This window comes from Ambystoma mexicanum, chromosome 9 (genome assembly GCF_040938575.1).
Source record: "Ambystoma mexicanum isolate Mex_15411 chromosome 9, UKY_AmexF1_1, whole genome shotgun sequence".
Taxonomy (NCBI): domain Eukaryota; kingdom Metazoa; phylum Chordata; class Amphibia; order Caudata; family Ambystomatidae; genus Ambystoma; species Ambystoma mexicanum.
In genome coordinates this window covers 1378512510-1378656688 of record NC_090931.1, presented here as the reverse complement: position 1 = coordinate 1378656688, position 144179 = coordinate 1378512510, and positions in this window count along the sequence as shown.

The window sequence follows — 144179 nt, the reverse complement described above, 5'->3', positions numbered from 1 at the left end:
GAAATTGTGGCCTAGTGGTAATGCGATGGTGGATTGTTGTTGCAGCAGTGTTTGGTGTCTTATAGTAGAGGTTGGGAAATAGGAGTACGTTATATGTAAGGTAATGTGTTGTATATAGATACCTTGGCAGTATACTCATATGTGTGAGCGGATGGAAAAAGGTGGCAGTATAAGGTATCTAATGAGTAAGCTTGGAAAGTGTGACATGTATATGGAATGAAAAATTGAAAATGCTGTGCGTTTAAAGACATTTCTTTTTAGGACTATTTTCATGGAAGAGGAGCACTGTGTGTAACTTTTTTGTAAAATAAATGAAAAGCAGATAGAAAAGATTTGTAGAACATGTTTAAGTTGCACTTGGTGTGTGGGAGTTTAATATGTTGATAGTAGATGCATACTTGCCAACATGATCCATTCCAATATGTTGGTGCTTATCAAGTCTTGGTATTTTTTCTTTGTATTCTGGGAGTTGTAGTTGCACCTTTTCCATTGGAAAAGTTAGACAAGTCCCAGAATGCAGAGAAAAATCTGGGACTGCATAAGCACCTATAGAACTATGGAACTGTTTCCACATTTTTAAGTTTTTCTCTGTCCGCTCATTCAAATTTATTTAGTCCACACATTGGGACAGCAAGGCACAATGTGAACAAAGTTGTATGTCCTTTTTTTGAGTGATGTTGGCATGACATCTTTTCATAATGAAAATATTGCATTTGATATTTTCAATATTTTTCTTGAAAACATTCAAAATGAATTGAAGCAGTTTCTGTGAACACATACAATATTTATTCAAGTATTCTTTAGTAGTTGAAGTAAACAAAAAGGAAAAACAGAAAAAAATATAAGCACTTTTTGTGAAAGTTAGAAAAAATAATTAAGTTCTGTAGAATATTTGTTAGTTCAGTACATAAAACCAAATAATCAAACAAATATATAAAAGCCAAAAAGAGAAGAAAAAGTTATTTTTAGATCCACAATGTATTAAACTGCTAGCAAAGTTCCCTGGGTAATAATTTGAAGATCTTGCTCCATAGTCTATAAAGGACTAAGTGTACTCGTTCATTTTCGGCATCTAGACAATATGTCCAAAAAGAGTTTTTCTTTATAAATGCATTACAATGTACAAAACAGCCAAGCAAACCTATAATAACATGTCCTAACCCCAAACACTCGGTAAACAGGTGCTTGGCGGTCTCCAACCGCCACTTACTCTTACATAAACAACATGTTCGTTCATAACGTGGAACATCATTTTTTGCCCCATTTTTAATTAATAATGGTAATTGATTGGTCCTAAACTTCAATAAAGCCATTCTCGGAGCAGGACTAGGGCAATAAACAATATACCTTTGTGCCTTCAAGTAAGTATGTGTAACATTACCCACTTCAATGTGGGATCTAAGGCTGTGTAAATTTTTGTAGTTCTCCATCCAAGCCCATAGCCATACTTTCTTTTTAAATATCAAATTCAAGATATCAAAACTAGTATCTTGTCTAAAGTCAGGCTTGCAATTAACATTCTCAAAACATTTTACCATACATTTATCAAAATCTCTACTTTTAGATTTAAACATGGGGGCCTTAGGTAAAGCCAGTGGTGAAAGTAATTCACATTGAGGATTAGTATTCTTTTTCAGGTAAAGTCCAGGCTCATAATTACCCGCCCTTTTAATGAGGTCAGGCCAAGCTCAAACCTGATGTAGTCAAGAGGCATAGAACGTAACACGCCTAGGATCCTTTTCAGAAATATCCTTCGATTCTATATAGTCAATGCAGGTCGTCCATGGCCAAACCATCAAGGCCATAGAGCACCATCAGGCTAAGGCATTGTTTATATAATGTTACTATTCCTTCTAGGTTGAACCCTGCTGTCTGTGTCGCAAATTTTCTATTTAAATGTGTGAGCTGTATTGCCTTAAGCCTTTTGGTTTCCTTTATGTGGCAATATACTCTGGAAGAACTCATCTCCAAGCCCAAATATCGGTATTTAACAACCCTCTCTAAAACACCACAGCTGGTTACTCGTACCGGGCATTTGATATATTTTGCTCCAACCACCATGACCTTAGTTTTATCCCTGTTTATAATCAGGTCATTCACTAATGTGTACTTAACCAGTTTCTCAAACATGGCTTTTATTCCACCAAAGGTAAAATTAAAAAGGACAAGGTTGTCTGCATACAACATGCATGGTACAGGGCAGTCCCCCACTTTGGTACAGCAACCAATGTCTGGTTGAAAATTAGTGGCAGGTCCTCTGTAGAAATACTGTAAAGCAGGGGTGCCAGAGTGCATCCCTGCTTTACTCCCACACACGTGAATACAGAAGACGTAAGTCCCCCCAAAATCTCCCCCAATGATCCAATCTAACTTGTACCGATGTTTCAAAATGGAGTCCTTTCAAAATACTTAGCAACCTTCCTGGGCATCCCCAGAGCTCCATCTTTGCCCAGAGCTTCTTTTGGCAAACTCCATCAAAGGCAGCTCTGAAGGCCGTGGCCTCCCTATATAATGTGTCCTTCATCCTGATGTTATTTGAGGTGCCATATCCTGGCCTAAACCCAGTTTGGGTGAAGCTCAAGATATTAGCTTCATCTACCTAGTTTTATAGCGCATCCAAAAAAATGATGAAAAGATTTTTCCCGTATAATCTAGAAGTGTAAGAAGCCTATAGTTTGCCGGCAAGCAATGATCGCCCTTATTATATACTGGCACCAGTAGCGCCTGTTGCCATGACTTTGCTATACTCTGCGTAGTGCACACCTTATCGTAGAGAATCTTCAATACTTTTGCCCATTTTCTGGGGTTGAATTTAGGAACAGCATTAGCGAGGCCATTCGGGCCAAGCTCCTTGGAGTTATTCAACTTAAGAATTGTCCTCTCTATTTCGGCCTCGTTAATGTTCAAATGCCAAACCTTTAGCCAAAATACTGGGGGCAGAGGATTATCCCTTTACCCATTAATCTTTGTTTTGTACTGTAACCATTCAGATGCCTGTATAGGATTAAGAGTCTTCTCCTTGTTAACAACGCTAGTTTTATTACTATGTCTCCACATTTCTCTTATTCAAAACACCATTTATCTCTTGCCATTGCCTATTTTTTATACAGAATTTCCAGCATTTTTGCCATCCTCTATATGCACTCTTAATACATTTTATAATTTATTTCTTGCTTTCGTTAGAATTGGTCGAACTACTCACCCTTCTGATTTCCCTACGCATGACGCGCTTTGCATCCCTAATAATTTGGTAATATTTGTTAATTGGTTTAGCACTTACCACAGAGTACCTATTATAACATTTACCAGTCACTGTGGCTAAATTCTTAAACCAATCTTCTATATCATTATCGCTCTGAGTCCTATTGTATTCTATCTCATCAAGGTCGAGGGAGTCAATTATTCAATCAATTTTGCCCAGGTTCCGACTAGTCCAGCATATGGAATTTCCAGCATTATAATCCAGTATGCCTTAACACCCCGGCTGGTCTTCCCGTACCTGTTGGGAGTCCCATAATCCAAGTGATAGGACCATTGATCTGTGATCACTGTAACCCATATCATTAATTCTAAACTCTCAGGTTGCCATCAAACAAACGTTGTTACCGAATATATAGTCTGATGGTCTAGGAGCTCTGCACGGTTAACATTCCACTTGAAACACACAGATTTGCCGAAAATGCGGTTTCAAAATGTCTATGGTGATGGTGATTTTTTGCGGACGCACCATCAGTCTGCCAGGGTGCCATCACATGAGGACATCCCTGGATGACAACGGAGGGGCCGGCTGTCCACAGACTCCATTGGGAGGGAGACAGTCGGGCACGTGCGCATTGATGTCCGCAAACAAGCATGCTGTCCGCGGACCTATTAAAAGTGCACCATGTCACACCGGACATGTCCGGACACGACACGATGTCCGATGACACCCTATTTCATTAAAGTACACTCCGAACAGTTGTATAGTCCATAGATTATAAATCTGCGTTTTTAAGGGAAAAACTAATGATGTAGGAACAATATACGAGATATTTAGAGCATAACAAATAAATGTATTTATGAAAGGGGGGGTTATAAGAATGGGAAACACAAATGGGAGAATTTGGAATTTCTATACAGGGGAGTGAGGGAGAGAGGTTTCATCAAAGCGTATTTCATTTATATTTGGGGAATTTGATGGGGATGATTGCTGGGGGCACAGGGGCAATTTCAGAATCAAACTCATTTGTTTTACAGATGTGTCCCTCTATATAAATATAGGAAGTGTATGTCTGTAGACACGTGTTTCGGTTGTAGTTTAGCCAACCTTCCTCAGGACGGAGGACAACTGACAAATTTGCGTTGCCTCTATCGTGGATCGGGTGAGCCCTGTGATCTTCGCTAGTATTTCAGATTGTGATGCCATTATAGTGGAATCCATCCCCATACAGGTTCTGTCTCGTAGAAGTGGTACACTGTACCCTATCTAATTCAAGGCTCACGGTGTATCTAGCCTTTAATGTGATGATTAATAAAGATCCCAATTAGGTATTGCCAGAATCTCTTCTCATTAGGACTCTAGAATGGTGTGAACCATTCCATACAGTAATTGTTCCCGTCGTGTTGAATTCTTGTTCTTCTACTGTCTGGTATCGTTTGTACTCACAGTTAAGACTTCCTGCTACGCACCACCAAGTGAAAATGTTGATTCCCGATTTGGACTTTTTGAATTTTTGTATGTACTACTCTGTTGTTTTTGCTGTTTTGTTTCACAGATTAACTGTTTTAGTGGATATGTGCTGTCTTTTTTGGATCCATATGTTGCTGATTACTGATAACTTGTATAAACTGCCTGTTATAGATTCTGAAAATGTTTACATATTTGATCTGTTTTAATATGTGCTTTGCATTGTAGGAAATTAGATTTTTGTGATGTTTTATGGATGCAAATTATCCCAAATAAACTTGTTGATGAGGAAGTTATATTTTTAGCTTCTGTGATTCAGGTGGACATTTTAAGATGATGAATGATTGAATTCTGAAATTTATGACAATTTTACCAGTTTTCCTGTAATTTGAAACATGATGACCCCAATGATTATGATATACTCTGGTAGATATTCCTTTTAACTACACCATAGTCAAAGTACAGATCAATCAGACCTTTCATTGTGATGTACCACTTAATTGTTCTCTTCATTGTAAATTAATTGCCTAACTATTCCCTTTCAATGTTAACACTATTCAAAGTAAATTCTCTTGGAGTTCATATTCTTCAATACCTTTCTCTTTAACAAATTGAAGACAGATGTCTGGTCACAGTATATCTGGATATCATTCACCTTGTCTGTTGACCTCTCACAGCTAATGGATTTTACAAGTCTCTGACTATATACTTGATCAAATATGTTACAGATGATGATGATGTGAGTTACTTCCATGGCGTGAACCAGAAGAATTCAAGTTAGCAATGTGACAAATAACACTAATGATTTTAGGACATTACTTGGTCCTACTTCAGGACTGTCTTTGACAAACTTTGAGAATATATTACATCCACCAGTTATGCATGAAAATGTTTATTTTCTTAAAATAGAAATTTCAGCATGGTAGAGTTGAATTTGTGGAGCATAGAATTAACTGAATTGTTTTTCACTGAACACGTGTATGTGTGCCCCTGGCTTTTGATGTTATGGTCCTTTAGATAGGCCACCCTGACCCTGCACTCAATTCATGATATTACTTCAACTACTGAAGTTGTGACTGAAAATGCTCTCTGTTTTTGCATTTAGTGTGTACTGTCCTATGTCTTTTTTTCACTTATTTCACTCCCGACCATCCGAGGAAGAGGTTTATGGATCTTTGAAAGCTTTTGCATTGTTCCACTGCATTATATTTCCAGTTAGTCCAATAAATGGTATCAAAACGTGCATGTTGTGGGAATACAGAAAAAGGTGTTTACGCTGTTGGCTTATTTACAGGTTTAGCATGTACATTGTGCAGAGGTAAGTGGCCATGATATCATCTTGATCTAGTAGGGTGATTTGTTCCTCTGCAAAAATCAAATAGGAATTAATGGATGTCTACACGAACCTTTTCCAAGATGATAACAAAGGATGTGACGTAGATATTAATACATTTATCTGAAATACTTTGTTTCTGACTATAAAACATAAGGAGGCAACAGCATTTTGCTGTCCTATGGAAAGTAATGTTATCAAGACTGCAATTAAGAGTATGACATCTGAGAAGGCAACTAGTATATCATCTTGCAAAATGTGTTCCACAAGTACATAGACAAAAAGACACTTTGTGCCAAGAATTTTAACAGTAGTCCATAAAGAAGTAAGGTTATTAGACAGCTGTGGCAGCTGCAGACCAATCACCTGTATTATCATGGATGGACAGCTATGCAGCTATGTAGGCAAGTATTAGTAAACAGCATAATTGTGGTGATGCCCAAAATCATACACAAGTACAAAACAGCGTTCATAGCTGTCAGAGAGGGCTTACATAAATCTAGACACCTGTTGGATAGTCAAAGAGTAGCAAAAACATATGAAGTGGGAAAAGGCACAAGGAAAGTAAGCCCCATATCCCAGCTTTTATTTGCCCTATCACTGTAAATACAGGCTGAGACTATTCACAAATCAGAGAACATAAAAGGGCTTTGGGCCAATGGACGTCAATCTGAACTATTTATTTATACAGATTTCACTTTGGGGCTATGGCCTGATGTAGAAAGTACTAGCATTGCACTACTAGAGAAACTGGATATGCATGGCTACTTGTCAGGGTACAAAGTGAATTCACCCAAGCCAGACATGCCTTCTCTATCTCCACCCTCTTTCAGGCCCACGTGGTGAAGTTTAGGATGACATTGTTAGCAGAGGATTTAATATGGCTGGGTTATGGGAGACACCGCCACAGGAGCTCATAGAAGGAATAGGAAATCACCCACTGTTCTCTCTACTAAGGATGTGTTGCCTGACATAAGAGGGAGAATTGTATATATCAAAATTAATATTATACCAATGTTCTAGTATCCTCACACAGGCAGGGCACTTAGAAAGATGTGATAGTAAAGTACCAGACTGGACAATCCTGAAAAGAGAGAGCATAAAGGATGTGGACAAAAGAGGCAACATGTACTCAAAGCAGACTTTTAATAAGAGACCATTGCTAGAAGCAATTTGCTGTAAGGAATGGCTTACCCGGAACATGACAATGGCTTTTGAGATATTTACAGAAAATAACATTGCTGATATTTGGAAATCCTTGTAGAAAGATTTTGAGGAAAGCCAGGAAATGGCTTGTCCTTGCTCATGAGCTGCAAACTATTGGCAACCAACTATTGCACAGCAAGCATGATGGCGATCGATATAACCTCGTTAGCAAGTCCTGCCTCAGCAACGAGGCTGCAAGTAACATGTGCAAAGTATGAAAAGTATAAGTGGGGACCTTCAGAAATGTGGTTGCATGTACAATATGCTCTATGTAATGCAGGCAGCACCACTGGAAACAATGAAGACAAATCCGAAAAGATATCTAACAAAAGAGCTGCCAGATTGTGAAAAGGGACATGTTTTAGGGACTATAAGGAAATGATCCTGGGACCTGAGGATTTTCTGGATCCAAGAGATGCACTAACTGTTTTAGACACCGTCAAACATGCTGAAATGGGTCTCTGTGATTCTACCATGCTCTGGATATGTGACAGGAGTCCCAAAGACCCTGTGTATGTTCTGGTCATGACATACATCTCATAATTCCTGAGATAAAGTGGGGGGGCGCGTTCCTGTGGAAAGTCATAGAGTTCATAAGCATGATTGCCCTGTTGGGAACCGCATTTGGACATATTCATCTTAAATATGGTTTAAAGATGGGGTCATTAGAGGGGTCACATAGCATACATATTAATATCATTTGGCTATTCACCCAAATATCTAAAACAATATTCCTCTTGCTGGAAAGTGCCTTGTACTCACTAAGGATCGAGATAAAGCTGAAGGAGTCTATTTCATGACAATGAAAAGCTACTACTACTGACCCGGTACAGCTGTGTATCTGCATTTGGCATGCAACAACATAGAAAGCAATAGAGCACCATGCATGTCATTGAGCGTAACAGATAAGGTGTGGGAAAATTAAAGAGACGAGGCGACTGACTCTGTTTAAAGTAAACGTGCACCTGAATAATGCATTGCTACATTGATGATATGTGTTTTTCACCAGCTACCATAACAATAGTGCACCTCTGGCATGCAGATAGTTTCCTGATACACTGAGAGACAGCAGCCAACAAATGTCAAAAATATTACAGAATTGTAACAAAATGCAGTGACGCCCAGTGTGTCACAAATGTTACAGCATAAACAGCATTTGAGTCCTTGGCTTAATATTTTAGGAATACATGAATAGTCTTGAAATAATAAATCAAAACTTCAATTGCTGTTGAAAGCCAGAATCCAATCCAATATAGCCATGTCCTCAGGGCTGATTTATTTGAATGGTACTCTTCTTCATGGATTTACTTTCTTTGTACTGCCTGATACATGATATTTAACAATAGAAAAACAATATAAAAGCAATTTGCAAAATGGAAATGTAGATTTTTGGACATCAGAAAATCCATTACATGATGCATTAGAACAATTATACGTAACCACCACAACTAGCGGGAAGACACACATGATTTTGAATCTTTCAACATATCCCTTCTTCCACCGTAAGCTGTTAGAGGGTTTATTTGCTGTGAATGTACAACATTCCAATTGACAGAAAATGCTCACAAGACTTCACCAGAATGAACACTCATGCAACAATCTAGTGATTGCTTGAGGAAGAAATTAAACAGTTAAATGAGTCTCTGGGTGACAAGCAACAGTTACTACAGAAACAAAGCAGCTTAAAAGTCACAAAATGAGAACAACTGAAAGGGCTCAGAGAAGCCAAACCATGTCCAAAAGAGAACTTTTAAACACTGATCACATTCATAGCCAATGCCTATAGACACATGACAAACTAACGGCCAACATAACTGATCAATACATTTATAACAAAAGCTTAATAGATGACTTTGTGTATATAAATATACAATTGAAAGAGTAAAGAGGCAGCCTGTTGTGAAGGATAAAGATTCTCTGGAGGAATTTGATCAGCTATACAATGTTATGTTAACCGAATTTGTAAAGCGCCTGTTCTCCCGAAGGCATCTTGGCGCTAGGAAGCACACAAAAAGGAAAATCAGTATGCATACCTAGAAGAGCAGCATCTTAAGTAGTCTGAATTCCAGATTATTTTGAGTATGTCTTAGGGCGAAGGGTAGGGCATTCCACAACTTGCCATCAGCAATCGAGAATGCTTGGCTCCACCTTAGAAAGACGGAACCTAGGAACCTGGACAAAGCAAGCACTGCCAGAATTGAGAGTTCGACCAGGCAGGTAGGGAACATACTTATCACGGATATAGTCTGTCCCCTGGTGATAATAAGACCAGCCGACTAGGCAGAGAGCTTTGAACTTGACTCGTGCAGTCACTGGAAGCCAGTGGAGGAAGCGTAGAACAGTGTAATATGGGCGCCATATGGTGTAATGATAGCCACTCGGCTACCAGATTTTGCAACACCTGCAGTCGATGGATGGGACCCACAGGTTGAGCCAGGAACAGAACATTACAGTAGTCTATTTGCCTTATGTCTAGTGAAACCATTACCAGAGGTTGCAGGTGGCTAGGCAAGAATGGCAGAACCTTGCAGAGTATCCTGAGGTGAGAGCGACCAGCCTTACAAACTGCACCAATCTGAGAGGCCATCGAAAGAGTTGAGGACATGACAACTCGAAAGTTCTCAACCGTGGTCACTGGGATAGGAAAGTCGCAAAGTGCAGAAGGCTGGAAAGACGGGATCCAAAGTGTAGGATTAGGAGGAGAACCCACCACCAAGACCTCTGTCTTGTCCCCATTCAGCTTCAGTCAATTGCTGTTCATCCACACCCACATTGTATTCAGGAACTGATACAGGCATGATGACACTGCCACATGGTTAAGATCCAAATGTACTAGGATTTGGGTGTCATTGAATAGCATCCGCGGCTGAAGGAGCATACAAGACAGACAACAGGCTCAATGTAGATGTTAAAAAGCATAGGGGACAGGGCAGAGCCCTGTGAACCCCCACAAGACAAAGAGTGAGAGGGAGAAGAGAAATGAGGAAGAGAGAGTGATTGGTCCCTGTCTACCAAGAAGGACATAAATCATGACAGGACAGGCCCAGAGAGACCACCAGGGTCAGGCGGGACAGCAAAATAGAGTGCTAAACAGTGTTGAAAGCCGTGGAAAGACGATATCAGGGCACCTAATCCCCAACCGTCCACCATCCTGGCCATGTCATTGACAACAGATACTGAAAAACTCTCTGTGCCACATCCCAAATGGAAACCTGACTAAAGGTAGTCAAAGAACCTAGATGATTCCATAAAGGAGGAAAGAAGAGGATGATGATCTGACCAGACCACCAGCTCCACAGGAAGAACATTGATTCTAGACTCTAAGGAAACAAACAGATCAAGAGTATTGCCTAACTCATGTGTAGGCCTAGAACAGATACAGCCTCACATTTTGAGTCAGAATAGGGGTGCGAGGAAGATTAAACGTAATGTTAAAATCGCCCAGAAAAACCAGATGTGAATACTTCACTTGAAATTCTGCCACCAAATCTAAAAAAATGATTTCATAATCTGTACGAGGGTGAGGCAGCCGGTAGCAGGATGTGTGACAATTGAAATCTGGATTTGTAAACAATGGCAACACCTCCTCCTGGATAGGATGACATCTGGCCAAGGTGGATTATTTTATAATCCCCTGAAAGCACCTGTACCAACACAGGCACAGACCCCTCCATAAGCCATGAATCGGTTAGGCACATGAAATCAGGGGACTGGTAGCATAAAACATAATGGACAAATGCTGTAAGGATGGAGCATTGGTTAAAAAAAAAGAAAAACACAGGACAAGTGGCCACCAAAGGTTTGTTTCCAATTATTAGGAAGTACTGTATCAGGGAGAGCCAGGTCCAATATTACTTTCTGAGTGAGCCTTACGACAGTAGCCACATCAAGTCTGTCCATGACCTGATGGGCCCATACCGGCTTAACTTTGGCACACATTTGTCACTGACATGACAGCTACACTTTCTACGCAATGCGTCAATATGGAGACACATGGTGTTACCGTAGCCAATTCATTCACGGTAGCAATGGACAACAAGGACAGACTGCTGTCAGTCTGTGAATGCGTGTTGAAAAGAAAACAATACACAGCAGTGAGTGAGCCAAGCCTCGGTTTGCCAAGAGGCCAGGCACCCTCAGCCAGAGGAAGCTGGCAGTACAAGGAAATTAAAAGAGTAAAGAGCTAAACAATGATGTAACAATCATTAAGAAGCAAGGGAATCAGTTACCACAGAAAAAAGACACTCCAGTTTGGGAAATACATCAGCTCATCTTACAATTGACACACGCAGAACAAGCACAAAGTGATCAGAATAAGGTGACTGCACAAGAGATAATGCACAGAATAGAAGAAAAGGTGACATTGAGCGAGGAGTCTGCAACATGAATGATTACACACGGTCAGAGATTGAGCACCTGAAGAAAGAGTAGATAGCTGGCAATCCATAAACTCATAATGTCAGCAGAAATAAAAACATATTTTTAAGAAAGAAACATATTCCTCACATAAGTAGATACAACACACACAATCACAATTATCTGTCAACGCTAGAGCATTTAACAGCAGACAGGGAAATCTGAATTAATGTAAGGACGAATTAGTACAGAGAAAACAGCATTGAAATGGACCCTAATGCTAGATTAATATTCACTTGTGTTCATACTCACAAACAAACACTCATAGACAGAAAGTTTTCATGGAAGAAAACAGATCATACGCAATTCCTGAAACTACCTCTCCACTGACCAGACCTTTCCAGAGTCATAACGGTGCATTTAGCCTAGGCACACCTAGCCATAGTCAGGACACAGGGGGCGAAAGGCACACAATTTTGTCACCTGACATACATCATTTCTCCTAACATGATATAATATGGCAGCTGGAGAAGTATGTTATTTTTTTTTTTTTTTTTACTTTCTTATAGCCATAAACAAATAATTGTGACCAAATTCAATGTTCTCAAAGGGAAAAATCTTCTCCATAGTTACTGAGTGGTTTGTTCAGCAAGACATGCTAACAATCAAAACCTCAAAATCATACTGCACCCCACCCTAACAGACAACCTATCTTGTTGCACAACTCCAGCACAGAAACCACACACCTTAAGCAATGGAACATACATCACCTTAAGACACGCTCCTACCCTAATCTTCACTATACAACACACTAACTACAAATACACCAACACATCCCTCGCAGCACCCCTTAAACACCGCTAGGAGAGACACTACAGTGTATATTAACAACGCTCCCGACAACACACAAAGTTTCTGAAACTTACACTCCACTTACACTCCACATAAAGCCCTTTCCATTCAGATCTGCAGATATACACATTGCAACAACGAAGCTTTTCTCTGCTCCTTCTGTCTCTACGTTATTCTCCAAACCACCTCTTGCAGATACCAAAGATCCTATGCTGTGAAAACAGCAGCAGTGCAGAGAACGAAAAAATATTTCCCTCGGGCATATCTAAGAGTTTCTGTTGTTCGCCCCTTGTGACTATATCCTGGATGGTCCAAGCAACCTATTTGCAGCAACAGGCGGGGACATTAATGTTGGTTCTGCTGCAGTTAATCCACTATACTGGAATTTCTGGTGGACTGACTGGCTATGACTGTCACATCAAGTTGTATAAGACGGAGGGGGAGCCAGTACAGCAATAACTCAATTCTGGGTGGCCGTCCCAGGGGCCACTATCGAAGGTGCAAAAGGGACACCATTTTGGCCCCAAAATCATCAAATCCGCCTCATTGTAAGGAGTTCTTTTACAAGTAGTGTGAACTTAGTCACAGCTGAGGACTGCACTTTTTGCAGTTATCTTTGGGTAAGCAGTAAAGCCAGGATTTTAACCCACTCTGCAATTTTGGAGCTTGGCCACATACTTTCCAAGTTTTACTTAGTACACATATTTGTGTTTGCCATTCAATGCCAACAAGAATACTGTCTTATAGTGATTATTTGCCAAATACAAAAATCATATAATAAAGCAACCTGGAACTATGCAAGCCCTCATAGAAACATGTTAGGCCAAAATAATACAATTCTGGCTTTCTTTTGCAAACACTGAATGGAAAACAGCAATGCCCAGAAAGCAAAGCAATACAATTCTAAAAATGTCCTGTTTTAGAAAACTGCATCTTTCACACTTCAAGACACACACTAAAGGAAATAGTGTAGTATGGTCACATGGGTATAGAGATTGTTTGTCACAAAGGTCCAGATTGCTCTTATGCATGTTGTTTAGAACAGCGGACTATACAAACATCTTTTTTCCTGTCAAGCTGTCATGGATGTTGTTAATCTTTAAAGGAGTTTTATTTTATTATTCACTTTAATTATCTTGGTAGTAGACACAGATCTAGTAACCGACCGGAGTGGAGAGTGGTCTGTGTCATTTGGAAATGTCTCCTTTGTGTGCCAGTTGACTGAACACTCATTCCTAATTAAGGCCTTGCTAACATAATACACGTTTTATATCAGAAATCGAGTAGCCAATGTTCAGGTGTCTTTTGTCATATGCATTGTGTCCTGCTCAAAATGGGTTGGGGTGGCTGGAGCCATTAGGTTAAACTGTTGTCCATTAGAGGGAACTGGAAGAAACAAAGAAGCCTGACAACTATGCAGCCCAGGTTGGCAGATAATGCATAGCCGGGACACTTGCTCCCAGCTGCAATGCCCTTCAGACAGGGCAGCATCTGGGGAAAAACTCCCAAACTGCCGTTAGAAATCCCAGCCTCTACTCTACGGAGCCCTGCTGGACCCTCCCCAAACCACGTCCAAGCTTTTGATGCACTACTGGTCACACGACCATGGAGAAAGAACGTAAAATGCAAAAGACCATCCACGCCCTTTATATGGCAACAATAGCCCCTGTTAACATTTCTCCCCAAAAAATAAGCCTCTAGTATCCAACATTAAGAGGAGTGGAGCAGGGAGGACTCCTGCTTCAAAGCTTGTCTTGCAGTATGTACATCACATGCCAAGCTGAGCAGCCAAAACTCTGAAGGCTGTTAATAAAATGGAGGGGCTGGAGGTTCTGCTTCGCCATTTTAAATGTACGACAGCACGTGCCTTAGAAGTATTATTTCATGCACTAGAAAGCTACTCTAAAACAAACGACCTGAAAATAAACAAAACCAAGTCAAACATATCGGTATTTGGGAACAGAAAGAACAGGAATGGCTTCCAAATGAGCCCCAAAGGAAATGGACAGGTGAAGAGTTGTGACTATATTGGCATTACACTTCCTGACCTGGAAATGCAATATGGCGAAAAGTAAAAGAAAAGCAGTGGCCTCCAAAGGCATTAAGAGAATTATGTGAATCTATGGAGACTGAATTTTCATTGACATGTAGCAGCATTATTAAATAAGGCACTGAAGTGTGGGGAGCCTGCCAAAGCATGCATTAATTTACCATGCTAGAAACATGTTTTTGAATGCCCTCTCTGAAGCTTCGATGAGTTTCCTGCAGAAGCCCTTAAACTCGATCTGATCATTGGCCTGTTCTCGGAAATGAAGTCATGTGAAGTACCCAAGCAAATTGCTGTAATGATCCAACCACCAAAGGTGAAAGTGCCTTAAGAATGGGTACCACTATCAAAAGGGGGTAAAAGCAGGCATACAGTGAAGGGTGGTGAGAGTCACTGCGACTTTAATGCACATCAGAGATGCTGAGCCACCCGTCAGGCACCCCAGAACACGGAAAAAGGGCACTGAATACCTTAACTACTGTCACTGGATCCTGTTGCCAATGCATCAGCAGCGGACCCATTCATGGCCCTAGCCATCGCCCTCACAAGCAACAACAAGTGGACGGACCACAGCCGCACCATCAAGAGTCACCCAGGGGTGAGCAAAGATGAGCTAGAGAGACTCGCAAAGGTACATAACGAACTAGCAGTCAAGGATCACTCACTACTGTTGAGAGGGTGGACGTTAGTCATCCCCCCTACCCTCAGAACGAGGTCACCAAGACAGCACACAAGGGACATTGAGGGGCTGATAACACAAAGAAACAACAGGACTCCATTCATGAACTCACTGGTGGACAGCTGGATGAAGAGCTGTTTGCCATGCCAGTGCAAAGCAAGAGCAGAATCCACCACGCCACTACAGACAACTCACATACCAGATCGACTATGGGACTGAGTGTCTGTTGATTTGTACAGGCTAATGGAGTCAGGAGAATATCTGCTTGTATTTGTCGACGAATACTCACGATTCTCCATTGTGAAGAAACTGGCGACAACAGCATATCGACAAGCAGCGGCCATCTTCGATGAGGTACTCAGTGAGTGGGGCATAACCTAATTGATCAAGTCAGATAATGGAACCCCATTTAATGGGCATGACTTCTCAGCATTCGCAAAGCACATGGGTTCTGTAACGCTCACCTGATTCCCACGGAGGCGCGGGTCTCGGCAGGAAGCTGTCTGTGACTCGAAAAGTGATGTGCAGGACTCGCTTGGCTTCTGGGGTCGAACCTCTTCTCACTGTGTGTCGGACTCGAAGAGTGAGGTTTCTGCAGGTGAAAGAATATGGGGGTTAATGGTCTGGGTTATTGAATGTCCCTCTCTCTCTCTCTCTCTCTTTCCAGCTTTTTCGTAGAGCCCCCAGGTCAACGTGCTCACCTTATATAGGTGAATGCTGGGCTCTCCATCTGCGTCTGGTGCAGGGTGCCGTTGCCAGTTCCTTCACTGGTGAAACATAGGCCTCTTGACTTCAGAGGAAGGTTCCCGTCGTTATCTGCACGAGCGGTGAGTTTCTGGACACCTTTTGTCTTTATAGTCCTTAAATGCGTGGCACGTTACTATTGAAGACTCTGTATAATGCTTTTCCCTTATGTATTGCAGGGTTCTTGAGATGGAAGATGAAGGGAAGCGCCTGGAAGTTTGTAAGTATGGCAAGCGCTCTAACTGTCTCTTTCCTTGCAGCTTAGTTCGAGTAAAAGAGACGCCGGAATGTTCGTAGGTGTTTTATAGCTACGAGCGTGATGGACGTAAGTAAATACCTGCTTAATGTCTTTTCTTTTGTTTTGCAGATGTTGGTTTGCAGCGCCGGAGTCCGCGGAATGGCAGTAAGTTCTTAATGATTCTTTGTCTTCACAGGCGACGATGCGGAACGAAGAAATCCGGAATTCACAGCGTGCCGGTAAGTATGGCAATGCTTTTGTCTCTGCAGGTGAAGATGCGGCGTGAAGAAACGGCCGCAGCCGATGGATCAGGTCAGTAAGCACCGCGTGTAAAGTTCACCTTGCTAACCTGTTGTTTCTGTTCTTTGCAGGTGCTGAAGTTGTCTGGATACAGAAATGATAAGTAGGATTCTTGCAGGTTCAGGATCAGAAGAAGAAAGGCCGGAGCAGACTCGGTGAGCGTTCTGCTGCAGATGCAGAATAACGCGAAGCACGCTTCATCCATCGGGTGTGGTTTAAATAGCCTTGGAGTGATGAGGCGTCTTCTTCCACGGCCCCGCCTAGGTAAGAAAAGAGTTCCAGTTTCCAGAAGAGTTCCAGTGCTGTACCCAGGGAGTGGAGCTGCCCCACCCAGGTAAGAAAGTAGTTCCTGTTCCCAGATGGCTTCTAAGTGGCTGGTAAGTAAGCAGCATGGTCTGCTGCAGGTAAGTCCACCCAAGCATCTTCACACTTATTATGAGCACGGCGCTTCCAGTGCCGGGACCAATGGTTTTGATGAGCCTGGTGCCACCGGCGCCAGGACAAGGTCCAAAAGGTCCCAGTGGGGACCGGCTGGTGCCTAGGGTTAGGGTTAGGGGCCTGCTTCCAAGGACGTTGGGCTGGTCCTGGCTCCTTGGAAGCAGTGATCATGACAGTACCCCCCCTCAAGGCCCCTCCTAAGCGTGTCTTCTCCGGGGATTTTGGCTTGTCGGGGTGATTCTGATGGAATTTCTTGACCAGACGAGGTGCGTGGACATATTCTGAAGGTTCCCAAGACCTTTCCTGGGGGCCGTAACCTTTCCAGTCAACCAGATAATACAACTTAGATTTGGAGATTTTGGAGTCTAGGATGTTCTTTACTTCGAATTCAAGTTCTCCATCTACTAAAACCGGTTCTGGGAGTTCAGTCAATCGGGTTTCTGGTTGTACGGGTTTTAATAAGGAGACATGGAATACTGGGTGTATTTTCATATGCGTAGGTAATTCCAATTTGACAGCCACCGGATTAATTATGGCAGATATGCGATAGGGTCCAAGGTATCTCGGGATGAAGGTGCGAGGTCCCTTTAGAGGCAGGTGCTTAGTGGATAGCCAGACCTGATCTCCTACAGCATAGTGAGGAGCCTCTTTACGGTGTCGATCTGCTCCTCTTTTGAATTGAGCTTTAGCTCTTTGCAGATGGGCAGAGGCTTCCTTAAAAGCACGGGTGATCTCCGAGTGCAAGTGATCCACAGCAGGTGCTTCGAATTCTTGGGGAGGATCCAGGTTAGAGGTTCTAGGATGGTGTCCGTATAATAGGAAGAAGGGAGTCTTCCCTGTCCCAGAATGAATCGAATTATTGTAAGCGTATTCAGCGATCCAAAGAATATCCTTCCAGGGGTTTTCAGTTTGTTGGAGCATGCAACGTAGATATTGCTCTAGAGTTTGATTTGTCCTCTCGGTTTGTCCATCAGTTTGGGGATGGTGGCTCGTTGAAAGTCTTACATCAATTTGGGCTAGAAGACAGCAGGTGCGCCAGAAGTGAGAGATGAATTGACTTCCCCTATCGGAGACTAAAACTGAGGGAAAACCGTGTAGCCGAACGATGTTTTCTAAGAATTCTCGGGCCAATACTGAGGCTGATGGTAGACCCTTCAGGGGAATGAAGTGAGCCATCTTGGAGAATAGATCCACGACTACTAAAATGGTAGTATACCCCGAGCATGGAGGTAAGTCCGTGATGAAATCCATGGACAGGGTATGCCATGGACAGGGAGGGATGTCTAGTGGCTGTAATAGGCCGGCTGGTTTCTCCTTCTGACTTTTATTCTGGGCACACACACCGCAGGAGATTACAAAGTCTCTAACATCTTTTTTCCATGACGGCCACCAGAAATGTCTTTTAATCTTTTCCATGGTTTTGGTAATGCCAGGGTGACCCTCCATTAGAGAGTCGTGGTAACAGGAGATTACTTGTTTTTGTATTTTCTCACAGGGTAAATGCAGTCGTCCTCGGAAATATGGTAGGTCTTGCTCCACAGAGAATTCTTTCCCTTTTAATTGCCAATCTTGCAAATCGCCTGGATTTAGGAGTGATTTAACCATGGTCTTGATGTCTTCAAAAGATTGAGTGCTGACCAAACCCAAAATTCTTTGTTCTGGGATTATGGGAATTGGTTCTGGATTGATCAAATGTTCATCTACTCCCATCCAGGAAAGGGCATCAGCTTTTCCGTTCTTACTGCCTGGTCGATAAGTAATTATAAAGTCGAATTCTGCTAGAAACAGAGCCCAGCGAAGCTGTCTGGAGGACTGAGCTTTGGCTGTCTTTAGATATTGTAAATTGCGGTGATCAGTCATTACGGTGACTGTGTGTCTTGCTCCTAGAAGATAATGCCGCCAGGCTTTAAAGGCCGATCTGATAGCCAAAAGTTCCTTGTCTGTAATTGAATAGTTGAGCTCGGGAGGCGAGAACTTGCGGGACCAAAAGGCAACAGTATGTATTTGGTGTGTGACCGGATCTCTTTGCGATAAAACTGCCCCCATAGCAAGACTAGAAGCATCCGTTTCCACGATGTAGGGGAGTTCTGGGCGAGGATGTTTTAAAACAGGTGCAGAAATGAATTTAGCTTTTAAGTCCTGAAATGCTTGTTCTGCTTCAGAAGACCACTCAAAACGTTTGTTCTTTTTCAACAGGGCGGTGATGGGCTGGACTATCCGAGAAAGTTCAGGAATGAATCTGCGGTAAAAGTTAGCGAAACCTAAAATGCTCTGAACTCCTTTTACAGAGGTTGGTGATGGCCACTTGATGATTGCATCAACTTTCTTTGAATCCATGTGGACTCCGTTAGGTGACAATATGAATCCCAGGAACTCGACTTCCGTTACATTGAAAACGCATTTCTCAAGCTTAGCGAAAAGATTATGTTGACGCAATCTCTTGAGAACCTTTTTAACGTGTCTCCGATGTTCCTCTTCAGATGATGAATAAACGAGGATGTCATCAATGTAGACAACAACACACACGTCTATGAGTTCTCTAAGGACATCGTTCATAAAATATTGGAAGGCAGCAGGAGCATTGCACAGTCCAAAGGGCATCACTTGATATTCAAATAGCCCGTACTTGGTACGGAAGGCCGTTTTCCATTCATCGCCCTCTTTTATCCGTACCAAGTGGTAGGCTCCTCTGAGATCCAGCTTGGTGTATATACATGCGTCTTTGACTTGGTCCAGGAGTTCAGGGATCAAAGGTAACGGGTATCTGTTTTTAACGGTGATCTGATTCAGGGCGCGGTAATCTATGCAAGTCCTAAGGTCTCCTTCCTTTTTCGGAACGAAGAACAAAGCCGATGAAGCTGGAGATTTTGAAGGACGGATAAACCCGTTAGCTAGGTACTGGTCCAGGTATTGTCTGAGATGAAGATTATCTGGTTCGGTGAGGGCATAAATCCTGCTGCAAGGAGGAGTTGTTCCAGGTATCAGATCTATTTGACAGTCGTAGGACCTATGAGGAGGCAGGGTGTTAGCTTGATCCTTCCGGAAGACGTCTTGGAATTCCTGGTATTCGGGAGGTAATTTGGGAACTTCTTCAGAAGAGATTGCCGCCAGTGAAACATCAGGCCGAGAATAACAAGTGGTAAAACACTCTGGAAACGGAACCGTTTTTGCTCATCAATCGATCTGAGGATTGTGCTTCTCTAACCAAGGGATTCCCAGAATGATCTGGAACTGAGGGGCCTTGATTACATCGAACACGATTTTCTCCCGGTGTCCATATTGACTCACTAACGTCACTTCTTGGGTGGCATGCGTTACTGGTCCGGAGGCTATCTCCGTGCCATCCACAGTAGTGATGACGTATTTTACTGCCTTAGAGACAAGGGGTAGATTCATCCTTGATACCATTTCACGGTCCACATAGTTACCGATTGCTCCGCTGTCAATGTAAGCTTCAATTGCATGCAAACGATCCGGACGTTCAGGACTAATGAGGACCATGGGTATCACGAAATGCGAGGTCACGGGACTGATCTTAACGCTCGGCAAGAGGACCTCTACTCTTGTCGGGCGAGGTCGTTTCCCTGCTCAGAATTTGTAGTACAGGTATCCGCGGCTCCTACAGCCTTCTTAGCTGGCTTCACTGGACAGTCCCGAAGAAAGTGTCCTGTTTCCTCAATAGAGGCATAATTGCAGCTGTCTTCTTCTTTCTCGCTCTTTCTGGGTTAAAGGTCCTTTCATGCTCCCTATTTGCATGGGTTCCACAGTGTCAGCTCCCTTATTTGAGGTCTGTGGTTTGGAAAACACTCGGGTATCAAATCTAGAACGATCTGCCTTCCTGTTCTGCAGTCTATGGTCCAATTGGACAACTAAGTCAATATAGTCAGAACATTCTTGTGGAGGATTCACAACTTGCACTAGCACATCCTTGAGCTCTCCACGCAGGCCTCTGTAGAAAAGCGTTATTCTCTTGTCCTCGGGCCATTGTGTTTCCACTATGAGTCTATTGAAGGAGGCTATATAAGTCAAGAGGTCTTGATTGCCCTGTCGTAATGAAAGAAGTTCATTGTCCAAGGCCTGCCCTTGTGCATGTCTAGCGAACAGTTTCTCCATGCTGGATTGAAAGGCCTGAAAATCATGTAAAACCGGATCATCCTGGGTGACTAAAGGGATCGACCAATCTGCGGCGCTGCCACTGAGATAAGAAAGTACAAAAGCCACCTTGGTCTGGTCTGTTGGGAATGATGCTGGCCGACATAAGAAGTGTAGGCCGCACTGGTTGATGAACACTGCGAATTTCTTTGGATCACCAGAAAAACGTTCGGGCGGAGCCAAGGGCACATTACTGGGTAGATTGATTTGCACTGGATTTGAGGATGCTGAGGGATAACTTCCTCCTGGAGCGGGCAAAGGTGTCTGTCCTGCCTGCGCTTGTAGCAATTGCCTAGCAAGGTCCTCTGTGCGCTCCTTGGAAATTATCAGTTCCCTTCTTAGAGAGTTTGTTTCCTGACAAGCTGCATGTACTTCTGCTCTTAATTCCCCGAGCAACTGGGCTAGTTGATCAGTGTCTGAGGTTTCCATTGCGCCTGGGTAGGAGTTTTGTGGTGGGCTTCGCGTTCTGTAACGCTCACCTGATTCCCACGGAGGCGCGGGTCTTGGCAGGAAGCTGTCTGTGACTCGAAAAGTAATGTGCAGGACTCTCTTGACTTCTGGGGTCGAACCTCTTCTCACTGTGTGTCGGACTCGAAGAGTGAGGTTTCTGCAGGTGAAAGAATATGGGGGTTAATGGTCTGGGTTATTGAATGTCCCTCTCTCTCTCTCTCTCTCTTTCCAGCTTTTTCGTAGAGCCCCCAGGTCAACGTGCTCACCTTATATAGGTGAATGCTGGGCTCTCCATCTGCGTCTGGTGCAGGGTGCCGTTGCCAGTTCCTTCACTGGTGAAACATAGGCCTCTTGACTTCAGAGGAAGGTTCCCGTCGTTATCTGCACGAGCGGTGAGTTTCTGGACACCTTTTGTCTTTATAGTCCTTAAATGCGTGGCACGTTACTATTGAAGACTCTGTATAATGCTTTTCCCTTATGTATTGCAGGGTTCTTGAGATGGAAGATGAAGGGAAGCGCCTGGAAGTTTGTAAGTATGGCAAGCGCTCTAACTGTCTCTTTCCTTGCAGCTTAGTTCGAGTAAAAGAGACGCCGGAATGTTCGCAGGCGTTTTATAGCTACGAGCGTGATGAACGTAAGTAAATACCTGCTTAATGTCTTTTCTTTTGTTTTGCAGATGTTGGTTTGTAGCGCCGGAGTCCGCAGAATGCCAGTAAGTTCTTAATGATTATTTGTCTTCACAGGCGACGATGCGGAACGAAGAAATCCAGAATTCACAGCGTGCCGGTAAGTATGGCAATGCTTTTGTCTCTGCAGGTGAAGATGCAGCGTGAAGAAATGGCTGCAGCCGATGGATCAGGTCAGTAAGCACCGCGTGTAAAGTTCGCCTTGCTAACCTGTTGTTTCTGTTCTTTGCAGGTGCTGAAGTTGTCTGGATACAGAAATGATAAGTAGGATTCTTGCAGGTTCAGGATCAGAAGAAGAAAGGCCGGAGCAGACTCAGTGAGCGTTCTGCTGCAGATGCAGAATAACGCGAAGCACGCTTCATCCATCGGGTGTGGTTTAAATAGCCTTGGAGTGATGAGGCATCTTCTTCCACCGCCCCGCCTAGGTAAGAAAAGAGTTCCAGTTTCCAGAAGAGTTCCAGTGCTGTATCCAGGGAGTGGATCTGCCCCACCCAGGTAAGAAAGTAGTTCCTGTTCCCAGATGGCTTCTAAGTGGCTGGTAAGTAAGCAGAATGGTCTGCTGCAGGTAAGTCCACCCAAGCATCTTCACACTTATTATGAGCCGGCACTTCCAGTGCCGGGACCAATGGTTTTGATGAGCCTGGTGCCACCGGAGCCAGGACAAGGTCCAAAAGGTCCCAGTGGGGACCGGCTGGTGCCTAGGGTTAGGGTTAGGGGCCTGCTTCCAAGGACGTTGGGCTGGTCCTGGCTCCTTGGAAGCAGTGATCATGACAGGTTTCACCCATCAAAAAATCATGCCTAGATGGCCCCAAGCCAACAGGATGGCAGAGCGGTTCATGTCATTGATCAAGAAAACCATACAAAGTTCATACATTGAAGACACAAACCCATACCAGGTCTTGTGCAGGATGCCCAGCGACTATCAACCCCCCCCCCCCGTGAAGCCAGCAACAAGCCGCCCACAGAAATGATGATGCACTGCAAAGTTCACAGCGGGCGTGTTAGAAACACAGACGATCAAGAGTGTTGACGATAAAGTCATACTGACACCTTTATCAAAGCAGGGACCAAGCACTACACAGACATCAAATGGAGAGCAGAGTCCAAAGAGTTCCTGGTAGGGGACGAAGTTCTTGTGAGACAGACGATCAACAGAAACACAAACATACTCAAGGTGCTCGCAAGCCCATTAAGTGTAACCCCACTAAAAGGGTCCATGATAACGGCACAAACTGCAACCGAGGAGATAACAAGAAACAGCTCACAGTTCAAGCACCTCATCAAAAGGGTAGATTCTGAAACACCCTCAATGGTACGTGAGCCAAAAATGAAGGAACCCCATGATAATTTGTGGACGCCCCAAATGGCAGTGGGAAAAGCACCCACCGGAACTACCCAGCGATCCCTGAGATGCAGGCATGGCTGAGACCTGGACTCACCCGCAACGAGCCATGCGAAGGGCAATGCTCCTAGTCGAAGAATGCTAGAGACTACCTCAGAACATTTGTCAGGGGGGGGGGGGGGATGTTGAGAGTCACTGCACCTTTAAGGCACAGCAGAAATGCTGAGTGGGAAGCGGGAGGACTGGCAGGAAGGGGAAGAGCGAGGGGACGTAACAGCACTTCCTTTTGTATTGTGCAAGGTGACAGAGGCAATAATGTGAAGGTCCCTCCCGAGCTGGTGTTGCGTCCTTCTTGTGATAAATGCTAACAAAGGGCTCAAGAAAAGGATACAAGGATTGAGTCTGAGGAAAATCCAAGCAAGACAACAGAGTGCAACACAGGTTTGAATCCCGATCCCACTCTTAGAAACCACTCGCTTGTGTAGTTTAGCACAGGCAGAGGTTGTCAGAATCCACAGCACTCACTCGTTGATTTTGACTTGTTCTCAAGAAAGGAGGCTCTTCGTACTGTTTAGTTTTCTGTGGATAATGCTGGAGGGTGCGGGCACCAAGACAAGAGTGCTCCCACCGTGTGCACATGTCATAATAACCACACAGAGTAATTGGTGTGCTTTGTTTTTCTCTGCCTGCAGTTCAGAGACATTAGAAGAATCTGTCTATTGCAGATACAAACAGCAGAAGGCGTTCCCAATGTAAGCACTGTTATCGATCCCACTCTGTTGCACAGTGCGGCGTTGGCGCAGACCTGCGGCACAGGCTGACAGTAGAACTCTCACAACATGAAACTCCCACATACATTCCTTCCTGAGCCCTATCGTCTTGAAGCCCGAAGGCTGCTTCCCAGCTGGCTTAGAGTTCTTTGCTGAAGCCAGTGCTAAATAAACGGAAAGGTGCAGCAATCTCCTTCATTTGTTGAAATGTTAAAGACTTAAAAGCTGTTTTGTCACTTGGGTCATCTCTTCGGCCACATTAAAAATGAAAGAGAAAAAAAACTGTCTTGCCGTGCAATCGAGACATTTGCTCTAATGTGTGTCCTGTGCACAGTTTCTAGGTACTAAACCATCTGGAGATCCTTAACTCCATTATCCCAGTTTTCTGTTTGTAGTGACTCGCTCAGAGAGAGGCGATAACCCTCCTTCAAACACTGTACACGACATCTCACACTTTCTTAATTCCTGTGTGCAATACGCTAGTGCTTCCTGGAAGATCATGTGTACAGTACAACGTTCTCCCCCTAACCTTGCTCAAATTGATTTTTGGCCTTTTAAAGCTTTGCACTTCATGTTTAGCGTGTGCTACAGCATTGTGTCAGGAGGTGCACAGGGCAACCTAGGTAGATTTGGGGGATGTTCTTCTGATATAATGGGAAGGCAAGTTCATGCAGCAGGAGGGTAAAAAAGAAGGAGACAACGACAAGGTAAATAAGAACAACAGAACAGGATACAAAGGCAGACTGTGATGTTGAATAAGAAACAATGGGAGCCATGTACTGGACAAACAATGAGAAATCCCACCAGGGATGTACACAAGTAGGACTTGAAACTACTCACAGAATTAAGGGACTCTCAATGCCTCTGTGTATATTACTCTTACAGACACCACACAAAGAAAGCCCATGGAAGGGGAAACTAAGAATGGCTTCTATGTCTGGACTCTAGAGGCACACTCAAGGAGTTTACTTCCCCTATTAATTGCGGCATACCTCAGGGCTCTTGCGTGTCACCTACACTTTACAACATCTTTACGAAACCACTCTTTGATGTGCTTGATTATCTGGGTGTCTCTTACACCAACTATGCGGACGACACCCAGATACTCATTCCCATCTCAGGTGATTATCTAGCTGACACCAAGGCCCTCCAAGCTTGGATGGCCCAGCACCAGTTATGTCTAAACAACGATAAGACGGAGCTCCTTATCTTGGGTACCTCACAACGCCTGAGCAAACTTGAGCCATCTTATCAGTCATTCACCATAGACGGCAATACCATACGAGTCTCGAAAGACACCAAAACTTTAGGTTTCTACCTGGACTCCACCCTATCCTTAGCTAGACAAACAAACGCAGTCAGGTCTGCCTCCGCCTACACGTGCAAACTCATCTCAGCGTGCAGACCGTTTCTCACCACCCCTAACAGTGTCACACTAGCCAGAACACTTATCATGGCAACAATTGATTACTGCAGTGCTCTTTACTTAGGCACCAGCCAAGAGAACCTGTCCAAACTCCAAGCTACCCAGAATAATGCTATTCGAGCGGCCTTGAACATACCTCGCAACCACCACATCTCAGAAGCCAGAACCAGCCTAAAGTGGTTACCTGTGAAGCAAAGAATCTCTCTAAAAACTCTTGCCCTCATGCACAAATGCCTAGCCAACAAGGCCCCGAACTATCTCTGCAGTCGGCTATCGCGCCTCTCTACTGCCCGACCACTAAGAACTGCTCAGACTCACTGCCTAACGATCCCTAGGTTTAAGCTTCAAAAAGCGGGAGGTACCAGCTTCCCTGTCCTAGCCTCTAAACTATGGAACACCCTCCCTGCTACTATCAGAGCCGAAGACTCTTTCAACACCTTCAAGACTAAAACCAAATCTTGGCTCTCTGACCAGCAATAAGAAATGTTCGACTTCTCTGTCCTACTTACTCTGGTCCGTTTCCCCTGACACCATTTCCGTCCCGCTACCTCTGTTAACTATATCAATTCACCCTAGGATATAGCCTCTTTTAATCCTAGTTGCACCGTAACCTATGTAATATATGTAATTAGTAAGATTGTTATTATGCTGATACTGTTTTAAATTTTGTAATGTAATCTCTTGCCTGTATGTTTTCTTGCAACTCTGTACAAATTGCGCCCCGATGCCTCCAGGCCTGATGGTTAGCGCGTTATAAATAAACAAATACAAATACTTTCACAAATCAAGGCTGTGTGGGTCCAGCCGGGACCTACAGTGGATGCACTCTGTGCGAACAGAATGTTTCATGAAAAACACTGTAGACTACAGGTATGACAAGATAAAGTAAAGGGCAGAGATTGCCTCCTAAGTATACGGGCCAATCTCAGTACCATGGAATACAAAGAGGCACAGGTGCAGACTCCATAAAACCCCAGACACTCAGAGTTCTAAAAGGGAAATGCACATTCAGCACAGGAAAGCAGAAACTAAGAATTCAGAACAATGTAGAAACTGAACCAAGATAAATGAGGCATGGAACTGGTACAAGGTAACTGAGGCAAGCAAAGTGAGACATGGAATGGTAACAAAGACAAGGTACTGGTTCAAAGACAAACTGTGCAAGGCAAGACTGTAGAACACAGGACCAGAACCAAGGGAAAAGGTACAAAGAGAAGCAAACAAAACAGAGCATGACTAAGCATGGTAAATCTTGAGACTAAACAGACCTGAAAGAGCAAGAGGAGGCAGAGCAGGACCACAGCACAATAACCAGGAGATGGGAGCAGCAGCAGGGAATCTACTAAAAAGAAGGGGTAAAGTGCTGCAGGGACACAGTACAAAGGGAAGACAAAACACGGTGGCAGATGGTCTAGGACTGAGCCTGCAAGGCATAGCTGTAGGAATTGTTGAAAGGCAGCAAAAGTGCCACATTGGTTGCAAAAGTGATTCCACATTGTTGCAGCTGCATATGATTCCGAATTCAATGCACAGAGAGCTTTAGATTGAGGCAGCATATAAGCAGTGCAGGCAGGGAGAAAAGCATGTGTGGAGACAGTGATTGGATGCACACACGCAGTCACAGATGTGGTTGAAGTAAATCCCTGGCATGGATTCTGGAGGGGATATGGTGTTGATAACTCCAGATTTTCTATAAAAACAAATGCAAAGTAATTGCTGTGGAACGTTAAGTGTTGCAGTACATTGACATGTGTCTGTCTATTTCCAGTCACATTGTGAATGCAACTCTGAGCCAAAAAGGGTTGGATTGGGCTGTCTGTTTTTCCAGATAAATTGTATGTGCATTAAGGGAATAGTTGACTGTGTTTTGCATAATAGAAATCTTTGCAAGATTATTAAATAGTGATGCAGGGTGTTCCTGGGTGATGGTATAAAATAACCCATGGGTCAGCTTACAGCACCACCTAGAGGCAGAGCTGTGGCACATTGTCACACCTGGTGATGCCATGTACTACTCAACTGTACCCATAATTGTCTCTGTTGAATACACTCTAAGCATTGTCTAATTGTCAAACTGTTGTTTGTGGACGCCCGTTCCGATATTGTTAAATTACACCCTTTCTCTGATTTGGTGAATGCTTAGTTTTATTTATTTATGTATTTATTAATATACGCATAGCCGTCTTGGCTTTGTATATACAACACACAGAATGAAACATAATTTACAACCACAAAAAACAACAAATGTATCACTTGTATTAAAAGTTCACCGTTAAAATCACGATACATATATTACCTTTAAAATATCCCTAGGGATAATTTCACACACAATTTCATTCCATTTCCAATCAAATCTAACCATATGAAATATACAATTTAAATAATTTCCTTCAGGAAACATTTGCCACAAAACTTCCCTATTCGTACAGTCCATTGCGTTGTTATAGAATTTAAAATATTGGGACCTTAGCCGTTACAAGCTCTCACACTGGACCATGATGTGTTCTACAGACTCTATTTCATTGTTTCCACATAGACTACATAGGTGGTTTGCTCTAATAATTCCAATGTGCACCTTTAGGGGGTAATTCATAGAATTCAGCGCACAAGTGGTGCACGCGGCTGGAGCACAGTGTGCGTGTGTGGCAGTCTGCACCAGCCGTGTGCGCCAAAACCCATTTCAGCGCACAGCATATTTATGGATTTCAACATCCATAACCAGCCGTGGCGCTTAGCGTCGCTGCACCACTAAGCGCCAGTTACGCCCCCAACCCCGCCCCATGCGCCATGACAAGTGCCCAAATCCAGTACATGGTGCAAAGGCCAGTGGACCAGCATACAGCCCCCTAACCACGAAAACTCGTGTTAAACTTCCGCGCACACCGCAGAATACACGTACAACTCCCGCGGCAGCGAAAACGCATGTAAAACTCCCCGCGCACTCCTCTGAATACACGTACCCCGCTCGCGCCAGGTAAATAGTAGAGAAAAAGCACCCCCTCTGTGGCGTGGGCTTCCTGTGGGGCATGCCCAGGGTGGATGGGGTCCCTGAGTGTATTTTGGGGGTGCGCGGGATGTTTTACACGCAATAGGCATTGGCAGAGCGGGGTATGTGTATTCTGGGGGTGCGCAGGGACGTTTTACACATGTTAGGCCTTGTGCGAACGGGGTACGTGTATTTCGCGGGTGCCCGGGACATTTTACATGCGATAGGCCTTGTGCGAGTGGGGTATGTGTATTTCGGGGGTGCGCAGGATGTTTTACATGCGATAGGCTTTGGCCGAGCTGGGTACGTGTATTCCGGGGGTGCGCAGGGAGTTTAACACGTGATAGGCCTTGGCCGAGTGGGGTACGTGTATTCTGGGGGTGCCCTGGACATTTTACATGCGATAGGCCTTGTGCGAGCGGGGTACCTGTATTTCGGGGGTGCGAGGGACGTTTTACACATGATAGGCCTTGGCCGAGTGGGGTACATGTATTGTGAGGGGTGCGCGGGGAGATTTACATGTGTTTTTGCTGCCGCGGGAGGGGTATGTGTATTTCGGGGGTGTGCGGGACATTTTACACCCGATAGGCCTTGTGCGAGCGGGGTACGTGTATTTCGGGGGTGCGCAGGATGTTTTACATGCGATAGGCCTTGTGCGAGCGGGGTACGTGTATTTTGAGGGGTGCGCAGGGAGTTTTACACGCAATTTTGCTGGGTGAGTGGGGTACGTGTATTTCTGGAGTGCACAGGATGTTTTTCACGCGATAGGCCTTGTGCGAGTGGGGTACGTGTATTTCGAGAATGCGCAGGATGTTTTACACACGATAGGCCTTGTGCGTGTGGGGTATGTGTATTCTGAGGGGTGTGCGGGGAGTTCCACACGTGATTTTGCTGGGTGAGTGGGGTACGTGTATTTTGGGAGTGCATGGGATGTTTTTCACGCGATAGGCCTTGTGCGAGTGGGGTACGTGTATTTCGGGGGTGCGCAGGACGTTTTACATGCTATAGGCCTTGGCCAAGCGGGGTACATGTATTCTGAGGGGTGTGCACGGAGTTCCACACACGATTTTGCTGGGCGAGCGGGGTACAGGTATTCCTGGGGTGCCCCAACGCAAATTGGCAGTGTGTGTCCTCCCAGGTGTGCCAGGCAGCACACAACACAGGGGACTACCCTGCACCCCTGGCCATACCCCGCAGGCAGCCCATCCACCCTGGCCATGCCCCCCAGCCAGCCCACATGTCACCATGCAAAAGTGAGCACCGACACATGTCACCCTGCACCCCCACCCACCCAGCAGTGGCAGGCACCTGCCAGCAGGCCACGACTCATGTCCCTGCACCCCCACCCACCCAGCAGTGACAGGCACCGGCCAGCAGGCCCCAACTCCTGTCCGTGCACCCCCACCCAACCTCCCAGCAGTGACAGGCACCTGCCAGCAGGCCCCGACTCATGTCCCTGCACCCCCACCCACCCAGCCACCCAGCAGTGACAGGCACCTGCCAGCAGACCCCAACTCATGTTCCTGCACCCCACCACCCAGCAGTGACAGGCACCTGCCAGCACGCCCCGACTCATGCCCTGCACCCCCACCCACCCACCCAGCAGTGGCAGGCACCTGCCAGCAGGCCTCGACTCATGTCCCTGCACCCCCACCCACCCAGCAGTGGCAGGCACCTGCCAGCAGGCCCTGACTCATGTCCCTGCACCCCACACCATCCCAGCAGTGACAGGCACCTGCCAGCAGGCCCCAACTCATGTCCCCCCACCCACTCACCCACCCAGCAGTGACAGGCACCTGCCAGCGTGCCCTGACTCATGTCCCCCACAACACGTCATCACGATCCACAATCATGGGTCTTATGGCCACCCAAATCACACCCCACACAACCCCAGCCCAAACACACAACCAAGTATTACATCCACCCCACATTGAAATCCCCATCACATTATACATCCCAAATGGCAAGTATGCACATCAACACATTTCCGTCACACAATGGGTGCATGTGATTGAGAAAACACACATCGTGACATGCATGAAACCAAGGAGAGAATACCACACATTGAAGTATGAAATAAACATGTATTAAACACAAAAGCAAGGGAATGAAATGAAACACACAATAATGGAAATAATTAATAAAAAGCTGCATGTCCAAAAAATAAAATAAAAATGTGTGAAAGCAGAATCCAAATCAATCCAAAGGCACATGGGTCCAAAGTGTCTCTCCGTCAAAACAAATCCAAAGTAAAAAAATAAGACAAAACCATTGATCCATGAAGAAAAAAAAAGAAGTGAAATCCAGAGTTGAACCATATACAAAGTACAAATCCAGGGTCCATAAACCCAACCATTGAAAGGAAATCTACAAAAAATCCTACCTAATGAACAACTATATACAAAAAGGTGGGGCATTGTCCAAGCGCCCCAAAAGAAATAAAAACAGAAAGGAAACCTAACACTAATTTACTATATACACTGATGGCGGGCAAGTCCTACGGCTCAATCTGTGATGCCCAGGGCCAGGGCATCATCGAACTCCATGCCGATGTCCCGGAGGCTGCCTCTCCCCTGGCCCTGAGGTCTCGCAGGGATGCAGTCATGGCCTGTTCCAACTCCCTGCGAGTTGCCTCCAGGCACACAGCCCGCCTCAACGCCCTGCGCATGGAGAACTCCCCCTGACCATAGTGAGCCATGCCTCTTCTGCCCGCTGCCACTCTGCATCTATCTGCTGGCAAAACCGCTGCCACACAGAAGACACTCCCATTCCAGGGTCCTCCTGCACTCCGGCCGATGCCTGCCCCTCTGATGGTGATGGCCCCGAGCCATTACCTCTCCCACCTTGAGCCTGCTGCTGCTGTCCATGTGCCCTGCCCGATGATGCCGGCACATCCTCCATCTGCTGGTCTCCAGTTGGTGGGGTGTCTACCCCTGCTGGAGCTCCGACTCCTGACTGTGGCAGGGATTTTATCTCCACCAAGCTGGCTGCGTTGGTTGGGCCAGGTCCACAGGGGGCCCTGGTGGAATCTGGGCCGGAAGACGGCAGGGAGAACAACTGGCGCATAGTCTCCACAGAGGATGAGAGGGCCGCCAGAGTGCTCGACACATGTAGGAACCCTCCGACCAGGGCCCCTCCTAACTGTGCCACGTTGCCACGTAGCTCTTCGCGATGGCGTGTGTGGTCCCCCAGGAAGCACACATGTCATCACAAATGTCATGCGTGCGCAACGTGACACCAATCGTCTCCTGGGTCTCCTCGTCCGTAGGTAGTGGAGTGCCAGATGACGTGGGCCTCCCACCTATCTGTGGACGGGCCAGGGACGGGGCATCCCTGCTGGGGCATGGTGGTGCAGTCACAGGGTAAGGGACATGCACAGGCCCCTCCGTGGCGACCTGTGCTGCCTCCTGCCCCTGGACTGCACCACTTGCACCAGTGGTACCACCCCCACCAGGCCCCATGTGTGGCTCAGTAGCGGCCTCCTCCTCCTCTGTGTAGACCACCAACCTGGATGTCTCCACACCGTCTTCCGCCATCGCAAGCCCCTGTGGGGGCTCACCCGGCCCTTCCGCTGCAGCCGTAGTGGCAGACGCGGTACCAGTCCCCTCGCTCCCGGATGATGGTAATTCCTGGAAGGGTGGCTGGGCCTTGCGTCACCGGCCGGTGGAGGCATCCCTGCCACTTTGCTCCACAGCGCTGTCTCCGCCCTCTTCTTCACTCGACGCTGTGTAGAGGGAGACATCGAAGACAAGCATCAGGGTACTGTACAATAGTCACTGGACAGGAAGCACATGAGTGGCAATGTCAAACATCACTTGCCATGTGCCTGGGCCATCACATCGACGGGGGCATGTAGTCGTGCAGCCACGGGCGGTGCCAACCCAATGAGGACGGCCGGTCCTTGGGTCCCGCAGGTGTCAAGCCCAGCAACGCGGTGGCCGTCCTCCACCGAGGTATACTGAGTGGGAGCAAGACATGACTGCCAATTCAGAACGGCAGGGGGCAGCACTTGATAACATTGCTGTCAGCATGGAACGTGTGGCCCAATCCGTGCTCCCCCCTGCTAGACAGGTGCTTCTCCAGCAGCAGGTGGCACAGCCATGGCCCGCTCGCTCAGGCTGGGCATGCCGGCCTCAGTCAGGGCATGACAGGCTGAAATGGTGTCTTTGCGTCAAGCAATTGCTGCTCACGCAGAGGTACAAATGGAGGCCATGGAGGTTGACTATGCTTCCCTCAGATCCACTCTGGGTGTGCTCATGATGACCCAGAGGGAGCGGGCAGAGGAGAGGTTTGCCCAGCTTGAGCATACCATCTCGGCTGAGCTACGTGCTTGCCGGGAGGTGCATCAGTTGTCCAGCCAGGCCTTGCAGGAAGAACTCCATGTTACACGTGTTACCTTGCAAGAGATACCACGCGTATCATGGGAGGTTCTGCATGCAGACCTATGTGTCATTGCCACACAGAACCAGGCTCACCCATCCGGCAGACTTGCTGCCGACGAGGGGCAAGCTGTGGCTAAGCGTGGTCAGGCTCCTGTGCCACGTCCTCCTTTTCAGGATGAGCCAGACTCGGACAACGAGATACAGGTTGGGCTGTGCAGGCGTTGAGACCATGGAGGTTTTTTTTTTTTGTCTCAACATCATCGCATGTGGGTGTTGAGGTGCACCCTTTACAACCCTCCCCGGGTGCCTCCCCCTGGGTCGTAGGTGGCCATTTTTGATTTTTGATTTTAGTTTAGTTAGTTAATATTGACTATTTGAAAGTTATTTTAATTAGGTTATGTAGGCTGTTCATTGTTAGTTTAATTAGTTAATATAGTTTGATATTGTTTGTCTATTGTGCATTTATGTGACGGTGTGGTGCTTTGTGGCTTTTGAAAGCAGCCAATGTCTGTTCCAGCTGGGCCCTTCAAGCTTGTCTCGTGTACGTGTTTGCAGCTTGGGGTCCTGACTCACATAGGCCACTCCTGCTTCCCTTATCCATGGGCTTGCAAGGATGGTTTGGTGTAACAAACATTTACACAAGGGCTTTGGACTTTCATCATAACTGTGGCCTGTCTGCTGCTGTACTACTTGTGATAACACCCCTAGTGGGGATTTGTAGCGTTTTATCCACCCCATGTCTGTAATCAGTTTGGGTGAGTACGTGATTGACGTCTCCATTAATGGATGTGGATTGTGTTGTATGTTATTTTCTTGCCTGTATATATGCTTGATGCCCTTCATGCATAGACAGTAGCCTGCACCCTTGGCCTGTCAAAGTCACACTGATGGTGGGAGGAGTTTGGATGTAGGTCTGTAACCTGGCCCAGTGACAACCAGCATGAAAACACACACACAGGGTACTTTCAAGCCTTATTAATATCGTTTATGCCTTTTCTGCAGGAAAATGAGCCTCCACACTACCTTTGCCAGCAGACACAGGGACGAGTAATCCTGATGACTGGCCACGTTCGGTGGTGCAGACGTGTGCATGTGTGTGCAAGCAGAAGCACAGGGCTTGTGCTCAGACGTCCGACAGAAGCAGACGTGTTTCCAGGAGCTCCAGGCAAAGTGAGCACCACAAGGGCCCACAACGCAGCCAACCTTCCACCAGGCCACTTGCACATGCATGCTAAATAGCACCAGTGCTGGATAGCTTTGCCAGGCATTGTTGGAGATGCGCACAGTACAGCTGACATGCGTTGAGGGCCAAATGCCGAGTGGCTTTACAAGTTGTCAGGGGCACACACAGGGGCCATTGAACATATCCTTGAGTACCCCCTGCTCCAGTGAAGCAGAGTTATTAGGGCAGTAGCGTTCCTAGCCAGAAACTGATACAGCGCACAGGGACACCCAGCGAGGCACAGACTCGAGTGCAGTGCATATCATTTGCATGTGCAAATTGCCACGTGCACTACCTATTGAAATTTGCAGCTGCCAGAACACAACTTGTATTGAAGTTGCACCTCACTATACGTGTCTAGCAGTTCACCCAGGGACCATTGTATCATGTGTGATTCTTGGCGCATTGGTCTTCCATTTCCCGCGTGCCCACATGTGCCTGCCTTACTGCATTGACAGTGTATGAACCATCAGGGGGCCAAGCTAACGTATGGGTACAAAGCAGCAGAAAGGAGTGTTTGTTTGTGGAGAAGTCACTTACTTTGGGGCATGGATGGTGTTGTGTGTGTGTGTGTTGTAAACACACATTCAGATTAGTAACTCATGCTCTCTTTGCAGCATTGAACTTCTCCTGTTGCCGAACCTGAGAGTGTGCAAGCAGGAGGCCAGCACTCACCCAAGAGATAAGTCTCTCTTTGGCTTGCATTTGACTCATTTGGTACAATGTGCATGATGAACATGTTTTCTGAAATTGAGCATGTGTTCTTGTTTATAGTTGTATTTTGCCTACTTTCCCTTGCAAAACAACCTCCCCTCTCCTGCCCCTCTTTCCGGTTATCCTGAATACCAATGCCTGTCCAAACAACAGATCCCTGACCCTCCTTCCCCGCTGGGGTCTCAGAGGCCTGTGTAAGTTTGACCTTGCAGGCACCCAGACCACAGAGGGGGTGGTTGGTTTGTGCCACTCCTGCGCCTGGACACCGGAGCTGTGACACTACCCCGTAAATGGAACCCATCCTTTTGGACCATTGTTCAACTGTGCTACCTTGGTTTTTCTATCATTGTGCTTGTACATGTGCTTTGACATTTCCTGCTACTTCAAGTCATCTACTGGAGACTCTGCCAGGGTTTTTTGGTGCCTACAGGCTTTTTCCCTGGTTTGGGGGCTTGGCTCCTTGGAGTTCTCTGCGATTTGGTATTTTTACCATTCAAGGTGGCCTCTGAGGGGGCTGGACCCTATTTACATGCAAGTTGGAACATGGAGACCAAGGGGTAGGGTGATCCTGTAGCCAGGTAGACTTGAAGGAAGAAGGCTACATACTCCAGACACAGTAGTTCAGAAGGTCACAGTGATGTGTAAATGAGGGAGGGCCTTTTGTTGTTGGACAGTTGGCTTGGGCTACATTTTTTTGGGCACTCTGACATTGCAATTGTGGGGTAATATGTACATGATGTGTTCTGCTGGTCAATGCCTGTTCCTGTGTTGTCTTTACTTTTCAGGTGTCAGGGGATTGGTGTGGTTTGACATGCTGGGGTGTACACATGGGCAATGTTCACAAGTGATGTGTACAGGACACTGAGGGTCACTTGATTTCACATGCATGTATTGAGTGCATGTCCCTACTGACACACACAGTTGCACAATGATCCACCACACGTACAACCACCCTTCCATGGCCACAGGTGCACACAGATTGCCTTCTCGGGCCCGCTGTGTCCCTGCAGCGCATGATGTATTCCCATTTGGGTATCATGTGCCATTTGGTTATTTATTTGATTTGTCCTTTTCATGTGATGCTCAAGGTGTATCTGCAACACAATGGCGGCTCACTGTGCTGTGTGCTGAGCAGTTTGTTGCAGGAGAAACATACAGCACACAGGTTTGGGAGTAGGGTTTTTGCCATGCCCAATGTGCTATGACTGTTGGAAAGCATTTGTGTCTGACTTTGTATGTGTGGGAGGTTGTTGGTCAGTCATTTCATCTGATTCCATGTCAGGCATCATTGTCTCGGGCCAGTTTTCATTTATGACATGTCATTTCATATCTTATTGGTCATGTTTTGGGCTTTTGCTATTGCATGCCATGTCATGGTGTGGCGGGGGGGGGGTTCCTTTGGATCACACATGATTGGTTATATTTAAGTAGCTAGGGGTAGCACACAATGTGGCACTTCCATGGCAACATTCTCAGGGTGGTAAGGTTGTGATAGTTGACTGTCTCATTGTCATCATCGATTGTCACCTGGTATGTGCCAGGCCTGTGTGCACTCCGCAGGGGTGGGAGTTTAGGTGAAAAATGCGGCCGCAATCTGAGTCCGGGCTACCTCGCCACGTGCCCTTTCCTCTCCCATGGGCAGCGCCTGTGGATGGGGATGTGGGGGCACCACCATGTCCACCAGTACATCCTGCCGTGTTGCATCATTGTGCAGGACACATGCTACCACAATGATCCTGCACACTACTGGGGGTGCATGTAGTAGCTGGCCGCCAGAGCGGTCAAGGGAGCGGAAGCGTGACTTTAGCATGTGTGTGCACTCCACTATGCCCCTGGTTGCAATACGGGCAGCATTGTATCTTACCTGGGGTGGTGTGGTGGTGTTCCGGATTGGCATCATCATGTGATTGCTCAGAGGGTAGGCACTATCCCCTGGGGAGTTGATAATGGTTGTGATTATTGGGGTTTGTGTATTTGTCTGTGTGTGACATACTTGCATATGCATAGGCATTTGTACTCACCTAAGAGCCATGTGTCGCCATGCTGCCCAGCTTCCAGGGCCCGGCTCAGGGCAGACATTCTGTATTTGAAACTGTCATGGGTAGAGCCAGGGTAGTTTGCATAGACAGAGGTGATGATTCCCTTTGCATCGCATACAACCTGCACGTTGATGGAATGCCAGTGCTTGTGGTTTCGATAGATGTGCTCAGTGGCCCAAGGTGGACGTAGGGCCACATGGGTGCAATCTATGGCACCGAGCACTTTGGGGAAGTGTGCCACCATGTAAAAGTCCTGGACCACGGCCTGCCTTTCTGCAGGTGTACGGGGCATGTATATGTGCCTGCGGACTGAGGGGCGCGCAGTGATGATTGCCAACACCTGGTGTAGGCTGTGTGACTGCATGGCCTGTGAGACCCCCCCACACTATGGCAGTTGTCCGCTGAAATGACCCAGTGGCCAAAAAATGCAGGACATTGAGCATCTTCTCCAAGGGGCTCAACGCTTGGGAGCACAGGGTGGGGGATGTAAGGTCATCTTCCCACTCCCTGACCAGTTCTAGGATGATACGGGGTGGAAACCTATACCTGCCATAGACCTGTTCGTCAGGCATCCCAAAAAGGCTAGTCCGGGGAAAAAAATGCGGGCCCTGGCTATTCTCCTCCTTCTGCGGTGTCCCACGATCAGTGCTGCGACAAATGGGGCAATTTGTAATTTGCGCGCACTTTTATACTGTGCGCAGGGATATTTTCGCCTGCCTTCGTGTGGCGGACGTGTTGATGCCTGTGCGCGTCTTTTAGCATGCAGGGGTTTCCCGTATTCGATTCCATAAATTTGTGTTGTTCGCGTGCGTGTGGGTGTTCCGTGTATTTCCCTGCAGTACTTCCCCAGTTATGCCTTCTTTTTACCGCGTTGTTCCCCATTCCGCGTGTTACACCCTGTGTCCCGCCCCCTTTTTGGTGTGTGCGGGATGTTGCAATGACATGTGTGCCCGTGTGCGCCATGCACGGGTTTGGCGCACATCCCGAGGGAAAAACAGGCAGGGACTTCCATGAATCGCACCTGTGCGCGTGCGCCTGTTTTTTCATGCTTGCGCCAGCTTGCGGCAAGATTTTCGGCGCACATTTGTTCCATGAATCGGCCCCTTAGTCCCTAGCGCTTGACTTGCAATTAATTTTAAATTTAACAATAGATATTGCCATATCACACAACTGTTTGGGTAGGCCAAAATATATTTTGGTACATGTATCTGTGTCATTCAACGATTAATGTATTGTTCACTCTTACTTATTATTGCCAGTTGTACTTGATCTGTTTCTAGACTAAGGTCAATCATTTTACATTTGAGCCAACGTTTGCATGCCCTCAACTATGTACCGTTGGTTCTTCTTACAGCTTCATAATCTTACCCAGAGCACCTATATCTGTAGGGCGATTTAGACTAATAAATACCTCTGCATAGTTGACCACAATGGTCTATTAATCTTTTATACCATAGTACAACTTTGCATACAAATTCAACCCATATGCCTTTAAATTCGAACTCTAATATTATGTATTCTATTGATAGCATTTTTGGCATTGGGAAGAGACGGCAGATCATTTTAGATTCAAATGTGGACAATTCCAGTTTAAAATGGTGTCCCCATATTTCCACGCCATAGTGTGATCCTGGAAATGCATTGGAGGGACAGGGACTCCTTGTCCTGTCGTCCTTTTATCATGTGTGTTCTGTGTTATTCTCTGCACAGGAGTCTATGTGGGACTCCTGGCAGTCTGGCTCTTCCTCTTTTTGGTTTGGTGAACAGACCCTTGGGATACCCTTATGGCACCCATGGGTAGGGGTACAACCCTGTACCCCTAGTGTCTGTTTTTCGGCACCTGTGTGAGGCCCACAGAGAAGGGTATGGGCTGGTGACAGCTCCATGTTGAATTTGACACATGCTCTGAGTATCCTCCATTTTGGGATACCCAGGCCCTGCTATTGGAATCAGTTGATTCCTGATAGGAGACAACATGGCCCCTGTGGCCTCTTGCTTTCTATTGCATGTTAACTTGTTTTCCCAAAGTCCCGGGTAGCCCTGACTCTGTCCCTTCCCCTAACTGGCTTTTGGGTGGAAGTTCCATATATGGTATTGAGGGGAAGTCCAGGCCAGACCATTCTGGAGCCTTCCCAGTGACTGTATGTTGTGGGTACACCCTTGGTGTGGGACCTGGGTGAATGGAGTGTGTGACCAATATGCACTTCATGTTATGAGTGTCTGGTTTCTGGTATGTAACACAATGAATGAGACAGTCCTGCCCGAAACTGGTATGAATGCAGTGTGAAGTGCTGATGGCTGGCTACTTGTCCCAATACACACTGCTTGTTGTGAGTGTTTGGAGGGAAGTGAATGGCATCAATACACTGTGAGCCTGATTGGCTGCCTGCCTGCATGAATGCCCTTCTGAAAGATTGGTTGCCTGAGTGTGACCCAGCACAGTGAATGCGAGACCAAACAGTATATCTGGGGACCTCTCACTGATGAAAATCGTTCAGAAGCTGAAGTTGGAGCCGGAAGTAGAGGTAAATTGCTGTTTCCCATCAACGCAATCTGAAAGCTGCTGTGCCTCAAGAAACAGATCCAAGAAAGGACCTGGCTAGGAGACCTCTTCCCGAGCTACGAGGGATCATCGTGCACCAGCTAACCTTCATGGAAGCGCCCTGGAAGTCAGCCTTCGAAAGACTGTTGACTGGAGACTGGGACCGCCGAGGAATCTGAAGAGAAGTGCCCCGGACATCCGTCCACTGTCGTCAACCAGGGTTCGGAGGTTCGCCATAACTGCTGGAGGCCTGTCAAAGCCGCATTGCCCAGAAGTGGGGACAGCTTGACGCTGTGCTGCCGACAACCGGAGCCGCAATGCTCCATTGCCTAAGAACACTTTGAATCAAGGACTCCCTTGCTCATCACCATTGACCACTTTGTCCAGCCGGATGAAAGTCAAGGTCACGGACAAACTAAAGAAAATCGGCTGGTGAATCTTCGGGTGGTGGTGAATCCGCCACCCGAAGACCTCAGAGACATCAAGAAAAGCTCTGAAAGCCAGCTGTGGTCACATCCTGTTCGGCAACGGCAGACGCCGACGACCCAACGCCCTTGCTGTGCCAAAGTTCTTAATTGACTCTTTGCAGCAACAAACTCTCATCATGAAGGTGTATCGCACGCCTCATCTTCACAGGACATCCACGGCCATTGTCAATGAGTACCTCCAGTCCTGAAGCTGCTGCCTCAACGCCTTTGTTCACCTTTTCTTCATGGGATCTTGATGATCCGTGGCTCCTGCCTTCAAGGGAGTTCACTCAAGAAGGATCTGTCGACGACCGACGTCAAACTCTGCTAAACTAGGTACATTGGGGTAGTAGAACATTTATAGAAGGAAATAAGACTCTAATAAACAATATATGGACTGGGCTTGTTTAATCTCTTATTTGCAGGTTGCCCAGGTGGGGATATCAACACACAGTACTGTGTCTTGGGTAGGGACCCACAATATTGCCAATTGTCTAACCAACTTGTTTTCCTCTTAAGTCTTTTTTTGGTTCACATTATTAATTGATTTGTATGCCATATGAAACTGTCTACAGTTGATGCATTTTAATGGAATCAGAGAAGTAATTGTGGTACCACATAGAGACTGTATATATATTTATTATTTTAGAATTGCCTGAGCACAAAGTGTGTTATTGTATGTGTACATAATCAAAGCCTTATTTATATAAAGGACTGTGTTTTTACTAACATAGTTTGAGGACATTCCTTTGTGGGTGCTTGGGGACTACACTGTACATAAGAACCAGCCTGCATCAATTCCTGAGATCTTAAGCCTTGATTGCTCGCCCATGGTTACCAAATAGAGAATCTTGGCTGGGGTGTTCTGCGCTTCTACTCTGCCATATAGAGGGCAGGAGTATAGATACACCCCTCTGGTCTTTACACATACATCAACACAGGTACTATCTTGGCTTAGTACAATAGTAAGATAGTTTTCACTGAACAACCACCATTTTCCCCAAGGAATGAACTAACAGCATGCACCATCTTCATGCATTTACTCTTAGTTTCATCCCTATGTGCATTCCAATTTAGTTTCTCATTAATTATAATCCCCAGATATTTATAGTTCTTTACACATTGGCTCTGTTTTTCTTCCCATTATCGGTAAATGCCATAATATTTGTTTTACTAATGCTGACCTTGAGGCCATTCAATTTCGCATAAGTAGAGAGAGCATCAAACATGTTTTGACGGCCTTTGGGTGTATGGTCCAGCAGGAGCAGGTCATCAGCGTAGCCCAGCCAACTGATTTTAATTGAACCTACTTTCACGGGATAGTGATGCAGACTGTCAAAGACAGCTGCCAAATCACCAAGATATAGATTGAACAGTGTGATTGCTACTATAAATACCTGTTTGACACCTCAATGAATTCAGAAAATGTTCCCTGATGGTCCAGTCGTACCCTAATACTGGTGTTTTTTGTAGAGCAACATAATCATTTGCAGCAGATCACGCAGGAATTTCAGTGCAATGAGTTTACTCCATAATCTTGTTCTCATCACAGTATCACATGCTGTGCTAAAGTCAATGTAGGCCCCATAGACAGATGTTTGGCATCTGGACCAGGCATATTCGACAGCAGATACTAAAATCACAAGATTATGTGTGGTGTTTGAATTTACAAAGAACCCAATCTGGTTAGGTGGTAATATTCTATTATCCTCAATCCACTTTGTCAGTTCACACAGCAATATTTTAACAGGAATATCTAGCATTGCTAGCAGCTTATAGTTAGAGGGATTGGTCCAACAGCCCTTCTTACCGACCAGGAGGATGTGACTCTCACTACAGGATGTGGGGTGTGTACCAGAATCTCCGATGTGATCAAAAGATATATATAATGCCTGTGCCCACATCCCTGGAGATTGTTTAATTATACTATTAAAGGTGCCATTGGACCCAGCTGTGCGAAACTATTGCGTCTCTCTATGACCTTGGTGATATCTGCAATAGATGATTTACATGCCCATTTTTCTTGGGTGATCTTTGCTTGCTGGCGTGAGCTAGGGTGGGCAGTTGCAGGTTGCTTGGGTGATCTGGGAGGACAATTGTTGGAGTTATCTTTGGTTATCATTGGTTGCTTGCGGGGGTGATCTACAGTGGGCAGGCGTGTGTATGCTTGTGTCACTTGGGTAGGTATTTTATGAGTGAGGTATGGTTGCTGATATACACTAAGATGGGCCCTGTGCTAGCAAAGCTTCTGGGGTGAGCTGGGTAGACATGTAGGAGTTGGAGGCATGAGGCAGGATGGGCAATGGGAGTTGCATTGGTGAGTTAGTGTGGGTGGATGGGTGATGGCTTGCTGGGGCAAGGTGGTGTTGTGCTTGCTGTAGTAATCTTGAAATTCTGGCATGATCTACAGGGGGCATGCAGGGGTTGATGGGTGCTGGGTTGCTGGGTGAGTGAGAATTGCAGGGTGGGGTTACTGGGGTGGGCATGATTACTGGTGAAATCTACAATGGGATCAGGGTTTCAGGGAGGACCTACAATGATTGCTTGGGTTGCATTGGAAAATTAGGGTAAGGACTGCTGAGTGAGATAAAGGTTTTGGCTGGCTGGGTTTTGAGCAATGTGTGTGTGTGTGGTGGGGGGGGTGCTGAGGTGATATATTTAGGATGGGTTATATTGGTGTGAACCAGGATTGGTGGGACATATGAAGGAGCTAACAAGGCTGGGTGCTATGGTGAGCTGGGGTGGCTCAGTATAGGATGTGCTTTGTTAGCTGGGTTGGGTGGGTGGATGTGTTGTGTGGGAATGGGAATTTGGCAGCTTTGAGGTGAGGTGGGATAGGTACTGTGAGTGAGGTGGAGTGTTGGGGACTACTGTTTAATGGGGCAATATAGTTCAGGGGTGGGGTACACCGAGTGCAGAGAGGTGGGGGTGAGGTTGAATGGGTCAGTTTGTTAAACGGTAATTATATAGTGCCTCCTTAGTATTTATATTGGCCTAAGCCTATTCGCGATACACAGAAAACCGCATTGCAACGTTTTTTGGGTTAACTTTGCCGCCATTTTAAGATTCATCCACAATTTTGATTTCCACTCATGTTTTCTTCATTCTAAAATGGTGGACTATGTTTTCGACTTGCAACCAAGCCTTCCGTCCTTTGAGTTCTGTTAATGTTTAGGCTGTCTGAGAACCGACTGTTTAAACTGAGCAAAGAGACCTTGTGCTTCATATGAACTGTCATCTAAGTATTGTCTGCACTCACAAGCCTCATTCTTGTATAAACGTTGGGACAATGAAGAACAAACCTCGAATGTATGCTTTGGCTGAACTACATTGTGAAGGAATGTGGAACAAGGTTTACCGCAGAATCCGAGACCATACATCGCTATTGTGTCTCCATGGAAATGCAAACCTATGTAATCCTTTGCCTAAATGTGTGTAATCTGTATGTGAACTAGGCACAAACTCTGGACCACAAATTATTAAAGTGAAGAGAGGCTGGACAATATTACACACATTGTATAAAAGCACAAATGTATCAATGTCCAGTACCTCACTCTCCTCACTTTCGGCTGGTACACACTGCAAGGTGTTGGGGACAGATAGCTATCTGTGTTTCTTTGTAAACTGTACAGTAATAAAAGATCTTTGAATCGTTTAGCCCCTGATTGCTGTATTTCCTTTGTGGTACTCATCCTCAATATTTCTTTGTTCTTTCAAGTTGGTTGTTGCAGGGTGGAGTGAAGGATGGTGTGGATTTTGAGGTGAAGGGGTGAGTTCATGGAGTTGTGGGTGTGGTGAGTTTACATGGGGTGGTGAGGATGGCTAGGGTGAGAAGGAGGACGGTTAGGTGGTGGTTGGTTACAGTGTGGGGTGCAGTGGTGATGAACTAAGGTACTGAAATGAGGGTGGTGGGGTAAAGTTTGGATGGTTGGGGTGACATTGGTTTGGAGATGCAGCTTCAGTCGCATTGTGTGGGGTGGTGGTTAGGATGATGTGTGAGATAGTAAGGTTGTGGGGTGGGGTATGTTTGGATCAGTGATGCGATGATGGGATGAATGTTGGTGGTTTGCCTAATGGTGGGCGATTGAAGTGGTTGGGGTGGAATTCAGTAGTTGCAGTGTGATTTGCTAGGTGGATCGAGGTGTCAAAAGTACGGTGAGGTTGTGTATTTTGAGCTGATGATGTGATGGGGTGAAGTGGATCATTTTGTTTGGGATAGAGAGGTGATGGGGTGATGGGTGGTGCAGGTCAATGATATGCAGTGAGACAGGGTGTGGCGTGGTGGGTTATGGTGGGTGTTGAAGCAGTGGCATGGGAGTGATGTAGTGGATCGGGGTGACAGTGAGTTGGTGAGTCTGGTGAGGTGATGTTCAGTGATGGGGAGAGGTGGTCCATTTTGGGTGGAGTAGGGTGGTGGTGTTAAGCTGGGTGGCTTTATGGGAATGTTACTTAGGCTGTATGGGGATGAGGTGCTCAGATGAGGCAATGGGATGAGGTGGATTGAAATTGGATAGTGGGTGGGGTGAGCTGTTTGCGTGATGTAAGGATAGGTGGGTTGGTGGTGTTGGTGAGGTGAGGTAAGGTGAGGTGGGATGGTGGTACGAGTTGGGTGTGGTGAGATTATTTGTGAGATGAGGTGGTGGACTAATTTTGTGAGGGGGATGTGAGGTTGGCCATGATGAGGTGCATTGATGAGGATGGGGTCAGGTGCTGGGTTGAGGAGAATGGATGGCATGTGTTGGACATTGTGTGCTCACCTGAACCTCTCAACTCTTGTGTCATGTGTTCCTTTGCCATTCTAACACTGTCTGTGCATCACTCGCCGGCTCCTAGAACTCATGCCCCTCTAAGGTAGTCTATATTTGTCATCTTCCTGTCACCATCCACCCTAACCCTATATCTGAAATGTGAAAGTCGGCATTGTCCCTAAACCCCTCTAAACCATCCCCCAACTGCTCTGACGTTTTGTCGGTCCTGCCCCAGCCCCTCTAAGCCACTCTCACCATGCATCTGCTTTGAATGGGGTGGGGGACTTAATAGGTTTTAATTTATTGGTTTTATGCACATTTGGGAGGCTACACAACAGCCTACTTTATTAACTGGTTTTAGTTTGCTACCACTGTGTTTATGCTCTCAATTCGTGTATATGTATCACAGTTCTGTACATTTCACTTCTGTATGAAGGTGTTGTAAGAATGCATATTTCGAATACACTAAATATCAACATCAACAGGTTTTATGTTTTATCACTCAACATGCCCCAGCTGGAAGTGGAGTCCTGCGATTAAGCAGTAGTGAATGCTGAAACTGTATATCGAAGTCATGGTTTAATAAAGCAGGCTGCACGATATTTCACTCCATAGCTAGATAGGACGGTATAATGGGTGGCAAGAGTACCTAGGAACAAGACTGAGGAACTGGGCTCTTACTTCAATTTAAACATCAACAGCAAACACAGGGCGACACAAATACCACTGCCCTAAAGTATCTTTGCTTTTTGTGGAGTTCTCATAAGGCTCAGGATCAGCCAATCGCGTAGAAGCCGTATCGTTAGGACACATTGGCGGTCATTCTGACCTTGGCGGTAAGGGGTTAACGGCGCTGGTAAAGGTGCCAGAGCCGTCAACCCCTTACCGCCCTATTACGAGGTCTAACACAACACCCAGGGTTGCTTGCTTACCGGCTGCTTGCTTCCCTGGCTAAGTGTTCTTACCTCTTGCCCTCAAATGCCCTTGATCTGGCTGCACCTGACTGCTCATCCTATCTGCCTTGCAGCAGACTCCCTGTGAACTCTGTGAGCAGGGGATTCATGTGCAGGCAACGTTCACCCTTATGAAAGACAAGGAGACCCTTAGTGCTAACATGATACACAGCACCACAAAAAACAGTAGCGCTCCCTGTCAGGGTTCAAACCAGTGATTTTTCTGATCACACAGAAAGGTTTCACTCACTGATTTCATCTTACTGGCTTATTGTTAGAGGAATGATAGAAGCAGGACACTAATGGCTTCGACCTGGAAGTAATGTATACATTTCCGTCCTGGTATCATCTTTATCAGTTTTTTGTTTTCGTTTTTTTTTAGATTAAGACTGCAAAACAGAGGCATCTCAGTGGGCCAATCCGAGAATGGAGGCTTGTTTTTGACTCACCTGTGATCAGTTTTTGACTCAATCTATGGTCCATATCTAGGAAGATAGCTCAGCGGCAACGTGCTTGCCTTGGAAACAAGACGACACGAAGAAACGCAGGTTCGATCCCTGGGTCCGCGCTTGGAAACCTTTGGGTATTAAGCGCGTTATAAATACACAACTAAGAGACATATTCCTGTAACAGCGCCTCGATGGCCCAGGGCTGTGTGAGTGCTTTATAAATGCAAATAAATAAAATATGTTCCACAAAGTGCGAAATGCAATTCATACAGTGGGCCTGACTTCTCATCTAGGACTGATGCCACACAAATAACTGTGGATTAAAGACTATCAGGCAGATGCCATTTATTGGGGAACTGTTAGCACTAGATAGGCTTGGGCAATGTATGGTAATTGAACATATTAATGCATTTTCCCCCATAATCCTTGATGGCCTACTGTGTCACACATTGTAAAGAGATTGAGAAGTACCAGGCATCAGGGGTTTCCATTGCCATGGATGGTGGTTGTCTCTGTGCTGCATTTGGTTCTGAAGCCCTTTCCTTAAGTCAGTACGAGGCTGTTAACATCAATATGTGCTTGATGTTGTGTGGCTATGGTACCTTCAAGGGTTTTGCCTGGGAGAGAAATGTTTGCACTAGAACAATAGTTGATGTGGTCCTTTGGGTCCAGTTTCTCAGCAGGGGGATGATTTTTCAAGTTTTGAGACTGATGTTTAAGGATCCCTGAGTGATGGATGCTTTAACTGGTCTTTTTTCCCCAACATATTTCTCCTTATATTTGCATTACCTTTCATATGATATACATTTTACTTGGCATTAGTCATATGGGACAAATGCTAACAAGTAAGGCAAACAACGGGGAAAGTCATAATAACAACATTACAAAAAGCTAATTTCTGTTCTGCGGTCACTTACCGCACGTTGAGTTAATGTCATGGTGAGATAAACTTAATTTTAGTTTAGAGAGAGTTATGACAACTTAATTTCTCTGACTTTTTTCTTTTTTTTGTTGGCTGGGTTCTTCCTTTTAAAATTTAGATTCTTTGGTTGTATCCCAAATGGGTATTTGTTTCTCAAACTTATTTAACTTAAAGGTCTGAATTGTTAACTTATTTTCTTTTCATTCTCAAAAAAGAGGAGTTTTGTAATTGTTCACTACACAAATGATGTGTTTGATGCAAAATCAACATACAACATATTTATTTTTAAACTGCAGCAGATTAAAATGGAAAGACAGAGAGAACAAACATTTTTTGAGAACACATTATATTGTCCATGCCTTCTTTCTGGCATTCCAAAAGACAGGTGTATCATTACTGTGCATTAGAAAGTAAAGCTTACTGTATTGTTTACGCACTCTTCCATTTAAGTTATTTATTCACTTACTTCTTCATCCATGTGATCTTCATTTTCACATGGATCATTTTCTGTGTACCCAACTCTGTATTTTGTTGTTTGCTGCTAACATCATATACTCGTGTGTGCATGTGTCAGAGTGCAGGGGAGGAATAATTGTTTTGTCTTGGGGTCTCCTACTATGCACTCACATTCCCTATCAAGTTGTGCACTCTCTGATGTGCTAGATCTGTCGAACCTCGACTTGTCTGTCAATATGCATCAGAGTGACAGTGAATCTCTGTGGGGTTTCCATCATTTAAGGATGACACTGATTCTCTGACATAGCAGTTAACCAATTTTAATTAAGACCCTGTCAACCTCCACTTTGCATCTGTTGCCGTTGATGATCATACATATTTATAATCTCAGCGTTTTGTCACTCATTCAGTAAAACTCTCAAGCTGCATCTCCCAGCTGCAAGGCTGCTCTACTCCTGAAGTGTGCGGGGGTGATCTGTGCTTGTAACCTCCAGCTCCATAGGGGGCGATCACATGTCTTGCAAGCCTTGCAAAACATGTTTTCTTTGGATTCCATCCTATTGTATCACTTCCTCATAGCACAAATACACATGGCATGCTTCAAAATCATCCCTTACCTATATGCATATGAATATTCTTCTCATTGTAATGTTATTAATGCATATGCAAACTTTATAAACATGTCAACATTTGATAAAAGGATGAAGTCAAAATGAGTCCGCTGTAGTGAGCTGTCTACCCAAAATTGGTGTTACTATGGACAAAATAATATAAACCAAAACCTCACGTTCTGCTTACTTTAAATGACATCTTTAAAAAAAAAAAAAAAAGATTGAACAATAATGTGTTAACGGATAAAAAAAGTAATGGTGTTTTCAAAGTAATAGATTCACACGCGAAAAACATGTTCAAGTGATTGATACATGAGTGTATACACATACTCATCTTTCAGATGCAAAGCTCACTACAGTTAATACATTGACAAGTGGCCTGTGTTTAAACTCTCACTTTTGCTAGTAAGAAATTAACTTTTCTGATTCTGTTGACTAAAAGGAATGTATTTGTTCTCAATAAAAGGCATAACATTGCAAGCTTTTGTTTTAACAATTCAAACACAGGCCTTGGACCTTACTTCAGAAGTATTTTACAGCCTTCAGAACTCATTGTTTTGTAAGCAAGTGTTTGCAGAGGCCACCAATCCATCTTTCATTTTGACAAATACATGAAAAATTATAGCTTATCATTTCAGTGGTTCTCGTGCCTATTTAACTGCAGATCTGCCCAAAATGGTGACAGTATACCCCATCAATATATCAAGAGCCTTGAGAGGGTCTGTTCAAATCTGGAGACACTAAGGACCTGATTCATGGAAATGTGTGCGGAAATCCTGCAAGGGCCCTGCACAGAGAAGCATACTGCGCAGGCATGCGCGTGGCAATAAAAATGAGTGACCCGTGTATTTATGGAATTTACAGCACAAAGTAACCGTAATCACAAGTCCTGCCCACAACGCCCCTTACACGCCAACACGCAAAACATAAACAGCCAGAACAACGACCTGTGTGCGCTCCCCTGGGCACGAAAACATGCACCCTTCAAACAGTGTGTGGGGTCCTCCGTAAGCAGGACTGCAACTCTGGGACCCTGCGTGGGGTCCTGCGTAATCGTATCCAGCACCCAGATAACATGCGTACAAAAAATCTTAACTCAACAATAACTACAGAAATCTGCGTGTCAACCCTGTAAAATATTCTGCACACGGTACACTGCTTACGCGCACCCCTAAGGAAACCCGATTGAGTACACAGAACCCAAAATCCGTCATGCAACCCCACCAGCGCACTGCAAATCATATACGCAAGTGTACTTATGCCCGCCTTCAGGTGGCGCATCATATGAAGGACTTGCGCAGACATTACCTAACCAAGACGGTACGCAATTGAATCCATTATTGCGTTTTGTGACGCTCAATTGTGATTGTGCAAGGGACTGCCTCCATTCCGTCCCTCGGAATGCCTATTTATTCCCAAGTTCTTCACCATTTTTGGTGTTCTGCCCCCTTTCAAGCCCTCCGTGCAAGCCATGCTCTGCTTGCAGTCTCACGCAAGGCCCTTGATGGCTGGAACAGACATGCCGATCCAGCGCAAACTCCATGCAAGTCCCAGATAAACCCTGCGCATTGTTTTCCATGAATCTACGAACAGGGATTTTCACACGTTTTTTCACACGCAAGTCTCTTTTTTTCTCCACAGAATATTCCATGAATCACCCCCTAATGGGTCATATGTTCTGTTTTCCCAGATGAGGAAGTCCATGAGAAGACCAGAGGCAGAAAAGAATATTGCTTGGACTTGTCGACATATCCTACGTATAGTGTGATAGATCGAAGGAGACAAGCTTCCAAAAGAAGTTTATCAGAACTCCAGATACAATCAGAATGTGAAGATCTCACAAGTCACTTCAGGGAAACATAACATAAGTGTTTTAATTGGGAAAGAGACAGAAAGAAAATCAAATTATTTATCATAATGACTTCTAAGAATGTGAATAATGGATTCAAACACATGTTCAAAACTCAGGATCTGAAGGTCTTATAAATAAATAAATGATGAGCGGAATCTAAAAATTCAACAATCTAAATTTGATCAGAATTGCTGCCATAAAATGTAGTAACTCTGGTGTTATTAAGTGACAGAGTCTCTTGTGTTCATACTTATTTCCGTATAAAGAAATTAATTTCATCATATAATTTATTAACCCAAATAGAAGCTGATGTATAAAAACAAAGTTAATTTAATTCCAGTACAAGGCCAAATAACATCATGACAGGGCTGTGGTGGAACGTTAGCCTTTGTTAAACCCATTGGAGCACTCATAAATGAACCCTTTCATATTAGAGATGGAGTGTGTTTTCTAGGAGTTACAGCCCTCTAATAATCGACCAATTTGATCGATCCACCAATGAGAGCTGATTCACAGATGACACCTTTAGGAGGTGGAGTCAGCAGTCTATCAACGGCCCAACACAGACGATTTTTTGGAGAACCAACTAAAATCTCGGAGCCAACAGGAGTGCTCGATTACAGGCAGCATTGTTGTAGGAGAGCATAGAATCGATTGAATACAAAGCCTTTTTCAGGGGGAATTATTTCAGAAAGGAGACCAAAACATGACAGAGTTCCCAGACTGAGAGGGATTTGTGCATCAACCTGAATCAGATGCTGGCCAATTGCATTAAATCTATGTTCAACACCACTTTTTCTCCCAGCCACATGCATGTTCCATGGTTGAAAGTACCATTGTGTCCCTTCTCGTCTATCTGGTGCAGTAACTGTAGGAACTCATTAAGCATTGGCCACCAATTAACAGCAAGCTGGCAATGTTTTGTTTGTTTATTTATTTGAGAATGCGCAGCGAACCCTCAGGTAGCTGGGCGCAAAAATGACAAGTACTTGTAAGAGGATTCAATCCCGCACTACAGCTAAGTCAATGCCTAGTCTAGAATACTGAATGAAAACCCTTATTGATATATCTTTATGTCCAGTTCATGCTTTCTGGATGACTACCCCTATATAACACCCCTCTCTTGGAATCCCCCTGACCCCACTGAGCCAAGAAGTAGTTCTGTTTTTCAAGTTAAAAGGTTTATTTGATAATTTAAACAAGAGATATATATATATCACACTTTATAATAAACTAATAATTGAATATCACACTTAATCTGATATGATAAATATTAACAACAGAGAATCTGGCACTAGCACACTTCTTTATAATCACTAATGAGTTGACATGAAATGGATAAGATAGCACCCTGGTAAATAGGAACAAAAGAAGAAGGTGGTAAAGAATGCTTTATGTAAGCTCAGGTGGATGCAATATTCAATGAATGCAGTACAATATGATTTCAACCAAACAATGTAATCACTTTTCTCTGGCTATTCACTCCCCCCCCCCTTTATGCAATGCAAGGAAATGGGAGGAAAGCACACAGTTCTCAGAAATGCAATCAATGTAATTCAGTTCAATCCCCCCCAAGCACGCTTAAAGAAAACAGATAGGAGTTTTGAAAACACAGGCCCAAATGCTTTTATATGTGCTAGCAATGGATGAGAAATATGCTGGAAATGCTTTTAATTCCCTTTCAGAGGTTCAGGGTGAGTGGTATCTAGTTAATATTGGTCCAGGCTCACACTAGCAATGATGCAGGGATAGTTAGCAGGTTAAACAAATTTCTGGCAAATGGAAGGAAAGCAGCAGCAGATTTTACACGTGGAGAAATTTGCAAATCGCGGTAAAATTCGCGAATGCGCCGGGCGCTATTACAGAAGAACTACAAGGACTATCACTATCGTTTTGGGGTCCTGGGAAAGCCTAGGATCTCAGCTTCCAGATGAAAGTTACTGCAAGTCTCTAAGACAAACGGTCGCGGAGATATGAGTGATTTTGTGAAGGTCGTTTTTCAGATTTGAAATTTTAAAGTTCAAAAAGACAAGTGACAGCTTTTGCAGCTAGAATGACAGGTGACAGATTTGGAGCTATCAGGCAGTTCTACTTAGGTTAAACAGATTGAATTAGATGAATTTAAACTAAGAGCTTTGGTTTGGTACAGTTTGGCGGTACTCACAAGAGATTTTAAACAGGAAGGCGGCTTTGTCACGATCTGGTCAACAGGTCTGGACTTCGGACGGTCTCTGGGCACAGCGTCTGGTCTCTGGAACTGCTCTCTCTCTGGGTACAGCACTGCTTCTGGATTCTGGAGATTGAGGGATTTGAACTCTCTGTTTATCTTGGAGTCTAAGGATTTGAACTCTCTGTTTATCTTGGAGTCTAAGTGTTGGCTCTTTGAAGGTTGATGGAGGGAGAGTAGGGATTTTCCGGCAGAGCTTCCAGCTGCAGATGGAAATGAAGGTCCCTATCTGTCCTGTCTGTCTGCTTTTATGTGTTTTGAGAGTGGGTGTGTATGCAGCATCACTAGACCCTACCCCTCTCCACTTGCCATTGGTCCAGCTTTCATTTCTCCCCTGATTGGGGGAGCTAAGTTGTGTCAGAGTGATGTCAGCCATTTATGATCTCTTGAAAAAACTCCCCTGTCATCTGTGCACCCAAATCTATATATGATAAAAATACATATTTCACAGTTACACAGTTGTTTGAAATTACATACCCATGTCACCTATCACATGAGGTATACTCTGTCCCAAATCTGCTGTTCCTGGGGGCTTGCATTCAGAAATGGCACATATTTCACTTTTTAACTGATTTTGCCATTTCTGACATTGACCCCACTTTACATACATGTGCGCAGGGAGTAGGGACATTAATTGATGAAGTTTCAGATTTTTAACATGCATACATATAGAGTAATATCCACTTTTCCGCTAACACCCCCCTGAACATACCACCAGTTCTAAAAACCTCTTAAATTGTGGGCAGAAAAATCACAAGAATTATGGTATCATTTATAACATTTTCACCTGTCCGCTCTATGAATGATCCATCTTTTTAGATTTATGTTCTGGCCCCCAAAGGGGTGTGGTTTCCCCTCAGCACAAGGTTGAATTTCTGGTTTCTCCAGTTCTGCCAAGCCAGCTTGCTCTCACAGGCAGTGCCCCTCCCAGCTTCTGCCAAGAGGAAGCTGTTTTACGACATCTGTAATAAACCATCTGCCTGGGTGAAGGGGGCTGCATTGTTCAGAGCTCCTGTATTCTGTGGGGCTCCCCTTAATTCAATTATCAGAGAGATGGCATATCCTTAGTGTGGCCAGCAAAAGGCAGATAGGCCTGGGAACACAGCTGTGACTCAAGTTTCACTCCTGATGGGGGCAGTTGCCAGGCAGAATTCAGTTCCTTAAGCCAGTTTTTTTTTTAGATAAAATGTCACTTTTTGTTGCTTTTTAAATTAACTTGCAATTTTACACATGCAGCTAGAATGCTGATTCTAAGTGCAAAACTATGACATTTCAACAGTTACAAAGGCATGTGACACCAAACATAGGTCACTCATTTAATCTAAACATTTTCGATTTTAGTGTCTTTAAATCCAGTGCAACTTAAACTGCTGACTCCATAGCAGTTTTGTTATAAGCATTGTTCTGGCCTCTTCATTTCCCAGATTTTGTAGGCACACACACTCCATTCTACCAAATGTCTGCTGGTGTCCAGTGAGTTTTTTGCACATGTTGCAATGTTTGAAAATAGGCATTTTGAGCCTGCCTTCAGAGAAACACAGGGTGGTTTTAAAGCGCTTTGAAACTAACCGGCGCTACTGTTTTTCCTTTGGCAACCCATTTCCCTCATGGCAACCCGGCCTATCATTCTCGCACTGGTGGGTGGCAAGTGAGGCAACCATTTTGGGGTGCGCACAAACTGCGCAGCTTTCCTGGATTTCGGCGCACATGTGGGTTTTCCGCCATCTTGAATTTTCTAAGCCCACAGCACCAAATGTTGTAGCATGATAGCTTAAACGTGGGTCAGGACACCCAACAAGCCCCCCCGCCCGACTGCACTTTGAATTGAGTCGATGGGGAGTCGGGTGCACAAGGGTTTTGACCAACGCACCGGTCTGTCCGTATAATCTTCTTCCAATTCTGCCAATAGCACAGTTCAGCATCTTTTCCTCCATCCGGTACTGATCGATCGGTTCACTTCGCAGGTCCTGATGGGAATATTGGGCGGTCCACTGGGCCCATTGGATCTTCGTTCCCGGTCTCCGGATCGTCCTCCTTGGCCAGTCTCAAGGTCTTCTTTCTCCTAGGACGACAAAGGAAGAGCGGCAATATCTACTCATAGACGTTTTTCCACCACTGTTGAGATAGTGGGGCAGCATATGCATTTCATCATAACGAAACATTACATTCTTATTTTGATAAAAAAACAGTATAACTAAGCGACAGTTTCATGCAAATCACAGTATGTTAGAGACTAGATGTGGTATGTTTTATGATTGGAACTGAATTAGTCTGAGACAGTACCCGCTAGGATTCCAGAGGATTCCTCCAGTTGTTGCAGAGCGTGCCTGGGATGGCAGCATTTCAACTGGTTTATGTGGACCCACTTGTCTTCCCCCGCTGCCAAAGGACCTTTGGGGATGTGGATTTTGTAGGCCACAGGGGAGATCTTGTCGATGATCTCAAAGGGTCCCTTCCATGTAGGCAAAAATGTGCGCTGCTTGGCCTGGTTCCTTTGGAAGTTGTATAGATAGACCCGGTCCCCCACCTGATATTCCTTCATGGAAGTTTTCAGGTCATAGTGGGTCTTCATGCTATCAGCTGATCTTTCTAGATTCCGCTGAGCATAAGCAAAAGCATGTTGAAGGTGTTTCCTTAAATTCTCCACATACTCATGAGTTGTGGAGGCATTTATCAGTGTCTGCTCTTGGGTCCTATAGAGCAAATGCTGAGGAAGCACCATCTTGCGTCCGGTCATCAACTCAAATGGTGACATTTTGGTTGCAGATGAAGGGGTAGATCTGATAGCCATTAGGACCAGAGGTAATCGGATATCCCTACTTGGCCCAGAATCTGCCACAAACTTCTTTAATATGCTCACAATTGTCCGGTTATATCTCTCTACTGCCCCAGAAGAAGCTGGTCTATAAGCAACATGCAACTTCCTTTTGACCCCCAGTATCTCCCACATCTTTGTCATTACTTCACTGGTGAAGTGGCTACCTCTGTCTGACTCAATCCTTTGAGGTAGACCAAAACGGGAAAAGAAGTGGTTAATCATCAAGGCAGCTGCAGGTTCTGCCTTGCAATTTGGGGCTGGGAGACATTCCACCCACTTGGTAAACAAGCATGTCACAGTCAACATGTACTTATTCCCCCTAGCCGAGCGAATCACAGGGCCTACAAAGTCGATTTGTAAATCTGACCATGGCAGTGTCATTCCCCTCTTTTGTAAAGGCGCCCGGTGTGTGAGGGATGTCGGCTGAAATTGTGCACACACAAGACAACCCTTCAAATATTGGTTGAGGTCCTGCCCCATGTGTGGCCAGTATGCAACCTCTCTTAAGATTTCCAGTGTTGTGTGAAACCCCCTATGACCGGCGGTGGCCGCATCATGGGCGTGACTTAACATCAAGCTTTGGAATGAGGTAGGAACCACCCACTGATCGTGGCCAGCTTTGGATTTCCTTACCAACAAACCGTCTTGGATTCGGAACATTTTTGGACATTTCATCAACACTCTTAGGTCCTCTTTCCCAATGTAATCGGTATCCGTCAGGGGAAAGTTCTCAGGGTCCTCAAGGTGCTGGTAAAATTTACCAATTATTGGATCCCCCTTCTGAGCAGTAATCAAATCAGCATCAGGGGTCTCCTTACTCCATTGTGCAATTGAAAGGTCGTTGTGAGCATTTGTCTGGGACCTAGTGATGGCAGTGACCTGGATTTCCCCCAACAGGGACTCAATCTCAATTTGATCCCCTTGGATGGCCCCGGTTTTGGCTAGCTGATCAGCTAAGTCATTTCCAGTTTTGTCTGGTCCCTCTACTTTGGAATGACCCTTGATCTTCTTCCAATAGATGGTCATTCCCTTCGAGGTGACCAGATCATCAATGTTTTGGATCAACTTCCCATGTTTCAAGGGTTTGTTGTTAGCACATAACATGCCTCTGGTTTTCCAATTAACCAGGTGCTCCACGAACCCGTTCCGTACATAATCCGAATCTGTGATTTTGACCAGTTCGTGGAGTTGATGCTGGACAGCAGTGAGGATGGCCTGATGCACAGCCATCAATTCTGCCACCTGACTACTTCGGGGACCAATTTTGTATCCAGCGGAGGGTTCTGGGGATTCATTCACCCATGCATTTCCTACGCCGGCCACCAGTTCTTTCTCCCCGTCATTGTCAACATGGTAAGAGCATCCATCCACATACACAGTGGGCATTCCCTCACACTTGTCTTCTTCAAAGACTTTGTGGGGGGAATTAAGGTATGCCTCCATGTTGTCCTTGGTTTTTAGACTTTCGTCCTCGAGACAGTTTTCTCTGGCACAATCATGCAAGTCAGCCAGACCTTGCGCGAGGGGACTCTTCTTGTTTTGGCCATATCTGACCTCCACAGGAAAGCCTTGCATTGACAGAATCCAGGAAGTAATTCGGGAATTACTCACATTTCCGGTCCGGATTCTATCACTTTGGAGATATTGCAGAGGCTGGTGTGGAGTCTCCACTATGATGTGTTCCCCCTGGATAAACGGGCGGTAATTCTTCAATGCCCACACCGTTGCCAGGAGTGCCTTCTCACAATCGTTGAATTTTTCCTCCACAGAGGATAAAGTTTTGCTCGCATAGGAGATTACTTTATTGACCTTGTCATGCTTTTGGTATAATACGGCCGTCAAGCACGTATTAGAGAACCCCGTCTCCAGGAAGAACTCCTTGTTTCTGACAGGGTAAGCTAGGCAAGGCGCTTGTGAGAGGCTTCTTTTGAGTTGTTTTACCGCCTCGGCTTGTTCTGGACCCCATTCCCACTTGACCCCCCCTTCAGGAGATGAATCAGGGGTCTGGTGATCTCTGCGTAGCCCTCAATGAACTTTCTGCTGTAATTAGTCAGTCCAAGGAGGCTCCTTAGTTCTCGCAGAGTTGTGGGGTCTTTCAGTTTCTGAAGTGCTTCCACTTTCTTTTCCTGGGGACAGAGACCCTGAGGAGTAATCTCATGCCCCAAGAAATTAACACGGGTTCTACACCACTGTGCTTTCTGAAAGGAAAGTTTTGCTCGGGCGGCCCTCAACTGTGTCAGAACATAACGGATCTCCGCTATGTGTTCCTCCACAGATGAACTTTTGATGAGGACATCATCTACATAAGCCAGGTTACCCCTTGCACCTAAGTCGGGCATGGCCTTGTGTAGAAAAATGTTGAATTCATTGCCGGAGTTGAGGTATCCGAAGGGAGTCTGGGTCCAGGTGTACTGCTGGCCCCCAAAGGTAAAAGCCAGCTTGTATTGGTCCTCCCTACTGACAGGCACAGTCCAGTATCCATTGGTCAGGTCTATTGCAGTGAATACCTGTGACCCCTGGATCTGGGCCAGCCCTTGGTCAATGTAGGGCAGAGGCCATCGGGAAGTATGGACCCGTTTGTTGAGCTCCCTGAGGTCGGCGCAGAGTCTCCACTGGCCGTTTGGCTTCAATATTCCCAGCACCGGATTATTGAAGGTGCTGTGGACTGGACGGATTATTCCCCGGGACTCAAGGTTCTTAATTATTTCAGTAAGGGACTCCATGGATGCGAGAGGCAAACGATATTGCTTCACAAACACAGGAGTCATGCCAGGGTCCGTGGGGATTGTTGTTGTGTGGATGTCAGTGCGACCACAGTCATATGAGTCTACCGCAAAGAGATCTTGGAAATCCAAGAAAACTTGTTTCAACTTTTGCTTTTGTTCCAGAGTCACACAGGCATCAGCTAGGTTGACTCTCTCTTCCACCATCTGCCTGAAGCCTGGAAAGACTTCTGGTTTGGCTATCTCCGCGGCCTCCTCCAGCTGGGTGGAAAAGTCCCTGGTCAGAGTGCTGATTTGGACCGGAGGCTTCAGGTGGGAAAGGCAGCCCTCATGGACCTGGAAAATCACCTCATCCCTCCTGAAGTCACAAGTCACTTCTTCCTTACCATAGGGGCAGGAAGTGTACACCAGGAAGTTCCCCCCATGCCGGGTAAAAATCCTGTCTGGTGTTGTATGATCCTCACTGTCACTGTCAACGCAGTCCTTGGGGATTGGCCCTAACAGTTCGTTACCTAAATCAATGGAAAAATGTCGGTCATCAACCGCCATTCCAATAATGGTGCCTGCGGCTAGAGTAATACTCTTTAAGTCGCTGTTATCCACCTCTATTGGAATGGTGTCATGTTCTATGTTGACTTATGGAGTTGGGTTTACCCCCAACCCTTGCTGTTGGAGAGAAGCATTTAGATGTATGTAAGCATCAGGGTTTTTCAACTCTTGTCCCCTTTTAACTTTCACTTCCAGGGAGAATTGTCGGGTCCTTTCTGGGATGGTGACTTCCTCTTTAACCTGAATTTCGACTGCATAAGGTAGCAATTGAGCTGACCTAAATGCTTTTTCTGGATCATCAAAGCCCATGGGATTATCCGCTAATCGGGACCAAGCTTTGAAGTTTATTAGGTCCAAACTAATGGCAAAGCGATTGAGAATGTCACTGCCTAAGTAAAAGGCGGCAGTGACGTCTCGCACGACCCAAAAATTATGGACTATGCTCTTGTTGCCAATGGAGATTTTGAGCATACAACTGCTTCGCAGGAGATGTTTGGAATTAGGTGCTTCCAGGTCCATTTCCCATTTGTCTATCAGTTTGAAGGTGGGAATAGCTGGAACTTTTGGGAGTTGGCGGAACATGGCTTCGCTGATGAAGCTCTTACCGTTGTTCACACACACTCGAGCGAGGACAGAGTCCTTCCCCTCATTTAACTGAACAGGGATGAACAACTGCTCTCCAATTTGCTGAATATCAGCCAGGCTCTGAGCTGATTTCACATCTTTCTGGACTATAGGAGTGGGAGTTTCTGATTGCGGATTAGTATAGAATTTCAGGGTGTTTCCTTCCAGTGTGGAATACCACTTTAGACTGGAAGGAAGGTTGATTTTCAGAAATAGAGAGGACCCCCCATCACCAGTCTGTTATCCTACTGCTATTACTGTCACGTCTGGAATTTGGTTGTTCTGGAAGTGAAATTCTACTTGGTCAGATTTTTGTTCAACCATGTGGCAGGTGCCGTTTAAACTAACATGGTTAACACTCTGTTTTAATTTTATTGGTCGGCTAGTCTGGGTCCAGAGGACCTTGTTTACGCAATCTATTAGGGGTGACAACCTTCTCAGGAGGTCATTCCCTAGTAAACAAGGGGTGCCCTCTGGGGTCACAACTATGACCAGGTGTTTCAACTTGTGTCGCCCGATCTTAATGTCCAAGTCTGCAGTTCCCTCAACGGGAATTTCCTTCCCGTCAAAGTTCTGCAGTTGTCCAGGAAGAGAGGTGAGAGGAATTTGGTAATTCTCTCCCCTTCCTGCATTCAGTTCATCAAAGGCCCTTCTGGACAGAAGTGTAGCTTGAGATCCAGTGTCCACCAGCGCTGAGATGGTACCCTGCCCTTGTACTTGTACCGGGGCATAATATCTTCCCTCCTTCTCCTCAAGGGGGCACAGATAATGTACATTTTTGGACAACTGGTGGGCTAACTTTCTGGTTTTGGACATCGCTAGCGAAGAGATTTGGGCAGACTTCTGTGCAGAGCCTTGGGAATCTGAAAGAAAAAGTTGGCAACTGGAGATCAGAGCCATTGTGGGTTCCCCTGGCTCCGGTTCTGGGCCGCCCCCCCCCCCTTTTTGGAGGCAGTCACCCGGATGGGTTTGAACCAGGGGATTTTCTTGCTGTTGGTTCTGGGACGAGATGGTGAGCGGCGGTAGCTCAGTCTCCACATCTCCCCAGTCTGGATTTGCATCCCTAGGGACCCATTTTTCTTTGGGAGGAGTTCCCCCCTCTCTGAAGGAGAAGATCCTTTTCCCAGGATCCTCTAAGGATCCCTCTCCCTCAAATTGGAAGATCTGTACTTCCTCCTCAAACTGAGTCTGTTTGGGTTTTTTGTTTCTCCTACCCCCCCTCTGCTCCTTAGGAGGCAGACTTTCAGGGGCAAGAGATTTTGTTTCCGGTTCCTGGGTTTCCAGGGGCTGTTTACAAGTGAGGAAGGAAGCTTCCTCCAAGGCTTTACACCCCCCTTCCCCTTGCGCCTCCTCCCTGGGAACCGGTGAGTTATCGGGGTGCTGCCCCCGTCATTGTTCTGGAGCACCAGGTCCAGAGTTGGGTGCGTTCTGCGCCGGCATGCAGATCTGAGGGTTCTGCTGCGCCCTCAGTATGTGACCCAGATCCCGCGCCATGTTTTGAACCTGGCGCTCTAACTGGGAAACCCGCTCAGGCTGATACGGGGCCCTGTTTTCTCCCCTGGGCTGATCCCGGGAAGGGTAGCTGTCCCTCCTCTGGTAATACCCCGGGTTGGGAAGATTTGGGTACCCCTCCACCCTTGGCCTCCCCTCTCCCGGATTCAGTGGTCTGGGCTCAGGGAATTGGGGAAAGAAGGATGGATGGTTTTGGGGCTGAAAGTCGGGTGGATATCTGGGGAAAAAGTTCTGCCCAGGGTTTGGTAAATTTCTGCCCTCCTGTGGGAAGTTTGGAGGGAAGTTCCCTGGGTTAGGTGCTTGGCTGGATCCCCCCCCCTTGGGCTGGAGGAGTCCACACATAACCCAGGATGGGTCGACTTCCCTTGTAACAGGGACTTACATAATCAGGAGAGCGAGGGACCCCATTTGTGGGGCTGCCTCCTTGGCTCCCTGTCTGTGACTGACCCGAGGACCTCCTGGGCCTAGCATTATTAGGTGCAGGTAGGTTTTTAGGCCCCCCATCTCCAAATCCAAAACAGGGGTGACCTTTACCTCTGCCACCTTGGCAGCAGCAGGGGTGCTGTTGGCTTTGGGGTTTTTCTGGGCATTACTTTTGCTATCTATCGGTTTCTGCACCTCATAGATCCGGGTAGCCTGTTCAATGACCCAGTCTAAAGATCTTTTCTCGTGAAAATCCCTCACGAGCTGGGTCATTATGTATTTGGGCAAGGCATGGAAAAACGTATTAATAAATTCTCTGCTATCCGTGCGCACCCTTCTTGTGGTCTGTGCAAAAGCACGCTTTAACTCCTGCACAAATTCTTGTGGGGCCTGATCCTCCCCACATTGCAAATTGTAGGCTGCCTTGCGAGCCTCTTGAGGATTTCTGTGAACAGAAAAATGTTTCAAGATGGCCGCCTTATAGGTGGACCATCTTAAATGATTTTGGTCCTCCAGCCCCGCAAAGAAACTGGAGTATTCCGGGGAGAAGGTCCACTTTACATATTGAATACAGCTTTGGCTGTCCTTCAAATGGAAAGTCTCCATCATTTGCTCAAACAGCTCTAAGTGCTCCCAAACAGAATACTTAGCGTTCTTATGGTAAGGCGTGATGACGCTCCTGATTGCCTTAATCTGTTTTAAGGGGTCCTTAAGCAAGGCCCTTTTTGCCTTATTGGCCTTTTTGGTTCGGGTAACCCTTGTCCATTCGTCCTCGGACTCAGAGGCACTGCTCCCAGAGGTTCCCGTCTGTTCTTCCAGGTTTTCCCGGATTCTGCGAGCCTGGGAATGGCTGGCAGAATGTGGGGACCTGGTCTCCTGTGTCCTGCGCAGTTCAGAGGAGTCTTCAAATTCCTCCTTGCTGCCAGGATTTGATGGGTACCCCCTCCACTGACCTAACTGGGCAGAGGTTTTCAGGATGCCCTTAATGGGCCTACTCTCCTGGGGTTCCCCATTAAATTGCACTGTGCTTGGGTGCCCATACCCGGATGCCCGCCCCTCCATTCCTGGGTGGTACTGGCCTATGAGCCCCATGCTTCTGGCTGGATAGTAATCTGCCATCCCTGTGGCCCTGTGCTCATGTGCGCCAGGGGACATGGGGGTGGCAGAGTCCAGGGACTGAGAGGTATGAGGGCTTCTGGTACTAGGGCTCCTGAGGTTATGCTCCGGAGTTTCCATTTCCCAGCGAACCTCATCTCTATCCGCCCCTGCTCCCTGTTGCAATGCAAGAGCCTGCATTTGTGCCTTCAGTTCCTCAGTTAAGGCCTTACTAGACTCTATCAGCCTCTCCTGCATCGCTACCTGTTGCTGGAGCCTCTCATTGTGCTGGCAGAGAGCCTCATTCTCTCTCTGTGTTTCCTGATTGGTCCTGGAGCACTGGGCCAGTCTTTGCTGCAGGAGGATTACCTCCTGAGCGGTGTCCCTATTGGCCTGCTCCTTTCTTGCTAGAGCATCCTCCACCCTTCTGGTGTGCTCTACCAAGTTCTGGTGTTCTTTTTGGAGGTCACCCAGTCCCTGGTGGGCCAGGTGATTTTCTTCCATTTTTCTTTTTAAATGGCAGACTTCCTGGCCTAAGGCGTCTCTTTCCTGACTAAGAGCCTGCATTTGTGCCACCAGGTCGTCCCTTTGCCGTTGAAAGGCACCAGCTTTTTGGCGCTCCTCATCAAACTCTGCCTGGGTATCCAGGTCTTTCAGAATCAGTTTATTGCTCTCCTCTTTCTCTCTATCTAGCTGGCTTTGCAGGGTGACTACCTGCTCCGCGCATGCCCTGTTGAAATTGATCTGTTACTCCAACTTTTTCTGGTTCTGCAGTAAGGAGTCCAGACTGTCTTGGTGCTCCTTCTGCAGGGCCAGAAATCTGGTATCCTGGTCTGTCTTTTCCTGTTGTAGGATGCCCATATCCTCTTTTATTTTAATGATGTACTGCCTACTATCATTTTCTGACTCCTGGCTCCTCTGCAGCCTCTGCTCAGAAGAGACCAGGTCAGATTGGACCTTCTCTAACGCCATCTGTTGCCTATTTGCCAGATTTTGGCTTTCAGCACATCTATCCTGCATGTCTCCCATATATAGGTACAGGTATGCCGCTATCCTAACAATCTTGTCGTGTTCCCCTTTGGCCTTCGGGGCCATGTATTGCCACATGTAGGGGACCCTGATCTCTATATATATCTGACCCTGTTTCAGTGACCTGTTGTGTGATGGCCTGCAACCAGACTGTTTGGTCCTGGTGAGTCCACTCACCTCTCACAAATAACTTATGTAAGAAGTGCTCTCTGGCTATTTTCATGTCTACTAAGGTCGTCATTCTAGAGATTGGTCTCTGTCCTGACTTACAGAAGTTTGTATTTTATTCTTGCAAAACAGACCGTTTCCTAGAGCGTTCCTTTGAGGAGTGCTTTACAGCCTAACACAGCGTGGTGATCCGACCGGATATGTGTATCTGGTCAGCTGGCACGCTGTATTAATCTGCACAAATGGTAAATCTAACCCAAACGTCCGGCCCGAGCCCCAACTTGTAAGAGGATTCAATCCCGCACTACAGCTAAGTCAATGCCTAGTCTAGAATACTGAATGAAAACCCTTATTGATATATCTTTATGTCCAGTTCATGCGTTCTGGATGACTACCCCTATATAACACCCCTCTCTTGGAATCCCCCTGACCCCACTGAGCCAAGAAGTAGTTCTGTTTTGCAAGTTAAAAGGTTTATTTGATAATTTAAACAAGAGATATATATATCACACTTTATAATACATTAATAATTGAATATCACACTTAATCTGATATGATAAATATTAACAACAGAGAATCTGGCACTAGCACACTTCTTTATAATCACTAATGAGTTGACATGAAATGGATAAGATAGCACACTGGTAAATAGGAACAAAAGATGCAATATTCAATGAATGCAGTACAGAAAATACTCAATATGATTTCAACCAAACAATGTAATCACTTTTCTCTGGCTATTCACTCCCCCCCCTTTATGCAATGCAAGGAAATGGTAGGAAAGCACACAGTTCTCAGAAATGCAATCAATGTAATTCAGTTCAATCCCCCCCAAGCACGCTTAAAGAAAACAGATAGGAGTTTTGAAAACACAGGCCCAAATGCTTTTATATGTGCTAGCAATGGATGAGAAATATGCTGGAAATGCTTTTAATTCCTTTTCAGAGGTTCAGGGTGAGTGGTATCTAGTTAATATTAGTCCAGGCTCACACTAGCAATGATGCAGGGATAGTTAGCAGGTTAAACGAATTTCTGGCAAATGGAAGGCAAGCAGCAGCAGATTTTACACGTGGAGAAATTTGCAAATCGCGGTAAAATTCGCGAATGCGCCGGACGCTATTACAGAACATCTACAAGGACTATCACTATTTTGGGGTCCTAGGAAAGCCTAGGATCTCAGCTTCCAGATGAAAGTTACTGCAAGTCTCTAAGACAAACGGTCGCGGAGATATGAGCGATTTTGTGAAGGTCGTTTTTCAGATTTGAAATTTTAAAGTTCAAAAAGACAAGTGACAGCTTTTGCAGCTAGAATGACAGGTGACAGATTTGGAGCGATCAGGCAGTTCTACTTAGGTTAAATAGATTGAATTAGATGAATTTAAACTAAGAGCTTTGGTTTGGTACAGTTTGGCGGTACTCACAAGAGATTTTAAACAGGAAGGCGGCTTTGTCACGATCTGGTCAACAGGTCTGGACTTCGGACGGTCTCTGGGCACAGCGTCTGGTCTCTGGAACTGCTCTCTCTCTGGGTACAGCACTGCTTCTGGATTCTGGAGATTGAGGGATTTGAACTCTCTGTTTATCTTGGAGTCTAAGTGTTGGCTCTTTGAAGGTTGATGGAGGTAGAGTAGGGATTTTCCGGCAGAGCTTCCAGCTGCAGATGGAAATGAAGGTCCCTATCTGTCCTGTCTGTCTGCTTTTATGTGTTTTGAGAGTGGGTGTGTATGCAGCATCACTAGACCCTACCCCTCTCCACTTGCCATTGGTCCAGCTTTCATTTCTCCCCTGATTGGGGGAGCTAAATTGTGTCAGAGTGATGTCAGCCATTTACGATCTCTTGAAAAAACTCCCCTGTCATCTGTGCACCCAAATCTATATATGATAAAAATACATATTTCACAGTTACACAGTTGTTTGAAATTACATGCCCATGTCACCTATCACATGAGGTATACTCTGTCCCAAATCTGCTGTTCCTGGCGGCTTGCATTCAGAAATGGCACATATTTCACTTTTTAACTGATTTTGCCATTTCTGACATTGACCCCACTTTACATACATGTGCGCAGGGAGTAGGGACATTAATTGATGAAGTTTCAGATTTTTAACATGCATACATTTAGAGTAATATCCACTTTTCCGCTAACACCCCCCTGAACATACCACCGGTTCTAAAAACCTCTTAAATTGTGGGCAGAAAAATCACAAGAATTATGGTATCATTTATAACATTTTCACCTGTCCGCTCTATGAATGATCCATCTTTTTAGATTTATGTTCTGGCCCCCAAAGGTGTGTGGTTTCCCCTCAGCACAAGGTTGAATTTCTGGTTTCTCCAGTTCTGCCAAGCCAGCTTGCTCTCACAGGCAGTGCCCCTCCCAGCTTCTGCCAAGAGGAAGCTGTTTTACGACATCTGTAATAAACCATCTGCCTGGGTGAAGGGGGCTGCATTGTTCAGAGCTCCTGTATTCTGTGGGGCTCCCCTTAATTCAATTATCAGAGAGATGGCATATCCTTAGTGTGGCCAGCAAAAGGCAGATAGGCCTGGGAACACAGCTGTGACTCAAGTTTCACTCCTGATGGGGGTAGTTGCCAGGCAGAATTCAGTTCCTTAAGCCAGTTTTTTTTTTAGATAAAATGTCACTTTTTGTTGCTTTTTAAATTAACTTGCAATTTTACACATGCAGCTAGAATGCTGATTCTAAGTGCAAAACTATGACATTTCAACAGTTACAAAGGCATGTGACACCAAACATAGGTCACTCATTTAATCTAAACATTTTCGATTTTAATGTCTTTAAATCCAGTGCAACTTAAACTGCTGACTCCATAGCAGTTTTGTTATAAGCATTGTTTTGGCCTCTTCATTTCCCAGATTTTGTAGGCACACAACACTCCATTCTACCAAATGTCTGCTGGTGTCCAGTGAGTTTTTTTGCACATGTTGCAATGTTTGAAAATAGGCATTTTGAGCCTGCCTTCAGAGAAACACAGGGTGGTTTTAAAGCGCTTTGAAGCTAACCGGCGCTACTGTTTTTCCTTTGGCAACCCATTTCCCTCATGGCAACCCGGCCTATCATTCTCGCACTGGTGGGTGGCAAGTGAGGCAACCATTTTGGTGTGCGCAGCTTTCCTGGATTTCGGCGCACATGTGGGTTTTCCGCCATCTTGAATTTTCTAAGCCCACAGCACCAAATGTTGTAGCATGATAGCTTAAACGTGGGTCAGGACACCCAACATAGACTTAGAGCTTAGTTACATAGATACAGGAAGTATCCAGAATTACTGTCACCTTGGGTTACATAGTGACTGGCGCATCTGGGTATAACATGAATAGAGTCAGGTAATGCAATGGTAACAGATACATAGAGAAAGGTATGGCCTGGCCGATAATCAGTAACAGGTGTAGTCATAATACAGGTTAGGACACTTAGGAGTTGTTTGTTCGTATCCAGGTGAGGATTTTCCTTCTAAATCTAGAGTAAGGTTGATCGTGTTTTATAACAATAGTGCAGGCGGATGTCTTACATTTCATAGACCACAGAAACATTTCATCCATAACATATGCAGTTGTCATCATCAATTGTGAGCTGCAAAACCTGATTGGTTCCAGGGAAAATGAGTGCTAGGCATGCAGCTGAAAATCACTTTGTTCCTGATTCGCATGTAACCTTCATTTATTTGAGTGTACAAAAGGCCTCCATTCCGTGTGTACACTGACTGGTAAATCTTGCTAGATGCAGAAGGGCCATCGACAAACCACAGCACAATCTGGTCCATACATGTAGGTTCTATGTTCAGCACCATGGCTTGCCTGCCCTATCACATGCCATGCATGTAAGAAAGTACAATGCTCCTAGGGGGTTCTATTAGTCTCCCTGGCAGCCCAAAATAAGAATGGACATTTTTTACATGGGTTCGTCCATTAGTTATTTTGATTTTTTTTTCATTATAAACCTCCATACCCTTAGTGGAATTTACAGTACGGTCTGTTCACTAATGCCATTAGGGAAGAACACGCCAGGGACTTGCTTGTTTCAGCTTCCTTGCATCCAGAGCTAGTTCTTCATTTAACCCGCAAATGATTGTGAACTTGCCGGATCAAATGTATGGTCTTAGTGGTGCAAGGCACAATCCCTCTTGCACCTCTGTGCCCACAGACGATAGTAAATTGGCCATGCAGTGCCTTGCATCCCTTACATCCTCACCTCATCCATTACAAACATGCAGTAAAATGCAGACGGGTTTTTATTGATTGTCAGAATGATCAGGTCTAAGAAAACATGCATAGACATTATATGCCATTATATGGAATACGTGTATATTATTGCTCATTCAGAAAGCATGACTTGATTTTACTCTTCAAATCTAATTACTGTATTGTCCTGCGTTCAGTCACTTAGCTCTTACTCAGTAATGAATATTAAAATATATAATTGGGGTTATAATGTAACACCCTGTGCTCTACCAGGTACTGTACCAAGATTGCCATAGCTACATACATGGTGTATTGTGAGCGCAAGTAACACCCTCAGCCAGGAACATCCACACATAAGGAAGCTGACTGGGCTCAGGCATCAAAGAAGCACACCCATTCCTAGGGAGTAGCCTCACATCAGGGTGTTACAGTTCTAAATGTGCTTTGATCCTAGTGAGAATGAAAGGGGGTGGGATTAGAGTAGTTAGGGGGAATCTGTTCAGTGAAAGGAAAATGCCACTATTAATTGTCTCTATGCCTCTTTCTTGCCTTCCCATCCCCTTTACTTCCTGTTCCTGATCCCTACCCACTCCCAGGGCATATTCGGACATTTGCTGTGGCCCAGGACCTGCCACTCTGCACCAGAATCTCCTAAAGCTGGGAGAGCAGACCATCCTGTCCTTGAATCCCAATGAGAGGCCCTCACAGCATCCAGACAACCATACCAGCTGAAGATCCATGTTCTGCTGTACCAACTGGTTGGACCATGTCCACCACCCATATAACCAGAGGGCAGAAACCAGCGATGTCTTTTGCACTCCTCCACCCATTTGAACTGTATCGTCAGCATCTTAAACCAGCTTGATGCTGCATCGTGCCCTTGCTGAGACCATCACTGGCTATACGCTAATCAACTGTTTGACGCCCACACCTAAGTCACCCTCGAATGGCTGCTTCACTGACCCCCAGATATGAGCAATCTGATCACCAATTTGACGACCGTTGCCCACTGTCTCACACTGCAGGAGCATCACTCATTGGCACTTTCCAGGCAGACAAACCTGACTCAGACAGGCCCCCAGAGATCCTGTTGAATGCCCTAACCTGCATTTCTGAAATCACTCCATTGGACCACACAGAGCTACTACATTCAGCCCTGCTCGATAACTGCATGCTGTTAGGGGCAACACGATCCACCGTACACAAACTGTGCTAAATCTGAGCACATCAACATTCAAAACTGGGTTTGACACTGTCAGCTCACCAAAGAACTGAAGCAAGATACTGTTCACAAACAACTGCCTCCTTGGTCCAATGCGGCCACAGAGACTACGTTAGTCACTGCTGCACCTTTTTTCACCCAAAGACATAGGCGCTCATTCCAAGTTTGCCGGTATACTGCATGTGATTCTGTGGAGCCAGTGGCACCGTTTCTGGCAGCCGTATCCACGGAATCAATGGCACATCACAACATCACTGTAGTGCGCATTCTGGCCTGCCGGAAACGGTGCCTGCGGCATGCCAGAATCATCTTTGTTGTGCATTTTTGCTGTGTTCCCATCATTAAAAAATGCTGGTGGCACTGTTATCGGTGTGTATACAAAGGAAACACCAGCAACGGAAACACCACTACCAGAAACACCATCATCGCAGGAACTGGAAGCTCGCCGGTGGCCATTTTGAAAAACAAAATCCATAAAAATCCCCACTTCCTGTTGCCATCCGTTAAATGTAACACTGGCATCATGTCTGCAGCATTGAAGTCACGTGTCCCAGATGTCCACCAAAGGAAATCATTCTTCACAGAGCAGGAATTGTCAGTGCTAACTGACACAATTGTGGCCAATGCTGGGGGACTATTTGAAATCAACCACAGGCAGACAAGTCAAATGCGGAAGACTGCAATATGGGAGGAGGTGGCACAGAAGGTGTTGGCTGTGGGCTCCGTCCCCCACACCTCAAAAGATTACCACAAGCTGTAGGACATACTGTACCTGAGAGTCTGCAACCTACTCATGGCCCACAGGAGGGAAAGCATGGCAACTGGAGGCAGGGCAGTCTCCCCAAGCAAGTTGATGGCCAGGGAGGAGACATGCGGCATGGGCTGCATCTCAAAGGCATTGAGGGAGTTGGAGTGGCAGAGGCTGGTGCAGGGACACAAGCAGAGGGCGGTGAGTACAAAACTCAACACCAAAACAATGACTACGGGCATGCACATGTAGCGCACAACACATGGACACGTTCAACTCCAACATAACAGACAGCATCCAGTCCATAGAGTGGCCAATGAACCATGGCTGATGGCCAAGGAAGCACAAACATCCCCCCCTTCCAATCACACATATGCCACATGAGAACGGGTCATGTGCAAACATTGACAACATGAGAAGCAACACGTACACAACGCACACACCCTTCAAGGCACCGTGCATGCACCACAAGCAATCTTCCCCTGTGATGCATGCACACATCTAAAGCACCCTGACGTGCCTTGCACTGTCATGGTTGACCGGTGACCTGTCCAATCGACACCCCCAAGTGCAACAGTGCCCTCCCCGCTCCACCTCACCCCCCCTCCCACTTGTGGCGTCCCTCAGGGCTCCATTCAAACCCCATGGCTCTCCAACACCGACCTTGTACCTCTGGCCCACTCGATCAACACCACTGCACCCCATTCCCAGTTTTATGCCGATGACACACTGCCAACGTACAGACTCCCATCATGTACTACCTCTCCAACCCCCTCCAACATGAGTGCCTGACTGCCAGTCATGCAACGTGCCTTGCTGATGATCCCTGCCTCTTTCCCAGCAAGACAGTGAATACCCCTATCCTGATGACTGCGCCACTCCCTAGCCACCATCAATGTGCACCCTCCACAAACCCTTCTGAGAGGCCACAGACCCTGTCGACACCTTTGACCCATCCCACACCTCACATCCGCAAATCACAAACCATGGCACAGGTCCCTGGAACCCCCTCCAGTCCTCTATGCACTTGCCTCAGGGCCCTGTACCCCATGCCCCTCACTGCACTTGTGAATAAACCCACAAGAGTTTTGCTCTCTGCACTTACCCTAGTCTTTACTGCCTGGGTGCACTTGGACCCCAACCCACCTCCCGTGACTTTCTTGCACTTGTCCGATCAGAATGCATCACTGCCTGAAGATCGTCTGTCGGTTCTCCCTTGTCTTCACCCTTTAATGTGCACTTTAAAAAACTACAGAATCACAGCCAGCCCTATTTGCTGTATCTCAACTGGTAAATGGATCTTAATCACTTACTTTGCCTGTGCAGACCGTTATCTTCTCAGAAACTCAAGGGCTCTGATCGACTGTTGTCCCTCCCCCCATGCTGCCACCCTCCTTGAGTGCTTTGAAACACTGCCTGTGTATAGGTGCTTTATAAATAAACATTACCATACCATACCATGGGATGAGGGCCAACTCACAGCATCACCACCTCAGAGGCACCCTCTCTACCTCACGACACTCAGAAGCCCAATGTCTCCAGGGAACTGTTCCCCACGGGCCTGACAACAGCAACAGCCCTCCCTCATTGTACCTCTTGCCTCCCTTTGCCCCCCTCATACTAATCCAGAATAGTGCTGCGTGAAACAACCTAGGCCTCAAGCCCTGGGACTGCTTCTTTCTAGCCCTGTAATCCCTCTACTGACTCTGTGACTGCAAGGGACAATATTCAAGGCCATCTGGGGACTGTTACCCTATGAATCACACTGCTGCCAGCCATCCACAACCAGTCACACCCAGCATCGCTCACAAGAACTTGCCTATGGCCACCTTTCCCCGGACCAGCCCAAAATTGGGCCAGCCCATCCGTTGCACAGTACTCCCCTCCCCCCTTCTACCCTTTGCACCTGCCCCTGTGGCTCCCACCCTCTGCACTACACCCCCTCCCATCCCAGTACCCTCACCCCTCACTACACTACACACATTGGGCCTCATTACGACCCTGGCGGAAATCCACAGACCGGACCGCGATGGCGTACATAGCGTTTCCGCCATTGCACGAGGGAGCAAAGTGCGGCTAATTACGACCCATCGGGCACGAGCCTCACGCCATGGCGGAATCGGAAAGGCCGCGATGGCGGAAATGACCCCAAAACGCCCCTTACCGCCGCCGTACGCTGCACCAGGTGCAATACCGCCACCCATCTTTGCGGTCACCGTAATGAGCGGTCACCGTAATGAGCGACCAACGCAAATTACGGCCACCGTAAAAGTAGGGAAAGGGAAGTAAAAGCATGTAGCCGGAACGGGAAACAGCACGCCGCACAACTATAAAATCCGAATCCCAACACAACCATTAAAAATCCGACCCTGACACACATCCCAACCCGTTAGCAACCCCAGTTAAAAAAATAAATATGGGAAAGGTAGCCAAGAAAGCGTGTGATCGCAAGCGGCAGGTCCACTTCTCCCGAGAGGAACTGACCGTGCACACCGAGACCCTACAGGAGAATGCCGCCGTCGTCTTCTCCAGTCAAATGACCAGGACAGCCCTTGCCAACATGAAGGCCATATGGGCCCTGGTGGCACAGCGCGCAAGTGCGGTGGGGACAACACCCCGCACGCCACAGCAATGTCGCATGCGGTGGGACGACTTGCGGATCCGCGTACGCAGCATACTTTCTGCGAACAGGCACATCGGCACAGCTACCGGGGGGGGATCAGAATCGCCCATCAAGTTGACCCCCTGGGAGGGAATCTGCGCCTCCACCATAGGAATGGAGAGCATAGAGGGAGTCGGAGGGATGGAGAAAGGAGTGCCGACAACCGGAGAATCAGGTAGGTTGGCCAAGAGAAACAATGCGAAATCCACAAAGCACGAACATGTGCAGTACCATGTGACCCCATAGTGCAATACATACTTTGCCCTGACAGCGCACTCTAAAAGTCAGAATAAATAAACAAATCAATCAAAAAGCCAAAAACACCCCCTACATGTGCAGCATGCACCCCCTAACGGCAGGCAGCCAAATGAATGCATCCTCAATCCACACGAAAATGAGACCACCTCCAAGGCCCAGTCCCAAATCACCCTCATGTACCACCCCAATGCATGTGATACGTTGCCATTCCAAATCCCACAGACCCATAACTAACGCTCGCCCCTCTTTACTCCACCACAGGGTCTGATACCAACGACGAGCTGCAGGACACCCCTACCAGCACGCCTGCAAAGAGGGCCAGGACCAACGTCCCAAGAGACTCCACCTCAGGTGCAAGGATCAAGACACGGCAGCAGCAGGAATCAAGTGGCAGCACACTGGAGGGGACTGCAACAGGCACCCCAGCAGCCAGCAAGTCCACAACACCAGCACCAGAGGTCCCCCCAAAGGACGTATCTGATGACACTGCTTCTGGTGGTAGCAGCACCATAGGTGACACAGCTGTCATGCCAGCATGCTCCGATACGGAAAACAGTGCTGGCGACGTAGGTACCATCCATGACCTTTCCCAATCCCCCTGCATGTTCCATCCCCTACACCATGACGAAACCACGCAGGGGCACCCTGAAGACGACGACTGGCCAACCCCCACAAGTCCAGTGCCAGGCAACATGTGTTGAGCAGCCCCCCTGTCACACCACCGCAAATGTCCATGGCCCAGCAGAGGCAACAGTCCCTCGACCAGCTGATCGAGCAACAGCAGGAAGTGGCCACGCTACTCAAGGACCATGCAAATGACTGCGGGGGTTCTAGGGCAGCCATGGAAACATCCACTGAGACACACAAGGCACAAATAGAGAAAAGTAGTGAGAGCCTTCATCTTCAGGTGCATGCAGTTCAGCGTCAGGGGGCATGGGCACATTCCTACGTACGCACATGTTGTGCAGCATGACACATGCCATGACCATCTTAGAAACCTTCTCATGGCTGTACATGAGTGCCCCGCCAGACCTGCTGAGGCAGCGGAAACGAGCCTTCAGTAGGCCGAATGCCTGTTCAATGACCACACGGGTACGTGAGTGGGCATGGTTGTAGTCCTCCTCATGCTGGTTCTGTGGGTTCCGTATTGGTGTCAGGAACAATCTCCTCAGCGGATACCCGGCATCACCTATATGAGACAGATAAAGGGTGTCAGTGGAATGATAGTGCCAATTGGCCCCCCCACCCCTTCCAGCAAGATAATTGACGCATCAAATGGGCCACGATGTCATGCATTGAATGAGACTCACCGAGTAGCCAGGATCTGTGCCCAGCGTGTCGCTCCATGTAGCGGGGTATTCTTGAGTTCCTTAGGACCATAGAATCATGGGTGGATCCTGGAAATCTGGCACAACAATGCGTGAAGATCTTGTTCGCGTCACACACCATTTGCACATTTATGGAATGGAACTGTTTCCGGTTGCGGTACTGGGCCTCCATGGCAAGTGGGACAACCAATTCAACATGGGATGCCGCCAAGTGCATGGTATCCGACTTTAGCGTTGGTCATCTCCTGGCCCGTGCGTGGTAGTGTGATGTGGTCGTCGGCGTGCTTCAGGAGGGCATCGAGCACTTGAAAGAGTGTCCGTGAGAACAGTGGCTGTGAAATGCCATGCAACTGTCCGACTGTGTGCTGGTATGTGCCTGTGGCCAGGAAGTGGAGTACAGACACCACCTTCAGTAGGGGTGGGATGGCGGTTGGGCTATCAATCATGCTCACGAGGTCTGCCTGTGTCATGTCCACAATGGAGATGATGGTTTGCCGGTCCAAACGGTAGAGGGTGTGGATCTGTTCAGCAGTGAGGTTGAACGGATCAGCACGGATGCGTTGGATTGCGGGCCGCCTGCGTGGTGGTAGTGGCTGTGCTGGTGGCCCTTGCTGCACCAGCCTTCCCATCCTCCTCCTCCTCCTTCTCCTCCGTCTCCCCTGTGCGGCCGGATGTTGTACCTGTTGTTGTTCGTCGTCTACTTCCGGTTGAAGTACTTGCAGTGCTATCTGCTCCCCCAGGGCCAACATCGCTAGTGCTGCCGGTCGCATTTTGGAGTGGTAGTGGTCGTGGGAGGTGCTTGGGTCTGCTATATATGTGCTGTCGGCCTGTATGGCTTCCACCTGTGCTGATTGAATGAATCTGTGGCAGCTGCAATCCCTTCTGGCCGAGCACGTCCCGCCCGTAAGGCTGCATATGGCCGCATGGCATCTTGGGATTGCAATCATGTATCAAATCCCGATGGCAGTGTGATGTACTTTGACAGATTATTTTGCTATGCTCACATTGTTACACATGCTGTATTTGCTATCGCAGACATACTTGTGGGGACTCAGTGGTATGTAGGGCTCGATCGACGGAGGACCCTCATGCAGCACAACTACGAACTTCACCGACGGGCGTGGCCTCCAGATCGTGATAGCAGCCAGTTAGCATTATCACACACAGCCGCACTACATTGATATATTAGTGGATGCAGGCGTTCACAGACGCGTTTCGGGCGTAATGTTGCGAATTGGGAATTCGAAGGACAGCGTTCGTGGTCTTGTAGTAGCGGCGGGGATACGCCCACGGGTCTTGCTGGAAATGTAACGTTCTATTGTAGAATGTCCTTGGGACAGGGCCCATAACGAGCAAGCAATGAATGATATTAATAGAATGGCATGCGCAATAGCGTAGTGGCCGATAAGGCAGGACGTTTAATAATCCATGTTGCCACACAACACTGAAGATCCGGCCAGGTGCACACTGGTTTTTGCAGACTGCATTACGCACAGACGCAATGGAAGCTTCTAATATTATGTGAGTGAATATACATGCGATTGCATGGCGGGATGTGGGAATGATGAATGGATGCATGGACAGTAACAGACGTTGGCAATGGTCTATTTACCCCTGTTGTCTACATTATGATTCGCTGCTACTTTAGGGGGGTATATGTGCCGTTGGAGTGGCCGTGCATGCATATGGGTGTGTATTTTGTGTGTGTGATGAGGTGTGTAATGCATCAGGAGTCCCGTAATGCATTCGGTTGATTTGTCTTTCTTTTGGGTGTCAGGTATCTGGTGCCCTTTTGCAGATGCCATCTGTACGCCACTCCTCCAGATGGGTTTTACCCTCGACACCTGCAGCTTCGGGTGAATCAGTGGAGCACCATTACGATCTTATGGGACGATCGCCAATGGGCCACATGCCCTTACGCAGTACTGGTGGCTAGGTGTGACATTTCGGCCATTCAGCTGGACTAGTGCCTGCCTCATGGGACGGACCTGCGGTTCTTGCCCCTTCCATGTGGCCTTTTGGGACGTTAATGTAGGCCCTGTGTGACATGAAGGGACAGGGCGTCACACAAGTGGAAGCGTGTCAATTGTAGCGGATGCGGCCCTCGGTGATGATTGATGTTTTGGTGTTATAGTGCATTTTTGTGCTGTCCCTTTGTCATTTGGATGTCCATTTAAATATTATTTCACTTTCTCTACGTGTTGCGTTATTCATTGCAGGTGATGTATCTATTTCCTATTATTGGCGCTATGTTTCGTGAGTTCTTCTGCATTTTTTGTGTTCCGCATTCTGGGTTGCGTTGCGTGGTACTGTACTGGCAGCGATTTCCTACGTAGCACTGTATGGTGACGGATTGGGCCTGATTGTGACTGTTTACATGATGTGCTGCTCATGGGAGGGGGATTATCTTTTTGCCAACTGGTGCCTGTCAGCCAGGTGGATTGGTGGGATGATGGGATTATCAGAATATGGATGGCCACAGGTGCCTGTGTTTGCGTGCGTTTGTTGGAGGGGACTGGGGTCATGTCCATTGGATTTGAATCTGTATTCGTGCCATCTGTGTCCTGCAGCTCCTGTCGGACCCTCTTGTGATGGGCTGGCTGCTCAGTCGCTCTGACGACTTGTGTGGTACGTGCTTCTGCTGATGGTTGGTTTTTTAACTGGCAGGGGTACTGGCCTGGTGCATTCTCCCTCAGGATACTGCTTTGGGGGTTGCCTTGCGCTGGTGGGAAGCGATGGGGGACTACTGTTGTATTGTATCATGTATTCTTGCTTTTCATTTGGGTGTCCTTGTACCTTCACATGCCTGTGCTGCATCAGTACGGCTATGGTGGCATGCCGTGCATGGATGGCCACTCACGGGGCGCTTTGAGCCCCTGCATGCATTTCTACGTTGGCATGCATGGGTGAATTGTAGTTTTCAGTGGTTGCATGGTGTGAGTACATTGCGCCTGCCAGGAGTTGTGCAATGTGGCCAGGGAGTGGAGTACAGGCACTCAGTGGGCCATTTACGGTTGGTTCACGATGCCGTATTTCTCGCCATGGCGGAATGGTACTTTCCGCCGTCCTTGATGGCGTTCAGTACATGTCCGCTAGGGTCAGAATTCGCGTACCATTGCGCCATGGCGGTAATTCCGGTTTTGCAGGGCGCGCGTGCGCGTACTTGGTGCAGTTAGCGTTGCCGTTCACTGCGGTGTCGCTAATGGCATCGTACTTTACGGTGACGGGTCATAATCGCAACGAGCGGTATTCGATGGCGGTATTGCATTTCCGCCATCGTTTTTCCATTTCCGCCAGGGTCGTAATGAGGCCCATTGTGCCCTGCACATGCACAGCAACAATGACACAAGACCAACCACGGCTGTATCTCCTGCTTGTGGCATCTGGTAACTCTTGTGTAAATGTGCCATGCCATTTGACAATGCATGAACTGTGGAAACCATGCACAGACATCACAAGGCACATGCTCAGTGAGTCTGCCACCTGGCCCTGCAGCTACTCCTGCTGCCCCTACAGAGGCAAAGTCTGCCAGCCCTGCAGCAACTCCTGCTACCCCTACAGAGACGCCACCATGTCATCCATTCCCACATCAGCTCTCCATGTTCATGAGCAGATCTACGGACAATGATGCCTGGGCAGGAGGCTGGGGATATTGCCATGGGGTCATCTGAGCACTCCCCCTACCATGGACCCTCATTCAGCCCCTCCAGCATCCAGAGTCCACCTCCAATACCCTTCCCAAGCATCAGGGACATTGATGCATGGCTACAGTGCATCGAGGAATGACCAGATGGAGGGATTCCTGCACCAGCCTGTGGAGGAGCCCAGGTTGATGCAGGAGGAGACAGGATTGATCCAGTAAAGCATGCAGGCCACCAGCCAGTGCTGTGCACGTGCCATGGGCTGGCCGTCCTGCGCAAACATTCTGCTCACACAGAGGGTGCAAGAGGTAAATGAGGCCATCTCAGCACTGGCTGAGACCCACCCATCAAGCGGAAGTAAAGTGCAGGGACAGGGGAGGTTCAGACCCACCTTCATCAATCACACCTGCCAGCCCACATAAGAGCAGCCCAAGGCGCTAAAAAGCCATGGAAGTGGGCCAGGCACAGACATCAATTCACACTGATGCTTACTGGGGATGTTGTTTGAATGGTGTGTTCGGGAGGGTGTGTACGGGAGGCTCTGTCGGGGAGGTCCAGTTGGGGAGAGTCAGTTGGGGAGGGTCAGTTTGGGGAGATAGTTGAGGGGATAGTAGGGTGGATGGTTGGGGGGATAGTTGGCATGGGGAATGGTGGGTCACACGTTTCTTATTTGTTAATGCACACATACACATATGAATTCACGTCCGGACATTCAATTCGTGTGGTCGAGTGTTTTATTTGTGCACAAATACAGATGCAGTTTTTGCCATGGATTGTTTGCAGGTGCTGTGTGCTCAGAAGTAATTCTGTATGAGTTCTTGTAGGGTTGCACGGCCATCCATGTCATCCCTGTTGTGGCGTTGTGCCATATTTGCAACTGCATCCACTTTGTTGTCCTCTTCATCGTTCGCCGGAGTCATGCCCATGTCCGGGGGCTGGGGATTGTTGCATCTGAAGCACATGCAAGGACTATCTTAAATACTTTCAATGTCTTGTGCATCAGTCCCCCAACAAAGTGGTGAAGGAGACAAAACCGTGCCTAAAACAGTCCAAGGGTCTGCTCAATTGTCACCCTTGTTCTGATGTGCTCATTGTTGTACACTGTTTCCTGTTGGCTCTGTGGGTGTCTCACACGAGTGATCCACCATGGTAGTAAGGGTTAGCAGGAATCACCTGCATGGAAAGGGACACAGGGAGGGCCATGTCATTGAGGTGACTGGGCAGTTCATGAATGTTGGGATGTAGATGTGTGATATATGCATCTGGGACTGTGTGCTTGTGGCCCATTCATCACATTGCTGCACCCTGTGATAGGTAATGCTGGTCAGGACATGTGCAGGATCAGAATCACAAGGATGGGTTGGTGGTGGTGGGTAAGCCATAGTGAGGACATGGTGTGCTTTGTGACATGGGAGCGATGGATCCTGGTACGTGTGATGCATTTCATGTGCCTGTCCATCTATGCCCAGATTGTGTTGGTGTGTCCTTCAAGTGCACTAATGTGGTACATGCCAGTCGTGGACACCCACTCATGCGAGCAGATTGTGTGCCTATATTTGACCCCCCCCCCATGGCCCAGTACACATGCAATGTGATGTGTGTGTAGAGCCTTTGACTCACCCAATAGCCAGGTCCACTGTCCACCATTACACAGCATGTACCCAGGCAGCTTCCAATTGTGCAGGACCATGGAGTCATGTGTTGGTCCCGGGAAGCATGCGCAGAAGTGTATGATTGTCATGTCTGCATCACAAACGTCCTGCACATTAATTGAGTGGTACAGCTTTCTGTTCCGATAAACCTCTGTGGAATGGCCGGCCACTAGCCTAATGCGTTTACAGTCCAGTGCACCCAATACATTAGGCATGCCCTCAAGGGCGTGGAAGCAGACATTGGGTGTGTTCACCTGGGCCTGTGTCATTAGTAGGGAGATGTGCAGGGACACATGACACAGGCGGGCATCCAGGACCTGCACAAGCACTTTTTAAAATCCTGGCTGCGAGATGCTATGCAGCTCTCCGACTGTGTGCAGAAATGTGCCTGTGTCAAGGAAATCGAGCACAGACACCACCTTCAACAGGCGGGGTATGGCAGTATGGATGCAAATGACCCTGTGGATGTCGTCTGGATAAGGTGCTGTGTGCTCAGAAGTAATTCTGTATGAGTTCTTAGAGGGTTGCACAGCCATCCATGTCATCCCTGTTGTGGCGTTGTGCCATATCTACAGCTGCATCCACTTTTTGCGAGGATGGTCCCCCTGTCCAGGAGGAAAAAAGGTGTGGATCTGCCTGTCAGTTAGGGACCAGTGGGTGGCCCTTGTGCGGGGTATGAGTGCATGCCTCCGGCATTTGCTGCCCATTGTTCCTCTGCATCCTCCTCCTCTGCCTGTCAGCATGTTGCCACTGTTGCAACGCCTGATCATAGAGCTGAATTCCTGGTTGTGATGGAAGGTGTGTGTTATGTTGGTGTGTTCCTTTTCAGCAGTCACTGAGCTCAGTGTGTGCAGCTGGTTCAATTGGGTGCACCTGTCCCTGCACACCTGGGACTGATTACTGCCTGCTCTGCGGTGCTGGTGATTCTGGCACGGTTTTCCCGGTGGCATGGGCATTTTTCTAGCAGTGTTTCAGGGAAGTCCTCTGTTGCCAGTGTTTCTGCCACTGGTACACAGGGACACTGCAGGGACACAGCAGTTCACGTTACCTGTACTAGCAGCAATGGTAGCCTGGTGTGCCCTGTTAGCGGCATCGCTTCTCATAGTGCGACGTGCCAGAATGTGGGCCGGTAGTCGGAAATTACCGGCACATTGTTTCTGGACCGCCACACTTGCAATGAGGCCCATATTTGTTTTGTGGTTGGTACGTTGCTCATCACACCTGTAATCCCATACAGAGTGCTACTCTCTTGAGTCTGTTGCATTTTCTCTATCTTTCCACAGGAGTGGATTTTGTATAGTGTTCTCTTGATAGTTCTATTTCAGATGCTTTGTTGGATTAAACTGTGTTGTTTGGGTTACTACTGGATCACATTCATACCCCTCTTAAGAGCATAGCCTTCACACGGCCCTCAAAAGTCAAAGAAGGATCTCTTAACTATGCCTTTTAACCTTTATTATTTTGTTGTGTCGTGGTGTGTAGAAGAGTGAGGCTGAGTGGGCATTTTTACCCTTACTCACCTTTGTAAACATGCAAAGCAGAATTCAATTAATCAGAATGATGTAAAAAACATCCCTGATGTGCAAGCATATATTGAGTCACGTGTTGTGAGGTGCACTGTGAACTGGCAAGAGTGCTGGTAGGGAGAATTCTCCAGAATGTCTAATTTCCCTTACCTACTGAGTCCCTCAGCAGCTTTGCTGGATTTCTAGGATTTATTTTTTTCACCTGGTAAGAGTGTGAGCCATTTTTCCCATTCTTACATGTGTTTTGCTGTGTGTGTTTAACATTTTCTTGTGTTCATAGACTGTGGAGCCTCACCTACTCCATAGGCATCGGGCCTCATTACGACCCTGGCGGAAATCCACAGACCGGACCGCCATAGCGTACATAGCGTTTCCGCCATTGCACGAGGGAGCAAAGTGCGGCCAATTACGACCCATCGGGCACGAGCATTACGCCATGGCGGAATCGGAAAGGCTGCGATGGCGGAAATGACCCCAAAACGCCCCTTACCGCCGCCGTACGCTGCACCAGGTGCAATACCGCCACCCATCTTAGCGGTCACCGTAATGAGCGGTCACCGTAATGAGCGGGCACCGCAAATTACGGCCACCGTAAATATACGGAAACGGAAGTAAAAGCATGTGGCCGGAACGGGAAACAGCACGCCGCACAACTATAAAATCCGAATCCCAACACAACCATTAAAAATCCGACCCTGACACACATCCCAACCCGTTAGCAACCCCAATTAAAAAAATAAATATGGGAAAGGCAGCCAAGAAAGCGTGTGAACGCAAGCGGCAGGTCCACTTCTCCCGAGAGGAACTGACTGTGCCCACCGAGACCCTCCAGGAGAATGCCGCCGTCGTCTTCTCCAGTCAAATGACCAGGACGGCCCTTGCCAACAAGAAGGCCATATGGGCCCTGGTGGCACAGCGCGCAAGTGCGGCGGGGACAACACCCCGCACGCCACAGCAATGTGGCAAGCGGTGGGACGACCTGCGGATACGCGTACGCAGCATACTTTCTGCGAACAGGAACATCGCCACAGCTACCGGGGGGGGATCAGAGTCGCCCATCAAGTTGACCCCCTGGGAGAATATCTGCGCCTCCACCATAGGAATGGAGAGCATAGAGGGAGCATAGAGGGAGTCGGAGGGATGGAGAAAGGAGTGCCGACATCCGGAGAATCAGGTAGGTTGGCCAAGAGAAACAATGCGAAATCCACAAAGCACGAACATGTGCAGTACCATGTGTGCCCATAGTGCAATACATTGCCCTGACAGCGCCCTCTAAAAGTCAGAATGAATAAACAAATTAATCAAGATGCCATACACAACCCCTACATGTGCAGCATGCACCCCCTAACTGCAGCCAGGCAAATGAATGCATCCTCAATCCACACGAAAATGAGACCACCTCCAAGGCCCAGTCCCAAATCACCCTCATGTACCACCCCAATGCATGTGATACGTTGCCATTCCAAATCCCACAGACCCATGACTAACGCTCGCCCCTCTTCACTCCACCACAGGGTCCCATACCAACGACGAGCTGCACGACACCCCTACCTGCACGCCTGCAAAGAGGGCCAGGACCAACGACCCAAGAGCCTCCACCTCAGGTGCAAGGATCAAGACACGGCAGCAGCATGAATCAAGTGGCAGCACACTGGAGGGGACTGCAACAGGCACCCCAGCAGCCAGCATGTCCACAACACCAGCACCACAGGTCCCCCCAAAGGATGTATCTGATGGCACTGCTTCTGGTGGTAGCAGCACCATAGGTGACACAGCGGTCATGCCAGCATGCTCCGACACGGAAATCAGTGCTGGCGACGTAGGTACCATCCATGACCTCTCCCAATCCCCCTGCAAGTTCCATCCCCTACACCATGACGAAACCACGCAGGGGCACCCTGAAGAAGACGACTGGCCAAGCCCCTCAAGTCCTGTGCCAAGGCAACATGTGTCGAGCAGCCCCTCTGTCACACCACCGCAAATTTCCATGGCCCAGCAGAGGCAACTATCCCTCAACAAGCTGATCGAGCAACAGCAGGAAGTGGCCACGCTACTCAAGGACCATGCAAATGAATGCGGGGGTTCCAGGGCAGCCATGGAAACATGCACTGAGACACTCAGGGCACAAATACAGCAAAGTAGTGAGAGCCTGAGGGGAGAAATGGAGAGAAGCACCGAGAGCCTGAGAGCACAAATGGAGAGAAGCACCGAGAGCCTGAGGGGGGAACTGCATGCGACGTCCAAAGACGTATGTGCTGAATTTGCCGCTGTGCGCCGTGTGCTCACAGAGCTCTCACAAACACTCAGAGACATGCATGGACGCGAGCAGGCAGAGACATCATCCGTGGCAAGTTCGGTACAGGGAATCCCCCAACGCAGATCTGCCAGGAACCTGCGCTCCACGGGCAGGGGTGTCTCTGATACCCGTAGAGGGGGCTTGCAATAGCGTCTACCCATGGACAGTATGCATATTTGGACACTGGTGTTGGTGGGGGGAAGGTTAGGAGGGTGGAGGGGGTGAGGTGGGCATCACAGGGTTGCGGGTATATAGGGTCACTTGATCATTCCACATGAGCAATACAGTACATCATTAACATTCAATGAGATGCGTGGTCATTAATTTGCGTACGATTCCTTCTTAGGCGTATAGTCTAAAAAGTGCCTGTGCAACAGGTCCCCTTTCCATGTAATAGGCACCATGCGTGGTTGCTAGAAGCATGCATCTATGATGCTCTGTCTGGTTTCACGTCCATCCTGTGCCTCATGGACTCCCTCAGGTGCCGCCACTTCCCCACCATCATCATGTCCATCATCAGGTGCATGCCTTCCAGCGTCAGGGGGCATGGCCACATTCCTACGAACGCACATGTTGTGCAGCATGACACATACCATTACCATCTTAGAGACCTTCTCATGGCTGTACATGAGTGCCCCGCCAGACCTGCTGAGGCAGCGGAAACGAGCCTTCAGTAGGCCGAATGCCTGCTCAATTACTATACGGGTACGTGAGTGGGCATGGTTGTACTCCTCCTCATGCTGGTTCTGTGGGTTCCGTATTGGTGTGAGGAGCCATCTCTTCAGTGGATACCCGGCATCACCTATATGAGACAAATAAAGGGTGTCAGTGGAATGATAGTGCTAAGTGGGCCCCCCCCCCCTTCCTGCAAGATAAATGACGCATCAAATGGCCCACGATGTCATGCATGGAATGAGACTCACCGAGTAGCCAGGATCTGTGCCCAACGTGTCGCTCCATGTAGCGGGGTATCCTTGAGTTCCTTAGGACCATAGAATCATGGGTGGATCCTGGAAATCTGGCACAACAATGCGTGAAGATCTTGTTCGAGTCACACACCATTTGCACATTTATGGAATGGTACTGTTTCCGGTTGCGGTACTGGACCTCCATGGCAAGTGGGACAACCAATTCGACATGGGTGCAATCGATGGCACCAATGCAACCCGGGATGCCGGCAAGTGCATGGAATCCAACTTTCGCGTTGGTAATCTCCTGGGCCGTGCGTGGTAGTGTGATGTGGTCGTCGGCGTGCTTCAGGAGGGCATCGAGCACTTGGAAGAGTGTCCGTGAGAACAGTGGCTGTGAAATGCCATGCAACTGTCCGACTGTGTGCTGGTATGTGCCTGTGGCCAGGAAGTGTAGTACAGACACCACCTTCAGTAGGGGTGGGATGGCGGTTGGGCTATCTATCATGCTCACGAGGTCTGCCTGTGTCATGTCCACAATGGCGATTATGGTGTCCCGGTCCAAACGGTAGAGGGTGTGGATCTGCTCAGCAGTGAGGTTGAACGGATCGGCATGGAGGCGTGGGATTGCGGGCCGCCTGCGTGGTGGTAGTGGCAGTGCATGTGGCCCTTGCTGACCCTGCCTTGCCCTCCTTCTCCTCCTTCTCCTCCTGCGTCTCCTCTGTGCGGGCGGTTGTTGTAGCTGTTGTTGTTCGTCGTCTTCTTCGAGTTGTACTACTTGCAGTGCTATCTGCTCCCCCAGGGCCAACATCGCTAGTGCTGCCGGTCGCATTTTGGAGTGGTAGTGGTCGTGAGAGGGGCTTGGGTCTGCTATATATGTGCTGTCGGCCTGTATGGCTTCCACCTGTGCTGATTGAATGAATCTGTGGCAGATGCAATCCACTCTGGCCGAGCACGTCCCGCCCGTAAGGCTGCATATGGCCGCATGGCATCTTGGGATTGCAATCATGTATCAAATCCCGATGGCAGTGTGATGTACTTTGACAGATTGTTATGCTATGCTCCCATTGTTACACATGCTGTATTTGCGATGGCTTACATACCTGTGAGGACTCAGTGGTATGTAGGGCTCGATGACGGAGGACCCTCATGCAGCACAACTACGAACTTCACCGACGGGCGTGGCCTCCCAATCGTGATAGTAGCCAGTTAGCATTATCACACACAGCCGCACTACATTGATATATTAGTGAATGCAGGCGTTCACAGACGCGTTTAGGACGTAATGTTGCAAATAAGGAATTCGAAGGACAGCGTTCGTGGTCTTGAAGTAGCGGCGGGGATACGCCCACGGGTCTTGCTGGAAATGTAACGTTCTATTGTAGTATGTCCTTGGGACAGGGCCCATAACGAGCAAGCAATGAATGATATTTATTGAATGGCATGCGCAATAGCGTAGTGGCCGATAAGGCAGGACGTTTAATGATCCATGTTGCCACACAACACTAAAGATCCGGCCTGGAGCACAGTGGGTTTTGCAGACTGCATTACGCACAGACGCAATGGAGATTTTGAATATTATGTGAGTGAATATTCATGCGCTTGCATGGCGGGATGAGGGGATGTTGAATGGATGCATGGACAGTAACAGACGTTGGCAATGGTGTATTTACCTCGGTTGTTTTCGTTATGATTCGCTGCTGCTTTAGGGGGGTATATGTCCCTTTGGAGTGGCCTTGCATGCATATGGGTGTGTATTTTGTGTGTGTGATGAGGTGTGTAATGCATCAGGAGTCCCGTAATGCATTCGGTTCATTTGTCTTTCATTTGGGTGTCAGGTATCTGGTGCCCTTTTGCAGGTGCCATCTGTACGCCACTCCTCCAGATGGGTTTTACTCTCGACACCTGCAGCTTCGGGTGAATCAGTGGAGCACCATTACGATCTTATGGGACGATCGCCAATGGGCCACATGCCCTTACGCAGTACTGGTGGCTAGGTGTAACATTTCGGCCTTTCAACTGGACTAGTGCCTGCCTCATGGGACGGACCTGCGTTTCTTGCCACTTCCATGTTGCCTTTTGGGACGTTGATGTAGGCCCTGTGTGCCATGATGGTACAGGGCGTCACACAAGTGGAAGATGGTCAATTATTGCAGATGCAGCCCTCGGTGATGATGGATGTTTTGGTGTTATTGTGCAAATTGCTGTGAGGCCTTTGTCATTTGGATGTGCATTAAAATTGTATTCCGATATGTGCCGTTTTGCGTTATTCTTTGCAGGTGATGTAGCGATTTTCGAATTTGTGGCGGTATGTATTGCGAGGTGATCTGCGTTGTGTTCCGCCTTCTGAGTTGAGTTGTGTGGTACTGTACTGGCCGCGTTTGCCTACGTAGCACAGTATGGTCACGGATAGGGGCTGCCATTGTGACTGTTTACATGATGTGCTGTTCAGGGGCGGGGGATTGGCTTTTGGCCAACTGGTGCCTGTCAGCCAGGTCGATTGGTGGAATGATGGGATGTTCAGAATGTGGCTGGTCACAGGTGCCTGTGTTTGCGTGCGTTTGTTGGAGGGGGACTGGGGTCATGTCCATTAGGATAGCTTCTGTATTCATGCCATCTGTGCCCTGCAGCTCCCATCGGCCCCTCTTGAGATGGCCTGGCTGCTCAGTCACTCTGCCAACTTGTGTGGTACATGCTTCTGCTGATGGTTGGTTTGTTTACTGGCAGGAGTACAGGGCTGGTGCCATCCCCCTCAGGATGCTGCTTTGGATGTTGCCTTGCGCTGGTGGCAAGCGATGGGGGACTACTGTTGTTTTGTGTCATGTGTTCTTGGTTTTCATTTTGATGTCTTGTACCTTCACATGCCTGTGCTGCATCAGTACGCCTATGGTGTCAGGCCGTACATGGATGCCCACTCACGGGGCGCTTTGAGCCCCTGCATGCATTTCTACGTTGGCATGCATGGGTGGATTGTAGATTTCACTGGTTGCATGTGGTGTGTACATTGCGCCTGCCAGGAGTTGTGCAATGTGGCCAGGGAGTGGAGGACAGGCACTCAGTGGGCCATTTACGGTTGGTTCGCGATGCCGTATTTCTCGCCATGGCGGAATGGTACTTTCCGCCGTGCTTGATGGCGTTCGGTACATGTCCGCTAGGGTCAGAATTCGCGTACCGTTGCGCCATGGCGGTGATTCCGGTTTTGCAGGGCGCGCGTGCGCGTACTTGGTGCAGTTAGCGTTGCCGTTCACAGCGGTGTCGCAAATGGCATCGTACTTTACGGTGACGGGTCATAATCGCAACGAGCGGTATTCGATGGCGGTATTGCATTTCCGCCATCGTTTTTCCATTTCCGCCAGGGTCGTAATGAGGCCCATCATCTTTTTACTGTGTGTTTCACAGCACCTTCAGTGCAGTGACACAGGGTTGTCTTTTTGGCTTCCCAACTCAGACTCAATTGTCTGGGACTGACTACTGTCTCCCAGAACATGTAACGTTACCATTGCCTTTATTAGTCTCTTGTAAAACTCACAGACCCAGTACAAACTATCTTAAATAGATTTCTGGAAAGGGTTAATACTTATCCCTTTTTGTCTGTTTCTCTTGGAGCATTATTTTGCTCCTTTTTCATTAAGACTTGGCTGGTGGCAGTGGTAACTACCCTATTTTTCCTACTGCGGTTATCTTAAGCCCTGGTATTGTTTTAGGCTATCTTGGTAGCCTTGAACTTAAACCCGCTAGACCATATACGTTTTTATACGGTTCCAGCTGGGTTTAGTCACCATTTCTTTTTGTAAAAGTCTTTCTCATGTTTTACTCTGTGCGCCAAACCAGGTTTGGTTCCTTTTTTCACTGTCCTTTCGCAGGCTTCTGCACAGAAGCCCTCCTTAGGCGCCTGTATGTCTGGGGGGGACAGGATGTGAGGGAGGGGTTTAGGACTCCCTGCGCAGGGTCTCCTTGGAGACCCATGTCAAACTCTGATCTGATTGGCTGTGGTGACTGTCCAGGCGGGACAGCCGCCCTGCTGTGTGATTGACAGCCAGGCTGTGTGAATGGGGGAAAACTGCATAAAAAGCAGGTCTTTGGGACTGAGAAGGCAGAGTCGCCGCTGGAACGAAAGAACCAAAGAGGAGCTGACAGAAGAGGACCCCTACAATGACTGAACCACCTGGTGAAGCCCTGCTGCAGGTCCGAATCTTCATACTGCAACGACAGGGAAGATCTTCAAGGAATCTTCTCCCCTTGAGCTGGTGGGGAAAACCAGTTTGCCAAACTGTTCGCCAGGCCTCCCTTCTCTGATTGAATTTGCTGTACAGAGCTACAGTGAACCGGATAGCCAGGAGGAACGGACCCTGCTAGCGTTTTAAGGAATGCACCTTTTATTTGTTGCTTTGCTCTGCTGCTGCTTTCTTCCGTGGGCAGTGCAGGACCCTCCAGTCTTCCTACTTCATATAAGTCCGACAGTCAATTCAGGAACCCTGAGCCTGCAGGACCTGCCAGGAATGTCCGCCTCAGCTACAGCCTTCTTCTCCATTTAAGGTACTGTTAAAATCCGGTTGTTCATTTCGTCCAGCCGCGGTGAAGGTGTGTGAAACCTTTCAACAATCCGATGGCTTGTACTTCTTCATTCTTTAAACTAACTTTCCATCTGACCAACTTCTTTCTGATCTCTTGACAAATACCTAACCGCAAACTACCCTGAACTGTGTGATCTTGAGCAAAGACTTTGGTCCATTGACTCTGGGCCAGGCCCCTTGAATTTGATTTCCTCACTGTAGTTCCTTTTTTCTAGACTGCCCTGCTTACTTACTTGTTGGTGCTGCTCAATTCTTGTCTATCTTTGTCTTTCCCTCCCTTTCAAATTGCTGGAATGCCATTTTGCTCTTACTCCATTTTGAGCCTAACTTGTCCGGAATCTATTGGGTGTGGTGTAGTGTATTAGAGTGTGATTTTTCAACTGCTTTACTTTAGTGAAATGTTTTACAACTGATGTGTAAATAAATGTATATTGTTTTACTCAGAAACCTAGAGTCATTGTTTGTTTGATTCATAGTAATTGCTGTCCTTTGTATAACTATTGATACTGCTCTCTTGCTCTTGAGATAAGTCTGGCTGCTCAGCCATCGCTACCACTTTCCTGTGTAGTATAGACTTGTACCAAAGGTAAATTTGTACTGTCACTTGTAGTCTTAATTGTGTGTGGTGTTCCCAAAGGGTACTGCATATAATTCTGCCTAACAAGTGCACACTATTATTGTCTTTAAGGCTAGTATGCTTCCTGTCCCACTCTACTGCCAATGTACAAATGTGAGGATTGCGGCAGGAAGGGAAGGAATTGACACAAGGGAGTCCAGCTGAGCAACAAAAACCCCCCCCAAAAAAACAAAGAACAAACATATATTTTGTTTTTCAGCCAGGCCATTGCACCTATATAGGCAAACATCATATGGCAGTGGCGCCCAATTAAAAAACAAAGCACAATCTTAGGTGCTGTACCTGGTACACCACAAGTTGGATGACAGAATGTCATGGAATGACTTGTAGGGCACTCCTGTGAATTTCTCCATCTCCTGTGTTTTGAATCTGGGATAATTCTTATGATTTTTAAAATGTATTCAATGTCAATCTTCTTTCCATGGTTTGCATCATATTTTAACTGGTATCGTGGTGGTCCTTTACAGCATGGATATGTGAAGAAACGTGGTTACTTGTTTTTTGTGCATTGTATTTGCCAATTGTTTACCACCTTTGTGGCTTTTAAACAAATACCTCATTGTGTGTGGAATTGATCAGTGAAAGGGATTTCATTTCACAATTTACTTTTTCATTTTGAGATCTGACTTGAGGCTGGACAAAAAGTATTTTCTTTGTAAGTTTTCGAGATCTGATTCTGACTTTAGTCATTTGGTAGCTCTCTCCTTGTTTCCTGTAGGGATATACCTAAGCAATAGGCCCCGGGCAGGGGGTGCGTTACCACCTCAGGTAATACCCTGGGGCCCATAGATACAGGCCAGAGTGAAGTGAGGCCCTTAACGTAACCACCCCCATTCAAGAGGCCTATTGCTATTAGTACCTTGGTCTGTAAGATCGGGGTACTAAAAGCAATTGTTGTTCTGTTTTGAAACGCACTGGTGTTTCGGACAGAAAAAATGGAAAATGACACAAAAATGGCCACCTGGGATTGAAAACAAAGTCAGTTTTCCCTTTCCATAGCAGCCATTGAAAATAAGGGTGAAAAAGTAAACACAAATAATGGCCACCATGGAAAGGGTGAAGGGATAGTAGTTCCTTCTCCCTTTCCATGATAGCCATTCAAAAAATACGAACAAATATAAACACATAAAATGGCCACCATGGAAAGGAGTAGTCCCTTCTTCCTTTCCATGGGAGCCTGTTGCGGATCGGAAACGGACCGAAGTGTTCCCAGCACGTCCACTCCCAAAATGGACAGAAAAGAAGGTGAGTGGGGTTGGGAGGGTGGGGAGGGAATTATGTGGATTGGGCGGGAGGCAGACAATACTTACATCATTTCCTGATGGCGGAAGATGTTAGCCTCCAGCCATGTGCTAGCTCGGATAGGGGGATTACTGCGGGTAATTCCCCCATTACGAGCCTCCTTATTGGCTGAGTGGCTGCCTCACACCCCCACCAGGGACAGAAGGAGAAGGAACGTTGTGAGCAGTGCCAAACGGCACTGGAGTTGAGGGATTCCTGGTTGGGTAACGCCCGCTCTGGAGCCAATGGCGTGCGCATTTACAAAGCACATGACACCTCGCTTGGTACTAATTAGATTAAGTGACCTTAGTGACAGTGCTCCCTCAGCCTTAGAATGGGATGGTGTAAGCCACCAACTTCATGATTTGAGCCCTGACTATGGCATATGTGGGATCCCTTAGAGCTTGCTCAGTCTCTCATCTTTAATGATGCTCCGCATCAGAGGTTTTGGCGCGCACAAGGGTTTTGCAGCCATTTTGCTATTTCTGGCACCATCATAACACAGTGCTGCAGCATAGCACAGCAGAAGTGGGTTAAAACATCCCACAGAGCCCCCCTCACGAATTGAGTTTGACCACCCATCAAGGGGAAGTCAGGAGATTGGGATGTTCGTTCTTTCTTTGGTCCAGGTGGAGAAAGTCGTCTGCTTCTCCCATCAGTACTGGATCGACATGCTCTCCTCACCGGTTCTGGATGGGAGTATGGAGCGAAACTCTGAGCTCCTTGGGTCTTTCCTCCCGGTCCCCGAGTGGTCCTATTTGGTCATTAGAAATTCTTGGTTCCAATGCTATGAGACAGAACAGAGCATGGTTATGGAAATTTCCCCACTACTACTCATGTAGTGGGGCAGATGCATACATTGAAATACAATTTACAATATTCCCCGCCTGTATCTACTAGTGGTTTCAACATTTGGATTCTTCCAGGTATCCGGAATGTCCCCCTCTGGGTTTCCGGTTGGCTCCTCTATTTGCCGCAAAGTATGCCTGGGATGGCAACTCTTCAGCTGGTTTATGTGTACCCACTTATCTTCCCCTTCTCCCAAAATTGCCCTTGGGGATGCAGATTTTGTAGGCGACTGGTGAGATTCTGTCTACAATTTCAAAAGGACCTCGCCACGTTGGGATTAATTTGCACTGTTTGGCTTGGTTCCTTTGGAAATTGTACAAGTAGCCCGGTCTCCTACTTAGTATTATTTTTTAGTTGTCTTAGTGGGTCTTCATACTGTCTGCAGATCTTTCTAGATTCCGCTGATCATAGGCAAAAGCATGTTGAAGGTGTGTTCTCCGTTCTCACCATACTCATGCGTTGTGGAGGCATTTATCAAGGTCTGCTCTTGGGTTGTATAGAGCAGATGCTGGGGTAGCACCATCCTTCGTCCAGTCATCAGCTCAAATGGAGAAATTCCTGTTGCAGATGAAGGGGTAGATCTGATGGCCATCAGGACAACGGGAATCAAATGTCCCAACTTGGCCCAGAATCTGCCACAAATATTTTGAATATGCTCACAATTGTCTTGTTGTATCTCTCAACTCCACCACTAGAGGCTTGCCGGTAGGCGATGTGTAGTTTCCTTATGACCCCAAGTATCTCCCAAATCCTTGTCATCACTTCGCTAGTGAAGTGACTACCTCGGTCCGACTCAATCGTTTTGGGTAGTCCAAAACGCGAGAAGATGTGGTTGATCATCAGGTCAGCTGCTGTTTCTGCCTTGCAATTTGGGGCCCGGGGGCCATTCCACCCATTTAGTGAACAAGCATGTAACTGTCTACATGTACTTGGTCCCCCTAGGGGAGTGAATCACGGGCCTGATAAAATCGACTTGTAAATCTGACCAAGGAAGTGTCATCCCCCTCTTTTGGAGGGGAGCACGGTGTGTGAGTGATGTTGGCTGAAATTGTGCACACACAAGACACCCTTTCAAGTATTACTTGAGGTCCTGCCCCATGTGTGGCCAGTATGCAACTTCTCACAAGATTTCTAGTGTTGTATGAGACCCCCGATGACCAGCTGTGGCTGCAACATGGTCGTGACTTAGCATCATGCTTCGGAATGAGGTAGGGACCACCCACTGGTCATGGCCCGCTATGGATCTCCTTACCAGCAAACCATCTTGGATTCAGAACATTTTTGCACATTTAATCAACACTCTGAGGTCCTCTTTCCCTATGTAATCGGTATCCATCGTGAAAGTTCTCAGGGTCCTCAATGTGTTGATAAATCTTACCAATTATCGGATCCCCTTTTGAGCCGTAATCAAATCAGCATCTGGGGTCTCCTTACTCCATTGTGCAGTTGAGAGTTCATTGTGAGCATTTATCTGGGACCTAGTGATAGCAGTTACCTGGATTTCCCCCAACAGGGAATCAATCTCAAGTAGATCCCCTTGGATGGCTCCAGTTTTGGGCAGCTGATCAGCTAGGTCATTTCCAGTTTTGTCTGGTCCCTCTACTTTAGAATGACATTTGTTCTTTTTCCAGTAGATGGTCATCCCATTCGAGGTGACCAGATAATCAATATTTTGTATTAATTTCCCATGTTTCAATGGTTTATTATTAGCACACAGCATGCCTCTTGTTTTCCAGTTAACCAGGTGTTGCACAAACCCATTCTGTACATAATCTGAATTAGTGATTTTGACCAGTTCGTAGAGTTGGTTTTGGAAAGCAGTGAGGATGGCTTGATGCACAGCCATCGGCTCTGCTACTTGACTACTTTGGGGACCGATTTTGTACCCAGCGGAGGGTTCTGGGACATCATTCACCCAAGCATTCCCTACGCTGTCCACAAGTCCCTTGTCCCCGTTGTTGTCAACATGGTAGGAGCACCCATCCACATAGACAGTGGACATTCCCTCACACTGGTCTTCTTCATGGACTTTGTGTGGGGAATTAAGGTATGCCTCCATGTTGTCCTTTATTTTAAGACTTTCGTTCTTGAGACAGTTTTCTCTGGCACAATCATGCAAGTCAGCCAGGCCTTGCGCGAGGGGACTCTTCTTGTTTTGGCCATATCTGACCTCCACAGGAAAGCCTTGCATTGACAGAATCCAGGAAGTAATTCGGGAATTACTCACATTTCCAGGCCGGATTCTGTCACTTTGAAGATATTGCAAAGGTTGGTGTGGAGTTTCCACTATGATGTGTTCCCCCTGGATAAACAGGCGGTAATTCTTCAATGCCCACACCATTGCCAGGAGTGTCTTCTCACAATCGTTGAATGTTTCCTCCACAGAGGATAAAGTTTTACTCACATCGGAGATTACTTTATTGACCTTGTCATGCTTTTGATATAATATTGCAATCAATTATGTATACGAGAACCCTGTCTTCAAGAAGAACACCTTGCTTTTGACAGGGTAAGCTAGGCAAAGCGCTTGTGAGAGGCTTCTTTTGAGTTGTCTTACTGCCTCGGCTTGTTCTGGACTCCACTCTCACTTGACCCCCCCTTCAAAAGATGAATCAGGGGTCTTGTGATCTCTGCGTAGTCCTCAATGAACTTTGTGCTGTAATTAGTGAGTCCAAGGAGGCTCCTTAGTTCCCGCAGAGTTGTGGGGTCTTTTATTTTCCGGTGGTCTTCTACTTTCTTTTCCTGGGGACAGAGACCCTGAGGAGTTATCACATGCCCCAAGAAATTGACATGGGTTCTGCACCACTGTGCTTTTTGAAAGGAGAGTTGTGCTCCGGCAGCCTTCAACTGTGTCAGGACATAATGTATCTCCGCTATGTGTTCCTCCACAGTTGAGCTTTTGACTAGAACATCGTCTACATAGGCCAGGTTACCCCTTTCAACCAGGTCGGGCATGGCCTTATGTAGGAAGATGTTAAATTAATTGCCGGAGTTGATGTATCCAAAGGGAGTCCGGGTTCAAGTGTACTGATGCCCCCCGAAGGTAAAAGCCAGCTTGTATTGGTCCTCCCTACTGACAGGTACAGTCCAGTATCCATTGGTCAGGTCGATGGCTGTGAATACCTTCAACCCCTGGATCTGGGCCAGCCCTTGGTCAATGTACGGAAGAGGCCATCGGGAAGTATGAACCCGTTTGTTGAGCTCCCTCAGGTCAGCACAGAGTCTCCACTGGCCGTTAGGTTTCAAAATCCCCAGCACTGGATTATTGAAGGTGCTGTGGACTGGATGAATTATTCCACAGGACTCAAGGTTCTTAATTATTTCAGTAAGGGACTCCATTGATGCGAGAGACAAGTGATATTGCTTCACTGGAGTCATGCCAGGGTTCGTGGGAATTGTTGTTGTGTGGATGTCGGTGCGACCACAGTCATATGAGTCCACCGCAAAGAGATCTCAAAAATCTAAGAAAACTTGTTTCCATTTTTGCCTTTGCTCCAGAGTCTCACAGGCATCAGCTGGGTTGACTCTCTCTTCAACCATCTGCCTGAAGCCTGGAAAGACCTCTGGTTTGTCTATCTCAGCGGCCTCCTCCAGCTGGGTGGAGAAGTCCCAGGTCAAAATTTTGATTTGGACTGATGGCTTCAGGTGGGGAAAGAAGTTCTTGTGGACTTGAAAGATCAAGTTACACCTTCCTTACCATAAGGGCAGGAAGAGTAGACCAGGAAATTCACCCCATGCCGGGTGAAGATCCTGTCTGGTGTTGTGTCATCATCACTATCGCTGTCAAAACAGTCCTTGGGGATTGGTCCTAACAGTTTGTTACCTAAATCTATGGAAAAATGTCGGTCATCAACCGCCATTCCAATAATGGTGCCTGCGCCCAGAGTGATACTCTTTAGGTCGCTGTTATCCACCTCTATTGGAATGGTGTTGTGTTCTATGTTACCTAGTGGTGTTGGGTGTACCCCCAACCCTTGCTGTTGCAAATCAGCATTGAGATGGACATAGGCATCAGGATTTTTCAGTTTCTGTCCTCTTTTAATTTTTACTTCAAGTGAGAATTGTCAGGTCCATTCTGGGATGGTGACTTCTTCTCCAGTCTGAATTTCAACTGCATATGGCAGCAGTTGAGCTGACCGAAATGCTTTCTCTGGGTCATCAAAGTCCATGGGATTACCCGCTAATCGGGACAATGCTTTGAAGTGTATTATGTCCAAACTAATGGCAAAACGATTGAGAATGTCACTGCCTAAATAAAATGCAGCAGGGACATCTCGCACGACCCAACTATTATGGACTATGCTCTTGTTGTCTATGGACATTTTGAGCATACACCTGCTAGGCAGGAGATGTTTGGAATTGGGTGTTTCCAGGTCCATTTCCCATTTGTCTGACAGTTTAAATGTGGGAATGGCTGGATCTTTTGGGAGTATGCGGAACATGGCCTCGCTGATGAAGCTCTTACAGTTGTTCACACATACCCGGGCGAGAACAGAGTCCTTCCCCTCATTTAACTGAATAGGGATGAACAACTGCTTTCCAATTTTCTGACTATCAGCCAAGCTTTGAGCTGATTTCTCATCTTTTTTTACTATAGGAATGGGATTTTCTGATTGTGAATTTGTATAGCATTTTAGAGTGTTTCCTTCCAATGTGGAATGCCACCTTAGACTGGATGGAAGGTTGATTTTCAGAAATAGAGAGAACTCCCCATCACCAGTTTGTTGTCCTACTGCAATTACTGTCACGTCTAGGATTTGATTATTCTGGAAGTGAAATTCAATTTGGTCAGGTTTTAGTTCAACCATGTGGCATGTGCCATTTAAACTAACATGGTTGACACTCTGTTTCAATTTTATTGGTCGGTTAGTCTGGGTCCAGAGAACCTTTTTTACACAATCTATGAGGGGAGACAATCTACGCAGGATGTCATTCCCAAGTAAACAAGTTGTGCCCTTGAGTAAGAACAATGACCAGGTGATTCACTTTGTGTCACCCAATTTTAATCTCTAAAGCCGCAGTCCCCTTGACAGGAATTTCCTTCCCATCGAAGTTCTGAAGTTGTCCAGGAAGAGGGGTGAGAGGGATTTGGTATTTCTCCCCCTTCCCGAATTCAGCTGATCAAAGGCCCTTTTTGACAGAAGGGTGGCAAATTGTACATTACCCCTGTATTTGGACCAGGGCATACAATCTTCCCGCCTTTTCCTCAAGGGGGCAAAGATAATGCAAATTTTTGGCCAACTGGTGGGTTCATTTCCTTGCTCTGGATACCGACAGAGAGGTGATTTGGCTCAGGATTTTGTTGGGATCTTGGGAACATGTAAGAAAAAGGTGACAGCTAGATATAGGGGGAGTTTTAGACTCCCCTGGTTCTGATTCTGGGCTGCCCCCCCCCTTTTGGAGGCAGTCACCAGAATGGGTTTGAACAAAGGGATTTTCGTGCTGGTCATTCTGAGGTTTGATGATGGGAGGTTTTAACTCAGTCCCCACATCTACCCAGTCTGGATTTTGATCCTTTGGGACCCATTTACCATTGGGAGGAGTTCCCCCATCCCTGAAGGAGAATATCCTTTTCCCAGAATCCTCTGAGGACCCCTCTCCTTCAAACTAGAAGATTTGCACCTACTCCACAAAATTGGCCTTTTTAGGCTCTTTGTTTCTCCTCCACGCCCTCTGCTCCTTGGGTTGCAGACTTTCGTGGGCAGGAGATTTTGGTTCTGGTTCCTGGGTTTCCAGTGGCTTTACACAAGTGGGGAGGGAAGCTTCCTCTAAGGCTTTACACCCCCGTTCTCCCTGTGCCTCCTCCCTGGGAACCGGTGGGTTGTCAGGGTTCTTCCCCTGTCATTTTTCTGGAGCACCAGACCCTGGATTTGAGGAGTTCTGGGCCGCCATATTCATCTGAGGGTTCTGTTGAGCCCTTAGCATGCGACCCAGATCCTGTGCCATGTTCTGGACCTGGCGCTCTAGTTGGGACACCCGCTCTGGCTGGTACTTGGTCCTCGGGTCTACCCTGGGTTGATCTCGGGAAGGGTAACTATTCCTTCTCGCATAATACCCCTGGTTAGGATAGTTTGGGTACCCCTCCACCCTTGGCCTCCCCTCTCCCGGATTGGGCTTTCTGGGCTCAGGAAAGTGGGGGAAGAAAGAAGGGTTGTTTTGGGGGTTGAGGTTTGGTGGGTACCGGGGAAAGAAATTTGGTCCGGCATTTGGGGGATTACTGCCCTCCTGGGGAAAGTGAGGAGGGAAGTTTCCTGGGTTTCCTGCTGGCTGGTTAAATCCCCCCCCCCCTTTGGGCTGGAGGAGTCCACACATAACCCACATTGTGCCCAGGATGGGTATGTTGCCCTTGTAGCGTGGGCTGATGTAGTCAGGGGAGTTAGGGTTTTCATTTGGCATTTTTGTGGTAGGGCGTGATGACGCTCCTAATAGCTTTTATTAGCTTTAGGGGATCCTTGAGTAAAGCCCTCTAAACGTTGTTAGCCTTTTTAGTTCTGGTCACCCTGGTCCACTCATCCTCTGACTCAGAGGCACTGCTACCAGAGGTGGCTGTCTGATCTTCTAGGTTCTCCTGGATTCTGTGAGCTTGGTAATGGCTGGCAGAGTGTGGGGCCTAGTCTCTTGGGGCCTGTGGCGCTCAGAAGAGTCTTCTGACTCTTCCTTGTTCCCAGGATTGGTTGAGTACCCCCCCACTGTCCTAGCTGGGAAGAGGTTTTTAGTATGCTCTTGGTGGGCCTAGTCTCATGGAATTCCCCACCAAATTTCACTGTCTGATCACTTGGTAAGTTATATTTCTGAGGATCCATTTCTCTGATTCTCCCCTCAATGGAGTCTGCCGGATCAGAGAAGATGCCCCTAGCACTTGGTAACCTGTACAGAGATGCCCGCCCATCCATTTCTATGAGGCACTGACCTATTAGCCCCATATTTCCCATTGGGTTGAAGTCTACCATCCCTGTGACCCTTGGTTCATGTGAGCCAGTGGACATGGGGGTGACAGAGTCCATGGAATTGAAGGGATTAAAGTCTCTGGAGTGGCCAGGGTTCCTGGGGGTATGCTCAGGGGTTTCCCTCTCCCATCTGACCTCGTCTCAGCCCCTACTCCCTGATGGCATGCAAGAAACTGACCCTTTTGTTCTTCTATTAAGGCCTTATGGGTTTCTATTAGTTGTTCCTGCATGGCTATCTGTCTATGGAGCCTGTAATTTTTTTCACAGAGAGCCTCATTGTCTCTCTGTGCTTCATGCCTGCTTTGGGAGTATTGGCCAATTTTTGCTGCAGGAGACTCACCTCCTGAGTCTGATCCTTATTGGCCTGACTATTCTTTACCAGAGCATTTTCCAACCTCCTGGTATGCTCTAATAGCTTTTTGTAGTCCATTTTGAGTTCACCCAGTCCCTGAAGGTCCGGGTGATGTTCTTCTAACTTGGTTTTTAAATGGCTGACTTCCTGGCCTAAGGCGTCCCTTTCCTGAGTTAGAGTGCCCCTTTGTGCAACCAGGTTGTCCCTCTGTTTTTTGAATGCACCAGCTTTCTGGCGCTCTTCATCAAACTCTGTTTGTGATTCTAGGTATTTGATAATCAATTTATTATTTTCCTCTTATAATGATTCTAGGCGGTTTTGCAGGGTGACTATCTGCTCTGCACAGACTCTATTATAGTTCAATTGTTGCTCCAGCTTTTGTTGGCTCTGTTTTAAAGAGTACAACCTTTCTTGACACTCTTTTTGCAGTGTCTGTATCTGGGCATCTTGCTCTGCATTCTTTTGCAGTAAGACCGTCAGTTCTTCTTGCAGTTTGGCGGCATACTGCCTAGCCTCTGTTTCAGCTTCTTGGCTACTCCGGAGCCTTTGCTCTGCAGTGTCCAGATAAGTCTGGATTTTCTCTAGGGTTTGTACTTGCCTCTTTGCCAGATCTAGGTTTTCGGCATATTTTTCCTGTATTACTCCAATGTGGAGGTACAGGTAAGCCGCTATTTTGGCAATTTTACATTGTTCTTTTATTTTTGGGGCCATATACAGTTCACTAAGTGCCTGGTGTAATGGACCCTGGTCCTGCCATATATCCAATTCTGTGGCAGTGACTTGTTGTTTTATTTCCTGCAGCCAGACTGTCTCATCCTGCTCTACCCATTCACCCCTGACAAACAATTTGTGCAGTCGGTGTTCCCTTCAAATATTGATTTCCACTAGGGTCGCCATTAAGGAAATATTAATTTCCTTCTGACTTATCTCAGGGTTACTTTACTTTTTCAAAACAGGCCCAACTCCTTTGAGTATTTCTATTGAATGGTGTTTTTACAGTGTATACAGTATGGTAGCCCAACAAGGTGTATGTACCCGTCAGTTAGCATGCTGTGTTAGACTGTCACAAGTGTTATGTCTAATTCAGGATCTCGTGATGAGCCCCCAAGCTGTATGTGATTTCAATCCGGCACACACCCAAGTCAACGCCTAGCGGGTAATGCACAACTGAAATCCATATTTATTTTTGTCTAAAAGTTCTTTATTCTGAACGATATACCACTCATATCACGCCCCTCTCCTGGAACCTCCCCCCCTGGTTACACTGAACCAGGAATCAGGCTGGTTTGCAAAGTTAAAATATTTATTCATGCATGTATAATTTAATCACACTATGTTTTAATGGGTACAAAAGAATCACCAATGGGGTGATGTAACACAGAATAAACTCTTTAATACACAAGGAGTAATAGTGAGCAAAACAATTCAGCCTAGAAATAATACTGTTGTGTGTGTGTTCAGATCAGATATCACTGTGGTTAAAGGTTCCCCCTGTACAAACCTCAACCCCCCAATAGGCAATGTAAAGAGATAGGAGTAGAGAACAGGTTTTCAGGAATGGCAGAATTCAACAGAATATCAATGCCACTTTTCCCCAGAAAACACAAGAGAAAAACAGAGTTGACTGTCAAGCGGTCAGAATGGCTTTTAAAGTTATCTTAGAATGGACTGGGCAAAAACACTAAATTTGGTCAAAATTGCTGAAATTACTATACATTCTTATGGGAGCCGCTTTGGATAGTTGTACACATACACAAGCAATGCTTTAATACCAAAAAACAATTTCAAATTTAAAATTCAAGTTGGAAGCAATCAAAAGCTGTTTTACACGTGTCAGAATTTCCCAAAAATGAAATTTGTGGCAAACTTTTCACTGCGCGATAATTCCGATAATCGGAGAACCGTATGGATTTGAGATGTTTCTAGCACAAAAACTCAGGAAGTTATGGACGTTTTAGTGGAGGTCGTTTTTTCGAGATAGGTGCAAGAATGGGAAACAGAAATGTGCCTTTAAAATGACAAATGGATTTCTTACACTTGAGGATGACTATGAAGAAAATGAATACCCCACAGGAACAAAGCCACTTGATCATAATGACTGCCTTCTAAGAACTCGCCTTCTTCAAAAAATGGGAAAAGATCAGCGCAAAGACAGTTTTAGCAATACTAGTACAGGAGAAAGATAGGAGGGATTGGATAGAGAGTTCAGCCAATTCATAATTCTCCTAACAATACGGGTTCAGAATACAAGATAGGATGGGTTTAAGATAGGGATTCACTAAACAAGGTACATATACTAGTGACACAGTTCTTTCTATAGATACTCACTAGATATGTTTTTAAACGGAACCGTCAGGATTCTGGTCCGTCAAGATTCTGGTCAGGGAATTGGATTTGGTCTTAGGACAGACAGCTGGGCACATCGGATTGGATCTGCAATCAGCAAGGCGCTCTGGTCACAGCACGGGACAGGACTGGACTGGATCTGCAATGCACTCTGGTCACAGCACGGCACAAGACTGGATTGGATCTGCCCTTCTTGGTTCTGATGATAATTATTTCAGCAGGCAAGGTGTACAGCGCAGCACGGCTGTATTTAGATGCTTCCCCTTAGGTTTGTGGGGTTCTGGTCCTGGAATTTGAGGCCTAGCTGGAAATGGTTCAGCTATGCAATGGGTTTCTGCTTTGCCAAGTTTCTGGAGTCTGGAGCAAGGAAGATGTAGAGTTCAGCAGCAGGGTGCTCCGCCAGTATCAGGACAGTGAGTGGATCTGTCTGTCCTTCTGAGTGGTGAGCTGTCCATATTTATGCTATGATAAAGGGGGTGTGTGGGCTGGTTTCGCCTAAGCTCGCCCCTTTTGACAGGTGATTGGGTCAGAATCTCCTCCCTGCCTTGATAGGAGGAGAGGAACAGTGTGTCACCTTTATGGTGTGATTTTATGAGGCTGAGAATCCACCCCTAGCCCCTTGGACACAAAATCTACTTTTGGCACCATAAATATTTACACATGTGCAACCTCTATAAGAATCACATATACAGATTACATATTTTATATAGCAGCTATCCCTCAAAACCCTGTAGCTGTGGGATCTTGTCTCAGCTTTTCACACAATTTTGCCTGTTTCATCAGGAACACAATGTCCAATTTTTAAGCAAATTTCTACACGTGTGCGCGTTTAACATGGGCATAAGTGTATAAAGTTTCATACTTCCAGCAGACATACATTTTGTGTAAAATCACATTTCTTGCCCTTTCTTTCTAGAACATGTCACACGATTTTGCCACCTCTTGAAACGTGCAGCCAAAATTTAGATTCACAAATCTGCATTTTTCACAATTTTAACTTTTGCTGTGGGAATCCCTTTATGCTTTCAGCTTTTCAGGACTTTGTGAGTTCACTTTATGATTTCTTAAACTAAGTGAATTGTAGCACCCAGTAAGAATTTTGGATGTTTGAGGGTGTTTTGCACCGGCATTCTGCAGTTTCAGCAACAAAGAAAAAGGGATTTAAAGCAAGATTTTAGGTTTCATTTAGCAAAACCCTGCTTTTTCCTTCTGTACTCCATTGTCATTTGTTGTGGAGCCCAGTGACATATTCCAGGAGTGAGATCTCTGTTCCACCTCTGACAACATGCATGGCAGATTGGGCAGCCATCTTTTTGTGCTTTGCAAAGTGCGATTCTCAGAGGTTTTGGCGTGCACGAGGGTTTTGTAGCCATTTTGCTATTTCTGGCACCATCATAACACAGTGCTGCAGCATAGCAGAGCAGAAGTGGGTTAAAACATCCCACACCTCCACTTTATTTATGTCTCGCAGGCCATCAGGTTCATATTTGAAAATGCACCTAGATTCATCAATAACCATTAGCAATATTTTGTTTTGGTGCCTGCGATTGAACCATGGAAATAAAAGCAACTTTAAGGACAATTGAAAAGGTGAGTGGACACCTTTTTCTCCAAAAGACCAAAGCTTCAAGTCAGCGCTGTTATTGTGGACAATTATGCAGCAGCATCACCAAGGAAGGGCCCATATAAATCAACTGAGAATATTGGAAGTGCCTATCTGCTTTCTGCACATGTCGTGGATGCCTCTATTACAACTGAACTTAAAGGTCAGCATTTAAAGAAACTGAGATTCTTCTCCATGTTGAACCAGAGACCATTCCATCCGAGACACATAGAGAAATGGTGAATTCTGAGGCATCTATTAACTCCCCCTGAAAAGACTCAAGACCGGTCGCGATCGCTGAAGAAAGCATCTGTTATCCAGTTGAGAAAGTTCCATAGCAGCTGGATTGGTCTTTGGATAATATAAAACTTTGCCATAAACATGATAGTTTGGGTGTCCGAGTTGAATCAGGAATAGCCATGGTGGAATATTTATTCAACATGTTAAGCACATATTTACCTTTCTTTCTGCATTGTGGGTGCAATGTCAACTATCCAGAGATGTCTTTATGGGGGGTGCAAAAGGGGCTCATCCCCTGATCGCCAACTTGGGGGTGAGAGGCACATTGCTGCCAGTTTCAAAGAAATCAGTACCATTATTTACAAAACATGCCAGGATGTTTTATGGTGCTCAACTAAAGCTCTAACACTGCTTTCTGAATGTTGTTCATGGCTACACTCTTTTCAAATCAATTGAACCTTTAAAACTGTCTGCATTCACTGTAGAACACACAGTGGTACCGATTCTGAAACCTCCTATTGGTGCAAGTTCTAAAATACCCAAATACATCTTATCATTTGCACTAACAAAAGTGCACTGAAATCATTAGTCTATTTCCTGATTGTTATTTTTATGTGGGCCGTTTGACTAAAGGGGCTATATACAGGAGAGAGCTGAGCACACATCTCCCAGTGGGTGGCAAGAATATGTTCAGGTGTGATGATTTGGCACCAAAAAAATGATTGCTTTTTTATACTATTTCAAAGGTAATTCTATACATCATAAATAACAGTGAATAAGTCTGTGTGTTGGTTGTATTTGAAGCTTTAAAAATACCATAGGAAACTCCATATTAACTCTGTTAAACTCACACCAATTGATATTCTGTCCCCTATATACTGCCCTTTAAAGATGGGGAGCATGGAGCTGAATTAATTCTCCTCTTGCATAACATTTTTCTATGAAGCTTTATTTGTAAATGTTGTCAAGTCTGGTTATTATGTGATTTGTATGCTTTCCAAGTCAGTTCTACCAACACAGTGTACTATTGTACTTCATGATTGTCAAACATTTGCAAATATTTGTACCTTGGTGTATGTTAAGAACTGGGAAAGAATGTGTCAAGACCAGAAAATGACTATTTGTTCAAATGCCAGCCCCGCCCCATAACCAGCGTTGGTGATCCTGGGCAGTCCATTTAATAATGCTGTGCCTAATCGGCCAAAATTGCGGGTTGTCATCCCTAAAAGTATTTTCGTTCTCAGGGTATGCTTATCTTGCACACCACAAAGTCATTTGTTTCTTTACCGACTAGTATCAATACAGCTTGAAAACCATATGTCTCTTCTAATCTCAGTCTATATAAGCACACATGCACCTTTCTGGTAACTTCTAATATGTAGCCACTATCTCTTATATGCAATGATATGTGTACCTTTCTCATTGTGTCCAATGTGTCTGAATACTTGAGAACTTTTACATTCTGCTAAAATGAGTACTCTATCGATTCTAGGGTATGAGTGCCCTTTTTGTGTGGCTTCTGATATGTGTCCTGATGCTAAACATTTTAAAAACGACACCATCCTTGATGCAGATATTTTTATTATTGGCTAGTAGGTGGCAATACAGCAAAAAAAAAAAGTGCTTCACAGTACCACAAGGAAGTAGTTCAGTTAGGCAAAGGCAATATGTAAGCCTGTCAACAGCAGGGACACACTGACTTCAAGAAAAAGAAAGCAAATGCCATGACAATGTTACTGTGATGGTGCACCTATGTTGTATAGTACAGACTCTGGGTATTGCCGGTGTGCCACTCGATGGGCATTTGGAGTCTGCTGGATCAAATTGCCATTGGATGCATCTGGAGCGGTGCAAACTAGTGTCAGAATCCAATACTGCTTTACATGCTAATCAATCAACTGTTTCTGCTCATCATTTGTACATATCAAACATTATTCAGGATGTTCTTATGCGTGCAGTGCATTAGGTTATGTTGCATAATTTAGAAGAGAAACTGAATGGGATGCAGTGGGCTAGTGTGGGTAAAATTGTGGATAGTTCACATTGTGAATATTGCATGACAGCTTATTGCATGCCTGAGACAAGGTACCCCTGCTGCTTACAATGTTAATTGGGAAGGTGGTGGCTGTGCGCTGTGCATTGTCCACCACTAGTGCCAGAGTGGAAATGTAATCTTCCAAACGTACACTTGTGAAACCAAAACTGACTTCAACCATGCTTAAAAAGGGAGGTCCTGCTGTTTACATCAGTGACGTACACCTAGACCATTTTGTTTTTCCTGGCAAACCACCTTTCCCGAATGTTACAATACTTATGAGATACTGTAATCAATTCCTGGAAATCAATGAAACTCTGATATCCCTTCAGTCGACGTATAGTCCATATTTTTTTTTAAAAGACTTGGAGCTGGTGGTTGGAGGCGGGGGAGGGGAGTGTGATGTCCCCGCTCGGGGCCAGGCGCACTGCGTAGCAAGGAAAAGGCCGACACGGAGCTCTGCTATAAACGTGCTCTTTATTTCAATCCAACTTTCTAACTGCCCATGACCCGCCCTCCCATGTCACTTCCCTTCCGCCGCTCCCTTGTCCACCCCGCCCTGGTTGCTCCGGAGACGTCAACGTGACATCTCCCCCCTTTTTAAACAGTTACCAAACTCTTCGCAACACGCTGCATTCTGGTGGGTTTCTAGTTCATTTCCTCGATCCATGTGCGAGGTCTGCTCCGGGTTCGCTGCGGTCGTGCTGGTCCGAGCCTTGGTGGTGTCCTGCTTTCAGCAGTTCCTGGCCCTGTTTCCTGCTCGGCCTCGTCTGCTTCCCACAGATCATCCCAATATTGGTCATCCGACTCATCGTCTGGCGGGGCCTGTACCATACCACTCAGACGTCTCGTCCCTGCTTGCGGAAGCTCCTTGAAGTGGATGGAGTTGCGGGTTACCACCCCTGTTGACCCTTGGGCGGTGATCATTGACCCCTTCCTTTGTGTGACGAGGAGAGGCTCCTCCCGAAATGCTGGCGTGTGCTTGTGGGTCGATGGCTGGCAAACCGCCACTATGTCACCTACTTCTATTTGGGACGGCTGAGCCCTCCGGCGGGCGTCAGTCTATTCCTTCATTCTTTTCTTGGCAGAATCATCACGTTCTCTGACCTCTGAGTCCAATGCCGGCCGTGGGGTGATTACTTCAGCTTGTGGCAGACGTGTCTGCGTGTTCTGCCCAAACATGAGCTCAGCAGGTGTCTTCCCTGTTGTGCTGTGGGGTGTCCCATGGTAGTCCAGCAACAGTTGATTGAGTACTTGTTCATACGGCTGCTCCGTAAGGCGCGCAACCTGCAGGGCAAGCTTGAGGTTGGCCATGAATTGTTCGATCATCCCATTGGCTTGGGGCCATTGGGGCGTGATCTTTCGGTGATGGAATCCTAGATACTCCGCAAACTGAGCAAATTGATGTCCACAGAATGGAGCTCCATTATCCGTCTTGAGTACCTTGGGCACACCATATGCCGAGAACATATGATCCAGTGCCGGAATGACGTGGTGAGCAGCCGTGGATGAGATTAGCTGTACCTCTGGATATCGTGAATACTCGTCCATCACCGCCAGGATGTATTTCCCCCCTTCGATGGGCCCAAAGGAGTCTGCAGCCACCGCCTCCGTATATTTCATGGGAGTTCTGACATGCGCAGGGGTTCGGGATGACAGTTAGGCGTAATGAGGCAGCATGTGGGGCATGCACTTAGGGCGGCCTCTAGTCGGGCATCCATGTGTGGAAACCAGACTTTTTGGCGAAGCATGCGCTGAGTGGAGACTATGCCTCTGTGAGTCTCATGGGCGAGGTTGATGACCTTCGTTCTCATGGCTTCCGGGATTACTAGTTTGCAGTCATTGAGTAAGAGGTGATCTTCCGACACAGTCAATTCTTCTTTCACTAAGAGAAGTCATTCTACATCTTCCCAAGTTTGGCTTCCTGCTGCTTTTCCTCTTTCTTTGGCCCTTCGCCACTGTCCTGACTCTAGTCCTTCACATATGATGCTTGTGGCAGGCTGGATCATTTTCTGTCTCCCTCGCTAGTTCTTCCGTGTTGACACCCTGCGGCATGGTTTGATGGACCAGGTATCTGAGATAATGGTCGGCTACTGATGGTTCGGGCGTGCTCTCACCTCTTGGTTTCTTTGACAAGAAGCCAGTGGCGTTCTCACCCTTCCCCAGCCTGTGAATGATGTCAAACGCGTAGTCTTGAAGTCTTAACCCCCACCGGGCAATCCATGGTGGCATTTTAGGTTGTGGGTTGCCGTAGAGAAATAGCAAGGCTTGATGATCTGTGACAACTTGGGACGGCTTTCCGTACAGGAACAAATGGAAATGTTTGCATGCCCATAAAACGGCCAGCCCCTCCTTCTCAGCTTGAAAGTATGCCTGTTCCGTGCTCGACAAGCTGCGACTGGCATAAGCCACAAGGTGCTTTTGTGATGGTTCTTTTCGATCAATTTGGACCAGCATGGCGCCTAGGCCGACGGGACTGGCGTTGACTGTCAATTCCATTTTCCTGTTGGGGTTGTAATATGACATGTTCTCTGCCTTCGCGGCCCTCTCCCTGATAGTCTCGAAGGCCCTTTGGCAGTTGCTGGTCATTCAAATTTCTCGTTCTGGTGTGTTAGTGATCATAATGGCTCGCTGACCGATGCAAAGTCCTTGATGTATCTGCTGCAGTAGCTGGCTAGGCCTAGAAATGACCGAAGGTCAGATACATTGGTTGGTGCCACAGTGTCGTTCAGAGCTGACACTTTGTCCGGATCTGGAGTCATCCCAGATTCTGAGAACACATGGCCAAAGAACTTTAGTGTGTTCTTTCGTAACTCGCATTTATCTCTATTCAGCGTGAGGTTGGCATCATGTAGGGCTTTACACACTTTCATGAGGGTCTCGTCGTGTTTGTTTGTTTGCGTCAGTTCCGAACACCAAGATGTCATCGGTATAGTTGAGACAGTTCGGGATGTGCTTTATTATGTTGTGGACTTCTGCTTGGAATGTTTCCGCGGCTGAGGACACCCCGAAGCTCAGTCTCTTGTACCTGAAAAGCCCGACATGAGTGACGAAAGTGGTTACGTTGCAGCTCTCGGGATGTAATACCAGCTGATGGTACCCTTTTTGTAGGTCCAGTTTTGAGAAGACCTTTGCCCCATTCAGCAGGTGGATCATGTCGTCGATTTGTGGCGTAAGGTTTCTCTTCCTTTTGATTGCTTGGTTCGGGCGCCGCATATCGACACACAATCTGATGGCTTCAGACCCATTCTTCGGGACTGGGATGATTGGGGAGACCCAAGTGGTTGGTCCCGGGGCTTTTTCGATAATGTCTTGTTCTAGCAGTTTCTTTAGCTCATCCTCCACCTTCTTCTGAATGTTGACGGAGATCCCGCAATATGGTTGAGCTATTGGGCATATCGAGTTGTCCACATGTAGTTTGAGTTGCCGGTTCTTGAGCTTCCCTATTCCCTTGAATATCTTGGGATATAAGTTATTAATCATTTTGACGGGATCTATATACTTGTGAACCATGATGCTGTAGAGTATTTTATTTATTTATTTGCATTTATAGTATGTGTATCAAACCCATATCTGCGGCTGCCTTAAAGCCCAGAACAAAGCCGCTGTCTGTCTCCATGGCCAGGACGTGAATTGGAACTTTCATCTCTTGTCCCTTGTAGCGGCAGAGCCCGCTGAACAATCCTATGCACTTGAGAGGAGTTTTGGCTCCATAGGCGTAGATGTCGAACATGGTAGGCTGGAGCTTTGGTTTCAGGGTTATTTCGGAGTATATTTGTTCACTCACCATGTGGCGCCAGTGTCTATGAGGAATTTGGCTGGTCTTTCCTGCAACTTAATGATTAGTGTCGGGCTGTGGGCTGTTGCCATGGGGTTACCCAGGGCGTAGACGTATGCCTTCTTTTTTTGGTCACTCCCTGATGACTCAGTAAGTGGCTGTTCTACCAAGTAGCGTACGTGTCGTCGTGATCTTCTCTCTGGTCTAGCACGCATCACAAATCTTCTCCTTTACCTCCTTTTCTGTCGGTCCTCACCCGATTCTTTGTCCCTCTGATCGCTCAGGGCTTGATTCTGGGCGGTGGAGGTGCTTGAGGTTGGGTTGGTGCTGGACGTATAGAGACAAATGCGAGTTCCTCCATGGCGACCCCTCGTGCATGCGGTGTTGTCTCTGGCCCACTCCCTCCCTCGATCCCTGAATAGTCTACACACTGCCTTGAAATGGCCTTTCTCGCAGCAAGACATGCAGCGTTGCCCAACAGCGGGGCACGTCCCGTCATGTGGGTGCTCAAATCCACACTTGTAACAGGAAAGTTCTTCCGACTTCCTTTCTAGGTGCAATTTGTTCAAGTTTTCTCCAGCTGTGGTGGTCCCGAAGCTTTCCACTTGAGAGGCAATGGCTCGTTCAACCCAGGCTAGTGCCAAGATTTCTTCCAGCGTGCAGGATTTTTGGAGCAGTTTCTTGCAGAAGGCTTGAGACTCGCACCCTGATATTATTTGAGACCTTAGGGCTTCAGTGTTCGAATAGTTAGCAAAGTCACAGTGCTTGAGTTTGGTGCGAAGTCACATGACGTATGCGTCCATCGTCTCTCCCTTGGCCTGCTTCGTGCTGTGAAATAAATGTCTTTCGTAATCAACATTGGTGTGAGGTGCAAAATAGGCTGCCAGTGCATCTTTGAGATCTTGTATGGAGTCTATGTAGTCCTGGGGCATCTCGTCTATGATGTTGCGGGTGGCAGAGCCTAAGGCCAGCTTCAAGAGGCACACATGCTTTGCATCCGCTACGGGTCCCGTGGCCCCCATATAAAGGTCGAAGTCCCTTATCCATTTGGTCCATCTGGGGCCCATATTGCTTGTGTCCGTCACGTCAAAAACACCCGGCCTCTGGGCTGCCAGAGTGTCTGGTAACTGGTATGGCACATGGTCCAGTGTCGGGGCCACTGGTGCTGGGGGCCCATTCCCTTGGGCTTGCACTCCTCGGCCATCATATTGGTCTGACATAATGGCAGATGCGTGTCCCCTTTCTACGTGGAGACCTCTTTGCTGCAGTGGGATGGCTGCCTAGTGGGGCACGAGCACCATCCCCTCGTGCTTTTATTTTGTCCGGGGCACTTCCCCATGCCTTGTCTGGTGGGTGACTCCCCTTCACCTCGTGTGAATCTGTGATGCCACGTGGGATTGCTTCCCTTCCCCCACGTGGGCCTGGTGCACGCGGATCCTTTTCAGGCACGGAGCAGTGTCGCACGTGATGGTGTGGGCCTCGCAGGTGCGCCGTACCTTGTTGTCTCCTTCAGGGCGAGGGCGGGGCTGTCAGCTCCCACATGCGTTCACCTCCGCAGCCCGGGCCTCTGCGTATGGACACGGGCGCTGCGTGGGGACACAGTCGAGCTCCTGCTCCTGCCGCGTGTTTCCCTCTGTGGCCTGCGCCTGCTTGGGTCGGGCGGAGCTCTGGCATCTTCACGTGTTTTTCTTGCTCTGGCTGGCGTTCGTGCCGGCGAGCGCTCTGCACCCGGTCGCGGGTGTGTTGGGCGCCATGTGTCTCTCTCTCTCTCTCTCTCTCTCTCTCGAGTGGGGGGGGACACGCTGCTCCTCATCCCATCCTCGTCGCCATTGTGATGTCCCCGCTCGGGGCCAGGCGCGCTGCGTAGCAAGGAAAAGGCTGACACGGAGCTCTGCTATAAACGTACTCTTTATTTCAATCCAACTTTCTAACTGCCCATGCCCCGCCCTCCTACGTCACTTCCCTTCCCCCGCTCCCTTGTCCAGGGGGGTGGGGTCTGAGGGAGGCAGGGGAGGAGGGGCAGTGGCGGTTTGAAGAAAAACAACATTTTTGATCAGTGCTTTGGTGGTGTAAAAGTATAGCAGGGTTCAAGTCCTAAAAATAAAATGGGGGTACTCATGAACATACCGATTGAACGTGGTGTCACAAGAAATTAGCATATCAAGGAGACCACTGAAAAAATGTGGGGAGACTTCTGAAAAAGTGTCCACCTACATGTACCCAAGATTTGAGCCCTAGGTATGAGGTCAAAGTGATATTCCTTGCATGCATTGTAGTGGCCACTGCTTGAACATTGTGTTTTTTGGGGATTCATTGGGGTATAAAATGGCGGTATCCTCTTTCCTCGGCCACTTGTGAAGAGTGTATGTTTTCATTTAAGGCAGTAGTATGCACCATGCAATTATAGAAAATGTGCTCATGTCAGTTGCACTGACAGTTCTGGCTATCAAAAGTAACTTGTCAAGCAATGGTCTTCCAAAGCCGAGTCTGTTAATGCCACTGATGGGAACACCTGAATGTGTGTGGGTTGTTTGAAATTTTTTTAGGAGAAAATCACAATCTACATATATAAAAGTCAGTCAGAATGTGTTTGTTTGTTTGTGCTTAGATTTGTGGTGAAGGGCTGTTCCTTATGCAATTCCACACCGTTTCACCAATCTGAACCAAATTTTGCGTAGTTTCCTGTTAGGACCCTGCAAACATTTCTGCCTACATGGCATTTGGACACCCCGACCTGGTTGCCCAGATTTCAGCACAAATCCAAATTTGTTTGTGGGTGTGAAGTCTTTTGGCTTGGCAATGCATTGTTCCTTATAAAATTGCACAACATTTCACCAATCTGCACCACATTTTGCATTGTTACCTGTTAGGTCCCTCCGGGCATTACGGGCTACATGACATTTGAACACCCCACTCTGTTCTCCAGATTTCAGCACGAGTAAACATTTGTTTGTGGGTTCGTGGCTTGGCGAAGCGTTGTTCCTTATACAAATCGACACCGTTTCACAAATCTGTGCTAAACTTTGCATAGTTACCTGTTAGGACCTTCTGGACATTACTAGCTACATGACATTTGGGCACGCCACCCCTTTCCTGGATTTCAGCACCTTCACATATGAGAAGGTTGACGGAAATTGGAGAAACATCAATGTGGTCATAGAAGGACCGGTCCCGGTGAAAGGAAAAAAAAACTCCCAGTTCAGATCCTATGATGCACCATTTCCAAGGTATTTGCATTGCAATGCACCACAAAAAATGGCACCGTTCCAGGGTGAGACGAAAGGTGGGGAGTATGCACATAAGGTCCGGTATGCAGCAGCACACCATTTCTTACCTCCCCCCACACACGCCCATTCTCAGTGTAGTTTACTTGACGGTTTACTCACTGTGCTCAGAGAGGCACAGCTCCACCTCACTCATGAGGCCCGAATAGGTTGAGACACATGTCGGGGGTTGCTGTCGGTACTCTTTTTCAGAGGAAATTTGCCTAGCATTTCGGTACTGGACTGCCTTTGAGTATGACAAAGACTGATATGCATACGGACATTTCTCCTCTGTGAAAAGCGCAGTGAGCTAAAGCGTGGTTGAGAGTCTCCCGGAGGCCATCCAACCAAGAAAGGTCAATGGGCTGTGTTTGTGATGTTGGAGGGACTCCCCGACCTTCTTTTGCAAATTTAAATAGAGGCTGATTTAGAAACTGCTTCTTTGCTCATTCTTTTGCATTCTAGACTAGATGCGTTTATGATGCTTTATTTGATGTAAGCCTTTCAACGCACTTGTGTTGCACAATTTACTCCTAACGCCCCAGCCTTGTTTATTAGCATTTGTTACAAATTCTTGGAATACATTATTGTTTATTTAATAATAGCTGGCTTGCAGTCATCTCTTGAGTAGTAGGCATCCTAAATATTTCCTTTATTAATCTATGTTTTAGAGATGTGCTAATCCTCTAACGTTTAAATACCTTCTATACATTTTCTTTTGGTTCTTTACATAATTAAGAACAATAGACTTGAAATGTTGTTTGATGCAAGCCATTTGGGCTCCTCTACACCTGGTCCCCGCAACTGCCTCGCCCTGTTTCTCACACATACATTTGTGACAGTTTGGGCCTCATTCATGGAACGTTTAGCGTGGCTAATTCACAGATGGGTGCAGAGCAGTGCACTAGACTTCTTGTGGTGTATTAGGTCCATTAAGCATGGTGCAAATAGTACTTTTGCAGTGCTATGTGACTTTGCTCCGCAAAAAAATACACTTTTCACCACTCTGTGAATTAGGCCCGGTCTACGTGTTTGTTGGCAGCTCAAAGTCGTTTTGCATTGTGCTAAACGGTCTATGGATTAGGCCCTTTGTGTCTTTTGTGCACATCCGTGGTTGTGTATTCCACTTGCTGGCACACAGAGTACCTGATAATTTCCTCCTTTGCACACACTCATTGTTGTAGTTCTTAGTGGAGGAAGCCTGACATCAGTTGGCAAAGATTCGTCTTGCATTTTGATCTATTTCATTATTTCATTGCCTGTCTGTCAGCCTCACACTCATTTCACAAGAGGGACATTCTAGAAACATTCCTCTTCTTAGCCATTCTGTGGGATCTCATTTGGGAAAGAACACGTCAAACATTACAACAGAAAGATTATTCTTTTGATCAAGGTATTAGAGGTAAACAGAAGTGTCTCTCAAATGCAGTTAAAAGACAGACAGTATAATGAGTATACACATTGTACAGCTGTATGGAAAAGGTGTGGGACTGTTATACCTTTCTATACCAATTAGACTTTAGATTTTCAGGCCTACCTTTGCGGATTATCTACTGATTATCAACTGCGAAATATAATAGAATAATGCCGAGTTTTATAAGGAGATCATCTTCTTTGAAACGTTCTGTTTTCTGGTAAGAGCTCATTCTCCAGGGAATAGGATGGCCACCGCTCTGCTAGAGTCGTCCCTCCGGTAATGATCTATGAAGCGACTGTGGATTACGTGGAACGTTTGAAAGGATTCCCTGAAGATACCCATGTAATTAGAACAAGGTTGTTAGTTCTTGGGCCAAGAAGTCTAATTGGATCAGTAACCTGCCTCGTAATCTTTTGCTTCTGTGAAGAAGATCTAAGCTGATAATTACTTCTGTGGGGATTTCAGGCGCAGAGTCATAGCCTTCTGAGTTCCCAAGGGATCAGGAAATAAAAACCAATGAGTTTTGTTTTCTTTTTCTCTGTTTGCAAGAAGCATTTTCCAAGCAGAGGTGTGCAGTCTGTCTACCTTCTGCATTACAGGGTAAATGTGCATTTAATGCACAATGCACTTTAACGTTAAACAATACAAAACTATTTAGAATTATTAATTGTGGTTGCCATACAAACTTGGCACTTTGCCTAGAAAAGCTGAATTTATGCACCAAAGACTTCGATGCATTAATTTAGTAGGCCTCTTGCTTTTGTCTTCCCCTGGGTGACCATCCATGTGCTTGGATCTAGTACAGACTAGTGTGAAAGCCCATGTACACGAGCCAAAGTGCGTGAGGAGAGACATTTTCAGAGTGTACATCCATCTGGCCTTATATGTTTTTCCCAAGGTAACAGCTCCCTCTAGTTGTGACAAGAGTCAAAGAGGGCAGTCTGTACTGCGCATGAAGGCATCAGACAAACATGCACCTGACCCTTTATTATATTGTATGATATGTTGTTTGTAGGTTACCTCATTGCTTTGCTCATTCCCTATTTGAAGACCTATGTTTTTGCAGTGGGTATTTAACATAGTGCAGACAGTGCTCCAAGGTGGAGTAGCGTGCCCTGAAGAGAACCTTGAGAGTGCATGAACAACTCAAACATTATGTTCCTTACATGGAACTTGTGATAGATGCTTGTCAGGAGGTCCTTGGAAGGCAGACTTTAGAAACTGGGATTTGTTGCGGTAAGGTGGAAGGTCTTGGGTATGCACATGCAGTTGGAAAAACACGGAACCACCCTCTGTGCATACATACATGCTTTGACCATCACATATTTACACTTTAATACAACAATTCATTGAGAGCCACACAACGTTGTCCAAGTTCTGAAGCCAGGATTGAAACCCACGTTTATATATCACCTGCATCAGGTCAGCATCTTGGCCAGTAGACTACATCTCCTCCTCTGTGTATTCTTGATGCACACATCCACACAACATTTGCAACTATCATAGAGGCTTGTTTGAGAGGTGGTGTTTTCTGGTGGTGCCATACATTAGCTTTTTTGTCTCCAGGCAATTTACTCATACATTCATATATTCTAGCTCTAAGGTAACCTCTATAAGAGGTTTACACTTCATGCGTCAGTCACCCTTCACACTATATTGGCATTCACTGATTCATCCCTGTTAAATTCCAGTTTCCAACTGCAGCTGTGGTGCTATTTATTTGAAAACTGAGCAGTCAAGACCACTATTTATTTATTTGCTTGTGTATTTATTTATTTGTTTAGTTATCTATTATTTGTCTTATTTATTGTGCATGGACCTAGCTCCAAGAAGGATTGAATGTGTATACATCAGAGGTTAATATGACTAGACAACAGGAGGCAAAGTTACAAAAGCACTGTCTCGCACTGCAAGTAGGCAACAGGCGCAGTAATTAGAAGCCGGGGGGAGTTGGCTTGTGGTGGGAACAGGGGTCGAGGCTGTTACGATTTGTAGGTGCTGCTTGAAAGTCTGATGTTGATGGCTATGAGGTTCCCCAGCGTTCATTCTGATTAGCTCAGTAGTCCATCATTGCTTCTTCAATATATTTCTACAGTGTCCGTTTTCATAATTATAGGCCTTCCAAACAGAGATTCAGTGAATATTGCACTGGGTAATGGTGGTGGACTATTAGACTGCTATCGCCGATGGAATCATGTTTGTGCAGTGTCTTGAAGTTTAATTGTTAGTGTATGGATTTCATTCACTTTCTGCAGTCATCTTAATTAAGTCATTTTGACAGGTTTAGACTTTCCTTTTTTATAGTTAGGAAGTTTAACTTACAGTAAAAAGTATTTTCTCCAACTAATTCCCTAATGTGGTTGTAGATATGTAATCCATGTGCATGTTCAATACCTTACATGTGTCCATCTGTCAACGCATCATCCGTATGTCTGTGCATGCCCTAATCCTTCAGAAATGCCAGTGTACCGTTCCCGACAGCGCCCTGTGTACATACCGCTCGTTCTTATCAGTCAGCACGACCTTCTGACCAACATATCCTGCCCCTAGTTTGGGCCCAAGCTAGCTCTGTTAAAACGCTGGTACAGCCATGTGATTTCACCACCGTGTGTCTCGAAGTAGTCCACAAGGGGGCGACACGCCTGCACATGCACGCCTTGGCCACAGCACTCCCAGGAACACTATTTTTAAGTAATATGCATTCAGGCGAAAGTCATTCATGTGGTGATGGCAGCATGTGGAGGCTAAGACAGGCACCTGGGACAACTACAATCAACAGGGGTCCGGTGCTGTACGTTCCCCACTCCTCTGCCAATACTCACACGTTTCCTGGTTGTTATTGTTTTTTGGGCTCCCACCTAATGGGAAGGCAGATGTTTTTTTTTATTCTCACTGGCTTTTTTTCATGCAGAACTGTGTGGTTTCAGTGCCATGAATGCTTATACAGAAGGCAATAAACAGCTGGAACTGCGGCATCCAGCACAGCATCAGCAGGCAACATGAACCTGATGAGGTCTGAGTTATCATAGTTCTCTGCTGTAGCATTTCTTATATAGTGGTGTTAAGATATAACATTGTAATGCCTTTCAGGTTTCAAGTGTGGTGGGAAGTGGCCTATAATATACAATATATCTCAATATAATTATTTACAGTATAGTCTGACTGCACAATCCCAATTGATTATTATTATTTTGTTTATGTTGATCAATGTCTATATAATCACATTGTAACCATCGTTTATTATTCCAAGTGTCACAATACATCTTTCAGTTGTGAATATGCAAGTCGAATACACACGAGAGGGTGTGGGGGGAGCAGGTACAAGCTAAAGAAGTAACTTAGTAACTCCAAAAGTAACGTGAAGGGTGATGTAATGACATACAATGCACGCATATCACACCTACATTACCCATAGTGGGCCACATGTCAGGAAAAAGGGAGCTGTACAGGGAAGTACACAGAAGACAGATATCTTACATGCATTTTTAACAAATTGGTAACTAGGGATAGTAAATCAAGGCTGCCTCGCTGAAAATTACAGGTGCAGCAATAGTAATATTTGTATATCTTTTAAAACCTAACTTAGATGCATAATGAGGTTAAGTGTTAGGTATCTTAATGAATAACAGTTTGTCCATATTTTCGTAGGCCCAGGGTAGACTACACAGAATCCACAATTTAGTTTTCTGAATGTCCACAGCTCACAGTAGAATTGAAGGTTTAATGACACTCTAGAAAACGCTAGATCAGCTCACCAAGGGGGAGACACCAAGAAGCCCACAGTATCTAATTAATTGTTGCAGAAGAACAAGTTTCTCATGGGAAGAGAACTGAAACTGAATACAAGGTGCAGTCCCACATGATAATTTGAAGGACAGGGGTTGGGTACCAAGGGCTCAGAGAGCGAGTACAGTAGCAAAAGAGAATTAAATTGGACAAAATCACATTTACCAACAGTGTCCTGCACAGTTATTTCTAACTAGAACTGGCATGATGCAAGAGAGGAGATGGGGAGTGAACAGGTACAAGGGAGCGAACAAAGAGAATAACCAGTGTACTGGGATATGGTGATTCAGTGGCTGCTGTTGGTGTTACCTCATAATTCTATTTGATAGATTTGGTGGGATGCTATGGCTCGGCTGTCCCCAACAAAGGGGTCCAAACCACATGGAGGGGTTTATCAACTAGTGCCTTAGTGAATGCAAACCAATGGCATGCCAGAGTTTCAGCAAGTCAGCAGATAATTATTTAATTGAGGGGAGGGATATTTGAGGGTCATGATGTCATGTAGGGGTGTTGAGTTAAATGTTCCAGGAAATGTTTTCATCCAATCATGACATGCAATATATACAGGGATCCCATGACGACCCACCAAATATGTATTAGCACATCACCAAAATTGTAACGATGGACACATTATGCTAACATGACATATCCTTGAATACATATTGTAGCCCTTCTTTGCATGGTTGAGAATGCATTACAGTGCAGGTCCATAGAACAGTTTGTTATCCCAGTCGATAGTTCAATAAAGCTGTTTTTTTCCTGTACAGTGTATTCTTCCTTTGGATTACTTTTGTATTTTTCTTGGATTGCCCCTAGAAACCCCTGGTCTGCATACTCATGGTTTGGGAAATTAAGGGATTCATGCTTACCTTATCCCTGTGAGGCTGTCTTCTATGGTGAGCCTCAGTCCCTTCACAGATAATTATTGGGTCTATTCAGTGTACTTTGCAATGAATTTCAGGCAACATACATTGCAATGCCATTCTGAGACAGTGTAAATCGATACATTTTTAGTTTGAGAAAAACATACTAAATTTGCATGATATAAACTCTACTGATGTGGCAATAGTCTGTGAACCACTTAAAATCAAGAGAGTGATTGACAATGACTTCTGGTGCAAGCGTGAACACAATATATGTCAACGTCTTATCTGTAAACACGAGTCATTTCTAAAAGGAGAGAAAGAGATTCCTCAACATATGTACCTGTGTACAAAGCCAGACTAACAACTCAAGATTGTCAACAGACCAGTGATGGCACATGAGGTGGCTGCCATGACATGGACAAATCCTCAGACTGAGAAGGAGAGGGTTTCCATAAAGGCCATGAACGTTCCAGTACCAAAGAAGAACAAAGCCCTCTTCATTGCCAAAGGTACATTACTGTGATGCAAATGTCTAGTTCCTCTCTTTGCCTATTGTAAAATAATAATTTTGCTATTGACATTGGAGGAGTTTGATCCAGGAATACACTATTGTGGATTGTTTTCCTCCCGCCTGTGAGAGTGTTGAACTGAGGCCCTGCTTGTAATCTCGGTGTTAGGTTCAATAAGGAAACAATATGTTGTGATCTTCAACTTCCTACAATAATGGCAAAGGTGCTGAAGCGAATATTCCAAAGTATTTAAAGGTGGCAACTCTACAAAGAGATACAGCCACACGGTTAGAGGAAAGCACAGAGGTTCCTCCATTGGAGGATTTCCCAGAATTCTCAAAAATGGTAGAGGAACAGATTCAGGCTGCAGATAAATGCACAAATGAAGAGGAAAGGAATGAGGTGAGAAAAATATTCATGGATTTTAAAGAGGTTTTTGACAAAGATGCATATAATTGTGGCCTAACCGATTTGCATGTCGCCACATTACCAGAGGGAAAAGGTAGGGAACCAGTGTTTGTGTGTCAATATCGGTTGCCACTAGCATGTTTGGAATTATTGGCTGAGATAATTAAACTTTTAGAATCCAGTGAAATTATCAGGCCCATTCACAGTACCTCAAACACTCCCATTTTGGGTGTGTTGAAACCAAATGGTCAATGGCATTTGTGTGCAGACTTAAGAGAGGTAAATAAGAGGGTGCCTGTTTTCAGGTGGCCACTTCCATTTATTGATCAGGGTCTCGCACAGGTCCATGTGTCAAACGTGTTTACCAGATTGGATCTTACAGATGGATGCTGGTGTGTGCCACTGGCTGGAGACATACAACACTTTTTCACATTTTTGTTTGAAAAAAAACAATACGCATGGTCCAGAACATTGTTTGGGTATGTCAATAGTGGAAGTGGATTTGGAATATTTTTGAGAAAAGCGCTCCCAGATGCAGCAGAAAGGGGGATAATAGTTTATGTAGATGATGTCCTGATTAAAAATGAAAACTTGTAGAGTCATTTCAATGAGATTAGACATGTACTTGGCCAGCTACAGAAGGTGGGAGCCAAAGTATCTTTGCAGAAAGCACAATGGTGCAAAAAGAAAGTGAATTTCTTAGGCCATGAAGTGATTGAGCATGGATTGAATCCACAAAAGAAAAAGGTGGATGTTACGATGTATATATGCAAATTTAGCGGATGCTTCATTTGATCTGTGTACTGACCCGAATAAATTATGTTTTTTAGGTTATCTGCTTTTTTAATGTTTTTTTTGAGGAAATTGTTAGATATTTCACACAAAATGTTTTTGTTTTCTTCTCTTTCTCTTTCTCTTTCATATGTTTTATTTGATTTTTGTAAAGGTTTACTTTGTATAAACCAGATACAAAAAAAAAAAAAAGAAAAAGGTGGAAGAAATACAGAAGTTAAAATATCCGACTAATTTAAAAAAGGATTGAAGAGCTTGCTAGGGATGACAGGATATAACAGGAAGTTTATTGAGAATGACGCACAGATCACTCAACCTTTAACCAAATTGCTGAAGCAGGGTGCAACCTGGTAATGCAAAAAAGACCAATGTGAAGCGTTGGCTAAATGGAAAGAATGTCTCATGAAGTCGCTGTGGCTGGCCTATCCCATGAAGAACCAGGATTTCTTTGTGGAAATAGGATTCACTGACTATTTCACAGTCCAAATTACTTCCTGGACATTGGCATTACAGGGGTTACCAGTGCAGGTAAAATATGGTCAGAATAAAAAGAGCCCGGTTGCTCAAGGACTAGTGGATCTGCATGATTGCACAGCTAAATGCATGCCTAATGAAACAGAAATAGAGACTAATTTGAATGCATTTGAACAATCCCCACACAAAGCTTTTAATGAGAATGTGTGCAAGGATCTGCCAACAGTGTACATAGATGGATGTGCATATCATGTGGAAAATGATGTTGAAAAGCAACTGGTGGCAGGGATAGGAAATGTCTGCTTTAAACGAGACAGCATTTCATGTATAGGCATGAGAATTAGAACTAGGAGTAGCCAAATAGCAGAGCTAGCTGCCATTTATAAGGCAATCGTTATCACAGTAAGATTCAAGGAAATAGTCCTAGTGACTGATTCTGATTATGCATGAAACAGATTTGTGGAGTATTTGCCTGACTGGAAGGCGAAGGGTATGCTCACATATAACAAAAAGCCCCTTAAACATGGGAAAATTATCCAAGCTATAGATTTTAAAGAACAAAAAGAGAATCACTCTACAAGATGGTTTGATGATTAGGGAATCTGTAACAGGTCAAATCTAATGGGTGGTGCCTCTTTCATTCCGAGGGCTGATGTTACATCATGCACATTATGCAATAATGGCAGGACACATGGGTTCACAGAAGACTTTGGAAATAGTAAAGGACTATGCTTACTGGCCACATATGTCCCAAGATGTTAAATTATACACCAGAGGGTGTCTGGTATGTGCACAATTTCAATCTGATTCACCTATGTATGAGGCTCCATTAATGAAAAGAGGCTTGACACTTCCATGTTCGGATTTGCAAATCGACTATGTTGGGCCTGTAAAAAGATCAGCAAGGGGAAATACATATGTATTAACTGTTGTTTGTCTGATGCTCAAATGGGTGAAATGTATTCCCACACCAGATTGCAGTGCGCAAACAGCAGCACATTGTTGGTAAATCACATATTGTCAAGGTTTCGTTTACCCCAAAGGATAGAATCAGACTAGGGAATACATTTTACTAGTGCCTTGATGAGTAGGGTGAAGCAAATATTGGATGTAAAGAGGAAACTGCACATATCTTATTGACCATCTTCATCAAGGGGGGGGGGGGTGAGAGAAGCAATAGCTCTATAGTACACATACAAAAGAAATTGTAGCTGAGGCAGGATCTAGTTGGGATCTTCGGTTGCCTTTAGTATTGATGGCCATTAGATCAACTCCCACTAAGGCAACAGGTATCAGCCCTCATGAGACATTGACAGGAAGAAAAATGGTATTTCCACAACAGTTTCTGTACAGGATGCATGAGCAAAAACGTGTGAATGCCTCAACAATTCACGAATATGTTTAGTTTAGTTTAGTTTATTATTTGATAATGCTCACAAAACCCAAGGGTAGCCGGGCACAGCAGTCATAAGAATACTTAAGCCTAGGTTACATACATGGGATATATACAGGCAATGCAGTACATGTATTATTGAAGAAATTGCAGAACAGGTATACAGAATGTTTGAATACAAGATACGAGAAATACAGGTTCCTAGCATGAGATAGTCTAATGTCAGGTATCAAGGTATCAAGGTGGTTAAAAGTGATAATCAATCCGGGCCTAGCGCAATTGTAAATCGTCATTAGTCCAGAGCCAGCTTTTCACATTGCACCTAAATCTGGTGTAGGGTAGGTTGGCTCTCAGTGCGGTGGGCAGTGCATTCCAGGCACGGGCTGCTCTAACAGGGAAACTTGCCCCACCCGCTTTGGATAGCCTAAATCTGGGTATTTCAAGTAGAAGGTGGTTAGAGGCTCTAGTGTAGTGAGTAGGGGATTTTCTAGTCAGTCTGGCTGAGATATATTGAGGTGCAGTATTATTCAAGCCTTTGTAGGTGAGGGATAGTGTTTTAAGGAGAACTCCATCGCTGATTTTAAACCAGTGCTGGTCTTTTCTGATGTTGGAGATGTGGGCTCTGCGGGGTATGTCCAGAGCTGCTCTAAGAGCATTGTTCTGCAGTATTTGCATTTTGTTTATGACGGTTTTCCTGGCACCTGCATAGAGGGCATTGCAATAGTTCAGTTTCAACACTACTAAGGCATTGGCTAGGGTGATGCAATTAGTTTTGGAGAGGTAGGGTCTTCAGGCCTGGATTAATTTGCAGGTCTAAGCTGTGGAGGACGCTAAGGAATTAACTTGTTTTTTAAAAGATAGTGTGGAGTCGAGGTAGAAACCTAATGTTTTTACCTCAGTTGCCACTTTGATTATGTTGCCATCTATGTTGAAGGCACGTTAGTTTGTGCTAAGTTTTCTGAGGTTAGAGTCGGAAACCAGGATCAGTATCTCAGTTTTGTCATCATTCAGGCAGAGGCCGTGGGAGGCCATCCATGCCTGAATGAGGAGGTAGATCTTATTTACTAGAGCTGTGTCTTTGAGAAAGTTGCCAGATAGTGGTATGAGGATCTGCGCATCATCCGCGTAATTGGTATAAGTTACCCCTAGTCTGTCCAGTTTGTCGAAGAGTGGCTTAGTGAAGATATTGTAAATGGTGGGTGAGACATATGAACCTATGAACCTTGTGGGACGCCACAGGTGATTTGTATTGCGTCCGCTGAGGCTAAGGGGGAGAACACTCTCATCGTACGGTTGGCTAGGAAGAATTGTACCCAGGCTATAGCTTCACTTGAGAAATGGTCGGCAGACGCTAGGTGGTTGCATAACACTGCATGGTCCACCAGGTCAAAGGCCGCTGATAAGTCAAGGAGGAGGAGCATAGCTATTTTGCCTTTATCCTTCAGCTCGTTGATTTGTGTCTTAAGATCGATAAGGTCCGTTTCAGTACCATGTAATGGTCTGAATCCCGATTGGCGAGATCCTAATAGTTGGTTCGTCTCCAGATAGTTTTGGATCTGAAGGTAGGCTACTGATGATTTTGTGGAGAAATGGGACTGTAGTGATTGGCCTATAATTGGTAGGGATAGCTGGGTCATGGGTCTGTTTTTTAAGGAGGGGCATTACCCAGGATTCTTTAAGGTTGGTTGGTACAGTGCTGGATCTAAATGAAGCGTTAATTAGTTTCGAGATGAAGGGTGCTAAGTCTCATGCTGCGTCCTTAATTACTTGTGCAGGGAAGTTGTCACCTTGGCAATTAGAAGGCTTCAGTGATAGGATAACCTTTTCAGTTTCCTATCACTCGCTGGCCTCTTGTACACTGTATTCTTAGCCGCCATTTTGAACTGCCTATACTACCTTCACTCCTATACTGCCCACTCGCTTCCTGCCCAAATGTTGCCTATTGCACTTCAGTCAATTGCTTTTATCTTGAATCTAGGTGTTACCCCACTGCATTTGAGTCAACTGCTTTTATCTTGAATCTAGGTGTTACCCCATTGCATTTAAGTCAACTGCTCTTATCCTGAATCTAGGTGTTACCCCACTGCATTTGAGTCCACTGCTTTTATCTTGAATCTAGGTGTTACCCCATTGCATTTTAGTCAACTGCTCTTATCTTGAATCTAGATGTTACCCCATTGCATTTGAGCCAACTGCTTTTATCTTGAATCTAGGTTTTACCCCATTGCATTTTAGTCAAATGCTCTTATCCTGAATCTAGGTGTTACCCCACTGCATTTGAGTCAACTGCTTTTATCTTGAATCTCGGTGTTGCCCCACTGCATTTGAGCCAACTGCTATTATTTTGAATCTAGGTGTTACCCCATTGCATTTAAGTCATTTGCTTTTAAACATATGCCTGCCATACATGCTCTGTGCAAATATTTGAACACGCCTTATGTGATTTGCCACTTGCCTTACTCGCTTTGCACTACTCCTACGTCCTCAGTAGCAAACATATTGATTGCCCTAGTAGCTTGGTTGTCAACACCTTTAATATGATTGAAAATATTGCTCTGTGCCTTGCCTAATGCTGCCCAGTACAGCCCATGATTGTATTTACTGATTGTATATACTGTCCTGTGTCTCTGCCTAATGCAGCCCAGTACAGCCCATGATTGTATATACTGATTGTATATACTGTCCTGTGCCTCTGCCTAGCGCTGCAGAAGCTCCCCACGGCCAAGATCCACCCATTTATTAACCCTGCACGGATACTCCCTGCAAGCTATCCACTCGCCAGACCCTTGCCCCCACCCTCTGCCACTACATTGGAGTCCTACCTCCTATGATGGCCACCCTAAGAGGAGCCACATTGACCATGGCAACACTTCTCTCTTTACTCCACAATATCTCACCATAGAACTGCACCAACACGAACACCCCACTTTACCCAGAACATCTATCCCCAGAAGAATGGATAAATAGATTCGCTCGCCTGCCTACACCTCTCATACCTTGCCCTACCCCTCTAAGAAATTCACGACTAGGCTCTCGCTTCACTCTACCAACTACTACCATCAACCAGAGTGTAGCCCCACCCATCAAGCTCAGAAACAATAGACTGAGCCACCGCACTAGCCTGAGCTACACACCCAATTCTCAGGCAACAGACACCGCATATCGACCCCATAAGCAGCCAAAACTGCACCACGCCCTACACACCGCCACAACCGAAAGCTAACCCTACTAACATTCCCATCAAGGGTGCCCTTCTCAATGCCCGCTCCTTGGTAGACCACGCTACAGATGTGGCTGACATTATCTCCTCTAACCTCCTTGACTTCATCTCCATCACGGAGACGTGGCTCCACCCAGCTACTGGTCCCACCTTAGCATTAGCCATCCCTGATAACTGCTGATAGGAAAAATGGAATAGGAGGAGGCGTGGCGATCATTGCTAAATCTGACCTAAACATCAGAGAAGCATCTAACACAACGCTTCAGTCAGCTAAACTCCTATCCATCAAACTTCCATTATCAAACACCCAAACCATTCTCGTACACATTATATACAGACCACCAGGCCCCCTATCCACCTTTGAAGAGGATATCTCTCTCTTGCTTACCACTAACACCAAACCCAATTCACAATTTATCATCATGGGTGACTTCAATGTGGGACTTAATGACCCTAACGACAATCACGCCACCTCTCTCAATGACACCATTACTCTCCTAGGCCTCACTCAACACATTAACAAGCCAACACACACAAAAGGAAGATCCCTAGACTGGCTAGCAGATGCTAACTGTAACCTCTCACTGACACACATCACACTGTGTGCCTGGACCGATCATCACCTTATCACCTTTTCATTACCCAGAACTGTTCCCAAAATGACACCACTCTCCAGGACAACACAAATAATCTCCAGAAACAATCGCAACATCACCATAGACAACCTTAGACCACTCCTTGCACCCATCACCAAAGCCAACCTCCCCACTCAGAATGTCAACCCAGCTACCTTGGTAGACCTTTACAACAACACGATGGAACTAGCCCTCAACCAGATAGCTCCACTCTAACAACATAAAGCCAAACCCATGGCACATACCAACAAATGGTTCTCAGCAGAACTAAAGGCTCTCTGCAACATCAAAAGAGCTGCAGAATCTAGCTGGAGAAAAACTCCCTCTCCTTCCACAAAAGACGATTTCTCTACAGTTGCCTCCACCTACAAATCTGCTATCCTAAACGCCAAAAAAGAGATTTACAATACGAGAATACTCAATGCTAAATCTGGCACAAAAGAACTATTCTCTATACTAAGAGAACTTGAATCACCATTACCACCCACAGAGGACTGTACTAAAGACAAAGCATGGTGTAATAATATCCAGCTAGCCCTCTCTAACAAAATTGCCCTTCTACAAGCTAAGATTGAAAACAGAAAAGCCAACCTTGCCGTTAAAGACAACCTCAATAGTAAAAAAGACCTCACCATTCCCAACTGCCCACCTTTTCACTTCTCCCCAGTCACTGAGGAAGAAGTAATTAAGATAATCGCTAGCCTTAAACCATATAATTGTAAAGGTGACTTGTGCCCTGCTTCCGCCATCAAGGACGGAGCTAAAGACCTAGCTCCTCTCATCACCTCACTGATCAATTCTTCATTTAAGAATTCAGTGGTCCCTAACAACCTCAAAGAAGCGTGGGTCCTCCCCCTTCTCAAAAAACCCAACCTAGACCCTAACATCCCCACAAATTATAAACCTATCACAATGGACCCTTTTTTCCACAAAATATTAGACAGAGTAGCCTACCTCCAAATACAACAACATTTGGAAGAAAATAACCTCTTAGGCCTGTGACAATCTGGCTTTAGACCTAGGCACGGGACAGAAACCGCCCTCCTCGATCTAAAAATCCAAATGGATGAATCGAAAGACAAGGGCAATCTGGCCATTTTTCTCCTGTTGGATCTCTCCGCTGCCTTCGATCTGGTTGACCACCAGATCCTTACTCAACACCTCTCTTTGGCTGCCGCATTCTCCCAGAATGCCACCAATTGGATTCCGTCATTTCTGTCTGACAGGTCGACTAGGGTCTTCACCCCCTCAGCGGCTGCTGACCCTATCCCAATCCAATGTGGAGTCCCCAAAGGTCCCTGCATCTCTCCTACACTTTACAACATCTTCACTAAGCTTCTCTTTGACCGCCTTGACGATCTGGGTGTCAGCTACACCAATTACGCTGATGACACCCAGGTCCTCATCACACTCACTGTTTGCTATGAACGAGATGTTGCAAAGCTTAACAAAATCTACCTAGAAATTCAAGCCTGGATGGCCACACATAGTCTTTGCCTCAATGACGATAAGACAGAACTACTTATCGTAGGATCCCAGGCCCGCCTCAATAAATTCCAAGTACCAATCCTTCACCATTGATGGCAACATTATAAAAGTATCCAAAGAGGTCAAAACATTAGGTGTGTATCTCGACTCCACTCTATCACTGAAAAAACAAATAAATGCAACCATCTCATCTTCCACCTACACTAATAAATGTATCAATGCCTGCAGACCATTTTTATCCTCCTCCAGTTGTCTCACCTTAGCTAGAGTGCTGATATTGTCTAAATTAGACTATTGTAACACACTTTTCCTGGGCTCCACGACAAAAAATCGGAACAGACTCCAGATTCTACAAAATAACGCCTTAAGATGCGCTCTTAACCTCTGGCATAAGGCTCACATCTCCACGGCCAGCAAAGAAGTCCACTGGCTCCCCATCCGCAAAAGAATTAAGTTAAGAACTCTTGTCATTACACACAAGTGTCTGTCACTGACTGCCCCATGCTACCTATCTGACAAATTCTCTAGACACAGCACATCCAGACCTACCAGAACTCCCTATCTGCACCGGTTCCATGTAATAATGTTCCCTCAAAAATATCACCATGCAAAAAGGTCGCTGAAAAATGGCTGTTTTTTGTGGGGACATTATTGCATGGAACATGCGGGGGACAGCCCCGTAACCCACAAACCCTTTTTTATCTTTATTTTTTTTAAATGTTATTATTATTATTATTTTATTTTTTTGCTGCCCCTGTCCACATATATATGGTCGGTGGCGGCAGCTGCTGACTGATTTTCACATGGCTGGTCCCCTTTGCAATGGCGCAGACGGGCTAAAAAACGGTGGTGTGGAAGGTTGCCCAGAGCAATTGCCAGTGGTTTAGATTCATTCGAAACCTTCCACCCATCACTTTTGTGGTCAGTTTGTTTCTCCTTGTGAGAGAGGGTATGCCCAGACGTGGGTCCCTTGCTCGCTGCACCACAGGGAACCAGGCTGCACCTCACTGAGGAGGTCCAACAAGGCCGATACATGTCTGGGGTTGCTTGGTTTTCTGTGCAGAGGGGACCTGGCCTAGCAGTTCGGGCTGGGCTGCTACCTTCGGTGGCGGCAGCTGCTGACTGATTTGCACATGGCTGGTCCCCTTTTGCAATGGCGCAGACGGGCTAAAAAACGGTGGTGTGGAAGGTTGCCCAGAGCAATTGCCAGTGGTTTAGATTCATTCGAAACCTTCCACCCATCACTTTTGTGGTCACCATCCATATAATATCGCCACAACCTTTTCCCGGCGATATTATATACGGCGACCATATATATGGGGATAATATTACCTGATCCCTCTGCACCAACTAAAGATCCCCAAATTCAATCTAAAAACAGCATGAGGCTCCAGTTTCCCTTTTCTTGCAGCTCAATGCTGGAATACACTCCCTCTCGCTATCAGATCGGAAACTTTCTTCTGGCCATTCAGAGCCATAGTGAAATCCTGGCTCTCTACCTAACATGTTGCCACTCTTCTACGCACTTGCCTGTCTCCACCAATTCCTACCGTACGACTTAACCACATCCTGAAACGGACCATAATGTAACCCGGTCCTCACGATCTACTGTATTTGCTACTCTCATTGTACCCTTCTGCGTAACATTGAATGTATGTACTCATTTTTTTGTTTGTTTTGGTTTCACGCAACAATATGTAACTATGTTGTCCACATGATTATGCGCCCAGCTACCCGAGGGTTTGGCCGCGCTCTATAAATAAACAAACTAAACTAAACTAAACTAAACTAAACTAAACTAAACTAGGAGGCAGAAAAGCAGTGCAGCACTTTTTGCTTCTGGATGTCCAGAAAAGAGGGAGAGAGGAGCAGACAGAGGGAGAGCCGAGCTGTCCAGGCCTTAGATGCAGCTGGGGCCCTGAACTGAGCTTCAGGTGTGCGTAAGCAGTGCACATTCGTAACACTCCTTTTTGCTGATAACCCATGGCAGAGAGAACGTTTTTTTCTGATAGAGCGCAGAGGCTTCACAGTTTAGGGTGAGCATCTGTAAATTGAGGAGAGTGTGGATAGAGCATTATCTTTGCAGTTAGATAGACAGAAATAGATCATTATTTTCAAATGAATCATGTGTTTTTTTTCTTTCTTTCTCACACTGTGGTTTAACGAAAAAAGAAAAGTGGATTGTCCTATGCATGTTTGTGTCTTTTCTCTTAGAAAGCATGCTTTGTAATCTCATTGATGTCCAAGTTTTGGTAAGAAAAAATATGTTTTCACTGTGTACAAGCTTGGTCATGTAATGGCTGCAAAAGCTTTGATTGTGTAAAATATGTATCGGAATATTTAATTCAAAATGCCACATGCATAAAAGAAAATAATCGTGTAAGAAAACTGAAGCGGTGAGGCTGCAATTATTTTGTCTCTGGTGATTATTTTTAAAGGACAGGCGGTAACAAGGAAGTGCCTTAGTGCATATACCACAGCAGTAAAATATTTACTGCAGGTGGTAGAGTGAGAATTAAAAGTTGGAGAAATAGATAGCAAGCTATAAAATCTGGGATGCACGTGTGTGTGTTCAGCTGTGCATGCTGGAAGCTGAACAGAACCGTTAAATATGGTAGGCTGATGTATATATGTCATCAGCATAACATATGGTATTATTATGTTCCTGCAAGTGTAAGGTCCAGTGAGTGGTGCTTACATTGAACCCTAAAACAGAATATAAATAGAAAGGGGGAAAAGGCTGGTCTCATTATATAGGGCAGTATTATAAATATGCTCACCACTTTTATACCACAATGCTAAACCACTGCCACTTTACTGCCATTTTACCACAAAACTAAAATATCACTCAAGTTAGGTAATAGCCCTATGCCAAAACCCCTAACCGGCCCAAACAGGGTCCCAATGAATTCTTCCTGATGTCCTTGAAGATGTGGCAGACACCCTCATTTATAGGTAAAGGGCCACAGGGCATTGGATGAAAGCAAACATCCTTAAATCGGTCACCTCTGAGTCATTGAGACAATTCACCCATGCCTCCTGATGTCATAGCAGAGTTATTTGTTCTGTAGAAAGTGAAGGGAGCAGGAAGGAGAGGCATTCCCAGAGAAAATAAATCTGGCACATACCTTCCTCAGGCTGTGTTGTGCTCTCTGACAGTCCTAACTCAGGTCGCTGGTGTGCAACCCCATCCTTAAATCGGTCACCTCTCAGTCATTGAGACAATTCACCCATGCCTCCTGATGTCATAAGCAGAGTTCTTTGTTCTGTATGAAGTGAAGGGAGCAGGAAGGAGAGGAATTCCTAGAGAAAATAAAGCTGGCACATCCCTTCATCAGGCTGTGTTGTGCTCTCTGACAGTCCTAACTGAGGTCTCTGGTGTGCAACCCGCTAGTATGAGGTAGACCTTTGATAATGATAGTCTCTTTGAAGCCAGACTCCCAGGAGATCTCATGTTGTGCGCTTCTGGGCCTGGCATGGAGGAGTTCCCAATCCTCCCAGAGTATCAATAGAGGCAGGCTTCCTGCATTTAGTTTCATTCATTGGAAATCAGACATGAAAGTGCCTGGAATCCACATCACTTCTCAGCCCTGGTCTAAGCTCATGGCAATGACACTGCTATGAGACTGGCAAGCTACAAATCTGGTGTGGCTTTAATAATTATATGAACTATCAGCCACCATACCAAAACCTAAGTATAGCTTATATTTCCAGATTATCCTGCCAGCAGGCACTAGTTTTGCGTAATTAATATTGTTTCAGAACCCAGTTGCAGAATTAATTGCAGCCTCTGCGCTGCATTGACTTTGATGTCAGAGCAGCTGTCAAACAGGACATTTGTGACCTCTGAAACTGCTATGTACACATGTGGAGAGGGGTTGAAGAACAGGATACTGATTCAGCATGCAGCAGTTATACACTATGCTTTTGGATTGGAGATTAATGAAACAGGTCTGATTAGCAGACCACGTTTTCTGAGATGGATTACCAACATCATGTTATTATTAATAAAAAATCAAAACAGCAAAACACACAGTGCTCTTACTCAGGTGGACATTATACTCAGTAACCCTGGGGCCAGTCTGCAAAGGTGTCCTTTGATTTCTCACCCCCACAGATGAGTGAGGCCTAGTTCTATGTACTGAGAGACAATTCTATTAGTGTACATCTGCTTGGTTTGTGGTGGTTGCCAAGAGATCTTAAAGGGGGGCTCTTCCACAACCTTCTGGAGCCCCTTGTCATCATTAGATATTCCAGCATATTAGGCCATGAGCCCTGTGGCCATGGGGAAACGTCCAGGGACTTTGGGTGTCGTAGTGTCAATTGAAGGGGGTTAAAGGCCATTTTCAGAACCTTGAGGGACATTCTACCAAGAATCCAGGGAAAAGCAGTTGTCATAAGGACAGACACTATGGCCTCAGTGTATGTGACAGGAGAGCATGGAGGGGATGAGACAGTGTCTCCTGGAAATGCTGCCATTCTATTTGGGAGTATGGCTGGTAGGGCATCTGCTGTTTTTGAAAACCTTGTACATTAGGTGGATGCAGAACATCAGGGAGGAAAACATGAGCACTGTCTTCCCTGCTTCTTAGGAACTGTCCCTCAGACCAGAAGCCCTGCATCTCTTGTCCTCCATCTATGGGGTTCCATAGATTAATATAGTTACCTTTGCTAAGAAACACACACCTCCCTCTCTATTGCTTCAGGTTCCCTCTTCCAGAAAATCCAGTGACCGATGCAATGTCCATCCGCTAGCCTGCATGTCTTTGTATGTGTTTCCCACAATTCATCTACTGCCCAAGTTCATGTTGAAATTGAGAGACAGACTAGCCAGCCAGATCCTGGCTGCCCCTTATTGGTCCAGAAGAAGTTATCTTCACTTCTTAATCTGAAGGTGTCTGCAAACTGCAGGTTACCCTGCAACCTATGTCTAGTACTGAACCAACTCGACCCTCTGAACCACAACACCAGAATCTGGGTAGGACGACTCTTGTATAGGAGGGACTTCAAAGGCAGGATTTCTCTGAGAATGTGGTGCTCAGCATACTGTGTTCTGAGAGACCATCTATGCTTAGGACTTAATGCAGCACTGAAAGTGCTTTGCATCCTGGGTTAAGACCAGAAACCTCCAGCCTATGCGTTGTGAGGGTTCTAGTATATTCCAGGTCCCACAGGAAGTTTTCTGTTGGTGTCTAGTAACTCCAACCTTAGAGCTCAATTGACAGTGAACTGGGATGTCAAGGAATTGTTTCCATGTTAACCCTACTCTTAAAAGGTTTTTGCAATGCTTGTCCTTGCTCCCTTGGTGCCCCTTTGGGACTTGTCTTTGGTTCTTAGAGCTCTCCAGGTACACCCTTTTGAGTTTGTTTCTGTACTCAGTTGCTGTGAATTTCCTTAACATAAATATTGTATTGGTTACCATTGTGACAAAATAGCTACTGACTGCAGGGGTACAGTGATGAGAAGTGGCTAAACTGTCTACTCAGCTCTCACACTACTACACACCTACAGTGATCCCAACCATAAAGGTATAACAGGTGTAATGAAGAGATATGCTTCATTCCCCGCTTGTGATATGTGGACCAGGGCAGTCAATACTTTTAAGAGGATTGTGAATGTGATTAAAGAACAACCCAAACAGCAACAGTACAACAGTCACAAATAAAGGACTGTCAAATCAAGGGGGCAAGTTGGATGATACCCCTTAAATTCAGCAATAACGCTGCTACTGCCACATTTAAGGGCTCGCCATATTATGAGTTCAGTGGAAAATTTGGAGTTTTACCTTCAGCTTTTGCTGGAGGTAAACATCCGGCTTTCCGCCTGTTTTTCAACTGTTCTCAGTGCTATTGCAACCAATGCAATTACTGCTGGTGGTAATAGTGCCCCCCAATCCCATTGGGTTCAATGGCCCCAATTGGGAATGGGAACTTACATTATACTGCTATTTGGGATCCCATGCTAATTAAACCAGATGGAGTAGCTGTAACGCTAATAGTTCCATCTCTGTGGAAAGATGACAGACTATGGAGAGTATAGACAAAACAAGCACTCTGGGTAAAGCAGCAAGGGATGAAAAGCAATACTTATCCAGCATGGGGTCTGGCATGGATTCACATGCTCATGAATATTCCCTGTTGCTGGGAATCCTCGGTAAAGAAAATATCAGTTTCAGTTTCACTTCTGAACTGTCTTTCTCCTAACAACCAATCACTGGACTGCGGGTCATACTGCCCCCAGCCAATGACTGCCCTCTACCTAAGCCCCTCCTCTGGCAGCCATCTTCAGATCTTTACCACACATTCAAGTTTTGGGAGTCCTCGTGCTATAGCTCTCGAGCTTTTACTGCATTTTGCGATTATTCTAAGAGTTTTGCTCTATTTTTTCAGTCATTCGAGCCTCAAGCTCTATCGATCAACCTTTCGATTAACAGGGACCCATTTTCAGATTATTCATCGACCCTCGAGGGTGGATTTTCGTTGAGTTTCTTCTTGCAGGATTCCAGAAGCTTCTTCTAGGCCTACACCACGTGGACATGGCGGAGGAGAACAAGGAATCAGCATCTCTCTTCAAGGTTTACCCCGGCTGCAACATACAGAATGTCTTTTCAGGCGACGGACATTCCCTGTGCCTCTACTGCCTGCAATTGGACCAGACGCATGTGGAGGACAACTGCGTAGCTTGTCAGCAGATGGTGCCGCACATGCGGGCCGACCGACTTAAGCGCCTCAATGAGTGGCTGCAGGCCAAGGCCCCTGCTCTGGGTGAATCCCGGCAGCATGCCTCCCCTGCCCAGAAGAAGAAAGCTGAGCGGGCTTCTATGACCTTTGAGGGTGCCCCTCCCATGGGGGACCAACATAAGGCTAAGCACTGCAAGTCCACTGCCTCCGGGAGTGCCGTTGCGATGGGTTCCTCAGTGGCCAGGGCGAGTTCAGCATCTCCAGTGCCTTCAACCATGAACCAATGTTCAGGTTCATAATAGAAGAGGTAGTCGGACCATCCGGGCAAGTTTTTGGAGAAGACCCAGACCGGCCTGACGGAGAAGGCCAAAGGGGAGCGGGGGCCCGATCCTCCCCCTAAGCTAAATGCTGCAGACTCGGGCAAGACCGCGAAGGCCCAGGATGCATCAGGCAAAGTCACACACTTCCATCGAAGTAGTAGCGGCATCCCTCACGAATGCCACCGGGACAGATTCACAGGGCACTACCCCGAAGGCGAGAGTATCCCTGCCTGCCAGGATGTTCCAGCCCATCAAAAAGACTCAGGAGAAGGTGATGCCAATAATTTCACCAAAACCGTCTCCCTTGGTCTCCCTTGGTCACAGAGAAGGGTGGGGCACGGTAGTCCTCCAGGGCACAGACATTTCCTCAGAGGAGGAGCTCACCAACCTCCCGGTTCTCCAGGAGGGGAGATGCATCAAGATCAGGTCCTACGGGGGGATCCCGACGAGGGGGACTACAAAGGTGACAATGAGGGTGATGACTAGGAGACCGACGAGGAGCCATAGGGCAGTGACGACAGAGCGGACTGGCCTAAACCGCACACGTCCCTGTCGCCTTCGCCTCATCCCCAGCAGCCACCTGGTAATATCTCAGTGGACATTCTTATGGCTCTGCATACCCTGTGCTCCCAAATCCGGACAAGGATGCCTTTTGCACTCACGGCCTCTCCCGCATAGCCGGGGCCATCGGAGGAACCAGAACCACATCCAAGAGGAGGAGAGTTGACCCCCTCCGCCCTTTCACCCCTACGCTCTTGCCACAAGTGAGAACAGTACCAAGTGGATCACCTGTTTCCACAGATGGGGCAATCCCCAGATCGATCTGTTTGTGACGGCGACGTACACCAAGTGACAGAGGTATGTCAGCAAGTTTCCCCAGCAGGGGAGAATGGGGGACACATTCTATTTCCCCTGGGATGGCCTGTTTCTGCATGCGTTCCCTCCTTTGTTGTTGCTTCTTCGACTAGTAAATCAACCCAGACAGTCCCGGTGCAGGATGAACCTCGTTGCACCGGCGTGGACAAGACAGATATGTACCTGGACCTTCTGGACATGTCAGTGTGCCCTCCAGTCAGGCTTCCGGCGGACTTAGATCTTTGAGAGGTGGATGTTCGAGAGGTGGCAGTCTGACATGATCAGCAGCATTGAACACATGACTTTTGACTTGAAGTGGAGGAGATAGGAAGGTAAGAATACCACAGAAAACCAAGATGGAGGAACCCTTCCTACAATCCTTTCTACTCTGTCTGATTGTATTATTCCAGCTCCTTCTCAAGCGTGCAACTTCAAAGGCCCTTTGGTATGAAACACTCTTGTGTGAGGCTGGTCTTTCTTGTTTAGGGTGTGGCACTTTTAAACGTGGTACCCAGGAATCCTATGTGTGGAGCTTCATGGGCTGTGAGAGGTTATGTGCAACCTCACATAGGATCACAAAGAGAACATAACACTGCCTATTATCCTGTTGGCTGTAGCAGAGACAGGTCGTCTATTGAGAATGCATACATTCTGCCCATGGCTGACCTGGGCTTATAGTGCTGACATGTGTATGCCACACGTTTAATGTGGCTTTAATAACTATGTGAACTACCGCCAACATAATAAAATCTAGGTATGGATTATTATTCAAGATTACACTGCTACCAGGTCATAGTGTATCATAATTATTATGGTTTTGGATCAGACGTGCAGATTCAAATGCAGCCTCTGTCTGCAATGTCTTTTCTGACACAGCAGCTGTCAAAGAGGAGACATGGACTCTGAACCTTATCTGCTCCACTGGAGAGTAGGAGCTGCAGATGAGGAGACTGATGTAGCTGGGCACTGGTGTGCACTATGCTGTTGTGCTTTTGGCATGGAGCTCAACTTGGAGAGGCAGTTCTGTTTAGCACACTACCCTTTCTAAGCTAGATCACGCAAATCAGTTTATTATTAGTAACAGCTTCTACACACTTGCCAGGATGCAATCCTTCACAGCCATAACATCTGTCCTCATGCTGTGGGAACTGGAGGTTCTTGCTAGTAAACATCCTTTTCTGAACATCTTTCTATAGGCTAAGATGCAGCCACCAGTCACAGAGAACTGCTTGTTCAACTCTTCACAAACATTTAGAGCTTTACAAGTTTAAGTATCATTTGCAGAAACGTGATAAGCATCTGTCTTTAACAAGCAGTTAAGTTATTCTCTAAGCACTGACCAAACCGCATTTAAATTGTTCATTGACTGTTTGTATAACTAATCTACATTTTTGTGTGTGCTATACATGCCTGGGTATGGATTAGCACATTCTTAAATAAGGTATTTTAGAAGTAGACTTCTTTCTTAATCAATGCTTTAGAATGTCTTTCTTCTTTGACTATGGATGTCTCATTTCTACCTAATGTGGTATTTAGGTTCAAATGCCTCAGTTCCTAAAGTTACCAGTCATTCCTTCTGTCTAGTTGGGTGATCACAGCATCGCTGGATGGGAAAGGGGATTTTTTTCTTCTTCTCTGTCTCAGTAGGACTGCTTCCTTTAGGTTCACAGACAGTCGTTGTTGAAGTATACCTCTTTACGTATCAGTCGGTGGATGAAGAAGATAATGGGCCTCATTACACGGTAGGCGGTAAGGGTTTACCGGTACCGGTATTTTACCGGTACCGGTAAATCCTTACCGCCTTACTACGAGGTCCCTTTGCGGGTTGGGGAATTTAACGTTTTTTGCAGGCGTTAAAAACCAACCCGCAGTGGAGCTAATTACGGTACTGCAATTTGCGGTACCGTAATTAGCGCCTTCCCTATTCCCATAGAGCCCTATGGGGCAAAAATGGGAATGGGGAAGGGCAATGGTGGAAGGGGGAATTACCACCCGCCAACCTTGGAATGGGGCGGTAATTCCCCTTTCCACCAAGGCGGTGCCAGTATTTTACCGGCATGAACCATGGCGCTAATAGCACCATGGTTCACCGCCTACCGTGTAATGAGGCCCAATGTTTTTGGCATACTACATTTCTGGTTCATAGCATACTAGCGCCATTCAGGCGAAATCTGCTATGAAGATTTCACTTCTTGGGCTGAGGCTGAAAGATTTTGTTGCAGGATATTTGCAGTACTGCCACCTTGTACTCTCCTTCACCTTCTTGTCGCATTACCATCTGCACATGCCTGTCAGTGGGCAATAGCTTTGCTACTTTGTTTCACCAATCTTGTTTGCCTTTACCACATCTAATGAATCATGTTCACACTGGGTGTTGCAGAAGTCTCGGGCCTGAATCATTTCAGGAAAGCATGGAGACGTTGACGATGTGTTAGTATTCTTTAAAGACAAGTACTGGGACGAGGAAGGAGGACATGGCGGTAATGGACAGGTTGCTTGCAGATACCCTTTTTTACACATAGTCCTACTTTGCCTCATCACACTACTTACACACATGGCTCCCATCCACTTGGTCACAGAAACACACAGGGATCATCGGTATTCTTATTCACCCGGTGGTTGGAAGGGAAGAACAGATAAAGTATTTAATGGGGTATTGTGTTTAAAATAAAACTCTTGTGTTAAGGCAAGGCGGATGCCTTCAAGACATGTTCTGTGATGATGAAAAGTAGGACTAGGTGTAATGAAATTCTCAGAAAGTAATCAGGGCAATAGAAAGTGGTTCGATTAAATGAAACGCATTCGCCATACCTCTTCTTCAAATTCATAGGTACTGCTTCTGGTTTCGCTCACAGTAATAGCTGTGTTTGATGCTAGCCTGCATCACTCTAAGCTCTGAATCCATCAATGAATACTGTAATGCATTCTGTGCCACGCTATATTACAGTTTGTGTGTTAACAATATCACAATATACATCACATGTTCACCTTTCTCTGGGGAATGTGTGCAGTAAAGGCATTTTAAATGCATGTTGTTGAGTTGAATACCACAGTGGTGTAGATCAACGTGTTAAGTACTTGTTGCAGAGTTCTGTGTTTATATGCTAGATCGCAGTTCCAATTCCCAGCTAGGCATACTTAGCCTTTGCTCTCTCCGATGTTGATAAACCTGAGTATATGAATATTGTTCTAGTGGCAAACGTAGCTGTTACTGTAATAAATGTACCTGCAACAGAAAAACAGCTAGTTGTAATAATTAGCACAGGCTCAACATGTTGCAGGTCAATTGCTTGGCGCCTCCAAATGAGGTTCGTATACACTGGACATCCTCCTCAATGAATATCATGTTGTGTTAGTCAGAAGAGGTGAATAGGTAGGCAAACAAAAGACTTGGGATCCAAAGAGTACAGGCCCATCTCCAGCTTTGCCATTGGAAAATACTTTGATCCTGGATTGTTCATCTGATTTTATCTTATTGTACTGTGTTGTCTTTGGGTAAAGTGTTTGCCTTCTCACATTCTGATGGCATCGTTTAGCCCATTTCTTTCCATGTAGGTATTTTGAGTGTAAAGACATGAGAGAGTTGACCACATGTCAAAAGTCTCTAGCAAGTTCATTTTAAGATCTGCTTAACTGATGAAACAAACCGTTTGCTTTTTGTCCAGCAATTTTAAATGTTTTTCTTCACATCATCAATAACTACCTGCAAGTCAAATAATAACTATACACGTGTGAATTTATAACAATTATTCGTTCTAATATATTTAAATATATTTAAATCTTTGAATTACATTTGACACACCAGATGAGCCCATTTAGTTTCACTTCTGTGGTTTTCAGAGTTTTGTAGTGAATCCATTTACGATGGAGAAAACACATCTGCAATCATTCTCCTTTTGCATAGCATGCTTCTACACATACCTTTACATGTTTTTGTTGTTGTGTTGGTTTATTATGGGATTTGTATACTTATCCAAATCCAGTCTACAAAAAAGAGTATTATTTTTAGTTCAGGAAATTCAAACATTCATGCATAATTGCATCTTTCAGTATAACAACAAATAGAGAAAAAAGATAGTCAACTGCTAACATTTTGGTGGGTGATCCTCGGTAACTCATTCATTCTCGTAGTGAGTGACCTGTTAAAACTGCTAGTCCCTAATATTTCTGAATTGCCAGCCCCTAAAAATAGTTTAGCTCTTAGGGTATGGTCTGCATTGGTATATTGCACATCAGAGTGTTGTTTCTTGTCGCTCACGGCAACACCACTTAAAGCATGCCCTCCCCTAATCTCAATCTGCATTTGGATGCGTGCATCTCCCTGGCCATTTCTAATTTGTGACCTCACTCTAAAATATGGTATGTGTATGTTACTTGTTGCTTCCTATCCTTCTCCTTCATTCATGCTTCAGCAGTTGTGAATTTTGTTGCTAATCTATGTTATATACCTATGCTGAGAGTTCTATACCTATGCTGAGGTCTGCTTGTCTTTTTTATACAACTACTAGTCTGTGTCCTGCATCTATAATACAACCTGTATACTTTGTTATGGCTGTAAATGCAACAATATGGCATGTCCATACGCTAGGAATCAGGTTCCCTCATCATGGACAGCTGCTGTTGTCCTTGCAATGAAACTTTGTTTATTATTCTCATTCCAGGATGGATGGCAGGTACAAAATGGCTTTCAGAGATTTCCTCCATTGGTAATCACTACCAAGGCAATATCGCAACACAAAGGGTTTAATTGAGGATAGAACTGTGGGAGAAAGAAGAAAGTGCTCAGATAGATAAAACCTTACCCTCGATTCTATCTCTCCTGCAATCTATTTCCTTCCTGTTCTCTCTAAATTACTGGAGTGTTTTGTCTATACTCAAGCCTCTCCACACCTAAATCTACATTTCCTGTCACTTACATGAAACTGCTAAACTCCAGATTTCTGATTCTCTTCTCTCTGCCTGTCATCCTAAATACTCTTCAACTCTCAGTATCCTTTATCTATCTGCAGCATTCAGCACGGTTGACTATCCCACCATTCTCTCTGCTCTCGCCTCTTTGTAGTTTTCTGGTTCCGTCCTTCATTGGTTTCATTCCTATCTTTCTGGTATACCATTTCTGCCTTCTGGGCCGGCCAAATATATTCTGCCCGCCACATTAAATGTGGTGCTCCCCATTTTTCTGTACTTGGTCCATTCGTATTTCTCTTTGCACTAGTCCTTTTTCCGACCTTGTCTCTTCCATTAATCTATGTTGTTGCTTGTATGCTGATAGCTCACACATCTGTCTGTCCTTTTGCATTTTCACTAATTATTTCCACTCCACTGTTTATGACGGCCTCCCAGTTGTCCAAATATCGATGTACCAACACTTTCTCTATCTTAATCCGACTAAAACAGGGCCCTCGTTTTCCTGTCTCTCTTATTTCCCCTTTCCCTCCACCCTTTATTGTCCCCTACTCCCCTTACATGTTCACTTCTGCTCACAATCTAAATGTTACTTTTGACTCCTCTCTTTCATGATATACTCATTGCTCAACACTGCTTGTACCTGCCATTTCCATCTTTATAATATTTGCTGCACTAGTGCATTTCTCTCCTTTTATCCTTTAAAAATAGGACATTCTGTAATGCTGTTTTTCTCCTAATGGCAACCTTCTTATCAGCCTTCCTGCTCCCCATCTTGCTCCTCTCTGTTCAGTGTACAATGCTTCAATTCAGCTCATGTTCTCACTAGCCCATCTGCCTCTCTTGCGTCACACTCCCTCTTGTATTTTGACTCTCTGGTTCTTCATAATGTTCTCTGTATTGTGTTCAAATAACTCAATGGTCTTGGCCCCCCATCTTTTTGCCTCATTTCTTTCTACTGAATGCATTGCTCTCTTTGCTGTAAACCTCCTTGTTATTTACCTCTGTTCCATTCATTCTCTCTACTTGCCTCTAAACTCTGGAACTCTCTTGCTCTCCTTGTTTGCTCCTCTCTCCATATTGTTCATAAAATGATGTAGACCTCTTTGTTATTTTTTTTTTCATTTTTATTTTAGACCAAGGCTCTTCAAAGTTTGAAAAGGAGGGAAGTGAAAAAAGAAATATACAACATGTTGTTAGGAATCGATAGGAAGATTAGGATTAGGGTTATGTGTGGGAGAACAGGTATGTTTTATGGCGCTTTCAGAAGGTGGTGATGGAGGATGCAATGTGTATGTGAAGCAGTAGGGTGCTCCACTCCCTGGCTGCCCAGTGGGTAGATGCTTGTTTATTTCTGCATGTGAGTTTGCAGAGTGGTATGTGTAGAGGATTTTGTCTGGTTTGTCTGGTGTTTGTGTGGGTGATGGAGTTGGCTTTAAGGTAAGATTGAGTTTTGAGGCAGATGGCTTTGAATACAATGCGGAGTACTTTGAAGGGAAGGTATGGGGAGCCAGTGCATCTGGGCAAGAGCAGGAGCTATGTGCGAATGTTTAGGTAGGTGGAAGATGAGTTTAGCTGCTGCATTGTATATGGTTTGCAGGGGTGCACACGTGCTGTTCTGGAGTCCAGTGAGGAAAGCATTGCCATAGTGTATCTTAGAGAGAGTCAGTGCTTGGACTGCAGTGCGGAAGTCATTGAGATGAAGATTATGTCTGATTTTGCATAGGGGGTGTAGTTGTAGATTGCATGTTTTGGTGGCAGTGGCTATGTGGTGTGTAAAGGAAAGGTGGGGTTTGATGGTGAAGCCAAAGGATTTAACCTGTGTGAAGAGGGATATGTGTGGGTTGTCCGATGCGAGTTCTTGTATCCAGGGGGTGAGGCTGGGGTTTTGTCTCGGGGGGCAGATGAGGAGGTATTTTGTTTTGAAAGGGTTGAGTTTAAGAATGTGGGTGGCGATCCAGTTGGTGATGTGGAGTTGTGAAGGGAATGACATTGGGAAGTATATCTGTGTGTCATCTGTGTATTGGTGGAAATGAATGTTGTGCTTGCTAAGGGGTCTATCCAAGGGATTCAACATATTGGTTGTAGAAGAGTGGAGATGGGGAGGAGCCTTGCATGACCCCATACTTGACTTGGTTGGGCGTCCGATCTATAAGGGGGCATGCAGACAAAGTGTGTCCTGTCAGAGAGAAAGAAGGTGAACCTGTGTGTACCATAGAGATTCATTCTGTGGGCTAGGATGTCTAGTAGAATGCAGTGGCCAATCGTGCCTGAGGTTGCAGACAGTTTGGAGCATGAGTAGTGATGTGTGTCCTTTTTCTGTGATGCTGTGTAAATCATCAAGGAGGTGAAGAGTAGCAGTCTTGTTGCTGTGTCTAGGTCAAAAGCCAGATTGGAAGCGCTTGACTAGGTTGTTTATGGTGATGTGTTGTTGCAGTTGAATTGCATTTGAATCCCAAAACACATGGCTTTTCTCAAACTCTTTTAATTGAACCCAATGCATGATCAAATCAATTGTACAATGTGTTTCTATTGGTTGTACAGTGATTTGAGGGCTCAATGCTGACATATTTTAAAGAAACATGAGTGTGCATTAGGAATAAGGTTATTGGTTTTTCCACAGCTGTAAAATAAACATACACATACAAAGTATCTGTGTCCATTTGTATTGGAAAGTAAAGAACGATTAAGCTCTCCAACAATGTGCAGGCCCACACAGGTAAGAATGCCTGGCTACACCATTGGTGATTAGTGTACAACACTCTGTGACCACACATGTAGAAATGTCTCACTTGCACCCTGGGTGCTGAGGTTTAATGTTGATCACCAGATGTGCCTTGACACAGAAGAGATTCTAAAATGAGGATGATAGTTACATCAAGAAATAGCACAAGGAGCAATTTTGTCATCAACACAAAATCCTACAAAAGGCTTATTTTTATTAAATGTACATTATTTACAGGTTCATTCTTTCTTCTGTACAACAGTAATAATAGAAAACATAAACCTTTCAAGGCGTAACCCCCTCCCCAGTGAATGTAAACTACGTGACATATAGGCTACAAACGTGTTCCAGATTCAGAAAATGTGCTGTCTGCTGTAAATTACAAGTGAAATTGCATCAGTGGTACTAATTTGCAATAGGGCATATCACCCATGTTTGTGGTAAATTGCAACTTCAACACTTTTAAATGTACAATCGGTTATATGTTCCAAATATGTAGTCATTATCTGCTTATATCCACAAAGAAAGTACACAAACAATACACCTTGATGAGTGAAACATGGCGCCTGACCCAATTAAGCACCTACATGAACAACATGCCCGTGGGCAAATGTAGGACCACTGGGTTAAACTAACAAAACAACCTAGGAGTGTCAGTTTCTACAAAGTGCAAATTGCATTCCGGGGACTGCCAATGTTAGCAGTAACATGCTTTTGGGTTCCGCAATGGTCAACTTTTTCAAAGAAAGTGCAAAAGGGAAGAGTAAAACCAGGCGATAACTTCCATCTTCCGTTTTCTGCCTCTTGTTAAGAAGTAAATGCTGCCTACAAATGATGTGTTGCGGATGGCATTTACCAATGGATTCCTAAGGAATCTGCCTGCTTTTAGCAGGTGCGACATTTGCGTTGTGCCTGCACTTCCAATCACATGCAGGCATAAGACACAGGGCACTACCAAGCCGGAAAGAGATGGCAGAGGTATACACTCAAATGCATGCTCCTTTTCCGATTGTCCTGGGCTGGAGCAGGACATGAAGGGCCCGATTCATGGAACTTCTAGCGCGGTGAAAAGTGACTGCACTGCCAACAAACACCCTGATTCACAGAGCTTTGTAAAGTGATTAACAGAGCAGTGCAACGTGTAGTTTTGCAGTGCAAGGTGACTATGCACTACTTTTGCACCAGTACAAATTCACTGTATACTTCAGAAATACACTTTGCACCACTCTGTGAATAAGGATGCTTGTTGGCAGTGCTAAAAGTTCCATGAATTAGGCCCGAAGGCTTTAAATGACTTCTGTACCTTTATTTTCCACACCACCCATTGCAAAAGTACCTCCTAAAAGTTCACCATCCGGTGAAGTTTGTGCAATCTGTCCTCAAGAATTCATGAAACAGAACAAGCGTTGCTAAGACATATAGGGATGAATAACACTGATTATTCTGTGGAGCAGAGAGGGTAATTGAGGTGCAATTCCCATTTAACACATACATTAGCTATCATGGCAGAACGTGCACATCCAAGAAACATTTATTGTAGGGAAGTCCAAGAAAGTGCCCTGGTGTAGTTCAATGCAATTGCAGTGAAAAAATAAACATGACACATTTTGGGCAGTTTCGTGTGCAATCTTGTCTTTTTTTGTGTACTGCACCTTCCTGCCATTTTCAAGCTCTTTATGGACATTGCAGATTACAGAAACCGCGGTCCCTATATGCCCGCGCCACTCGCCATTGGTTATTCCACAGCTGTAAAATAAACATACATATACAACGTTCTGTGTACATTTTTATCTGAAAGTAAATAAAGACACCGGAAACAATAAGCATATTGGACAATGGGGGTGCACTATTCAGCAACAATACTCATATCTGTTTTCTTTATTTCAGCTCCTAGAATCTTAGGGCCTGATTTACAAAAAATGTATTAACATGGAAAAGTCCCATTGAAAAGATGCTTGTAAACCAGGCCCTAAATGGTTGGTTGGAGTGATGTAAACAAATTGTAATAAGGAATGCAAGCCTGTTTTAAAAGTGTGCATGCAGGGAATTATCTAGCCATACCAATTTCTGTGCAGGGGAAACATAGCACACAGCTGTGTGCATGAGGACCCTGCACAGTGTATATGAAGCAATTTAAGGAATGTGGGAGTTGCTTCTCATATGCTA